At 41.8% G+C, this 144,179-nt stretch overlaps 1 protein-coding gene, 1 long non-coding RNA gene and 2 pseudogenes across 4 annotated transcripts; 1 reads left to right on the top strand and 3 right to left on the bottom strand.

The window, feature by feature from the left end:
• Positions 1-458: 458 nt before the first annotated feature.
• Positions 459-2,332, bottom strand: LOC128594499 (cytochrome b-c1 complex subunit 2, mitochondrial-like; annotated as a pseudogene).
• Positions 2,333-32,479: 30,147 nt separating this feature from the next.
• On the bottom strand, positions 32,480-75,352 carry GCLC (glutamate-cysteine ligase catalytic subunit). 2 transcript variants are annotated; one of them, XM_053602174.1, is made up of 16 exons: positions 74,750-75,352; positions 53,371-53,483; positions 52,427-52,609; positions 49,807-49,920; positions 48,061-48,119; positions 47,838-47,971; positions 43,398-43,472; positions 42,172-42,288; positions 40,816-40,954; positions 40,272-40,384; positions 39,046-39,138; positions 38,632-38,736; positions 34,665-34,746; positions 34,470-34,573; positions 34,274-34,394; positions 32,480-33,309 (listed from the first exon to the last, which is right to left on the bottom strand). In XM_053602174.1, exons 1-16 carry the CDS (start codon positions 74,897-74,899, stop codon positions 33,098-33,100), a joined length of 1,914 nt encoding a protein of 637 aa, XP_053458149.1. In that variant the 5' UTR covers positions 74,900-75,352; the 3' UTR covers positions 32,480-33,097. The 2 variants fall into 2 exon arrangements, with proteins under 2 accessions (XP_053458149.1, XP_053458151.1); XM_053602176.1 differs by having other exon boundaries at positions 75,092-75,352.
• Positions 75,353-81,828: 6,476 nt separating this feature from the next.
• Positions 81,829-96,887, top strand: LOC128594073 (uncharacterized). Of its 2 annotated transcripts, none has more exons than XR_008382482.1 (3): positions 81,829-82,169; positions 86,092-86,228; positions 96,729-96,887. It is a non-coding gene; the product is annotated as an uncharacterized LOC128594073 (long non-coding RNA). The 2 variants fall into 2 exon arrangements; XR_008382483.1 differs by having other exon boundaries at positions 84,473-86,228.
• Positions 96,888-120,638: 23,751 nt separating this feature from the next.
• LOC128595128 (uncharacterized) lies at positions 120,639-120,734 on the bottom strand (annotated as a pseudogene).
• Between the last annotated feature and the right edge of the window lie 23,445 nt (positions 120,735-144,179).

Genomic DNA, 144,179 nt, shown 5'->3' with positions numbered 1-144,179 from the left:
ACTTTAAGGTGAATGGCATTAGTGTATTCACAATCTTGTGCAACTACCACCTCTACCTGCTTCCAAAACATTTTCATCACGCCAAATAAGACCTGGTACCCATCATGCTATGGCTGTCCTCCCGTTCTCTCCCATCCCCCTGGAAACTCTCAGTCTGCTTTCAGTTTACCTATTCTGAATCTTTCTTCCTTTCCTTTCTTTTCCTCTTCTTTCCTTCCTTCCTTTTTTCCTCCCTCCCTCCCTTCCTTCCTTCCTTCTCTCTCTCTCCCCCCTCCCCTCCCTTCCTCCCTTCCTTCCTTCTAGCAGAAGCTGCTATTTATTTAGCAGCAGCTCAGCTGGGAAAAATTTATACTTTAAGGTATCTTACCTTATTGAAAAAAATGTAAATATATTGGAAACTTCCAACTTTCACATGTTTGCTGCTCTGGGCTGAGAGAATATTCAGCTCTCTCCTGTAACACGTGCGTCAGTATCACAACTCATCAACAAAAGGCACGTGTCCCAAGTTCCCACGTTTTCCCATTTTGGGGCCACAAACTTCTTTGCATTTATGACATTATTATTAGCCACTGAATCAATCCATTGAAGGACTGTGGATGGTGACACGTTAGAACCAGCAACTAGAGCCTGGGACCCGGCTCCATCCAGGAAACCCTCAGAAGACTCTATGGACATTAGGTATCCAGCCTTCAGCCTGCTCTTGGCAGCTTGGACATCTGTATTGGAAACATTTCCTTGAGCAATTGCTTTTACCTGGTTAGGTGCGGTCTTGATAACATGTCAAACAGCTGCAGCCTGGGAGATAATGTAAATCCCGAAAAGTTCAGAATCTGAGTAACTGGCCTTAAAAGTGGAAACATCATATGGCTGGTGAATTCCCTCGGGAACAGCCTGGTGTAGACGGCTGGTGGCGTTGCTGCCCCTCTTGGCATTGGTCCAGCCCCAAGCACACACTGAAGGACGCTGAACTCATTTGCTCCTGTACTTCCTGTGCCGGCACTTTCTGCTACAAGAGCAGCGAGGACAAGACTGTCTCCATTTTGTTCGTGAGTTTCACCTCCACGGTATCTGGCCTTAGTGCCAGTTAAACCAAGCCTCACGTTGAGAAACTGTTCAGCAACTTGCTTGAGTACAGGATGACTCACCCCAAGTCATTGTGCAACCAAAGCCATTCTTGCACTTGTAAAATGACTCTAAACATAGTAACATAACTCCTCTGATGTCACTTTTCCAATCCTATTGTCAGGACAATACAAGGAATTAGCCAAGGCATTCCGGTAAGCTGCAGCATGCACATTTTCAATGACAGGAGCCTGTGGATTCTGAAAAGCCGTAGCTTTGCCAACCCATAACTGAGACTGAAGGTTGGCCACTTCCCAACGATGAAATTCTGGTCCTGTGGCAACACTGAGCAGGAGCGCCATGGCATTCCCCCGTGTGAGCCGCGTTCTCTCTTCTTGCAGTCACACTTAATTTACCACCAGCTGCTTCAATCTTGAAAGATGAAGCTCCTTTTGTAGTCAAACCAGATGCAACATGCAGCAAGTGAGAGGCTTCCCAAATTGTTGGAGTCCTCACATCTATTGCCTGCTTTACTGAACAAACCAATTCTTTTTCTTTTCTTTTGAGACAGAGTCTCACTATGTCACCCTCAATAGAGTGCTATGGTGTCATAGCTTACAGCAATTTAAACTCTTGGGCTTAAGCGATTTTCTTGCCTCAGCCTCCCAAGTAGCTGGGACTACAGGCACTTGCCACACTGCCTGGCTATTTTGTGTTGCAGTTGTCATTGTTGTTTAGCTAGCCCGGGCTGGGTTTGAACCCACCAACTTTGGTGTATATGGCTGGCAACATAACGACTGTGCTATAGGTGCTGAGTCAGAACAAACCAATTCTTTTTATTTTTTAAGAGACAGAGTCTCACTTTGTCACCATTGGTAGAGTGCCATAGCGTCACAGCAACTTCCAGCTCTTGGGTTTAGGTAATTCTCCTGCCTCAGCCTCCTGAGTAGCTGGGACTACAGGTGCCCGCCACAACACCCGGCTATTTTTTTGTTGCAGTTTAGCCGAGGCCAGGTTTGAACCCACCACCCTCGGTATATGGGGCCAGTGCCTTACTCACTGAGCCACGGGCTCCGCCCAACAGACCAATTCTTGATACAGGAGCATAGTTTTCCAAAGAAGCAATTACTAAACCATTTGGCAATTTGGTGAACTCAAAGTCCTGAGGACGTGGAGGTGCTCCAGTGGGGGCAAATGTGGCTTTAACTTGGGGGGCAACTTAGAGAGAATAAAATTTCAAGAAGGACCCAGCACTGGTTAGTAGCTTCATGGTTCAAGATTGTTCCAATCCATGGTAGTCACTGCTGGATTAAAGGAAAGCAAGATCTGTATATTTTTTATACATAGAATCATAAAACATGTGATCTTTGTGTCTGGCTCCTTTTATTTGGCATAATAGAAGATTCACCCATAGGCAGCCCTGCAGGGCACTGAGATCTGCTCCCCAGTATCAGTTCATTGGGTGGGCTCTGTCCTTGACACCTAACAACATCAAACCTTTAGAGTCTCCATCATCGCACTTCTTATAGGTGTAATACTAACTTCTCAGAGCTATTTATGGAAATAATCTTCAATAATTTCCACAAGCACTACCCCCATTTATGCAAAACAGGGATTCAAAATCTTACCATTCAGTGTTATTAGCATTAAAATCCAAACTCAGTGTTATTAGCATTAAACAAGATACGCAAAATAGCTAGCCTAGTTCCTGGCACATGAAAAACTTGTCATGCTAAATGAGAGCGGTTTTATTATTATAATCCTCCCGTCTCTAACCTCTTATTGAATTTGGCTTTTTGTCTGGCCCTTTCTGACCTGCTGTTCTCTGCCTGCATGCTTGATTCAACTTCGTTCCTTTGCCCACAACTGGGCATGACCCCAAGTACACATTCCATTCCAGTCCTCATGTGCACTTCCCAGCACGGGTCTCCCTGGAATGGCAAGGCCCTCTGCCTTCTGACCAATTTACAGTGAAATGCTCCATGAACAGACACAGTGCACAGTGCACAGTGCAAAGGGCTCCTCGGGTACATCCAGCCAACGTATGTGAAAGGTTAAAAGTGAAACATAAGCCAACTCACGTGTTGAATATCTTCTCATTTTCACTGAGAAGTGAACTGATCTCCTGTAGGAACGGTCTCACATGCCCAGGGAGGCCAATGAGCTCGGTGCTATCTGTGATAAATCTGCTTTTCACAAAGGCAATTGGAGGAGGGCGCCAAAGGCATGACATTTTGTTTAGCATCTTTCATCGAGGGCAGGGAATAATTTCAATAGTTGCATTAGGGATGGAAATAAGCCTTATGGTCAAGATAAGGCGAGCTGCTTTTTGTCACTCTTCTGAGTAACTGTAATCAAAACTGACACAGAACCAGGTCATGTTTTTAATATGTCTCAATTACATGAGAAAGAAGTGGGATACAACTTAAACATTGCAATAAAGTCTCCCAGGCCAAGGTCTGTGGTAATAAGAGGCATGACTTTACATATCATTTCCACTGGCAAACAACACTGCACTCACAGAATCGAGGGTAGCACAGTACACCTGCACCTGTACTCCCACTGGAATGTGGAAATACGTGTCTGGCACATGGCTAATGCTTAATTGACAGCAGTGAGCAGTGTCTGTGGCTACTTATACACACAGACACACACACACGTGCAAATGAGCATATGCTTAATTTTCACGGGAAAGAGAAAAACACCTAACGCACTTTGAAGCGCTATTACTATTCATTCCTTGTTAGTGCAGAAGAGACAAGGAGCCAAAGGGGTGGGTGGGGGCCGTGGAAGATCTGTTTGTGTCTACAGCATTAACTAAAATGCATTCTTAGAAATAATCGCATCATAGACAGATCAGGTCAGCCTTTTTGTTACCTAACAGCCCTTTTCTTTTCTTTCTTTTTCTTTTTTTTTTTTTTTTTGTTGCAGTGGGGCCGGGGCTGGGTTTGAACTCGCCACCCTTGGTATATGGGGCTGGCGCCCTACCCGCTGAGCCACAGGTGCCGCCCACCTAACAGCCCTTTGCACTATGTCTTCACATAGCCCTAAAGCTATTTGTGAGGGAAACCGCTCTCTGATGTTTAACACGACTGAATTGCCCTCCCTGCCACCCTTGAACTCTTTCAGAAAACTTACTCTTCAGCTCGTGTCTCCCCACTTTGAGTTAGATGTGGATTCACATTCTGACCTAACTAGCTGTATGAGCGGCATGGTCCTCAGTGTCGTCAGTGGGAACGTGGGGACAGGATCTGTCCCCAGATCTACTCTCTATGAAGTTGTTGTGAGGATGAGACAAGATGACAGAAAAGAAGAAGTGCGGCTCCCTGCACACACCAGGGCTTTCCTCAACGGTCTTTTCACTTCCTCTCTAGCTCTACCCATTCCTCTTTCTGGTATCAGGTAGGTACCCTTCTGTAGAGACAATAGAAAAGAAACAAAGACTACCACCTGCACCCTGTCTGCTGGACACCTCCAAAGAATGCAGTCGGACTCCCTATTTGTCCAAAAGAACAAGCAGAAGCAAGGTTGTCCAGGCACCAGAAGTTGGCCTAACGGGAAAAAATAATCGTGTGGGCCTCCACTCCAAGGCCTACGTAACATGGCCTCAACCTAAGCTTTTAAATAGACCTCCCACCACCCCCACCACGTACCTGGGCTCCACGGGACAGTTTTCAGACCCAGGAACTGACATCCACCTCCACCCCGCCCCACCCTGCCCCACCCTGAGCCTTCACTGGTGGTTTTCCTCGGCTTGGAGCTCCCTTTGCTCACTTCTCTTTTAAAAGCCCACACTTTGTGAAAGACTCCTTTCCTAAGAAGCCTGCCTATCACTTTCTCACCCCTTCTTTCTACCATGTCCCTTGCCACAGCCACTGTGACCCGCTATGTGCAACTGAGGTGCTTTTATTTCCCTTGAACTCCTAAGTTGTGTGTTTATACCGCTCATGTGACAGGTACTCCGTAATTCTACCCTGCCTTCTCCCATGAAGTAAACAAGGCAGAACTTCGTGCTACATTTATTTCTGTACCTCTGTCTAGACTCCAGGTCGTGATTTTCTTTTCTTTTTTTTTTTTTTAAATGAAGTGGTTTTGTTCGTTTTTTTTTTTTTTTTGTAGAGACAGAGTCTCACTTTATGGCCCTCGGTAGAGTGCCGTGGCATCACACAGCTCACAGCAACCTCCAACTCCTGGGCTTAAGCGATTCTCTTGCCTCAGCCTCCCAAGTAGCTGGGACTACAGGCGCCCGCCACAACGCCCGGCTATTTTTTGGTTGCAGTTTGGCCGGGGCTGGGTTTGAACCCGCCACCCTCGGCATATGGGGCCGGCGCCTTACCGACTGAGCCATAGACGCCGCCCCAGGTCGTGATTTTCAATCAGTGTGTCGTGAGAGGTGTGCTGTGAAAAAAAAAATTTTTTTGAGAGAGTCTCACTATGTCACCCTTAGTAGAGTGCTGTGGCGTCACAGCTCACAGCAACCTCCAACGCTTGGGCTTAAGTGATTCTCTTGCCTCAGCCTCCCAAGTAGCTGGGACTACAGACACCCGCCACAACACTCAGCTATTTTTCTCTTGCAGTTGTCATTGTTGTTTGGCTGGCCTGGGCCGGGTTCAAACCCCTCAACATGGGTGTATGTGGCTGGCTCCAATAACCACTGTGCTACAGGTGCCGAGCCTCTGTGAAAAATTTTAAAGATCATTAATTAAATTATTTTTGAAAGAAGTTCAAAGCACAGGAAGTATATTCTTTCTTTTAGTCTTTCTTTTGATCAACATACTTTAAGTGTGCCGTGGAAGTTTAACTATAGGTTCAAGTGTGCCGTGAGATAAGAGAGGTTGAAAACACTGCCCTAGGTTGTGGGTTCCCTGGGGTCAGAGATTGTTCCCTCCTCATTTTTGAGTATCCCTCTACTTCCCCACTGACCTTCCCCGGTAGGGACCATAATACGGGTATTTACTGAATTGAATTGAACTTAGTTCTCCTTATTTTAGAGGAAGCTTAAAGAAGGAATGTAGTCCATTACACTATCAGATATAATACAGGATGACCTCTAAATATGAATTTCAGATAGGCAATGTGTAATTTTCTTTAGTATAATATGTTGCAAAAAAAAATATTGCGTGGGATATACTTATACTGAAATCTATTTATTGTTTCTCTAACACTTAAATCTAAATCAACTGCCTGTATTTTTCTTTGGTAAATCCAACTACCCTAACTGGGAAGCCTGTTGCAAAAGTCAAAGTTGGGGGAATAACCACATTCATGTGAAGAGTGTTGGAAGGATAGATGATTCAAGTCACTGCAGTTTTTTGACACTCTTCCGAGAGAACTGCCCTGACCTTCATACCTAACCCACTCCATCCAATACCAGCATTCGCTTCTTCAACACAGAGACCCACGGAGGTTGCTGTGCCCCGAAGAACCCTCTATGATGAATGAGGGGGGTTCCCAAGTCAAACTTCACTCACTCCTCCTGATCCAAACCACTCAGTCCCACAGAAGAAAAGGAACAGGGAGGAAATTTTTCACGAGAAAAGCACTAGGCTAACACCAGTGATTTATCAAGTTGCTAACGTCCTCTTTCCCCTTGATTTGAATAATCATTTGTATCTTTTCCTTCTGTGTGTACATTTCAAACAAATGAAGCAGCTTCCCGTTGCTAAAATGTTTTCCCTTCCTTACCATGATATCCTTTTCTAGTTTCCTAAACCCTAAAACACTCCTACTTATGATTACAGTTCTCTATTTCACATTTTCATGCAACTCAGAGAAAGAAAAAAAAAGCATTTATTTTAATAAATAAGCCATGCTTCTAAAAATATTCTCACCATTTTATACCCCCCCAAAATGAAGAGATAATAAATACACAAGAATGATACTTGATGAAATTATTTGGTATATTAGGTCATAAAATGAAAAGTAAAAGCCATGGCTGTACCCTCTGATGGCCCTGAGCTCCACCCTTCCTGAGAAACAGCAGGTAGGAGAGAGCCTAGCTGCCGGCTCCCCGACGAGCCATCTTGCAGCAGGAGGAGGGACGCCAAGCCCTCTGCAGACTGGGTGTGTGGGATTTTACACAAACGTTCATTCCAACGGAGCCCTCAGAGTGCAGCAGGGAACCAGGGAACACACTGCACCGATTCTCAGTTAGGAGGAGGGCAGATGGCTTCTCTGTCTTAAACAACTAACCCAAAGAGTAGACAGCTCTATATAAAGCCAGCCATCATCCTGTTCCTTTTTGCTAGTCACTCTCAAACTGTTCCAATCGGAGGACAACTGAGCCGTGGAGAAGGACAAGGCCTCGTCTCCACTTTTTTCATTTTTCTCCTTAACTCAGTGAAGTTTGGTTTTTACTTCCAACAATTCAGCTGAAACTATTTCTTTCAAAGGTCACCAGTAACTAGAGTGGCCCAACAGGGACACTTCTGACAACGAAACAAGATGTTGCTAATAATTATGCTGAGACTACAGCCATAAATGTGAACTGTCCCATCCAGATAGATGGTCTCTCTTGACCTTCCACAGTATGTGGCATGGTCCCCATCCCTTCTTTCTGGAAGCTTTGTTTGCACTGATCTCCTTAAACACAACTGTCCTTTGCTCAAAGGCCAGCTCAGATCTCCTTTGCTGGTTCCTCTGTCCTCCATGGATTAGAAAAGTCCCCAGACTGATTGTTGGGTTCCCCCATCTTCGACCTTCAGCTCTCTCCACATCATGACTCTTAGTAACATATCTCCATCCCTGACATATATTAATAAGTCAAAATCTGGTCTCATTAGTTAAACTTTCTGCTAGAGGTTACATTTGCATATTGCACTGTCACCTCGTGTTCTAGCAGGCACATCCCATCTCTAGGAGTCACCTTGCGCTGAGTGCTCTGCATGAATGATGCTGCCCGGGTTTGTGCAATGAGGAGGTGTTGAGTACAGGGCAGTTCTAAAGCACCTGCCACCATCCAGAGATCACCTTCCCACTTTTCATTTCTTTACCCCTTGCCACAAACCAGTACATCCCAGTGCCTCCAATCTCTGAATGGCCCATCATCCATCCTGCTACTCCAGCCTGGAGACACGGTGCCCCCCTCACTCCTTTCTTTCCTTGCCCAGTTATCATCTCTCATATCATCTTTGACATAATCCTATCAAATATTTCTACATAAGGTCCTGTGAGTCTCTCCATTCCCTTCAATTCCTACTGCCTCCCTCAGAATTTATGGTAGAGATTAAAGAATTCCAAAGCTGGATAGGAGGGTCTCAACAATGGCCCTGTTCCAGAGAGAAGGAGGAGGGTGAAAACTTGGGAAGTCTGGTGGGTGTGACCCTCAGGTGTCGTCGGCAGGCTCTGCGCGTGCTGCTCCAGGAGTGAGACGGGTGTTGAAGGTGCACAGCAGCCCCCAGCTGCACCCCGGAGCTCTGGCTTTCCCATGTGCTCCTCAGCTGTCAGTGGCTGTTGCCTCTTCTTCAAGGTCCTGCTCAAGTGCTCAAGGCCCTTGGGCCTGGACCCACCAGGCCAGAGTAGCTCTCTTGTCTGAGTTATTAGTTATACATCACTTGCCATTGCACTGTGGCCATTTCATCTGAGCATGTTTAGAATTATGCTGTGAGCTCCTGGATTGGGGGTGGTGGTGGGACCATGTCTTCATTTCTTCAGAATACCAGGTCTGACAATTAAGTTCATGAACTCATCCTAGAAAAAGTGCTACTGCTGAATATTACTACAGGTCACCTTCAAAGTACTCCCCTCTGAAAGCTATGCACCACCAACAGCATGTAGTCCACTCTTCAAAGCCATTTTGCAACTCTTTCTCTGAATGGCCATCTGAGAGGTCATCATATAACCCAGGGGTTCTCAAACTGTGGCCTGCGGGCTACATGAGGCGGTGTGATTGCATTTGTTCCCATTTTGTTTTTTTACTTCAAAATAAGATATGTGCAGTGTGCATAGGGATTTTTTCATAGTTTTTTTTTTTTTTTTTTTTTAACTATAGTCCGGCCCTCCAACGGTCTGAGGGACAGCGAATTGGCCCGCTGTTTAAAAAGTTTGAGGACACTTGATATAACCCTTAAAATCCAGAATGTCATCAAAATGTCTTTCAATTTTTCCTTTATCTTTGGGTAAAGAAGAAAGTCACAGAGGGCCAGAGCAGGTGAGTAGGGTGTTCCGATACAGTTATTTGTCTGCTTGCTAGAACCTCCCTCATGCAGTGACGTGTGAGCTGGTGTGTTGTCATGATGCAAGACCCAAACTTTCTCAGACCAAAATTTTCAGTTAAGATTTTCCTGTTTCTCTATCAATGTTTCCTTGGTCTGCTGTGCTTCTCACAGTCAGCTGACAATTTTCATGCACATTTGATAAATTTTTGCCATTTTCATCAGTTCTGCTTGTTACCAGCTGCCCTGACCAGCTCTCTCCATCAGAGGCGCTGTTTCTCCCTTCAGAAGAACATTTCATCCATTTGTACACTGCTGTTTTCTTCATGGCATTATCTCTGTAAACTTGGACTATCATGTCCCTGATTTCCCTTTCACTCTTGCCAAGTTTAACAAGGAATTTAATGTTTGTTAGTTGCTCTAAATCAAACTTTTGACATTATCACAATGGCACACCCACAAGAGAGACATCAATAATGACCTTCACTCAGCAAGACACTGCCACATTGACCCAACACAGCTGTGAGACACTGACATGCCAAGGTTACGAAACCTTCCCGAGCTGTTTGTACAGTGCTGTCAACGTAAGTGCCCGGTGGCAAGTCCACAACGTAATTGTCAGACTTTGTATACCAAGTGGTCACTGGTAACCATTAACCAGAAATGGCAACATCATTTACAGAGCTCTGTATCAATTAAAAAAACAGGATAAAGCTCTTTTCTTTCTTCCAAAGTCTTTCTTGATCTGTCATATGATTGTTTTTTTGAGACAGAGTCTCAAGCTGTCGCCCTGGGTAGAGCACCGTGGGCATTATAGCAACCTTAAACTCCTGGGCTCAAGCAATTCTCTTGCCTCTGCCTCCCAAGTAGCTGGGACTACAGGCACCTGCCACAATACCCAGCTACTTTTTTGGTTGCAGCTATTGTTGTTTTGTGGGCCCAGGGTGGATTCAAACCCGCCACCTCAGGTGTATGTGGCTGGTGCCTTAGCCGCTTGAGCCACAGGCACCGAGTCTGTCATAATGATTTAACAAAGCTTTCTATTTAAATCATTGTGCCTTGGGCAGGGGGATTCTCAGGGGTGAGTGCAGACTCTCATAGATCCTGGAGCCAGCAGCTGAGCTCAACACCCCCATACCCACACCCAGACCTCTGCTGGGCAAAGGGTGCCAAGCAGTGGAAAGGGGAGACTGGGAGGGTTTGGGCATTGGGCAGAGAGTGGGCAGTGGAAAATCCGCCAAAAGCAGGATTTAGCAGAAGGGGGACCACACACGAGCCAAGGCTTCAAGCCCCTGGTGCAAACTCCATTGTCCCACAAGTCAAGTTCAAAGATGACATTATTAAGAACACTAAGATAGTAACAGCAGGTTATTAAACTTCAAGCCTGAGCCTCCTTCTGACCACAGAGCCCTGTGTGACTGCATTAACCATCAGAAATGATTGATATGTCCCAAAGTCCATGAATGATCTACCTAGGCCACTAGGCCCTCCCACTGCTCTACAATGTTCTATGATGAGTAAGATTAGCATATACCAAATAAGGGGAAGGATCCTTCCCAACATCTTTTAATTCCGTTCTCCAAATAATATTTAAAACATTAAACAACACAAATATGTTTGTTGCTATGACCATGGCACCTCGAATGTCATCTATCATATAGAAGGCATTAAATAAATTTTGGTCAAAGAAATAATAAATACATAATTCTCACAGTATAAGGCAAACACTATCCAAAGTTTCCCATCACTCCAGAAACTCTCTTCAGTCAGCCCAATCTCCTGAAATTGCTTTCCTGAAATCACTGTAGACAGTGAGAACTGAAGCAGTTTTCTAGTTTCGGGAGTGAAATCGCTCCCGAAATCAATGTAGACAGTGAGAACTGAAGCAGTTTTCTAGTTTCCTGTCTGAGAAGTGACACAGATCTTTGCCTGTCCCCACTGCCGACTCTAGCGCTTTATTTATTTATTTTATTTTTAAAAATAAAATATTTTTTACTAAGCTGTGCTGTGAGCTATGCTGGAATCATAGCTCACAGCAACCTCAAACTCCTGGGCTCAAGTGATGCCTCAGCCTCCCGAGCAGCTGGGACTATAGGTACCTGCCTTGGGGTCTCACTCTTGCTCAGACTGGTCACGAACTCTTGAGCTCAGGTGATCCACCCGTCTCAGCCTCCCAGAGGGCTAAGGTTACAGGCATGAGCCACTGTACCTGGCCTTCCCCAGCACATTAGAAACAAGTGAGCAGGCACCCAAACATCCTTCATAGTAGGAACACGTCAAGTCTCCCCAGCTGATACCCTTGCTGAGATCAAAGCAAAGTTCTGGGCTGCATGGGTCTGACCACCTGTCACTGTCAGCCAGTATGCAGAGATGGGGACAGGTCCACCAAACTTTATTTGTCAGAAGGCCAGTGTTCTGGAGAACAGTGAGAGTAGGCTCTCCAACACTGTTCTGTTCTTTCAATTCCACAATTACAGTTTTATACATTTAAGTTCAAAGTGAAGACCATGTTAACCCTTATTTTTTTTTGGCCAGGGCCGGGTTTGAACCCGCCACCTTTGGCATTTGAGGCCAGTGCCCTACTCCTTGAGCCACAGGTGCCGCCCCATGTTAACCCTTATCTTAAACAATAATTGCCAGAACCGGGGCATCACCTGTGGCTCAAAGGAGTAGGGCGCCGGCCCCATTAGCTGGAGGTGGCGGGTTCAAACCCAGCCCCAACCCAGGAGATGGGGGGTTCAAACCCAGTTTTTTTGCCAAAAACTGCAAAAAAAAAAAATAATAATAATAATAATTGCCAGAACCCACATAGAAAACAATAATCAGTATAACTCATGACCCAAACAACATTTCAATTCAAAATTAATCTCCTAGAAGGGTATATGAGAAACTTAGTAAATGTGGAAAGTAAATGTCTTAGCACAATAACTAAGAAAATGCCAGGAAGGCTATGTTAACCAGTGTGATGAAAATGTGTCAAACGGTCTATGAAACCAGTGTATGGTGCCCCATGATCACATTAATGTACACAGCTATGATTTAATCAAAACAAACAAACAAAAAAACCCCACAATTAATCTCCTAAATCAATCTACCTAAACTACTCGACAGGCCTCTTCAGGGTGGGAGCTAGATTTACAAAACAGTAAGAATGGGACGGAGGAGGCGAAGGTCAGGCAGGACCTGAACTGACCAGATCGGCTATGTCATGTCTGCCCTAGCCTGACAGACAGTTTCACTATATGTGCTTTCACTTGCAGGTGTGGGAGTGAGTAAGGAGCAGCCTCAACTGTTGTACAATTTGGCCAAGGGCCATCTCAGTTCAGAACACAGAGAGAATTCCCTGTTCCATACTTAGGAGCTCATTCAGGGAATAGTGGCTTCCTGGGCCTTCTGCTTTGAACCTGGTAAAAACATAATGGCTGCAGAAGAAAGCACTGGGGGCCTGGACAGACTATGCTGTTGGTCAGCACCCATTGGCACATTGCTCACCCCCACCAGGAGATCCCAGGGCAGGATTGAGGCCAGGCGGGCTGACCTGATAGCAGAGTGTGCAGTGGGCACATTGTAGCTTGGCCCTGCCCTCCCTCCCTCCCTAGCAGGCTCACCTCCCTTACTTGATTCTATCAAAATCAGCTCTCAGAAACTCTTACAGAGACACAAGGCCCATACCCTTCTACACCATTGCACATGCCATGTCCCCTGCCAGGAATTTTTTTCCTCCTTATCTGCTAGATGACTCTTTTTATTTTTCAAAACTGAGATAAGTGTTTCTTAAAGTCCAAAATGTTTACTTTAGCCTGCAACTATCACAGTGACCAGGCCCTAGCCACCTCTCTGACCTCAATCCTTTCAGTCCCTTATCTCACTATGCTTACCTCACACTGGGCTCTTTGTTGTCTCTTAAGCTCCCAAGCACATCCTGCCCATGGCCTTTGAACTTGCTATTTCCTTGTCCTGGGATGCTCTTCTCGCCACTATCCATGTGCCTCACCCTTCATTTCACTCCTTTCCCTACGTAAATGTAACCCTCTCCGCAGGCCTCCGCCATTCCTGGCAGCCATCAGGAGCCTGCTCCTACACGTGCCTTGTCACTCTCTGCTCACCTCCTCTGTTCACCTTCACTGCACATACCAGGATCTGCTTTTATGTTGAATTTATATGTTTTGTTCATTGTCTGCCTCCCAAGTAACATGTAAGTTCCATGGTCTGCAAAGCGTTTGTGTTTACTACTGCGTTGTATAAGAGGACTCTACCCGGCAAGCAGCCTGCCCCAGTGAACAGAGGTGGAATGGTTTGCTCAAGCGGGTTTTTTAACCTGATATACTAGTGCCTCTGGGCAGCTCTGTGAATGAAGAGAGGACTCTCAGTAAAGCTAACATGGACTTGACTCAGGTGACATGTAAGCGTGCCTGTCTGTATGAGTGAGCGTGCATGCACGTTTGTGCTCGTGTGTGTGCACGTGCACAGATACACAGTCGTCCCTCAGGATCCATGGAGCATTGGTTCCAGAACCTCTTGCAGACACCAAAATCTGTAGCTGCTCAAGTCCCTGATATTGAATGGTGTACTACTTACACGTAACCTCTGCACATCCTCCCTTATACTTTGAATCACTGCTGATTACTTACGATACCTAACGCAATGCCCTGTGCTACTGTGCTGTCTGTACCGTGCTGTTCTATTGTTGTGTGTTTTCCTTCTGTATCAAGCCAAGTTAATGAAGCTTTAGCAGGAAGATACATGTATTTCTAGGAAACTTGGTTTAATTGAAAGAGGTTTTTTCCAAGGCACTTAGCATCCTTTGTCCTAAATTTCTTATCCATGTTTTGTCTCCTCTGGAACTGTAAGCTTTTGGGGGACACCGGCGGGAGCTGATCCACTTTAGCAAATCTCACCTCTGATGGAGAGAGCTAGCTGGTCAGGGTAGCCAGTAACAAGCAGAACTGATGAAAATAGAGCAAACTTTTATCAAATTGTGCATGAAAATTGTCATCTGACTGTGAGAAGCACAGCAGACCAAGGGAACATTGATGGAGAGACAGGAAAATCTTAACTGAAAATCTTGGCATGAGAAAGTTGTGGGAGTAGCAACTCCGAGTCTCAGATACCTCTGCTGACGTCCGTCTACCATGCATGACCAGGTCTCCTAGTGCTGGCGATTTTCCTTCTGTATTTACTCTCTCCCTGCTCCAGCCTTGGTAAAGAGGGGCAGCTCCTCTCTTCTGAGATTAGATCCTTCACCGGAGCTCCTGCCTCAGGCCCTCACACCTTCTCATTCAGCCTTTTCAAGTAGCTTCCTCTCAAGACCTCTCTGCGATCAGACCCCCAAATCCCTGTGCTTTATCCCCGCTCTGTACTCTTTCTTCTTTTATGCTGTGGTTCCCTCTCCTTTTACTGCCTTTTGAAGGAACAGACTATACTTCACTATGTTCGGTAGTCATTTAACAGCTGGGCTGGCTACATAGGCCCACGATTGGCCAGTCAGCTGAGCGCTCAGAGTAGGAGGAATAGAAAAGTATGTAATTGGTATCCTAATAGACCAATAGACTTTGAAATAGGAAGGGAACCGTTTATGCCAGTAATCAGTAAGTTTCAGCTTTTCCTGGTTGTGTTAGTTTTCTAGGTCTGTGCAAAGAAGTAAGGAGACCAATTCGCTGGGTGGCTTAAAACGATATAAATTTATTCTCTCCCAGTCCTGGAGGCTAGCAGCCCTAAATCAAGATGCTCACAGGATCTTGCTCCCTCTGAAGCTCAAAGAGGCTCTAAGGAAGATTTTTCTTCCTCTCTGGTTTCTAGAGGCATTTCTTGGCTTCCGTCAGAATAACTCCAATCTGCCTCCATCTTCACATGGCCTGTCTCCAAATCTGCTGTCTCCAAATCTCCCTTTTATAATACAAAGGCTAATATAATCACTGATACTCTGCAGTGAAGCCAGAATCTGTCTATCATGAAGGGTATTTGAAGGAATTTAGGGCCCACCTTAAAATAGGATCTTATTTTTATCTTCACTATATCTGCAAAGAACTATTTCCAAATCAGGTCACATTTGCAGGTACTGGGGGTTAGGATTGCAACATGTCTTTTGTAGGGCACAACTCAGTCTACAACACTGATTTGACAAAGAGGGTTCAGCCACCTGTCACTGTCAGCCAATATGCAGAGATGGGGATAGGTCCACCAAACTTTGTCAGAAGGCCATAATTTTGGAGAACAGTGAGAGTAGCCTCTTTAAGACTGTTCTGCCTCAGTTACAGTTCTAATAATTTTTTTTTTAATTTTTTTTTTTTTGTAGAGACAGAGTCTCACTTTATCACCCTTGGTAGAGTGCCCTGGCCTTACACAGCTCACAGCAACCTCCAACTCCTGGGCTTAGGCGATTCCCCTGCCTCAGCCTCCCGAGTAGCTGGGACTACAGGCGCCCACCACAACATCTGGCTATTTTTTTGCAGTTTGGCCGGGGCCGGGTTTGAACACACCACCCTCCGTATGTGGGGCCAACGCCCTGCCCACTGAGCCACAGGTGCCACCCACAGTTCTAATAACTTTCATAATGAAGTACAAGGAAAAGCAACCTAGAAAATTTTAATTTTCTCTGATAGGAAGTAACATCAAAGTTTGACAGAGAAAGGAATACAGAAGGAATAAAGGGCAACAGAAACTCTGGGATACCCAAGTGGGAAGCCCCTGTGTGGGTCTTTTGTCTAGGGGGTTATATACTGCCTGTAAACAGAGAGGTCTTAGGAGTAAAAATCACACTTGGCCAGAAGACAACATCTTCCCCACATGGATTGGGCGGTGCCTGTGGCTCAGTCGGTAAGGCGCCGGCCCCATATACCGAGGGTGGCGGGTTCAAACCCGGCCCTGGCCAAACTGCAACAAAAAAATAGCCGGGTGTTGTGGCGGGCGCCTGTAGTCCCAGCTACTCGGGAGGCTGAGGCAAGAGAATCGCTTAAGCCCAGGAGTTGGAAGTTGCTGTGAGCTGTGTGATGCCACGGCATTCTACTGAGGGCGGTAAAGTGAGACTCTGTCTCTACAAAAAAAAAAAAAAAAAAGAATGAATGTATTAACAAAGGAGAACGCTGTCCCTCTAGCTCCAGGCCAAGCTTCTTGCCTAGCTTGCTTGTGTTCAGAGAGGGAGGTTTGGAGAAAAAGAAAAATCTCTTTGCTCAGCCCTAGAAAATGAGGTCCAGCCCTGAATGGGGGAATCCTTTGAATACGGATTTTGAGGGGCATGCAATTGAGTCCGTAACACTCCTGAATCCAACTAGTAAGTGTTTTAGGTTCTATTACGGTAGAAACAAAAATGGTAGAAACAAAAATCCTGCTTTTTTTTTTTCTAGGAAATGCATTCTCACATTTACCAGCATTCTGTTGTCATACTTACTACTGTGGCATTTCTCAAGTGGGTCTCTAGGAAATTCAGTTTTGTAGGATGTAGAAGACTCTGCTTGATAAAAGGTCATGGTCAGATGAGTTGTGGAAACAACAAAGGCAGCGGGGTATCCCCAACTCATCTCATCATGAAACCCATTCTTCATTGGCTTACCTGTTAACATTTCTCAGAAAGGTGCTCTGTAGAACAAAATTGAAAAAAGCCGATTTATGGCAAAATTTAAATAGAAAAATTAAACATATATAATTGCTCTTACTTTAAAGAACAAACAAAAAAAAGGGCAGTGCCTGTGGCTCAAAGGAGTAGGGCACTGGCCCCATATGCCAGAGGTAGTGGGTTCAAACCCAGCCCTGGCCAAAAACTGCAAAAAAAAAAAAAAAAAAACCCAAAAACCAAAACAAAAACAATGCCACCCAGGAAACACCGTCTCAGGTGGCTGAGACTAGGACTTTAGTTCCTTCTTCTAGATGAGGGCAGCGGAGTAGAGTTCATCCCTAGAAGGGATAGAACGGAGCCTATTTCTAGGTCAAGGGATTCTTTCAGCTTCAGGACAGAGAAAGGAAAACACACTACGGGAAAAATAAGAACATTAAGCAATTTATTCAAAATTTTATGTGGAATTGTCTCAATAACTGTCCAGTCAGTGGCTTTGTTTAGTGGGTATGTTTAGAAGTTCTCACTGATAATAATTTGTTATGAGTGATGTTGATAATACCCCAAATTCATGTCACTAATAGTAACTTTTTCTTACCAATGGCTTTTCTGATCTAGAAAAAAAGGAGAATATTCCCTACTTTTGTTTTTGTTTTTGAACTTAGCAGTGTGCGAAACCTATCCCTCAAAGAGAATGCACCCCAGGCTTTTTAGACCAAACTCAGACATGCTTTGTTTGGGGGCATATATTCAAAAGGAGGAGAAAACTGTTACCAGATTTAGAATGTCATTCTGGTAACCACGGTGATACCAAAACAAACCCGGATCCTTATCTCATACCTGGTTTATTTTTCTGAAAGAATCTTATTTACACATAGACCTTTAATTTTGAGAAACTTGCTCCTGTTTGTTCTTTGATTACGTGTAAGTGACATTTTGCTTCCTAGCAATTCCCTGTCATACTTTGGTATGTTGCCAGTGGCTCTCATGTGTGCTCACAAACAAATCTGTCATCTCTCTTACTTGTCTGACTTGGGCAGCCAGACTGTGGGCCTCAAGACGTCTAGATTACCCAGCAGGAAGTGACAGTAATGCCCGATTGGGATGGAACCTTGGGGTGGCAAAGCTACTCAAGACTCAACTGCAGAATGGATGAACTCATCCTCTAATATGCTTCATTTTGGGAAAGGAGTAATGAGGAGATTTACTGGTACCCCACTGTTGTGAAGGACATTGAGGAAACTGCTCTTCTAAGCCCCCCACAAAACTTGGATATGAATTCGAGGGTGTTGAACTGGGAAAAAATATCTGAGCCCCAAGTTCTAGGTGTCACTTGGTGGCTACTCATGGAGATGTTGGATTTCTTCAGGTCAGGAAATGCTTGTTTTGGTCACCCTGAACTTTCAGTTCAACAATCCCTGGCATCAAGAGGAACCTGAAGAAATACCTGCTGGTGACCAAATGCCACTTCCTGCAGCATCATCAATGCCTTCTCAGTAACAGGGCAGTGAGGACATGAGGAACTTCCCAGCACCTCCAAGGAATCTTGGAAATCTTTTCTTTAGGCAGAGCTGGTGGTGATTTAATGCCCCATTTATAATAGGGTGATTTAAAGACATGCTGAGAGCCAGCCCCAGAGTAAAGGTTTTCCCAGGGGTGCCTGAAATTCCATACATAGAGTTCTTTCTGTCTGTGTCATTTTCACTGACTTCTTTGAAAATGGCCACAGAGGGCAGCACCTGTGGCTCAACGGAGTAGGGCACTGGCCCCATATGCTGGAGGTGGTGAGTTCAAACCCAGCCCTGGCCAAAAACAGAAAAAAAAAAAAAAAAAAGAAAATGGCCACAGAAGGGATATCCATATTGGGCTCTTGTGTCTTTATGAACATGAATATTTTCTCTGCAAGAGAGCCCACTAGCAGGAGGGGACAATGGCCCAGTTAGGAGGGTTAGACTTGCTCTGCACTGATATTCCCAAGAAGTGGGTTCAAGGATCCCTCTAGACTTTTCTACTCAACCTTCACCATTGGCTTAAAATATAGGATTTCCATGCCTCTTCTCCAGAAACAGGCCTCTCATCCATAAGCCTATTTCTTAGGAGCAGTGACCCATTCATGTTTCTCACCACCTCCACAGGCTTCAAACAGAAGAGAACCTATGCCCGGCTAAACAGCCATTATTAAATATAGCTGTAATTTTTTTCTTTGTAGGGATGATGTATTTTCTATTTTAAAAGCCCCCATGATCTTTGTGTGACTTGCATTTGAGAACAACTAAAGGACCTTTTACAAGGCAGTGGAGGGGCTGACATTTATTGATGATCTGCCGTGCGCCAGCCACCCTGCCAGATGGACACTTCCTGCTTGAAATGACTTTATTAAGCGAATGTTATCATTTCCACGTTTACTGGGAACAAAGCTGAAGTCTGAGAGAGAAAGAGGTCGTTCACAGGCACACAAAGCTGGGTTGAATTTCAGAGACCTAGTTCTCTTCCACAGCAAGGAAAGTTACCCCTACTCTTGGGAACAGGTAAACATCATAGATTGTTATTTATACCCGCATTGAACTTTGCACAGTGGCTTGGTGTCTTCGATGGAGAATGCATGTAACAGGAACCCCCTTAGATGAAGCTTAAACAAAAATGGTAATTTGTTGGGAATCTGTGGAAAGCTGAACCATCAGCACCTCAGCAGCAGGAGTCCGTGGGCTTCTTTCTGATGCTTCACTCACATCTGGACCCAGTAACATCTGTCTCTCAGTTGGAGTTCTAGAGAAGGAGAACCTAATTGGCTCTTGGCCAGCCAATGGATTGCCTCCTCTAGACTCAGGAGTTCCCCTTTAGTCCAATCACCTATGACCAAGAGTCCTGAAATAAAAATAAGACTCCTGGGTTGGGATAGTTCTCTAAAAAAACAGTCCAGTGCTGAGAAGACAGCCCAATGCTGTCTATTGTACTTGGATTTAACTCAATAAGTGTTTAATGTCTGTTTTTCTTGTTTTTATTAGTCTCGACCAAGCATTTAGAGAACCTTGGCTGAATTAATCCTTCATTTGATCACCAGGCAGGGGTTCCTAAGGTCATATGTGGTCAAGAAAAATATGTGACACTTCTATATGCCAGTTGTCCCCTTGTTTAAAAATCACTGGAGGAAATCAAGAAACGAGAAAGGAACTATTTAGTCTCAAATGCTTGTTTTCAAAGGGACAGAGGAAATGGGAAAAACGTTTGTGGATAGGGCTATTGTGTTTGCTGCTGGAAGATGACCAAGGCCAGTTATTGAATGGGTGGGCAGCAATAGTAGGTGCTTTGTCCCCACCCCTCCCAGTAGGAAATTGTTTTCTCTGATAGTTTGTCGAATTTCTTTTGTTTCTCAACTCCATAACCCAGATGCCCGAGACTCCTCCCTCCCCCAACTTCTGAGTACCTGAATTTTGCATTTTATATAACATCAGAACTGGCCAAAAGCCGGTTTGCTGAGAAGTACGTTGCTTGCGGGTTAGCTGGTTGACATTGAAGGTTGCGTGTACATGGATTAGTCTTATACTGCCACCGTGAGGTGGCTGCTGGAATGCTAAGGCTTTTTTAGTTAAAATGGTTCGTTACCAAAAGTAAATTTTGGGAAGAGAAAAATGAACAAGTCATAGCCTTCTGGAAGCCAGGTGTGTCCAGTTTAGGTGAGAGTTTGACACTGTCCTCCACTGACCACTGCTAGTGACCGTCTCTAGACCAGGCATTTAAATCTTGCAAGCCACAAGTTTTAAAAAGCCTTGATAGTACCCATTTCACAGGGTTTTGTGTTGACTAAGTGATATAACCTGTCTTTAGCACTTGGTGAGCACTCAACAAAGAACTGTTATTGTTACCACCTGAACTTGGCCACACTTGAAAGCACTAGGAAAGGCTTCTGCAGGGAGAGAGAGGTGAGGGTGGAGGGCACCAGTAACTCAGAAACCAGAAACCGACCACCTGGCATGACTGGAAAAGATGGTCAATAAACACAAGAAGGGTTCAAGGGAGAAGGGTGAATAATCTTAAAGCATCTTTTTCTACAAATTCATTGTAGAGTCAGGTAATCATAAAAATACAAAATGTCCAATATAAAAATATGGACTCTCCATGTGGTAAGGATTCCAGAAGTGTACTTCAGCTTCTTTTTTCAAATGGAACAACCAAGTGATTGAATCAATTCTTAAATTAAAACGAATCAGTAGGGCGGGGCACGGTGGTTTCACGCCTGTAATCCTAGCACTCTGGGATCCTAGACAAGTGGATTGCTTGAGCTCATGAGTTTGAGACCAGCCTGAGCAAGAGTAAGACCTCGTCTCAGCTAAAAATGTAAAACAGGCAGGAGGAGCTCTTGAGCCCAAGAGTTTGAGGTTGCTGTGAGCTATGATGCCACAGCATTCTATCGAGGCAACAACAACAGAAATGAATTAGTACAGTGGGATTAGAAACTAAGATTTTTAACAAATAATCCCATATTTTATTTATATGCACTGAAATATCACTCAAAATTGGCCAAATCAGGACCACCGTGAATTAAAAAACAAATAAAACTTGGAAGGTTACTTAACCTGCTTGTGCTTTAGTTTTCTTGCTGGCAAAATGGCAATAATAACCTCACTACAGAAGGTTGTACAAGAAATGCTACATATACAGCACTTAGAATTGAGCAATAACTGTTAACTGGTATGATTACATGACCACAAGGTTCATATGTTCTAAGCTGTCTCATGGGTATGACCAACAGTACTTTGCTGTCTCTAAAACCACTGGTTTCCTAACTCCATGATGATAAGCTCTATAATGGCAGGAACATTTGTTACCTCTTTATACCTTCTGGCACCAGTGCAATTACTTTTTTTTAAGAGACAAAGTCTTGCTCTGTCACCCAGGCTGGAGTGCAGTGGCTAAATCATAAATTCATAGCTCACTGCAGCCTTGAACTCATGGGATCCTTCAGCCTCAGCCTCTTGACTAACTGAGACAACAGGCCCGTGCCACCATACTTGTCTGGGTTTGTTTTCGTTTTGTTTTACCTTTTGTAGAGATGGTATATCTCTCCTGCCCAGGCTGGTCTTAAACTTGTGACCTCAAGCAATCTTCCCGCCTCATCTTCCCACAGTGCTTTGATTATAGGCATGAGCCATGGTGCCCTGCCCAATTACTTTTCTAATTAAACATTTTTTTTGGAGCCAGTGTCTCACTCAGTCGCTGTGGGTAGAGTGCTGTGGTATCATAGCTCACAGCAACCTCAAACTCTTTGGCGACCATCTGCAAACCACAGAGGCCTCGCAGAGAACCGAATTTATCAGCCTTGATCATGGGCTTCCAGACTCCACAACTGTGAGAAATAAACATCTGTCATTTAATAGTTGCAAACCAGTGGGGGAGGAGCTAGGGGCAGTCTGTTTTCACACGTCCCTAACCTTCCCCATTGGTTTGCCCTGTCACTCAGCAGGTTACTCAGAAGCCTGAACCCAGACCCTTCTTACACTTTTCTAATTATTACTTGGATGTGTTAAATATTTACACAAAAGCAGAAAAAAAAAGAGGAGAAAGAAGCTGATAGAACTCAGGGGCTGATCTTCAGGGAAAGTGAGGAAACCTTACCCCAAACCACACAACTCAGCAGTGTATTTTACACTGCTAAGACTCCCCTAGACTCCTTCCCTCTCTCCCCCTCAGTTGTTGACGGGTGGCTGGGGGTGGTGGTGGGGCTTCCTCCCTGTCAACCCCACAAGCAGCTTAAAGGAGGCTTCCACCTTTTCTTCAGGACACTGAGAAACCTTCCATCAAGTCTTCAGAGATACGGACTAACCCATGCCACACATCTCTTGGCTAATTTTTGTATCAGGTGGTGATTTAGAATGTGAACTTAGAATCCTAAGCTGCCTAACAGACATCTCTCACCCAAGGGGACCCCAGAGAAACCTTAAAACTGAGTTCCCAGTCATGACAGGATGGGAGGTATAAACACAACTGCGTGTACACTTTAATATTCATGAATCCTCCTATAGCTCCTTAAGTATCGTCGCAGCCCCTATGGCCCCTATCGCTGCAGGAAGGAACCAGGCATGATGAGGATTAGAAGTACAAGCTTGCAGGAGGAGGGCTAACCTTGCTTGCAGGATAGCCCCGAGCAACCTCCGCAGTAGCCTTTTATTGAGACAGCACAAGACAGGTGAGGGGAGTGTTAGACAATGACTGCGTGCCTGAGGATCACCATGGGCTTGGGCTCTTTCTCCACAAGGAGCACCTGTGGACGAATCACCCAAGGGTCCGCCCCGCAGCTGCAAATCATCTTGCTTAGAGGTCGTCTGGCTCTTGGCGTCCTCCACATTTCCCCCCTGTAGTGTATTAAAGACATTTCTGGATAGGCAAGGGAGAAAATCTGTCGTTGGTTATTTCAGCTGTTCTCTCTGAGGAGCTTTCCTTCCTGCTAAAAGAAACAAAAGGGCATATAAGTATAACACAGAATTACACCAATGGAACTAATCCCAGCATAAGGGAAACTATTTTAGCCAAACTAGGCATACGGGAAAACATGTCCCCTTTGTGCTAATCACGTGCTACGGGCTGACCCATAGGTCCTACTGACGCTTCCATGGTAAGTATTAACCACCACCCGAGGTTACATTAGGTGGGGAAAGGGCTGTACTGAACTCAGACCCTTTCCAAAGAGCAGTATAACTTTAAGTAAAGATCAGGTGCCCAACTGGAACAAATGTAAATCCAACAAGTGAAATTCTCTTACCTTAGCCGATTCCAGTATGACCATTACTTTAAAGCCTACTGTTCGAGGTCTTTGTTGTCATACTCTTCAAAGGTTTAGAACAGCGGTCCTCAAACTTTTTAAACAGGGGGCCAGTTCACTGTCCCTCAGACCACTGGAGGGCTGGACTATAGTTTAAAAAAAAACTATAAACAAATTCCTATGCACACTGCACATATCTTATTTTGAAGTAAAAAAAAAAAAATGGGAACAAATACAATATTTAAAATGAAGAACAAGTAAAGTTAAATCAACAAACTTACCAGTATTTCAATGGGAACTACGGGCCTGCTTTTGGCTAATGAGATGATCAATGTTCGGTTCCACATTTGTCACTGCTAGTCGTAACAAGTGATGCAAGTGTCCATCCGTTAGTCTAGATCTGGCTGGAGATTTCAGATGTTTCATTCTGGAAAAAGTCTGTTCACAGACATAAGTGCTACCAAAGATGGTTGCCATTTTGAATGCATGATTCCTGAGATTAGAATATGTCTCAGAGGGGAGAGATGCATAGAAATTAGGAAGGCTGCTTGACTTGAATGCATCTTTCAGACAGTCACAATTCTGCAGTTCAGCCAGTTCCATTTGGTAAATCGTATCCACATTTTCAATGTCAATAGAAAATGGGTTACGGAAAAGCTGTATGTCCTGTGCATGGAGATGAAGCTTTTTAAATCTAAATTGGAACTCCTTTTGCAACTTTTCCAGTGAATCCACACATTTTATTTGAGAATGCAACCAATGGATTTTCCACTAACAGATTTTGAGTTGTGGGCAGATGGCAGAAATTTTCCTCCTTCACTTGTTTGATGAGGAGGCCTAATTTTACTTCAAATGCTTTCACATGTGATTGCATATCACAGATGAGCTTTCCCTTTCCTTGAAGTTGCACATTGAAATTGTTGAGTAGCTCTGTTACATCTATCAGAAAGGCAAGGTACCATTTCCATTCTGCATCATTGAGCTCTGGTACTTGTTTTTTGACAGCAGAAAAGCTGTAATCTGTGGAAGTAGGTCATAGAAATGTTTCGAAATTCTCCCTTGACTCAGCCAATGGACTTCTGTGTGGTACGGAACATCTTCACAGGCAACATTTAGCTCAGACATAAATTCCTGAAATTGTGTGTGGTTTAGTGTATTACCTCTAATGAAGTTAACACAAGATACCACAGTTTTCATAAAAGAGTCCCACATCAGTGATTTACTACACAGTGCTTGTTGGTGGATGAGGCAGTGTATGGCTATTGCATGAGAATGGTTATGTTTGTCCATCTCTTGGTTAATGCGAGCCATTACTCCTTTCTTAGACCCCACCATGCTAGGAGCACCATCAGTTGTCACACTGGCTAGTTTTGTCCAGTCCAGCTCCAAACTATTCACGGTTTGGCAAACCTTTTCATAAATATCCTCTCCTGTAGTTGTTCCTTTGATGCTTTGCAGTGCAGCAAGCTCTTCTGTGACTTTGAAATAGTCATTTGTACCAGGAATAAAAATTAGAAGTTGTGCAGAATCACGAACATCATTACTTTCGTCAAGTGCCAAGGAAAAATAGGAAAGGTTTTTTGCGGAGTTTTGCAAATGCTGATGCAAACTGGAGAGTGTGGGGCACATTCCACACATGTGCACTGTGGCCCGGACAGTGGGTTGCTAAGCAGGATGGCAATAACACCCGGAGGGGAGAGACAGAGAGAAGGAACGGAATTGGAGAGTTGGTGCACATTCCACACACATGCACTGCAGCCTGGGACAAGCCAGCTACTAAGCAGGACAGGCAGCTGTGGCAAAAACACCCCATGGGCTGGATAAATGTCCTCAGCGGGCTGCATGTTGCCCATCGGCCGTAGTTTGAGGACCCTTGGTTTAGAAGATGTATACTAAGCTTACCTGGGGCTTGTTATTCAGCCCCAAATAATGAAATCCTGTATCTTCCCACTCTGCATAGAAGCTCCAACTGCCTCTTAGGGAAATGGGATGCTGACCACCCTTAACTGCTTCCTGCTGAAGATGGACGGTGATATGGGAGAGGCAGCTAGAGTTTCCACAGAGGAGATTGATCCAGGGTTTCTCTATTATGAAATTACCTAGCCTCCAAAAATCCTGTGAATAAAAGAAAAGTTAGTGAAAACAAATTTGTTAAGGTGCTGGCAAGGCTTCCTGCTTCTGTCGAGGCTTAATCCAGCGGGCTGGTAACCACTGCTTCTCTTGGTGTTCTGTAATAATATGGGCAAAACCTTGACCCCGATGCAGTACATAACCAGGCTTCCACTCTGACATGTCAGGTTTTCTATAAACAATAGGTTGTTGTATTGGAGAGGATGGTGGATGAATGAGAGATGTCCAATGGCCTTCTGCAGCTGTCTTTCCATCGTTGCTGAGATTCAGAAAATTGAGAGTGAAAGGAGCTCTAGTGAGCATATACTTAGGACTATTATCCAAAGCGAGGATATCCTCTCCCCCTCTCTGTTTATCTAACATATCTTTCAATGTTTTATGATGTCGTTCAATAATGGCTTGTCCTTGAGAACTGTAAGGAATGCTATAAGATAAGTGAATATTCCAAAAAGATAAAGATATTTAATTTGTGAGTAGAATAAGAAGGTGCACTATCAGTTTTAATAGATTTAGGGAGACCTGTAATATTAAAGCACTCTAACAAATGCTGAATGGCATGCTGAGTCATTTCTCCCGGTAAAGCAGCAGCCCAAGAGAAATGAGAGAAAGTACCTATAGAATGATGAACATGTTTCAGTCTACCAAAGGATGACACAATGGTCACATCCATCTGCCATATCTGATTTTCTGCTTCTCCTCTAGGGTTGGTTCCCTCCAGAAAGGGAGGTAAGCGTATCCTAGAACAAGAAGGGCAGTTAGAAAGAACCTGTTGAGACTGAGTTCTTGTAAGTTGAAATTTCTTACAGAGCATTTTTGCATTAGCATGTGTGTAAGAGTGAAAGGTAGAAGCTTTTTGAACAGTACCAAGGGCCTGATCTATTTTTGCATTTAATGAGGTCATTGGACCCGGTAGTATGGTGTGTGCTCTGACATGAGTTATGTAGATAGGGTGAGTACGATGCCTTGTAAGTGCCTGAATAGATCTAAAGAGAGAAGAAATCTCATCAGTGGAAGTGATGGTTGCTGTTTCTATCTTTCTAATAGCTATGCAGGCATGCTGAGAGTCCGTAACCACATTTATTGCACAAGGAAAGTCTTGAATAAAAATACCATATATTTCATTTTTTTGAACCAAGGTATAAGGACTTTGAACAACTTTGAAAGTATTACTATTTGGACATCCAACTTTACCATGCTTGCTGGCATCTGTATAAAAGATAATAGCATCCGATATTGGAGAGTCTCTTACAACATAAGGGAGAATCCAAGAAGTAAGCTTTAAAAACTGAAATCTTTTAGGATATTCATTAGTAATTGAGCCTGTATAGGATGCAAAAGCAATTTGCCACAATATTGATAATTGAAAATTGAGTTGTATTTACTTTTCTGTGAAAGGAACAACAATAGAATAAGGATCATAACCTGTAAGTTGGCAAATTCTATTTCTACCCTTAGCAACCAATTCACAAATTTTATCTAAGTATTGTTGTAATTTTTGTGTAGTTCTGTTAGGAAGGAACTTCTAAAAGAGTAACTACTTGATAAATAACTCCGTTGGGGAGTGACTAGGGGCTATGATTATCAGCCGAATTAGAAATCTGACATCAACCCTATCTAATTCTTTTGATGCAAACTTCCTTTCAATTAGTTGCAGTTCTTCCTTGGCTTCCGGAGTGAGTGAACCAGGGCTATTTAAGTCCGCAGGTCCTTCCAGAATTTTGAAAAGATTAGACAAAGCATAGGTTGGAATTCCTAAAATAGGACATAACCAATTAATATGACCTAATAGCTTTTGAAAGTCATTTAAAGTAGACAGAGAATCCAATCTGAGTTGAACATGTTGTGGAAGAATTTGAGTTTGAGTTAATTTATATCCTAAATAATTATAAGGAGCTGTGGTTTGCACCTTTTCTGAAGCAATTTGAAGACCATAAGACTTTAATATACATACAACTTGTTCAAACATTTCCTGTAAAACCGTCAAACTCTGGTGTGCTAATAAGATGTCATCCATATAATGAATAATGTATGCTGTAGGGTATCTCCTTCTAAGAATCTGTAATGGTCAATCGACAAACTGTTGACACAGTAGGACTAGTCAACATACCTTGTGGCAGAACCTTCCACTGGTAATGCTTGGGAAGCTTCTGCTGATTATAAAGGAACAGAAAAAGCAAAATGTGGTTGGTCTTCAGGATGCAGGTATATGGTAAAAAAAACAATCCTTTAAGTCAATAACATACAGATACCAATTGGAAGGAATCATAGAGAGTAAAGGAAGGCCTAACTGTAGGGGTCATTTGGGTATAATAGTTTTGTTAACTTTGGGAAGGTCAGTGAGCATTCTCCAGTTGCCTGATTTCTTTCTTATCAAAAAGACAAGGGAATTCCAAGGGCTGGAAGATGGTTTGATATGTCCTTTCTCCAACTGTTTCTGTACTACTAATTTTAAAGCATCCAGTTGTTCCATAGTTAAGGGCCACTGCTCCACCCACACTGGATGACTACTCCTCCAGGATAACCTGAGAGCATATTTCGGGGCAGTGGCCTCTATGCTAAATCTGACATTTGCAAGTAGTTAACATGAGGGGATGGAATGGTTATCACAGCGTTCCATTGCTGGAGCAAATCACGACCCCATAAGTTAATAGCAATGTTGGCTATATATGGTCCGATTTGAGCGTTCTGCTTATCCAGCCCTAAGCAGGTCAAAGACAAAATAGTCTGAAAGATTGAATCTAGAGTTCCGATGCCAACAAAAGTAATATCAACAACTTGTTTCGGCCATTCCCTGGGCCACTGATTTAGAGCCATAACCGAAACATCGGCGCCCGTGTCCAACAGGCCAGTAAAGGTTTTATCCTTCAGAGTAAGAGTCAATTGAGGCCTATCCTTATCAACAGATGTTTGCCAGAAAATATGACCCATGTTACCAGGCTCACCACTACGTTTTCCCCCAGTACCTTGTAACTTAATGCACGGCAAGAGTAGCAATTGAGCAAATCCGGTCAAAATTTGAGTTGGTTGGTTTACTGAGATCATGATCTGTATTTCCCCTAAGTAATTGCCATCAGTAACACCCGTGTGGACGAACATTCCCTGAGTTGCTAACTCACTTTTCCCCAGCAATAATCCAACAGTACCTGGGGGCAGAGGACCACACACTCCTGTTTTCAATTCTTCTGCTCCCATGCTGGGAAGCAAAAGGACATTATCATTTGCCAGCAAGTCCAAAGCAACACTGCCTGAGGTGGCATGTAAGAGACTGAACAGAGTGAAGTTGCTGGTGAATGAGTACATTCTCAGACCCGTATTCTTTGCCTGTTCAAACTGAGAGCGGCACTCCCTCACCCAATGGGGTGCTTTCTTACACCTGGGACACAATCCAAGACTTACTTCCATTTGCTGTAAGTCTTTCGTTCATTGTTTTTTTGTATAGGTCTTCCCTTTCCAACACTCTTTTCTCCTATGTCCCCATTTTCTGCAGTTATGACATTGAGGACGGTATGGACTGACCCCTTCTTTTAAAGCGCAGCAAGCAAATTAGCCTTGTGGAATTCCGTTCCTATATCAGCACATGCCTGTATATATTCCTCTAAAGAAGCATTTTGTGGTCTCAAAGGTCGCAAGGCCTTTTGACACTCAGAGTTAGCATTCTCAAATGCTAAAGTTTGGAACAGCATGTCTCTGAGCTCCGCTGGGAACAGCCTTATCGACTGCAGTTTTTAGTCAGGCTAGAAAGTCAGTATAGTGTTCATTCCCCGACTGCATTATCTTAATAAAAGATTTAGAGATATCTCCAGGAGCCTGAACATTTTCCCAGGCCCTAAGACAACACAGCCTTGTCTGGACTATGGCTGTGTCATCATACTGAAGTGGATTGGAAATCCCCAGCCACTGACCAGAACCTGTGAGCTGTTCTGATGTTATAGGGATTCCTCCTTTCTGGTTTTGGCGACTCATCAGGTCAGCCTCCTCCTTCCACCAGGTTTTGAACTGTAAATACTGTCCAGACTCAAGAACAGTTCTGGCTATCACGTCCCAGTCATAAGGAATGAGCCTCTGCTCTTGTGCAAGCCCCCGTAACTGACCTCTAGAAAACGGGGATTGCAAACCATACTGTGCTACGGCCTGTTTCAAATCTTTCATAACCGCAAAGGTGATCATATGGTGATCAAAACGTTGGCCCCCTTGAGGGTGTTGCGGATTGGGAGGAATATCAGTGACCGTAACTGGATAAAGCCCCAAAAGTGTCTTCCCAAAGTCATTGGTTTTACACCCTTCTAACACAGCCTTTATAACAAGTCATAGGCAGTTCATCTACATAGGGAGGTGCTGAGGGCAATATTGGGTGCTCTAAGTTGGCATTTCTGACGGTGAGACTATTTACCCGGTCTTCCAATTGTCTGATCTGAGCAGCCATAATCGCCATAGAGGTAACTCCTTGCTTATTTGTGTCTGTATCATATACTGTTGATTCCCAGTTGGCCTTAGGTCCAGCTTTCCTCTGAACCTCACTGTTCTCACTTTCAAATTCTGCTTGAACATCCCTTTCTTCCTCAGTTTCTAATTCTCACGACTCCCCAAATAGGAAGTTACCCATTGTTTTCTCTAAATGTCTTTACTTATCTATAAAGACCTCACTTATTCCCAGCGAGGTTCCCTAGATTCTAGATTGGCCAAAGGTCCCACTTGCCCTGAGTGGAGTTTCCCTTTGGATTTTCTCCCACTGTCTACAAAAGGCCTCACTTACTTCCGAGCGTCACTTTCCCCTTTGGTCCACGTCCCTGGTGTCCTGCTGGATCCTGCCAACTACACCAGATGTCACAGCCCCTGTGGCCCCTATGACACTGGTCTCGATCGCAGCAGGAAGGAACCAGGTGGGATGCGGATTAGAAGTACAAGTTTGCAGGATAGCCCTGAGCAACCTCTGCAGTAGCCTTTTATTGAGACAGCACAAGACAGGTGAGGGGAGTGTTAGACAATGAAGTGTGCCTAAGGATGGCCACGGGCTTGGGCTCTTTCTCCACAAGGAGCAGTGTGGACGAATTGCCCAAGGGTCCGCCCTGCAGCTGCAAATCATCTTGCTCAGAGGTCGTCTGGCTCTTGGTGTCCTCTACAAAGTATATTTAGCCACCCTGCTTGGTATCATCTTGTTCCCTTTGTCCCTCTTCTTGGAGGCATGTGTTTCTGGCTCAGGGCCAGCAGCAGGGTTTCACCTGCCAGAATGGCCACTGCAGCTATAAACCCTTTGAGGGAAGGAGAGCTTTATTTCTTGTAAAGTATAAAAATATTTTTTTCTTAATGAGGAGAAGGCCAAGGCAAGCTCAAGACTCACACCCAGCCTTAGAGATGGGCCAGCCCAAGTGGAAAAGGCATCCTGGGACCAGAAAGAAGCCTTGTATTCATGCAGGAGACTGGAGGGGCAGGAAACCAGACTAAGTTAAAAGCAAGTTACAGAACACTCAGTTGTATCCCAGTGAGGGTCTGCAAGTCTGGTCCTGGCCACAGGTATTTCTACCAAGGAGAAAGCAGTTTTTGCTTAACTTCAATGTTTTATAGTTCTGTTCCCCAAACCCCAAATTCTCAGCTGTGTTCAGATGGTAAAGCTCATGAAAAGTTGTGCAGCTTACTTTCTGTTCTGGAGAAAGAGTATTATTACCTGATTTTTAGTAAATCTAGACACATCACAGTAGAATTCAAGACAAGTGTTATTTAAGGCAAAATTAATTTGTCTAAAATTTAGGTAGAGAAAGTGACTGAAGTCCTTGTCATTTATGTGGCCAGCAGACCAGCAGTTACTGGGGAGCTTGTCAGAAATGCAGGTCCCACCCCAGACTCACCAAGCCAGAATAAGACCCCCTTCTTTTCCCCAAAGGGGTTGACAGCTACTAATAGAGAGTAGGCATCTGTTTCTCACTAAACTTTGGAAAGACCTGAGGATCACCATGACGCTGAAATAATTTCATGGCATCTGGACTAGTTAGGAAAAGCCCAAACTCTACATTTTCATTTAGCTGTAGAATACACACACAAATAAGCAAGAATTTTCTGAATGCTAATTCCATCCTTTTATTTCCTCATACAACATTTTAGTTTATCTGCCTTTTTACAACCTGATTTATACAAGCAAATTGCAAATAAACAGGCATTCTTTAATCCTCCAAAATACATGTATGAAATATAGAACAAACCCTAGTATTTAAACAGGTTTAGCTGAAGCAACTTTATTGCAATCTCTTAAAGTTAGCATTACAGTTTAAATATTTATGCCTATAAAGGTATGCATAATCTATAATATATCGTTATTTCAGAAATAAGACTTATAACAAATTGAAAAACCAGAACTTCAACACAAAGCCGTAACAATTATCTGAAACTTAAATTATTTACAATTAAACATTTAGGGTCCTGATTCACAAAACTTAGTGCATTTCATGATTGATGAGCTTTATAGAGAAGGTAAGCAGTATATAGGATATTCCCCAGGTAAAACTGGAGTGAATGGCTTTTAGAAGAAAGTCTATCAACATACTTACTGAAAACTAGAGACAGTAACAAAATAAAGCAAATGCATTCGATTTGAAAATTCAAGTAGATAGCAGCAATCAGAATAACAGGCCACAACGGAAGCTCTAATGCCATTTTGTCAATACTCTTGGTATGTACAGGAAGGAAAAAAGTCATCCCCAGTAACCATTACATGTCAATTCTGGGCAACAGTCTTTCTTCCTACAGAGCTGTCTCCCATTGTTAACAATTAGTTGTTAAGCTTAATGCCTGAATCAGCAAATTTAAACAAGGAAAGTTCCTTTTATAAACAGTCAGCAGAGTTCCATGGGTTTTATTCAAGTATGATAGCTTAGGGCAAGGTGACCAAGTGATTAGTTATTCCAATTGCAAATGAAACATCACAGATAAGGCCCCAGAGACCCAAGATTACTCTTGAAGCACTTCAATGGATTTAAGTGATTCTGTGGACCCAACAAAGGAGATGACTCGAAGAAAGTTAACAAGAGAAAGCATTTTTAAAGTGAAGTGAAAAATTTCGGTAAATCAGGTCCCAGGTAGTCTTTAGAGGAACAAAAATTTACAGTAAACATTTTAACCTCTGGAAAGCAGGTATTGTACAATCACCAGTGCATCTACAAAACTACTTAGGCAGTAGTTGCTCCAGAGTAAGAATTAAAAAATGTACAAGCCAGTTCACAATGACTTTAGATATGTTATTAAAATACATTGTTAATCAAAAAATACTTTACTATGTACATGTACTGTATAAACTCTAGATTTACCGACTGAAGTAAGCCTCTACGTCAATTCCCGGCTCAGCGGCCCAGGAGACAGTGCAGTTCTATTTGGGTCTTCATACCACACACACAGGCGAGGGGCGTGGCACTGCAGCCAGTTTGTCAACAGTAACGTATTTTTCCTTTACCAGAATGTCTAGTTGGAAGAGTCAGTTTTACTTCCACTATATTTTACTTTCCTAAATGCTGATCCAAGTAACTCTGGGCATTCACATAACTCATTTGCAATTTGGTTACACTTTGAAATAAGGCTATAATTCATTTCATCAGTTATTACACTGTCTTGCTTGTAGTCAGGATGGTTTGCGATAAACTCTCTCATCCACCTGGCAACTGTCATTAGTTCTCCTAAAAAAAATAAATAATAAAATTTTTAGGGTAATAGAATTTTTTTTTTTTTTTATTAAAGTTGACATTCAACAGCCAGCATTAAGAGAAATCAATATGACCTTTTACTGTAGCCACATGGCAGGGGGTGGTGATGTATCTTTCAGTGTCTAAAGAACTCCTGGGAAGAATTTAGGCTGCAGGCAGGCAATGAGAACACACACATCCAGTTTCTGTGGTACCTGTTGGATGCCACCCATATGCCGACACTGCCAGCTCCTAGGGGACAGGAGCCAGCACATGTGTACAAGAGCATGTGTCCTCCCATTGGCCAGAAGGCTAGGCCTACATACGCCGGTGTCATGAGACTGCCTCAGAGGACTGTAGGGTCCCTCGAGTGATCTTGGATCAGAGAAGTGGAGAGAATAGAGAACAGAAAGTAGAGTGAATGAGGGACACTGGTGACCTATAGCTACCCTTTGTGCCTACCACTATTATTGCTGCTTTTATTAACAGCTGATGGCTCCCTTGCACTGCGTACTGTGAAGTAACACAGCTAACCCAGAGAGGGGACTCTGAGGAGGCTGGGTGTGTGCAGGTAGGCTGAGGAACCGGACATTCCAGCCGCGCAGCTTACCCTGCAGGGTTCCTTTATTCCTTGTTGAAGCATAAACTGGTCCACAATGAAACAATGAACACGTTTGGACAGAAACAACAAACAGGCAATCCAGATACCCTACTTCATCTAAGATGTCATCGGTTTTAAGATGCATCTCTATTTTATGAGCTAGTAAGAATAAAAAGCACTGCTAATCCAAACCGCGACAATCAAAGATTGTAAGCTGTATCCAATTATAGAAATGTTACACGGACAAAATACGGTGTGCTGCGTTAGAAGTGCTTTAGAAGATTACTCTAGGAAGCTGAATGCTGCCAGCGTGTGAGGTTCTGCCCACGCTGGGTGATCAAGGAAAGGCTGTCCTACCAGATGCTCTCTTCTTAATCAGCTTCAGGTAGTTCAGGATGCTGCATCTGGTGTCCACGTCCACTTCCATGTTTTCAAGGTAGGAGTTGAGAATTGGGATCAGTCCGGGAAACACGCCTTCCTACGAGAGGCAGACATGGTGTGAAGGCCCAGCCGGGCGGCGGGCACAGAGAGAGGCTGTGGGCAGGGCGCCTACCTTCCCGTTGATGATGGTGTCTATGCTCATGAGGGCATACTCCTCCACGGCGGGCTCTGTGCTGTTCTGGGCCTTGCCACACCCGTCCACCACGGCGTTGCCACCTGCGGAGGGGGGTTGGGGGGGGAAGGCAGGGGGGATTTAGCCACTTGTTGCAGCATTCACTGGTCCTAGAAATCTAAAAGAATGTAATACCTTTGCAAATATCTTTCCTGAAATAAAACATTCCCCGCAAGACAGCATCTCGTTTCTGTGCTACTTTCATGTTTTCATCAACCTAAGGGAGAGAAAGAATCGTGACTAAGTCCAAATGTTCTCCATCCCTCGGGCCACTGGGGCTTTGCCTCCTGACTTCAGTGAAGGGGAAGTCGGCAGGTTGTCAAGTCTAGAATAAGGAGACAGCCCTCCAGGGGCAGAGGGTCACTGCTGCTTGCCTACCTGGCAGCTCGGGGCAGTGATGCTTTATTCACAAACTGTTTTGTGGGTAAATTCTCCATTTCTCCAATGACTTTTTAAGACCCTCAAAGTGGAACTTTTAAAACTTTTTAGTAGTAACCCCTTATTTTGTATAATGAAATCTTAGGAGGAATCTCAATACTGTATATGAAATACCCATAAGTTAGAGAGCCACTTTGAAGCGGGACGGACAATACAAAATCTTTTGTACTTAGTATCTTCCCATACTTATTATGGGGGGAACCCTATTGTTATTGCTTCATTTTTTTTTTAAAGACATATAGGACCTTCTGAATAATCTCCATACTTCTAGGAACATATTTAAGTAATATTTAAGTAAAATTCTTATGGCTGTGAACATCTGTTTTCATTCGAACAATATATTTTGATTTATTCTTAGTCTCGACAAAAGTTCATAAAGACTACTGGCTTCATTTTAATTTCTGCTTTTATGAATTCCTTTTTAAAAGTATATTTTACTTTCATTCTATAGATTGCTTAGGTTTATTTTCAATTTTCTTGTTAAGACATTTAAAGCTATGATCTTTTCCTTAAAGACTAGTTCTGCCAACATTCCACTGCCATTCATTCTCCTATATAATTTGTAATTCTAGTTTTGATTCATGTAAAACCCATTGTGAAAGACATTTTAAATTTCTTTTCTTTTCTTTTTTTTTTTTTGTAGAGACAGAGTCTCACTTTATGGCCCTCGGTAGAGTGCCGTGGCCTCACACAGCTCACAGCAACCTCCAACTCCTGGGCTTAAGCGATTCTCTTGCCTCAGCCTCCCGAGTAGCTGGGACTACAGGTGCCCGCCACAACGCCCGGCTATTAAATTTCTAATAGTTAAATTTCTCTAGAGCAGTGGTTTTCAACCTGTGGGTTGCGACCCCTTTGTAACAATGAAAATACATCGCGGCATTAGGAAGGTTGAGAACAACTGCTCTGGAGTATCTTTTTATTAAACTTGGACAGGAACATATCCTGTAAAAATTTCCCTTAAATTTTGTAAATCTTTCTCAAGGCATTTGAAAGAATATGTCTGCTGGCATGAGATACGTGATACAGGCTATACAAATACACTTACTTAACCATGTCATTTAATTCTTCAGTGGCTTTTCTCAAAAATCCTTTCATGGGCTCGGTGCCTGTAGCTCAGTAGCTAGGGCGCCAGCCACATACACCAGAGCTGGCAGGTTTGAATCCAGCCCGGGCGACAACTACAACCAAAAAGTAGCCGGGCGTTGTGGCGGGCGCCTGTAGTCCCAGCTACTTGGGAGGTTGAGGCAAGAGAATGGCTTAAGCCCAAGAGTTTGAGGTTGCTGTGAGCTGTGACACCATAGCACTCTACTTAGGGTGACAGCTTGAGACACTGTCCCCCCGCCCACCCCCCAAATCCTTTGATGATTCCACCTGTTGGCTTTTGAGTAACAAGCAAGGTACTCTAAGGTCTGCCTATTAATCCCACATGGGCTCACAACAGCGTACCACCTATACCCATCTGCATGTGGAAACAGATACTGAAAGAGTGGTGAATAACTTGTCAAAAACTGTACGCCAGTAAGCAGGACAAGGGATTTATGCATCCTCCCTCACACGGAAGCTATGTATCTTACCTAACACCTTAAATTCTTCATGATTCCAAGAAGTGCTGCTACAGTTTATGGTACAAACGGAATGGTGGCTCTATCATCGTCTTAGAATATATAAAATTGCTTTCCCTATCCCATTGTATACTTTCTAATGTCAGTGTACTTTCTCTGATATTACTATGTCATTGCTGTTAGCCTTTTAAAAGGTTATTACGGGTGGGGCCTTTGGAAGGTGACTAGGTCATGAAGCCTCATGAATGGAATTCGAGCTCTCATAAAAGAACCTAGAGTGCCAGCTGGGCCCGTCCACCCCATGAGGATGCAGGGAGGTGGCACCGCCTGCGAACTATAGACTGGGCTCTCACCAGACGCTGACTCTGCCAATGCCTCCACGTTGGACTTCCAGCCTTTAGAAGGGTGAGCATCAATTTCCACTGTTTGTAAGCTACTCTGTTGATGGGTATTTTTGTTAAAGTAGATCAAATAGTCTGGCACTAACATTCTAGTAAAGACTTCAGCATACTTTCAGTGCTAATCTGATCTATAAAGTTTTGTTAGAATCACCTGGAATTTAACGAATAACTTGGCTGGAAAAAGAACCATAGAGTTATAATTCTTCACCTTTCAGATTCTGAAGGCTTTTTTCCAATCTAACACTTAAATGTTGAAAATGTGCTACTCTGGGCTCCCCACTCCCGCACTTTGCTGAAATCCTAATTTTCTCTCCTATCTAGACAGTTTTCTCTGAGCTTCAGAAATGCCTAGATTTTTCTTTAAGCATTTCTGCTTCACCCTTATACATGAACCCTTATGTTAATATTTAGGGAAAATTCTGATATTTCTTTCACATCTCTCGATACAGAATTTGTTTTCTTCTAAATTACATAAATGCTGAACTTTCCCGAGCAATTCTGCATTCTTCAGTCTTTCTATAGTTTCCATTTCTTCACTATCCTGCTGGGATGAACCTTAATTTGCTCTCCTAAGTCACTAACTTGGATCTTCAACATTTGCTCTACTGAGTGCACACGGTACACTGGAGATTTAAAGGTATAGCTACCATTTTTTAAAGAACTTCTTCAAATGTTTGTTGGTCCATAATGCTTATTTTATGTATGTGACCCTTATCTACAATTTCTTTCCAGTTTCTTGAATCAACTATGTATCACTGAGGTCAGTATACTCTCTGCCAGATCAACTGGGTCCTTCTTTTTAAGGCTATTAATTATCCTCAATTTTTTGTTGCCTTTCAGACATCTACATGTATTTTCATTTATAAACAAAGGTGTTGACTGGTAGTTTACAGAGACTCTCCCTTCGATGGATTTGGTCTCCCCAGCAGGTACCCAGAAGGGCAATGTGGGCACACAGAATTCTATGGGTCACCTTCAACCTGGGTGGTGAAGAACAGGCAGGCATAAGCTGGAGAGAGTCAGATGGCTGGGTATCCTGGGGACAGATGCTGGGACTGAGCAGTATTATTCCTGATCCCCTGTTTGCTGCGATAGAGCTGCTGCTCTCCTCCTCTCTGGCCTCACATCCCAGCAGGAGCCCTTGCAGCAGAGTCCTCGCCCTGCTTAGCCGCCTTTCCCACTCATTCTCTGCCGAGAGGACCACAGGCCCAGGAGCCAAAGGCCCCCACTTTCCTCAACTTTCCTGCCTCATTGTCTAGAGTTGCTCCCAGGCTCTGCTGGTAAACTTCTTCCAAAAAGCTCCTCTTTTATCTTTGTTGAGCTGGGGCTGATCAACTCAGATTTGTTTTTCCTGGTAGTTCAATGCCATCTCTGTTCTTCACAAACATTTTAAATTCAGTTCTACTGAGACCATTCCCTGTAGCCCAGAGTCACACTGTCCTTTCCCATCCTGATTTTTATATTGTAATCAAAATGAGATTTTGGGGTGGATGAAATAAATTTGTAGGACTACTTCTAGCCATCAATCATCTTCAAGAGAAAATCTCTAGAAATAAAGTTATGGTTAAAAAGATAAGAGTGGGAAGGAGAAGCACTTTGTGTAAACAGTTTAAGTGAAGTCAGATTTGACGTGACACAGTAGACACATAAAGGAGTGCATCTTCAGATATCTGACCCGTCACTACAATGAAACATCCTCACCTTTGACAGCGGAATGAGAAAATCCAATTTGTACGAAAGGATCACTCTGGTGAGCAGCACCACAAACACCACGTAGGCGGAGTTCTCAAAGTCTGTTAACTGAACCTAGACAAGCAGAAGCCCAGAAAAGTTACGGACCAATGACACCTGCTCCTCCCAGACCCAGGCCCCTCTGGGAATCACGTCATTCCCAAGCCCTCTCCTAACTCCCCTCTGGGTCTGGAAGCCCTCTGTCCACCTCTGTTCTCAGAAACCAGCCCTCCTTTGCTTTTGGACTTTCTTTTGATATATACATACTGGATTTGTATTGCCTTAGAACAAATTTAAGAGGCTTTTGACAGGAGTACCAGAGGGTGCCGAACAGTGGAAGAGTGCTTCTGAGTCAGTTCCTGCTCACGCCTAGCCAGGTCTTACCTCCATGGGTCGGAATTCTACTCTCCAGCCAATATCTGAGTTTGGAGGAGGGGGCTTAAATCTCATTGTTTGCCAATTTGTGGATTGAATATTCTATAATGAAAAAAGAGAATAAACCAAGATTTCCACAGATCCAAGGAAACAGTAAGATGATTCGATATTTAGTTAGAGAAGATGACCATTTATGGTCCATGCCAAATACTCTTTAACTTACAAATACAAAAAGGTGTAATAAAACTTTCTTGGAACGTGATCTTTTAAGAAAACAAAACAGCAAGTATTCATCAAAAGTCAGACATCCTGTCCTTGCAAGCCTCACCCCCATTCTTACTGTCTAACCCCACCAACTGGCAGTGTTTGAAGAGCCACAGGGCTGGCCTCTATGCCCACTCAGAGTTCTGGTAGCCGGGCTGCCATTCCAAGAGTCACTGGACACTTCTGACCTAGAATCCTGGACACTACAGTTGTCTCCTTTCCTCTGTGCTCCCCTCGGGTCCTGCGAATGCTACTGCTTCAGTGACCCCAGAGCCTGAGAAGGGCAGCTGTTTCTTAAAATGCTGACAGTTCTTTCTTAGCTCCAACCATCCTGGGAAGCTGATGGAAATCCTGGAAGGATCTCCTGTTTTGAGATTTTTAGATTGTATTTAGAAAGGTATACATGTAAATATCTACATATAAGGTGATATGACACTGAAAAAAACTGCTCGTGTTATGCTAGGCAAACAAGAGACAATATTGAACAAGGAAATTTAGAATCAGAGATAACCAGTTAAGCATCATAAGAGTACTTTTTAATTTAATTTTATTCTTTGAGACAGTCTTATTATGTCACCCTCGGTAGAGTGCTGTGGCATCACAGCTCACAGCAACCTCCAACTCTTGGGCTTAAGTGATTCTCTTGCCTCAGCCTCCCAAGTAGCTGGGACTACAGGTGCCCGCCCCTACGCCTGGCTAGCTTTTGTTGCAGTTGTCATTGTTGTTTAGCAGGCCCAGGCTGGGTTCGAACCCATCAGCCACGGTGTATGCGGCTGGCGCTCTAACTGACTTTGCTACAGGCACTGAGCCCGTAAGAGTACTTTAAACCGATTTTTAATTTTTCTTAGTTCTTTACTGTACTGGGTAATGAAAGGCATATGAGATTTCTACTGTTACCAATTCTTCACAGGTACAGAAAACTGCTTCTATCTTGGCTCATGGAAGGAAAGGCATTCAGGACAGAGTGATACCTCAAAGTGGTCAGACTCATTGGCATCATCCAGGTTTATCTTCTCTTCAAACAGAGTCAGTGGGTCTCTGATAAAGAGATGAGCAACATGCTGGGCCAGGAGATGGTCGATGCCTGCAAAGACAGATCACACGAGGACTCACTGCACAGCAGGAGGTAACACGCCACATCTAGGAAGTTTGAAGAAAGGGTGTGTAGACACTTAGGAGATGGCTGGTTTGTTTAGTATCTTCACCTCGCCCAGGATTTTATCCTAAGAACACTGGGGAAGTGTCAGAGTTTTATTCACTACTTACACAATGCCTGCGGGGGCACTGGTGTGGACCTAGGTACAGACCTCCAAAGTAAGTTCCTTTGGCTAAAAGTCAAGAAGATCTCACAAGTATTTGGAACTTGAAACTTTAGGAACAAGCAGCCTCATAAGAAAAGTTAGAGACTTCACACTAAAAATAGAAACCAGACCAGGAGTCAGCAAAAAAGTTTAAAAGAGCTTTGAAGAACTAAAGATGTACAAACAAACCTAGAAAAACGGAATGGAAGCTCACCTTCCTGCAACAGCTGTTCGTAGATTTCTTTATCTATGGTCAGATCGATGTCATTGTACTTCTCGCCACACTTAGATAAGTAGCTGTCTATTGAGTCATATCGGGATTTACTAATTCTATAGTTATTGTTCTTCAGTGGCTAAAATTTAAAAAAATATGAATAAATGCCATATAAAATGATCTGGAAAGCAACTAATGCCCCAACTAATTATATAAAATGTTACATATTTTTATATGTAACAATAATATACAAACCTCAACACAAGATACTGAAAAAAGTGAACCCTAGAAAGGATTAGGAAAAATTATATTTAAAAAAAATCTGAAGGCAATTTAAGTATTCTTTTCTTCTGATATAAGTATACCTTTTTTCTTTTTTTTTGGCCAGGGCTGGGTTTGAACCCGCCACCTCTGGCATATGGGACCAGCGCCCTACTCCTTGAGCCACAGGCACCGCCCCCTTTTTTCTTTTTAAAGCAGATTGTTCTCATACTTATAAAGGTAGGAAAATAAGAGGTTGAAAAGAAAAACCTTATACTATAAATGATAAACCTTATAATAAAAGGTTGCAAAGAAAAACCTTATAATATAAATGATCTATCCTTCAACGTTGACTTTAACTCAGAAAGTATGTTCAACAATTTATGTGTAATAACACAAAGATCAGAGTAGTAGTAGCAGTGTGGCCCAGGTTGAGACATCACCATCATTGGTGGGAGGTAGGGTGGGTCTTTTAAGAACACTATGTCCAGGACCCAGTCCTAGAGAGTCTTATTTGTCAGGTCTAGGATGAAGCCTGAATGTCTATTTTTAAGATCTTCATATGTGGTTGGGATGCACGCCCCTAGTGGGAGGAGTGGAGGCTTATAGTTCATTAAGTTCAACATGCAAACGAGATGTGCTAACCTACCCTTATTAGGCAAAGCCTAACCCTTAAAATGGAAAAAGAATCTGTTATTAAAAATTGCCCTTCAGCAGAAAGCATCATATACAAAACACTCATGTGGTGCCAAAAGCCTTTTGTAAAAACAGCCACCAGCACTGCCTCCCAAAGCATAGAATAATGGCATTAAGTTTCAAAGAAGACAAAACAAATAACGACATGATAAAATTAATGTCCCCCCCTCAAATCAATTCCCTACCCAGCCAAACCACTTTCCCCACATATCCACCCCAAAACACATGCTATGAAGTTAAAGACCAGAAACAAAGCCAGGTGTATGATGGCATCTCTTCCCATGTGTGACTAACCTACTGAAGATAAAAATTCAGAGGCAACTTTAAAATTCCAAGTAGGTACAATAGCTCCATTTTACCTGATTTAAAAGGGTTATTAAAGAAAAAAATCATTCCCACCTCCAGTCCTCTCTCCTCCCGAGTTCGATCATCTACAGATGCAGAAATCACTCCCCAGCGACAATCAATATCTGACACATATCCTCGGTAAAAAGGAGACGCAGCACTCAGAGCCATCTAAAAACAAACAGAAATCAGCTCCTGCAGATTCAGTGTCACATGCTGGAAAAAGCTCCAGTTATTTTTCTAGTCAAAAACAAGCAGTTTACGCAACCCACAGAGTTCATGTGTACCTGTGCTTCCTTGCTTATAGCAGAAGCATCAGAAACTACCCAAATCCTTGCAACTGATTCATTTAAATCATCATCTCTACAATGTGGGAACAACCCAAACAACAACTGCCTCTCCTAGGGAGAGAAAACGGCTACACTCAAACTTGACACTTAACACATAAATGTTTTATTAGCAACCGTAAACTTCTATAGCTTTCTTAGCTCTACGTCTGTAGATTTATATTTGTTTCCAAATGATGTCCTCACTGATATGATTTAAAACAGTATTCCCAGAAGACCAAAAATCACATTATAACAAAGATATTTGTACCAGAATGTTTATTGCAGCCCAATTCATAATTGCTAAGTCATGGAAAAAGCCCAAGTGCCCCTCGATCCATGAATGGATTAATAAATTGTGGTATATGTACACCATGGAATATTATGCAGCCTTCAAGAAAGATGGAGACTTTACCTCTTTCATGTTTACATGGATGGAACTGGAACATATTCTTCTTAGTAAAGTATCTCAAGAATGGAAGAAAAAGCATCCAATGTACTCAGCCCTACTATGAAACTGATTTATGGCTTTCGTATGAAAGCTATAACCCAGTTATAACCTAAGAATAGGGGGAAGGGGGAGGAGGGGAAGGGGAGAGGAGACAGAGGGGGGAGGGGGAGAAGTGAGGGGGGAGGGGGAGGGGAGGATGGATGGAAGGAGGGTGATTGGTGGGATTACACCTGTGGTGCATCTTACAAGAATACATGTGAAACTTAGTAAATGTAGAAAATAAATGTCTTAACACAATAACTAAGAAAATGCCAGGAAGGCTTTGTCAAGCAGTGTGATGTCAAACTGTGTATAAAACCAGTGTATGGTGCCTCATGATCACATTAATGTACACAGCTATGATTTAATAAAAAAAACAAAACAGCATATTATCAGCAAATTCTGCACATGCAATCTTATTTCCTACAAAGCAATATTCAAAATGAGATGCAATTTCTACTTACGACAATTGGACAGATGGTGGCCAACTGATCATAAAGGTATCTGGCCTCTGATATGCTGCAGGCTTGGAATGTCACCTGTTTAAGATTACAGGTTATTAACAACAAGGAAAAATCATCAGTGTGTTCCCCTAGCAGTGAAGTTGGAGGAGGAAGACGGCTGGGGAAGGCGGTCGGGGGCGAGGTCAGCCCTTCACTGGTGATAATGTTTAAAGCAGAGGTTTTGTTTCAAAGCTGTCTTCAGAGAATTTAATTAGAAAATGTTATTTAATCATTTTCCCCTACCTATAGACAACTAATATGTAACTGTGTTCCTAAGTGAAGTTAAAAAAGAAGTCAGGAAAGAAAACCAGGACAGCGATACACAATGAAATTCAGCAAAGCATTTCCTCTTCCACTGGCTTATTTCCTTCCACGACTTCCCATCCCTCCGCTTAGCTGAGGGGTTACATGAATTGTGTAATAAAAAGGATCTGGAGACGTTCACAATGGTTTCTGAAGTTCACTGGGGGCAAAATGGGAAACAGGTTGGAACAGGGCAAGTCCAGAGAGATGGGGACGCAGTTAAAACACTCTACCTGCCAAGGAAAAGGCCGAGAAGGGCCATGGAAAGAGGCACATCACAGCCAAAACAGCAGGTGCTGGTGACCAGCGAGGAGAGGGTGGTGTGGGGAAGGCACGCACTTAGGTTTTGGCTTAGGGTGTTCCAAAGACAAGCAGGAAGACGAGTTAAAGACAAAGAGGTAATGTGATGTGATGGCCATGACACCAAGGAAACAGATGACCAGGAGGCCTCCTAAGTGGCTGGGTCTTTGGGTTTGATACCCAGAAGAAAAATCTAGACTGTAGAAATATTTGGGGAATGGGCTCAGACATCACCCAGGAAGCCCACACAAGGGGGTAAGGGAGGCAGGACACTCAGGAGTTAGGCAGGGAAGAAGATCACATAATTTGGTCAGCACAAATCCTCTGCAACAAATTCCCAACAGAAACTAAAAAAACCACTTGCCTTTTTTGGGCGATTGAGGTAGAAGGGGCAAGGAATACAAATTGTGTTTGTTAGCATGTCTGTAGTAACTGCAAATTGGGAACAGTTTTAATTTCTTCTGTTACTACTATCAATAATGACAGTTTGAATTTAGCATTGGTTTGGAAATAACGTAAATGTTTAAGCCTGGAAATAATAGCAGCTGAGTGAATATGTTTACTGTTATAATCCCAGCCTGTTAGAATAGTTTTAGCTAGATCTCAACTTTGTGCTTTAACAGCTGACAACTTCTGTTGGTGATTCACAAGTTTACCTGCTCAATTATAATAGCATTTCGTGTCGGTGTGGAGACTATAGAAAATAATTATTTAGAAAGTTCAGTGTCCTGACCTTCCTATAATTCTCATGTTATTGCTTAAGTCGGCACTATATTTTAATTAACAGGTAATGATAATTAACTAGTCATTACAGATTAATTCAATATGGAGACTGTCAGACATCAAGGAATAGAAGTTTCAGAGGTTAACAGGGGTAAAGATTCAGAAGGACTGGCAATTAGGTCACTACTAACTCAAGGGTTGTTTCTGCAAATAGGTGGGAACTTGGACAGTCTGTGAGAAACTTGAAAAACCATGACCCCCCCCCAAACAAATTTATAAGACACTGGAATTAATACTTAAATGTTTCCCAACTGTTTCAACTGATAATTACTTTGATGGTATATTTCATAGTTTATTTAGGTCCTTGTTTTTTGATACTTTTAGGTATTTTAGTGTGTGTTTCTTTTGTATTTTGAGAGACAGGAGCTTGCTCTGTCACCTAGTGTGGTGGTGTCACCACCCTGCAGCCTGGGATTCCTGGGCTCAATTCCTCTTACCCCAGGCCTCCCAAAGTGCTAGGATTATAGGAGTGAGCCACCATGCCTGGCTGATTTTTGTTTTTTAATGATACTCTGAGAAGCATCTTTTCTTTCCGGTTTCTGACTGGCTTTCCTTACCTATCCAAATACACACTAGACAATAGGTGAATTCTGGAAAAGCTGACCCTAGAAAAGAATGCCTGTAAAAACTGCAATCGGAATTTAATACTTTCATTTACAACAACGAAGTGACTTATGTTCGACACATTCAGTAATTCGCTTTATTCTACATCTGAGAGCAAGCACCAAATCTAACAGGACATCATTGTGGATGATGGCTTTAATGGAAAGAAGTTCTTACAGCTTAAAAAAGTGTGACTTTATGAACAGCTGTGGCCCTGGTAGTCTTTTAAAGCATCACATAAAGAAGAGGCACAAGGCTGCTAGGAAACTGAGATGACAGGGCAAAAAAGAAGAACTAGGAAAACAAATGTTAGAAATCTAAAATACCTCATCTAAAACTTAGAACCAGTTTTGAAGTCAACACAATTTTCTCGGGGGAAAAAAACTATCAAAACATGTCATAAATTTACTGCTGAATAAATGATTCTTACAAAGTCCAAAAAGAGCCAAAAATTTGAATGTGGTTAAAATGCTTTCTGTTTTAGACAGTTTTCAGCTTTACTTTAGCATTTTCTAGTGTTCCACTTAAAGGAGAAACAAAGCAGGGATTTCCTTTTGGGGTGGTCGTGGAATTGGTCTCACTTGCTATACACTCAATGTTAAGGGGAGTACTCACAATGGGAAAAAGAAAACTTGATCCTAAAGCTATGACAAAGCTTAAATTGGATAGGAAATGGCTATCTACCATCAACAGGAGTGTTTATCTCCTCCCATTCGGACATAGTTATTTATCGACACAATGTTTCAAGGGAAAGAGTATCCTTTTGGAACTCTATTGGAGCAAAAAATGCCATCTTGGTTTAATATTAAACCAAGAAAAGGCAATCAGTACTCTAACGCACTTATACAATTTTAAAGCACTGTAAGTTCTAGAAATAGATCCCTTTAGAAATATTTGTAATTAAGATAGCAAAATAGATAATACATGAAAGTCAAAAGGTCTCTTTTCATGAAGTGTGACTGTAACTTACTGGCCTGTGCTTGTTTGGAAACAAACTACATGTTTTCTACTACGTGTGTGCCAAGAAAACAAAATTATCTTTGGCCATGTCATTTAAACACATTCATGGAAAAATCTGATGCTAGCATTCAATTTGGATTATACACAAACAGATCAGAGTGTGCATGTAGGTGTGCGTGTGTGGCAGCTGTGAGTAAGGAGGGGAGCGCTGGGTTCCTGGGCCTCTGTGTTGACAACGATCAGGCTGAGGGCCTCCCAGGGGCCAGGCTCTGTGCTGCTCTAGGGCCCTAAGGACTCTGCTTCCAATAGGACGGTGTAAAACCTCTGGATAATACCAAGCAGCTGCTCTTTCAATTTGAAAATTTACATTTTATGCAACTTCTATGCCTGCTCTAACAGGACTTTAATCGAGTTAAAACACATAACTCTGTTAAAGCCATGAGATAAATATTAGCTGAGAGTCAGACCTAGAAGGGGCCTTAATATAAACCCTTACATATATATTTTTTGAGACAGAGTCTCATTTTGTCACCCTCCGTAGAGTGCTATGGTGTCACAGCTCACAGCAACCTCAAACTCTTGGGCTCAAGTGATTCTCTTGTCTCAACCTCCTGAGTAGCTGGGACTACAGGTGCCCGCCACAATGCTTGGCTATTTTTAGAGACAGGGGTCTTGCTCTTGCTCAGGCTGGTATCGAACTCCTGAGCTCTGGCAATCTGCCTGCCTCCGCCTCCCAGTGCTGGGATTATAGAAAACCCTTCTTTTAACTAAAGAGAAAACTGAGCCAAGAACAGTGAAGGGCATTACCCAAACATCTGAGCCCAAACCCAGTCACAGGCCGGTGTGCTACCTGGTGAGTTCTGTGCTCTCCCACTGAGGTCCTAAGTAAGCCTGGGCACTATCACTGCCAGGGGCACCAGGAATTTAATCAGATCTAGGGTAAACAAGGAAAGGCTATTTTACCCCTTGTACAACTGAGCCAGGGGAAACACCAACGTAGGCTGCTGAAGATTTATTCCTTTATACTACTAGATGGCTTTGGACAAATATAAAAATTTAAAGTCAAAACAATCCTTGTCTTGGATTACAAAAATCACTGGAATATTTTCCATGAGAGCCCATTTCCAGAAATAAGAGATTGGAGCGATGTTGAACAACCTTGCCAGCCTGTCACTAGATGGCAGTAAAAAATAGGCACATGTTATAGAAAGAGCGTAAGAAAAAGGATCATGGAACATTCTGCATTTTAAGTTAATTAATAACCACAAGACAGTATACACCTTTATGGCAAACTGTAGATTCTGTAGAATTATGAGTCAAGATATAGCTTCCAATGAATTTACTAAAATAATTTCATGGTTTTTCAATCTGATTAAATTATGATTTTTAAAAGGAAAGCAGCACGCATAAAATGGATGAGGATGCTTCCCTCTTTGGCTGTCGGAAGCGCACCTGAAGACAGCAGTTGCCCATCCCAAATCCCATGGCATCCATGTAGATATGATCCGGCTGAGAAGCCTTTGCTGCCTCATCATCCTCAGGAAATGTTTCTATAAATGGAGATGGTGTGTTCTTGTCCTTAAAGACTGCATGAATTAAAAGACAAAAATAACACATTTGAGAATCAAATATTAAACTATTCAAGAGGGACCCCTCCCTGCCCACGCAGACTTACTTGGCACGTTGATGACCACCTTTTCTCCTCTCCTGTGTCGGATGTTCCTAGTTAGGGTACTAGAACAGAAAGGCAAATGGGATGATCGGTCGCCTAAGGGTCATCACGTCTTAAGAATATCACATACAAGTATATGGAACGAAATCATACCTCAAACCACTAATAATCCTCTAAGACAACTCTACAGAAAATGTGGCTCAAGATACTGTAAGGGAATTTTCTGAAAAAAGGTTTTGCATTAATATCAATTCTTTAGTCCTTACGAATGCTATTGTCTCCTGCTCCGCCCTGCTGTAATTTACCAAATCAAGTTGAGATGTCAAGGTCTGCCAGAGTCAGATTTCACCCTGTTTTTAACATTTCCCATTTTAACTCAAAAGTCCTTGGTCAAACTGTAGTACTCCCTTTCCCCAGACTTCTCTGGAGCCCCACCTGAAACCTTAGTTCGCACTCCCCTAATCTGCGTCTTCTACTTTAACTTATCCTGCAGACCCCAGCTGCCTAACCCAGAAGTTACACTGTGACCATTAAGCACTTGAAATCAGGCCAATCCTAATTAAAACACGCTGTGAGAGTAAAATACACACTCGATTTTGAATCTTAGTACAAATAAAAGAAAGCAAAATTTCTCAATTTAAAAATACTTATTATAAATTCCTCTACTATGAAGCCTGCCTGATCCCTCCGTCAGAAACATCCTTGCTCTCAGGAGGATCTCAGGTGTCACCACATTTGGACATATGCCATAATCTGTCTTTTCTTTCTTTTTTTTCCCCTGAGTCAGAGCCTCAAGCTGTCACCCTGGGTAGAGTGCTATGGCATCACAGCTCACAGCAACCTCCAACTCCTGGGCTTAAGCGATTCTCTTGCCTCAGCCTCCCAAGTAGCTGAGACTACAGGCGCCCGCCACAATGCCTGGCTATTTTTTGGTTGCAGCCCTCATTGTTGTTTGGTGGGCCCGGGCTGGATTCGAACCCGCCAGCTCAGGTGTATGTGGCTGTCGCCTTAGCCGCTTGAGCCACAGGCACCGAGCCTAATCTATCTTTTCTTGCAGCTGAATACTTTTATTTTCCTTTAAATCCATGACAACATTTGAAGTTGGAAACTGTGTCTATAAATCTTTGTCTGACAGACTTTGCATGTAGCACAAGTGCAGGCCTGTTAAAGGAATGAAAACCGTGAAGTCCCCTCGTTCCTGCTGCCAGCCCAGGGTGACGGATGAGCGAGCACCAAGGTACACAGCCCAGGGCAGACTGGTGAAGCCCTGAAGCAACTTAACACCTAAGAGTTGAACTATAAACTCACAGAAGTAGATGTGAGCAGAAGGAGAGAGAGCGCCTACACCAGCTGCGGGGCCAGTTTTACTTTCCGGTCCAGGTATATGGGGTGAGATGAGCAGGTAACTTAGGGGAAAGGTAGGGATAACTACAGGAAAGCGTCCCAAAGTAGTGTCTACATAACTAGAACTAGAAAAAATCTCATTAAGAAGAGAACATGGCTAGACGAATGACTTTAATACAACTTGGAAAATGAAACCAAGGCTGGACGCAAGGAACCGCCACCAGGCAGCCTTGAGGGTACTGAGCATGCGAGCAAGTGTAAGGAGCCTGATTTCTCTGGTTATTTATGAAAGGAGCCACAGTTTATCAAATGCTCAGAAAGGCTTCCCAGGCTGGAACACCATATTCTCAGAAGGAAGTGATCTGGGTGACAGGCTCCTGCATTTCAATAGGAAGCCATACTCACCTGAAGCGGGGGTGCTTGTTTATTGCTTCATCGGGGAAGAAGAGGGACTTGGAAGCTCCTCCTTCAACTGGGTTGGGTTTGTACTCAGGCGTTGTGAACCCAGGACAGCCTAATCTACAACAAATTGAAGAACTAAGTAGATGGGATTTGTTTTCAAGAATAAATCGTGTGTAGTTTTGCCACAATTGCACCTGGTAAGAACACCTCACTTCTAGTCTTCCCTTTTCAGGGGGAAAACAAATGTCCTGTAAGGACTGTGCCCTTCTGCGCCACGCCCTGCACTCACGGACATCACCTTGCTCAGTGGGATCTGTTGTGATCCCAGCCCATTCCTGACTTTACCAGAGTCCCACTCACCATCCAGAGCATTTACTTTGGTCCTCCCCATCTCATCTAACAGGAAGGCCTGCCAGCACAGAAGTCACTTCCCCAGGTCGCATCAGTTGTCAGGGGTTGTACACGTCCCTCCCCGCAGCTTCTGAGGCATCCTTGTCCTCATTTACCAGCGCTATTTTCTTTTCACTGCACCACACTGCCCCCCACCTCCTGCCAGGCTTTGTTGAACTCTGGAAGGGGCCTTTGTTTTTTGCCTCCACCAGAGATCTCCCTAAGTCTGAAACCCAACCCTATTATCTCATTTGACCTAAAGAGCTCCGATTCCAACCCAGAAAATGAAGCTCCATCTTTATTCTACGTGTAAGGCTCAAATTCCACTTCACCTGCAGTGACGCCGCTGGTTTTTCCAAGTTAGGGATTTAAAAATCAAGGTTAAGTGTGCTGTGAGAGAGGACGAAGATTAACAAAGTTAGTGAAAAGAAACCAAGGGAGGCTCTTGTCAGGGTTTTAGATCAGTGGTAGGAGACTTTCGGCTTGGGGGCCAAGACTAGCGCATGCCTTATTTTTAACCTCTACCTTTCATAAAATAAAGCGCCAGTTGGCTGCCCACATCCACCTTGAAACAAGTTGCTGATCCTATCTGGAAAACAGTTCCGAGCAATAAGTGCTCTTGAGAATTCATGCAATTACGTGCATTTACAATGAACCTGCAAACCTTAGGAAAAGCCCATTAGTTGAGTAACAAACTTGAATCTGAAGGATCCCTGCTAATTAAAATCAGGTGAGAGGAAGAGCGACCTCGAACACGTTGGTGTGGAAGGGAGAAGGAAGAGGAAGAACCGGCTCTCCAGACAGCCACAGCCCGGCTTTCTTCCAGACCAGTGCGCTCCAACAGAACCTTCTGCAATAACAGACATTAACACGTGCACTGTCCACACCAGCGTGGCAGTGGCCAACCTCATGGGGCTACTGAGCACCTGAAATGAGGCTAGTGTGACTGAGGAACTAAATTTTCATTTTATGTAACTAAAAATTGAACAGTCTCCTGGCCAGTGTTTTGAACTACAGTTCCATACTATAGAGCTCTGCCTCTTTACAGAGAAAAACCCCTTGTTTACACTTATGACTGGAGTACGCCCTTATCATTTACTGTACATGCAAGCAGAGGCCTCTAACCACAAAACAATAATTGTTCTTATTTTGTTTACAAGTCTAAAAATATCCTCCCATCCTAACACATGCAGCTAGGCTTTACAATTATAGGTTTTTAGAATAAAACTTATTCCAGTTTGATAATGACATAAGTAACTCAAAAAAGAAAAACAAACAACTATTCCATATAAAGCCATTCTCCATTAAGAAAAGAGACACATTAGGTTGAACCAAAAACTTTGTGACCCAGAAAGAACTACCACTGTCTATCAATACTACACATCCCTAAATTTAAAAATATAAAACAGTTCTGGTGTTACAAACTCTTTTTTTAATTTGCTAAAGGAAATACAACTTTCTTAATGTTAAGGAGAAAAAAATGTAAGATATTAAATTTTCCAGTTGACTAGAAGTTGTCACATACCATCTTGTAACCTACTTCTCGGCCTCTCTTGGTATTCTAAGGTTTTCAGGACAATCACTAGAGCAGCAGCCTCGAAGTCTCCTCCCCCCTGGCTGGTCTGCTGGTTTTGCCTTTTGATCCCTCCACCCGCCCACATGCAGGCCGCCCTTGCCTCCTGAGTGGGTCACTCACCTATCTCCTAGAAAGCTGGGTACCTATCACATGGCCATGCTCACACTATAGTTCAGGTGAGGGCAGTGAAGCACAAATGGGATGCTATCCAACCAATCTAGCCTTCCCAAGGCCTCTGACTGCTTGTAGGATGACACCAATATTCCTTCCCCTTAGATTGGCCAGCTTGTGTTCTAGTACCATGAAGGCTCCTGCTCGCCTGGCTCATCCTAGGACTTCTGTGTACACTGTTCCCCCTTTCCCAGACATTCCTCTCCTCACTGTTCCTGCTCCAGCCTCCTAAAACCCTGGACATCACTCCCATCACCTGTCTGCCATGCCCCAGAGTGCTCCAGGCAGCCACCACCCACTGACAAGCTGGCATGCAATTTAGCTTTCAGCTCTACCATGATAGAGCCTATTAAATGTGGTGTATATAGTATATGTAAAGTATGAGGATTGTGGGGTGAAATGCTCAGGTTACAATCTGCTTTCTTTCTAAGTTACAGCTTTAACACGTATGTCTGCTGGGGCCATGTTAATAATATAGGCACTAACCTTGGAAATGAAGTTATTGTGCAAAGGGCCTGATTTTCTTCTAATATAGAAGTGGCCTCCTTCCGGCGTTTTCTCATGTTGGCCTCAACTGTGTTGAATTCAGACATTGTTCCTCCATAGGGCTGCCCAGGCGTCCCTTCAATCATGTAACTCCCATACTCTGGTCTCCAGAGAGTAGGATGGCTATCGGCAAGAAACAATTCAGTTCCATTGTTTGAAGTTTTTAAGGTTGTTAAAAAAAGTTTAGAAACCATTAGGTATAAACAAAGCTAAGAATTCAGTCACAATTCCCAGTAGTATTATTTTCCATAGCTTTTCTTCTATATAAGGGTTAATAAGTATTGGGTCCAAAATATTTGTAAGTAACTGAAAATGCACACAGGGGGCTCACTGTCCAGCACAAGCCAGACAGACCACGCTGCAGGGAAGGAGAGGCGGCCTATGGATGCCCAGACCGAAATGCAGCTTCCCTAAAAGTAGTGAGTGGAAAATGAAGCAGAGAAGACATACCCTCCTCCTTCCCTTCCTCTGGTTAAATAAATATTTAAAAAACATCCTACTGGCCAAACAAAACCCATCTGCAAGTTTTATTATGCAATATGGTTTTTGATTCCAGTCAAACTTTGGCAATGTGTATTTTTTTCCTCCAGAAAAATGCTTAATAGTAAACAAGTGTTGAATATAGTTTGCTGTACAAAGTACCTTAATATATTAATGTATCTGATTTAGCACCTTAGGGAATTCTCATCTCTACAGGAAGGAAGCTGAGGCATAGAAAGGATAAGAAACTTCCTGAGGTTATTCGGCTGTTAAGTAGAAGAAGGTTTAAAACCCAGGCAACCTGGAATAAAAGCCTGCAGTCTCCTGCCTCCCACAAATCTGAGAAAAGACTATGTCCTAGTAGCTCTCACACTCTCAAACAAGCCTTTGGCACAGCAGCTTACTGTGGGTTTGTCCTTTCCCCCTTCTCTTGTAGAGTCTCAAGAACTTCCCCTCCAGACAGGAGCAATTGGACTTTCTTATTTTCATGATCAAAAGATACCAACATGTACTCCACCTATTGAAAATGAAAGTGAGAAAAGGTAAATAAATGAGGTATACAGGAGGAAAAAACAACAACAACAATGAAAGTGAGAAAGGTTAACATTCTTTCAGATTTGAACTCAGTGTAAATCTTTAGGAGAAAAAGGCAGGAAGACGTGAAGGCTGGAAAGGATCCCCAGTAATTCAAGGCAGCCGTGTGTTCACGCTACAGCATGTGAGAAGGGTCCGTCTGCGTAACACAGAAACCTGTAGAGGATAGTGAGTCAATAGCGGCACTGTTTGAGGACAAGAACTCCTATTCTTCTATCTTTTCATTCCCCTGGTCTATTTACTATTCTATAGAAAGGTCAAGATAACCATTTTTACCAAATGTACTTTCAGATGGGTTTCAAGCTAAATTTCTGTAAACTGCAATCATAGAGGAAAAAGTTCCCTTTTAAAATTTACTATGTACTCAATTGCCTTATTATAAGTTTAAGAAAGTGGTTACTGGACATTTCTGTCACGGCAGATTATTAACTTGCTGGCAGATTTTTCCCCCCTCACAGTATTTATTTACGCATACCAATACACATACAAGTCTAGAAGTTCTAAAGGATGTCAACGGTCTTACTCTGCAAGATGAGATCATACAGTTTTTAAAATTCATATTTTCTAATTTTGTATAATACTACCTTCATAATAGTTTTTTTTTCTTTTTTTGAGACAGAGTCTCACTTTGTCACCCTCTGTAGAGTGCCTTAGCATCATAGCTCACAGTAACCTCAAATTCTTGGGCTCAAGCCATCCTCTTGCCTCAGCCTCCCAAGTAGCTTGGACTACAGGAGCCCACCACAATCCACCCACTTCGGCCTCCCAGAGTGCTAGGATTACAAGGGTGAGCCACCGTTCCTGGCCCCAAATACCTAAAACAAAGTTTTTGTTCTCCCCAACCAGTTTCTTTATGTATTTATTAGTATTTATATTTTTTGGTAGTAAGAACATTTAACATGAGATCTACTCGCTTAACAAATTTTAAAGCACATTAAATTCTAGAGATTTTCTGTAAAATGTAGTACCTATAGTTAATAATACCATGTTGTACACTTTCGCAGTGTATGAAAAGGATGTGAATTTTCTGAGATCTGTAATTTTTATTATATATTTTTCAGCTCTGGGGTTCCCCTTAAAACAAAGCTTTTAACTTAAAAATCTTATTATTCCTTTTCTTTAGTATCTTTTTTTTTTGTAGAGACAGAGTCTCACTTCATGGCCCTCGGTAGAGTGCCGTGGCCTCACACAGCTCACAGCAACCTCCAACTCCTGGGCTTAAGCGATTCTCTTGCCTCAGCCTCCCGAGTAGCTGGGACTACAGGCACCCGCCACAACGCCCGGCTATTTTTTGGTTGCAGTTTGGCCGGGGCCGGGTTTGAACCCGCCACCCTCGGTATATGGGGCCGGCGCCTTACCTACTGAGCCACAGGCGCTGCCCAGTATCTTTTTTCTTACTCTATTTTTTTAATTTCAGATTAATAGAAGGGTACACACGATTATGTTACATTGTTTACATTTGTAAAGTCCGAGTTGTAGTGATTTCCTTCACCCAGGAAGTGTGATGGCAGATTTTGTAATCATTCTCAGTACAAGTTCCACTTTTGAAGAGTTAAACTATAATCATAAATAAATATATCAATCTGAAGAAGATACTTCAGGGGTTTCAACAGTTTGATTTTGGTTTGTTACAAATAATTTAAAACTTCTCCACTCTGAAGTCATATAAAATTAACAATGTAAGGTACACCATGCATTTATAAGAATACCTGACGTTGGAATTTTGGATAAAAATAAAGAGTTAAATGCCAAAGTAAGACTCTTCCAGGCAGAGTACAACTAGAACCTGCTTCTCTTTCCCCTGGAATTGCATGCTTCAAATCACGACAGTTGGCGTGAATAGTTAAGATGATGAGTCTTAATGTGCGATTGAAATAAAACCACCATTTCCTAGCCGGGCGTTGTGGTGGGTGCCTGTAATCCCAGCTACTTGGGAGGCTGAGGCAAGAGAATCGCTTAAGCCCAGGAATTGGAGGTTGCTGTGAGCTGTGTGAGGCCACGGCACTCTACCGAGGGCCATAAAGTGAGACTCTGTCTCTACAAAAAAAAAAATAAATAAATAAAACCACCATTTCCTACCGGCAAGTGAAAGGCATAGAACTGGATTATTCAGGCAAACACTTGAAAACACCCTTTACACAAGTCACCAAGACAGTTACTCTAGAGCAGAGGTGGCAAACTGATGTCCCACAAGGCAAACCAGTCTGGTGTACCTCCTGGCTTCCATCAGTAGTTTAAAAAGCGGAGGGACATGTAACAGTATATCCAGCATCTGATATGTCACCTGGAAATCCAGATTCTCACACTTAAAAACATCCAGAAGCCCAGCAGCACCGGGCCTGTCTCTGCTGGCGGGGGCTGCTCTCTTTGGGGGTACATTCTATTTCCTGATTTGTGTGTAGCTGACCTATCTGGTCCTGGAAGGCACGTGGGCCAGCCATCGCATCACACAGAAATGGTAATCTGTAAGAGGATGTTTTGTTCTTTGGCTAAGAGGAAAAAATGTTAGTAACCACAGGAAATCGCTCAGCAGTTTAAACAAAAAAGAAAATTGTCAATTAACTCTTAATAGTTGTCTTAGTTGTCTTATCTGATGAGTTTAGGTTCCCTTCAGAATTTTTCAGTTCAAGAAATGGGCAAGACCCCTTGATTTAGGTACAGGAAGCTGAAATGTGACATTTGTCCCTGCACGATCACTAATTGTCAAGGGCTGCCAACTGTAGGCTGCAGACCCCCGATGGCTGGAAAGCACGGAGGGACCCACCAATACTGCTGAACAGCCACAACTATGCAACAGGAAACTAAGTTTCAGGGTCGATACATGAAAAGATCTAAGTTGTATATGAGAAACAAGTTTACGTTTAAGTGAGCATAATGAGAAAGGGTGTATTTTCATACATGGATCCTGACCTTAAAACCCAGCATACGAAAGTAGACATGATTGCCAATTTGACAGGGGGGCAAAGAGGCTCAGAGAAGCTGAGTAAACTACCCAAGGCCACTAGTGTCTCCCAGGGATCTGAAGCCAGTGCTACCTGACCTCAAGGCCCAGCACACCTTGCTACCAGGAATACAGAGGATGCCAATCTTGGTAAGAGATGTCAAGCTTTTTATGAAAGTGTTATAAGCTACACAACAAGGTAGGAAAAGGTTATAATACTGCCCAGAAATATCTCAAGTTGATTATGCCTCAATTTTATGAAGTGGGCCTAAAATACTATAGCATAGAAATTGAAATGTAACCTATAGTTACATTTATAACTATTGGTTATATTTGTTTTGCACCATAGATTAAACAGATGAATTGACCCATTTCTTAGACCCGGGGCAGAGCCCACTTGCTCTGTGTAGCATTTCTAACTCTCCCAGCCAGAAGGAATCTGTATCCTTCACTCGTGAACTTCAACACATCTGCCTGGCATCATATGCTACCAGTTACCTTCTTAACTAGTACCATGCTCCCTAAAGAAAGACAAGGACATACTCCTAGTTCAGTGGGTCTGTATCATTTATCTATTACCAAAAGAGCAATGATGTTTGCACCAGTTATGCAAGCTAAAATTCAACAACTTTGGTTAGTTTCAACTTAATTTTGAAAAAAATCGAAATCCTCTGTTTCCAAATTTACTTTTAGCCTACAAGTTTCAAGCAAGAGTAAGGCAAAAGAACAAAAAGCTCAAATTCATTATGAATTTTACGTATCGGCCAAATGGACGACATTTAAAATGTTAACAAACCGAACTCTTAAACAATCGCTCCATGATTATCATTAAGCAAATTAAACAAAAACATAGAATATTTACCAAATGAAAGGGTAAAAGGGGGGAAGTGAGACTTACTTTTCAACTGGAAGTCATAAGAATTTACTGAATGTTTTTCAAATTCAAATTCAAGGCCTTCTGAAGTCCTGATCCTCTATAATCACCCTGATCTTTCTCTATCACCCTCAAAGTAGTTCTTTGACCACTTAGCTTTGTTACCCTGTTACCTCAATACATTTAAATTTATTTCTAATTCTAGTTCACACTGATGATTAAATCTATAAAAGCCACACCACAGCTGAGATGGAGTTTGGTTCAGTAACCTAGATGATACAAGATTATGAAAAGGGAGACATTAAGACAGTGCTTTCCCACTCTAAAACATCTAAAGCCACAAGGATTTATTTTATGATTTCTGGATTTGTCCTCATCATAAACTTCCTTTTTGCATCCAAAGGATGAGAGGAACGAATTTAAAGAGAAAATAAAACAGAGGCCCTTCTGTACTACAACACTGATCCCAAGGATTAAATTGTACTTACTTCCTAACCTTGACCAGCATCTAGGCTATAAACCTAGAATCCCAGCAACATCTCTTTTGTACATGGTACAGACCCAATCTGAAAGTATATAGCCAAAGAGCATTATAAACGGGTTACACAGCAACCAATTCAAATTCGCATACCATCTTGGAAATAGGAAAAAACCCCACTGGGCTCTATTCTCCACAATACACAGGTCAAAACTCACCAGATGTGACTTTGGGACAGTATTAATTGGCACCCATTAGTTATCCTTTTAAATGAGGGAGAACAGGCCGAAGAAAAATACCCAACCATTTTGCAAGACACTCATTTTAAATATACACTACTGCTCCTACAAAAGAAAATTACAATCCCTTAGATTTTCATCATAAAAGGCTAGATTTGGTTTGGCGCCTGTGGCTCAAGGAGTAGGGCGCAGGCCCCATGTACTGAAGGTGCTGGGTTCAAGCCCAGCCCCGGCCCAAACTGGAAAAAAAAAAAAAAAAAAAAAAAAAATAAATAAATAAAAGGCTAGATTTTATCCTACTAGAATAAAAGTCACTAATAGTCCTGAGCCGCCGAATCAAGGACAAAAACATATATAAAAGACTAGAATGAAAGTCACTAATATCTCAGAGCTGCTAAGTCAAGGGCAAACTCAATTATGTACTTTGCCTTATGCGTTATATAGTGTTGCTAGGCACAGCCTGGACATAATCCTCAAGTCGTTTAATGCAGGTTTAAACAGGGCGAGGTACTTTATGTTCATCTGAAATCAGGCCAATAAAAACAAAAGTATCTCAACTGAAGGTGATGTGAGTACTCAGTACAATGCTAAATGCAGAATAGACAGCAAAATACCTGTGGCACTAAGGTTTAAGTAACAGTTAACATTAGCTCACATATTTAGGATTTGTGTTAAGTCTTTAGATGGCATTTACCACTAGCGTAAAACAAATTTTCATTTGTTTTGAACATTTTGATAACTTACCTTAGCAGTAAGAGTCTCAGGGAGCTCAGAATTTGAGAAATAGTTGACATTTTGTGAAATACCAATTTAATTTCTACTACCTTGTGGTAAAAAGTGCTAGAGACAATCTAGTTCTGTAAGGATCAGAGCAGTTATAGGCAGTTCTCCATTTAGGGGGAGGAGTTGTATTTTGAGAAAGTTCCTTTGTCAGTTTCCACGTAAATCAGAACGAAAGCATTTCAGCTCCCAGAAGTATGTAAGCCATCACATACCTGACCTCTGGAGAGAAGGAACCTGTCACCAAGTCCTGGAGGGGCAATGGCCTGTAAGGTCTTTAACATTCCTCCGAGAAGGTAGCCCGAGGACGCTCCCCTTCTCATGAGCTAGGGGGCATCTGTATGCAGGTTGTCAGAACAAAGGGGGCAAGGCTGTGAAGGGCTCCACGTGACTCAGGCGGGAGAGTGACCATGCAGCCCCCACTGGAGTTTGGGGTTCATGGCCAGCTCCTCTGTTCCACTGTCGGCTCTCTTACACTGGCCCAAGCAGTAATTCAATCTTGTTTGTTAGAACCACCTGCTGCTTCTCAGAGACCCAGTTTCCTCCTGACACTAACTCCTAAACAAGCCTACAAACTATTTTGACAGTTACTGCTCTAGCCAAGTTGATGACTTCTCAGTGCCAAAACACTGAAAGACCTGGCTCCCGTTCTCACCCGTGTGCTGTCACTGTAGTGGCAGCCGATAACATCCTAAAGCTCAATTATCTGGGTAAGTGCTCAAAATGACCATACAGAGATGTGCATGTGTACTACAGCAGGGTCCAAGATCCAGCCCGGGAGCTCTGGAGACTTCCCAGAGGAAACACCACGTAATGTAAGTGGATTCCCGGAAGGGGGACCGGCTGGGCAGATGTGAGGGTCTAAGAATCCTTAAATATGTGCACAACCTCCACTCCTCCCCCGGGACGCTGGACCGCTGACTGCAGCACGATCACCTGTCTGGCCTGGCAGAGATGCAGATCAACTGGGCTGCCCTCCATAGGCCAAGCCACAATAGCTAGGCATAGAAGGCTATAAGCTGTTTAAAAGTTAGGGATTGTGCCTTCTGCCCAGAACACCGTTTGCTCACACAGCAAAACATGAGCAAACAATACTTTGTGAGCACCTCAACCATGGAATTGGATGGCTTCTGCGTCCCTATCGAGCAGGGCACCTAAAGCTGAGCATCTATAGAGGTGCTCGCCATAGTGAGGAGCCGTCATCTCAATCAGCCACACAGAGAAGGCCTGAGCGACAAGACCAAAAGAGCTGCTGCACTTAAAATAGCAGAAAATTCAAAAGGCATTTCTAATTCAGATGTAACGAGATTTGGCATGGCTCCAGAATTTGGTTTAAGGTAGCCTCTTACATTAGACATCACAAATAACAAAATCACTGTTTTACGAGGTAAGCTTTGAGTCCTTTTGGGGGACCAGCAAGTACAAAGTATCAACTAATACTTTTGTATTAGTGTGCACTTTTTTGTATATGATCTATTATATATGGTGATATTTTAAACTGGTGACTGTTGATATGTTAAAATTAAACCACCCTATGTCTTGAAAAGATAATATTTTAGAATGAACTGCCAAAACATTATCAACTTCTTAAAACATTTCATGTATTTTGAGGAAATAGGCCCCCACTCCTTTAACTCTGAAATGCCAATTCATACCACAGCATTACATGATACATTCTAGGGGAAGTTTACACTTTTAGAAACCAAAATAAATGTGGCCTTGCCCTGACCTGTTCTGCTGGCATCCTAGATTACGACTCTGGCTTACAGAGCAGGTTGCCTTTCATTCATAATGTATTAATTTCAACCTTAACACTGTATTAAAAATATAAATTTCCCATAGAATTCAGCAGAGCACTTTCCTTGACATTATCTTGCCTCACACAGAGAAAACATTCTTCACATGCCTAGTTTAGTGATATGAGGCCCAAATGAAAAACTTTAAGACTTTAAAAGAAAATGAGAGTTGCAGGAAAAATTGTGCATGTCATGAAGAGGGAAAATTAAAGGAAAGAAGGAAATCGTGTCCACTGTGCCTACATACCCAATAGGCACATGTGACTATTAAACCCAAGAGAAATCTGAACACGATTATTCATTTCTGTTGTCACAAAGGAAATCCTTGAATAAAGATCTGCTTTTTTTATGCCCTCAATGTCCAGACAATGTCTCAGATGGCATGAGACATTGTTTTCTGGGCCTCTGAATGATTTGGCTGATTTTAGAAAATCATACCACCACACTTCAGGCACATGTTGGTTTTAATTTTCTGACAATAGTAGAGACCGTTAAGGAACTCCTACATTTGGTCTGAACCAAATTCAGCAAAACTGAACCGGTTTGCTTATACAAATTAACATCAGAAAACACAGCCCAAGTTACTCACCTGCTGTGGCTACCAACAGAGCACCGGCCCCTCTGTAATTCAGAAACCTAACCCAGAACATATTTCCTCTTCAAGGAACAATATTGTCAATATCAGTAGTAGCTTGTGGGTTCTAAAGACAAGTGAATTCTTTGGCTCTTTCCTGAGACTATGCTCCCCCCGCCCCCCAGTCCCAACCACCACGTGGCTGGCAAGAGGGCATCCTGGTCCCAGACAGGGGCTGCTTTGGATCAATTGCTCTGCAGTGGCCAGAGCTGGAGAGGAGCTGGGGTGCTGTAGGGAGGGAGGCCTATGGGGGAATCTGCAGCAGCTCCCCAAGTGTAAAGGAGTTCAGGGCTATACCATGGGAGCATGACCGTTCCTAGAGAGAACATGCACCCTCTCTGGGCGGCACCCAGCTTAGCACTCGATGCATGTCCAGGGTGAGCAAGCAAGCAAGCATATTCCCTTCTAAGGTATAAATCAGGTCATCTTAAATTCAAGGACTACTGATGAGAAATATGAGAAATTCAGGAATTTAACTCAGAGCAACTGGTACTACACTAACCAATCCAACAAGCGATCTAATGCCAAACAGAAAAATTCTAACTTCAAAGTGACTTCTGTGCTCAGAAGGGACCACCTATGCCCTCGTTGACAAGACGACAATGCTTCAAGCCCCAAGTTTAATGCCATTCCACCATCGTAAGCATTTGCACACAGATGCTCTTTCATTAGGCTCCAATTCAGGGGTTATACCTGATCTCATCAACAAAGTAATTCTAACCTCCAAGATTTGGAAGACTCAGACTCTTGTGAATACAAACTCCTTCTCTGCCATATTTGAGATTCAGGTAAAGGACGTAAATCTCAGAGATCAGTGGAAACCCCTGACTTGGGCTCTGACTCTGGTCTGCTACCTGCTACCCTGGGAGGAGGTTGGCACAGGCTGCATAACTATCAGATGAGGTCAGCCCGATTTCCCTATAAAGGGCTGGTCCTGCATCTATCTGCATTTTCACAAGGCTCGCTGGCCAGCAGATTAGCTGGGAAGGCCATGGTCACATTACTAAACTTATTAGCATTTGTCCTGCGGACTGAGAAATTTACCCAACATATTCAATGGTGTCATTCTGAAAGAGTGCTGCCATTTCACTAGAAAAGAATTACTGGCTATCTGGTACCAAAAAACTGCTTACACCTGCATCTGTGGCTCTAAGATATATTTACACGTTAAAAAAAAAAGAGCCCACTTCCTGCATGACCGCCATCCCTTCCTCTGTTCCTCCATCTTTCCTCTCCAGCTTCAATCTCACCTCCAGGTGGAACCCATTAAATTTGTCACAGAACTTGTTTCCTTCTGCCCATTTGGATGGCAGTACGTGGGGGAGCAAAGTTCTGGCTTTCCAGTCAATCACTTTTAGTCTCCTTGGTGCTTCACTTTCTCTCTTTTGTAAAATGGGGGTAATAAGCCGGCCTCGCAGGGTCACTAGGGAAGGATTACATGAAACAATGTCAAGTGCCTAAAACAGTATTAAGTTCACAGTGCCACTCAAGTGTTAGTGGCTACGATTTTCTAGCTCAAGGGCAGTGATACATTGAGGCAGAAAAATAAGTCTTTTAAGTGTTCCCCAAAAGCTGGTTAACCTGTTAGTGGGCCATGGTGGCTTGTTATAAACATTACAAAACATGTCAATAGACTAGAACAGAAATATCAGACTATGTCGCTCATGCGAAGGGAAGTACTATTTGCTGAAAATATTGTTGACACAGCTCTGATTTTAAGGTACAGAAGTGAAAGCTAATAATATGGAAGGCTGTCGGACTCTGCAACCAGGCAGACAAGGATCCTTCATTCACCAAGAAGGCCAAATCACTCTCTTCCTTGAAACTCTTAAATGGCTCACACTTGGCAAAAAAAATGCAGCACCTCTCCCCAAGAGCATTAGGGTTAATTTTCTCAGCCTCTTCCATTTCACTCCCCCCCCCCACACACCATGCTTGCAGTCACACTGGACTTTTTCTGTTTCTCCAACCACCACTTCAGAGCCTTTCAAACACTTCTGTTCCTCCTGCCTGAAAGATTTTCCCTCAGCCCTCCAAGGAGCTGGCTCTAGCGAATCTTGACTCAAGTGACACCTCTTCAGAGGGACCTTTGCTGACCCCCTAAAACTGGGACCCCCTGCCACTTCCCACCCCCACAAGGCACCACCCACACCGGTACTTCCCGGAGATGTGCAAGGTGATTACGCTGCCCAAAGCAGTTTTAATTTTCCCCAATTATAGCCGCCAGAATATGTTTTAGTCCCAAGGCCTCAGTTTCATCATTTGTAAAATAAGAGAAAAACAAATGTCTCTTCCAGATCTAAATTACTGTTTCTGTAATTAATGTCTCCCAGAAATCCCTTTAGCGTATGAAGATCTGTTTTTCTTCTACCCTTACCAAATACTTTGCCCTGCCAGGAAGGCGATTTTATTCAAGTGAATTGTCTTGTTGCCCCAAGCTTACTCCTTGGTGTGCACTCTTATAAAGCTTTAGGTATGATCCAGTGGAAATCTTTCTAAAATTGATCCCATCTCCTCTTCTGCTCTCAGAAGGAAGACACCGCACATATTTTCACTTGTTATCAGGGCTTCAGACTTTATTAGCAATTTCATTTCTTTAACTACATTTACAACAGAACAAGGTCCCTCTCATTTCTGCCTCAACTGATTTCTTGCAGTTCATCCTGAGTTGAGAAACCGAGTGAGCAAGCTCAGGACTGTGTCTGAGTCCGTGATCTCTGATATGGGCCGAGATATGCTTCTAGTAGTAAAGTGCATGAACTCTGTGCTTAGACGACTTTTGTTTACCTCCTAGTTCTCCGTCTATTTCAGTAGTGGAGCCAACAAATCCTAACTCCTGGACACAACACAACAATGGCAGGCCAGAGAATTACTCTGGTTAGCCCTGGCTGAGCTGCTGAAAAGTGTGTTAGAAAGTCACACAGCTTCTTGGTGCCTGGTTTGGGTCAATAAGTGAACATTCAGAGAGGGAAATGAAGGAGCACACCCAAATAACCTCAGAGGCTTACTAGAAAATGTAATTTATAAAGATTTTAGAAGATACTTTCTAGCACAGTCCCGAACTCTCACAAGCACTTTAGAGACGTGCCAGTCAGCTTTTACAGGTCCGTCAAGACCTTTGTCTCTGTGACGCTCTGGACACCCAGCTGTGAACTCTGTGGTAGACTCACAGCCCAGATTTTTACTAGTTTCTAGGAAAAAGGTCATGGAGTCTCTCATTTTAGGGTTCTGTTTCCATTCTGCTAAATCAGCATCCAGTTCATAAAGAAAGGAGTTAACTAAATCCAAAGGAAGAAAGAAAGAATCTGGGGGAGGGGACAAAGGGCAGTGGGTCTGTATGAACATTTATGTAATTAGGAACATCTGTTTGGGGGACTCCTTTGTACTCTTATTGTGTAAATAAATTCAACTACCAAATCCTAACCATCACAGACACAAAAACCTAATGCAGGAAGTTCTCTAAAGATCATCTGACAGAACAGAGCCTCAGCCATGTGACACAGCAACCCAGATAGCCAAGTCTCCCAGGTCCTGAGAAGGTGGATCAAAAATGGACTCCCCAGGCTAGAAATCTGAGCTTCATTACTTCCTCACATTTAAACAACGCTTGAGAAACGTAACCATTAAGTGGAGATTAAAGGTTGTCATCGTAACACATTCCATCCCTTTCACTCGGCGTCACTACACAACAGGGATAAGTTAGTAGCACAGAGACGCTACCTAAGTGACGATCCAAACTCACACGCCATCCCTGCCCGAGCCTATTTCCTTCTGAAAATTATAATCAAGATTTCAAGTGTCACATGAGCTGTAAAAACATGCATAGGCTCTATGGCATTCATTTCGGTTAGAAACCACTTTTTGCTCTCTTCCCGAGTCCTTATGACATTCAAGATAGGCCACTGCCAGAGCTCCAGGGCCTGCCTGACTGCACGGCCAGTGGCTTGGCTTCAGTCGTCCTTCTGCCTCCAGGAAGCCACCGTCCTTCCTGCACACAGCAATCTTACGCACCTCTCATGCTAAATTTCTAAAAACCTAGTATGTGTGGCTTTCTAATTAGATAACTTTTTCAGTTGCCAATAAAGTATGTATCTCAAAGAAAATGTTAAAACCCAGAAGGTGACAGCTGGAGAAAATGAATTCTACTGTTTCTTGTATACACTAACTGATTTTCAAAAGCTGTGTGAAATCGAAAGCATTCTGAAGCAGTTAAAAATGAATTGATAACATATATATAAGGATGCAATTCAAAAAACAAATGGTCGAGTTTCTCGGTTAGTCTTCTAGATAAGGAAATTGTGGTCTGACAAGTTTCGTATCTAAGATCACATAACCAAGGGCTTAAACTCTCAACTTCACATTGAGGCTCACCCATAAAATATATGTAAACTTTCAAAACAGTTGTGTTTTTACAAAATACCCAGTCACAGGATGAGAAGACAGACGCTAAATGAACATTATAGGTTAAGAGTTAAGAAAATTCTGACTTTAAAACTTGGCTGAATTTTAGGTGCTGGCAGGTATCTTATAAACCACAAGGGTAGCCAGACTTTGGACAAAGTTTATAGACAAAGGAGTGCTGGGCTGAAAGACCAATAGTAAAAGTGGGAAAGACTTTCACTTCTAATAAAGATGGATTCGCAGAGTCCAAATTCACCCTCCTACCTAAAACCAACACCACTACAAAAAAAAAAAAAAGAGGTAGAGGGAAAAATAAGATGAGAGCCGTTTTCAAGACACTTGACATCAAATAACAAAGCGAAGAGATCCCTGAGATATGGGAGAAAAATTTAAGTGTGCCCTACAATTGTCCCAACTCAATACTTGAGAGGAAGTTTCAGCTCACGGTAGGAGGGCGAAGGAAAGCCCAGTGGAGTTCCTGAATTGCAGAGATGCAGCTGCAGGTCTGGGGATACCAAGTCAACTGGCGGTCACAGGACAGAGGATCAGAAAGAAAAGTAGTCATGCATGTGAGCCAAGTACTCAAAGCTGAGACAGGGTGTGTTTCCACTGGCCAGATGAAATAACTCAAGATTCAGGGCCCTTGGGTAGAGTACTCATAAAGGTCTTCCTCAGTAGAAAGGAATAATTAGCCCTAAACTGAGATCACTTTGGATCTGCCTAACAAACTAGAAAAGTAACATCTGAAAGGATCTCCAAGTAACCCAGAACAGGGCTTAAAATACTTATAGGAAAACAAAAGTATCAAGCACCCAACAAGATAAAGTTCACAGTGTTTAGCATCCAATCAAAGATTACTAGACATTCAAAGAAGCAGAGAAATTTACTTAAAATTAAAAAGATCAATTGGCCTGGCGCCCGTCGCTCAGTGGTTAGGGCGCCCACCACATACACCAGGGCTGGAGGGTTTGAACTCCACCTGGGCCTGCTAAACAATGGCAACAACAACAACAACAAAGATACTGAGGGTGACATAATGAGACTCTGTCTCAAAAACAACAAAAAAAACTCCATCGATCGAATCTGACCTGAAATGACAAAGACAGAATTGCAAGCCAAGGACATTAGTTATTAGAACTGCACCCCATATGTTCAAAAAGTGAGCTTAATGAGGCTGCAAAATATACAAATCAATTTTATTTCAATATACTAGCAACAAACAATTGAAAAAATAATGCCATTTATAATAGAATGGAAACTTAGAGATAATCTGACAAAAAAAGATGTGAAAAACCCATATACCAAAAACTACAAAAACATTGCTGAGGAAAAGTAAAGACAATGTATGTGGTGAGAAATAAATACTTGTTCATATATGAGGATTCAATATTAGTAAGATGTCAATTTTCCCCAAAGAGTTCACTAGATTCAATGCAATCTTAACCAAAATTCCAGCAGAATTTATTTTTTTGGTAGAAATTGCCAACCTGGTTCTAAAATTCACATACAAATTCAAAGTTCCCAGAAGAGTCAATCCAGCTGAAAACAAACAAAGCTATAAAGCTAACACTACCTGATCTCATGGCTTACTGTAAGAGTAACTGGCATAAAGTTAGACAAATCAGCATAAAAGCACAGAGTCCAGAAATAGGACTGCACCTGGATGCCTGGAGTCAGATGCAAAGGTAGTGCTGCTGGCAGTGGAGAAAGGCTGGCCTTTTCAGCAAATGGTGCTAGAGAAAATAAAAAAAACCCTTTAGTAGGCTCAGCGCCTGCGGCTCAAGTGGCTAAGGAGCCAGCCACATACACCTGAACTGCCAGGTTTGAATCCAGCCCAGGCCCACCAAACAACAATGATGGCTGCTGGCTGCAACCGAAAAATAACCGAGCATTGTGGTGGGCACCTGTAGTCCCAGACTTGGGAGGTGGAGGCAGGAGAATCACTTGAGCCCAGGGGTTGGAGGTTGCTGGTGAGCTGTGATACCATAGCATTCTACCCGGGGTGAGAGCTTGAGGCGCTGTCTCAAACAAAGAAACAAACAAACAAAAACCTTAGTAGAAACCTTGTATCATATTCAAGAACAAGGATGAATATAATTCAAAATAGATCATAGACCTAAATGTAAAACCTAACATCGTAAAACTTCTGTGAGAAAACAAAATCTTTGTGACCTTGGATTAGGCAAAGATTTCTCAGATACTACATAAAACGCATGATCCATAAAACAAATGGACAAACTGGACTTCCTAAAAATTAAGAACTTTTGTTTTTCAAAAGAAACTGTTAATTTTGGGAGGCCGAAGTGGGAAGATCATGAGTTTTAGACCAGCAAGGGAAAGAGCAAGACCCCATCTCTACCAAAAAAAACCCAGAAAAATGAGCAGAGTGCAGTGGTGTGTGCCTATAGTCCCAGCAGCTCAGGAGACCGAGGCCGGAGGATCACTTTAGCCCAGGAGTTTGAGGTTGCAGGAGTTATGATGACACCACTGCACTCTAGCCTGGGCAACAAAGGGAGACCCCATCTCCGGTGGGGGAGGGGGGGATAAAAAAGGCAAGATACTGTTAAGAGAATGAAAACAAACTGGGAGGAAATATTTGCAAAGCCTGTATCTGATAAAACTTACATCCAGAATACACGGAACTCTCAAAATTCAATAGTTTGAACACAAATGATTTTTAACAGACGTCACAACAAATACAAACAAATAAGACATTAGAAGATACTCAATATCACAGGTCTTTAGAAAAATGCAATCAAAAATATAATATCACCATGCATCTATTATTAAATTGGTTAAAATGAAAGAGACTATACACACCAAGTGTTAGCAAGATGTGACTGAAATGCAACTGGCATATCCTGCTCAGGAGAATGGAAAATGGTATGACCACTTTGGAAAAGTTTGGTAGTTTCCTTAAAAATTAAAACACACCACTCTCGGGGCGGCGCCTGTGGCTCAGTGAGCAGGGCGCCGGCCCCATATACCGAGGGTGGCGGGTTCAAGCCCAGCCCTGGCCAAACTGCAAGGAAAAAATAGCAGGGCGTTGTGGCAGGCGCCTGTAGTCCCAGCTACTCGGGAGGCTGAGGCAGGAGAATCGCCTAAGCCCAGGAATAGGAGGTTGCTGTGAGCTGTGTGACACCACGGCACTCTACTGAGGGCAATAAAGTGAAACTCTGTCTCTACAAAAAAAAAACAAACAAAAAACCAAAAATAAACAAACACACCACTCTTAGGTAATAATCAAGACAAATAAAAGCATAAGTCCATCTAAAGACTCGTACATTAATTTTCATTTAATTTTTGTCATAGTGAAAAACTAGATATAACTCAAAGTGAATGGATAAACAAATTGTGGAATATCCACAGAATGAAATATTACTCAAGAATTAAAATGAATAAATTACTGACATGCAACCACGTGGGTGAATCTCAAGATATTCACGCAAAGTTAAAAAAGCCAGACCAAAAAAAAATCTATATATATAATAACTGAGAAGTGCAAACCAAGCCACAGTGATGAAAGCAGGTAAAAAGCCTCGTGGTATGTACAGAGAGAAATTGCAAAGGGGCACAAGCCATTTGTGGAATGATGGCTATGTTTGTCATCTCGACGGTGGCAGTGGTTTCATAGGTGTACAAACATGTCGAAAAATTGTACATTTTAAAAACGTGCAATCATTGAGGTATAATCAGCAAAATTAAAGTTGCTAAAATGTTAAAAAAAAGTCCATAACTTGGCTATACTAGGAATGCAGATGTGAAGAATAGTAATTAGCAAGCTCATTAAGATACGGCCCATCCCATGTTACCAGCGACATGGGTAATGCCTTGAGTATGTACAATACACAGATGCCTTGAGTATGTAAAAATGTTGATGTTAGGGGCTCAATATTGTGACATCTTTTCTCAAGATACAGGGTCTCATTCAACTTAGGTTTATGCTTCAAAATGGGTCTACGTACACAGTACCAATCAATGAATATATCTGCTAATACCATTAAATAGTGAGGTCTCATGTGAAGGAATGTGGGGTCATAGTAGGTCCTCAAAGATTCTTCTACAAGAGCTAGGTATCCAGGAGCAATAAAACCTTTTCTTCCATTCTACTCCCTTCATGCTTTTAAAGTACACCAAAATGTCTACTTATCCAGAACTACACAAAGATGTCTACAGACTGGATATACCTAATTCAGGGCACTTACAACACTGAAGTGCACAATGTTACATCTGTGTTTAATTTTTTTTTTTTTTTGGCCAGGGCTGGGTTTGAACCCACCACCTCTGGCATATGGGACCAGCGCCTTACTCCTTGAGCCACAGGCACCGCCCTAATTTTTATATATTATATTTTGACTGGTGGCAGATACCTGGTTGTATATACTTGTTAAAAGTTCATTGAATTGTACAGAGTGTACAACAATGGGTGCATATTACTCTATGCAAATTATAATTCAATGAAATTCGTTTAAAAAGAAAATGCAAGAAGAAGAGCAGAGAGAGGAAAGGGGGTTGAAGGGGTTGGGGTCTCAGTGTGCGACACACCTTTTGGGGGTAAGACACAAGTTGCAACACACCTTTTGGTGGTAAGAGGGACTTTACCTAACAAATGCAATCAGTGTAACCTTATTTCTTGTACTCTCCATGAATCCCCAATAAAAAAAACATATAAAAGGAAAATGCACACAAAACTATAGAATAAAAATAACAGAAAAAAAGATTCTTGTCACTTCAGTGATTGGTGGCAGTTCTCTCTTTACTGAGCAATTAAACATTTACATCCACGTGAATTTCAAAGAGTAACAAACGCTAATTTGAAATATGTATGTTATTAAAAATCTTATTCGAACTATACTTATTCAAACTGGAAGGCAAAGAGTGTCTGATCCTCATATTTGCTAAATGAGGAAACCAAGGCTCCGGGTCACACAGGCAGTTTGGCAATCCTAGGACTAGCACACAAATTGAACCCCAAATCCAGGGTTCTTTCCTGATGTGAAGAGACAAATACTGTCCTAGTTAGGAGGACATTGTCCTAGTAAGGAGAACTGCACATTTCTAAAGTTGTAGGCTCTCCTTCCAACCATACCTGTGACCAATTTTAAAGATTTTTTTTTTTTCCCTTTTCTCAAATCCATGGCCCAGGAAGGGCAACACCAAACCATGAAGAGTAGTATTTTGATATCATGCTAATACAGTCCAACATATCACATCCAAAACACAAATTTCTATCTAGCAGGGCCATCCATCTCTCGGGCCACACCCCCCCCCCACCCTTCTCTACTTTTATCTGCCCAGCTTGAGTTATTTCCCAAGGCTTCTGCATATAAACAAGCTTGCTTGTCTGATCATCAAGGCTTCTGACCGGTCTTTAGACTTCTATTAAGTATATGCAATAAATTACTACTAACTGCAAGATTAGGGGTAATCTCTTGTTCTTTTTCATAAGGCTCACCTCATCAAGGAAGGCTTCTATGAGATTGGGGCCTTCAAAGTCCTTTAATTGTAAATAGTAAGAAAAAATTTACATGCATCCTGACACACATACCCCTGATGTTCACACATATCTTCAAATAAATAACTCTAAAGTTTTATATAATATTCTTCATATATTGCATTTCTTTTTTTTAAGGCCTGGTTAACAAATAACCTTAGCACTCCAAGGTTCACTGTGGCACTATACACAATAGCAACATGTGGTGACAATCTAAATGTTCACCGCTGAAATAAAGAAACTGTGGTATATACAAGCAATGAAATATTACTCAGCCTTTAAAAAAAGAGGAAACCCTACAATATGTGAGAATTTGGATGAACTCTGAAGACACTACGTTAAGTGAAATCAACCAGTCATAGGACAAATACTGCTTGATCTAATTTATATCAAGTATCTAAAATAGCCAAACTCATAGAATCAGAGTGGAATGGTGGTGGCCAGGAGCTTGTGGGGGTGGAAAATGAGGAATTGCCAATCACTGAGTACAAAGTCTCAATTATGTAAGATAAATGAATTCTAGAGATCTGTACAATATTGCCCCACAGTTAACAGCACTGCATTATACACTTAAGTCCTAGTTGGAATCTTCTAAATTTATTTCTCCAACCCACTAAAGGATCATGACCTGCAGTTTGAAAAATAATACTCTCTCATAAAAAGGTGATTAAATTACTTTGACAGAATTCTAGAAGAATAGTTAGAGGCATCAAATACTTAGGCACGAGGCTTCTCCAGAGAACACCACACCTTTTCTCTGCCCAGAAGAAACAGAGATCCCATAAGGAAGAATTGTTACTGCATCCCACAAGTCAAAGGTGAAAGAACTCAGGGGAGACCAAGGTTTCACTAAAGTGCTGTTTCTGAAGAAAAATTAGGGTGGGGCTTTTTTTCTAATCACTTGGGCAGTCTTCACACCATTCTTCCCTTTGCGTCAGGCTGCCTAATTCCACTTGGACTGTCTACACTTAAAGGCTGGGATAAATTTTTTATTCTCAAAAATTCTACTCTACCCAGAGACATTACTGAAGCACAATTTAAAATAAATGAGCACCAGATTATATATTTTTATCATCTAAGACAATTTTCCTATACTTCATGGTTTCTCGGAAGCAATAAGCTCCCCACTGATACATTACTGGGGAAGGGGGTTGCAAAGGAAGACGCAGGAAAGAAAAAAATCTAGTAGAAAAGACAGATGATAAAATGCTGGTAAAAAGAAAGCATCTCAAGTTTTAAAAAATTAAATTCCTAGTTTTGTATTTCATTTATATACAGTATCTGCAATAAGAAATTTGAAGATGCAGTCTCAATAGTCACTAACAAAAGTTTTCGCTGAACACCTTTAACACATTTTAACGTTAAGAGCAGTGCTATCCAGTCAACTTATTGAGAGTCTTAATACGGCTCTAATCCTCCATAGATCGGCCCAGTATCATCTTTCCAAGAAATGTTATTACCTGGCTAAAATATTGAGCCCAATTGTCCCCCCGTATAGACGCACAATACAAGTTTGAATTAGTGCCACTCTTTCTTGTTCCTCCTGATCTTCTGCAGTGGGAAGAGGCGGCAACCCTATTACAAACCTTCCCTCCACGGAAGCCCGTCAAAGTGGAAACATGTACTTCAAGGCCCTCCTACTCAGCTCTTCTCACTTCGGTTTCTGCAACTACAAGTTACTTAAAAATAGGAGTTCCAAATGCTCCTCCTGAAAACAGGAGAAACTTTTTCTTTTAGACAGAGCCTCACTCTGTTGCCCTGGGTAGAGTGCATCATAGCTCACAGCAACCTCAAACTCTTGGGCTCAAGAGATCCTTTTGCTCACTCAGCCTCCTGAGTAGCTAGGACTACACGTGCACCTACCACCACCCAGCTAGTTTTTCTATTTTTAGTAAGCGGGGGAGGAGGTCTTGGTCTTGCTAATCTGGTCTTCAACTCCTGAGCTCAAGGGATCCACCTGCCTTTGCCTCCAAGCATGCTAGGACAGGTGTGAGCCACAGTGCAGATTCCTGGAAGGTCCTGCACCAACACAGTAAATGGGCCAAAGATGGACAGGCCTGAGGGGTAAGCGTCTGTGCTCCAACTGTGCCACAAGTCTATTGATGTAGTTCTATCTGGGACAAGGACTACCGAAGACATTACTGGTTTGATTCTTTGTTGTTGTTTTTTGATAGACCTAGATAAATGTCAAGACAGGCACAAAATTTTACCTTTGAATTGCTGAAGAATGGCTAGTTATCTTATAGCAGGAAGCTTAAAAGGCAGTTCACTCATCATGCCCCAAGTATGATGCAGACCCCATAAGGCACAAGGTTAAACCCTACAGAGACAAAGATGAATAAGAAGTACAATGTCCCTGCCCTCCTTTGGCTTCAATTTTCCTCTGAATGACACACAATACACAAACAAATATATAAAATGTAAGGTGCTGTAAAGGAACAATGAACATCTGACCAAAACTGAAAAATTATCAAACACATTCTGTGTCCTTCTTCTTTTCAAAGAAGTGTGACAGACCACTTGGGTAGAAATGAGAATTTTCAGTCATCATACATTCCTAATTTAAAACAGCAATTCCTTCAGCTGTAGGAGGCGAAATTATCTTCCAATCTTAGAAATAAAAACACCTGACTTTTCCTAAGGAGCTATTAAGGAGCTATTCTGCACTAGCGTAGCAGCTCAACACTTAGGCTAAAAGTGATAACACTAACCATTATATAAACTATTTACACAGGTGGCAAGCCATCTAAGGCAAAAACTAAAACAGATGGACCTCTCAAGTAATTTAATTACTGCAAATACACGTGATTTTTAAGAACAGGAAGGAAAGGCAGAAACGACTAAACAGTTAACACTGCTGCTTTTCCAGATCATTCCAAGAAACAATGATTCAAATTATTCTTAATCCAGAGACATCTCTAAGCAGAACACACGTTGAAACACTGACTTGTAAAGTTTAGATGCTGGACCTAGGCAATAGAAAGACACAAACAAATGCTAATTTTGAAGCTTTAAGCTTTCTCATTTAGCACTGAACAGGATCAGGGAAGGTTCTCATAGAAAAATTGAGCCCTAATTTATAGCTGTAAAGTGGCGGATGAGAAGTTGGAGAGGTTTAAGACACCTGCGTGGAACAGTGCAGAAGCGGACATCCTCAAGACTTGATTTCTAAAAGCAACGGGCCTACGAAGACAACTTAGTCTCTCCCACGTTAATAGCAAAAGCGAATTTTCAGACCGGACGGGTACCGTTCGGGGTAGTTGCGGATCTTTAGATCAAAAACTCCCAGTACCTACTGTCACTTTTTCGTTCTCACTGGTAGGGCTACCAGTGCCCAACTCACGTCTGGCCAATCAAGGGGAAACCCCAAAAGAATGAATGAAGAGAGAAAGAAGTCTGGCCAGGAGGCTCAGGGCAGGGCCCGCATCATCTCAATGGCGCTGGGCACTGACCCCTGCGACGCAAAGGGGCTGGGGGCACAGGTCCAGACAAAGGCGGCCCGGGGTGACCTGACAGGGGTGGCCGGCGGGGGCGAGGGCCAAGGGCGCTCACCTCGTCGCCCCACTTGAGAACGTCCTTGTGCCGGTCCTTGACGGCGTGGTAGATGTGCAGGAACTGGAGGATCCCGTGCCGCCGCACGTGGTCGGCGTGGCGCTTGGTCTCCTCCCAGCTCAGCGGCGAGCCCTGGGACAGAAGCCCCATGGCCGCCTCCTCCTCCTCCTCGGGGCTGACGGCGGCCGCTCGGTCCGGGCGCGAGCCGGACACTCAGCCGCCCGCAGAGGACGGCGGCTGCTCCGCCCCAGGAGGGGCGCCCACCGACCGCGGCCAGAGGAGGGAGGGTTCCGTATGCTACGGTTCCCCGGCGCAGGAGTCCCTGGCGCCCAGGTGACAGACCCGGGGTCCGGCGCACCGCGCGGACAAGAGGCAGAAAACGGGAGGCAGGTTGGGCGGTTCTCGGCCTGGTAGCTTCGCCCCTCTCCCACCCTGGCTCCCGCCCTGCTTCTGCTCCTGCTCCGAGGCGGCGACAACCGACCCCACGGCCGCAGGCCAGTAGCAGCTCCCGCTTCTCTTCGCCGGTGTAGTGCACTGGTTTCTTCCTACTTGTGACCAAAACCTGCGCCGCCGCCGAGCATGCCCAGTCCCAGTTTTCGCTCGCCGCCCGGGGGCTGGATTCGTCGCTCCGGGTTTTATAGACTGCGGGCGTGGGGGGCGGGGAGGAAAGGAGGCGATGCCGGGGAGGAGGCGTGGCCGAACCGCGGGATCCCGGGCGGGCCGAGGGGGAGGTGTGGTTAGGGCGTGGTTAGGGCGCGGTTAGGGCGGAGTCCAACGTGGGGTGCGCCCGGCGAGGTCTTCGCTTTGTGTGAACGCGAAGTGTTTTCCCTAATCAAAAGAAATAAAACTCCAGGTTGGAGAAGAAAATTGATTATTTGAATTAATGCAGAACACACCATTTTTTTTAGGTGGAAAGGTCCTCACATTTATGAAATCATTAGAATGTGTTGACAAAAATACTAATTTGGGAGCCAGGTGAAACACATACTCAACTCTACGCTCCACCGCTAACTGAGAGCCTTTGGGCAAATTCTTTCCATATCTGCATTAATCCTATCTGTTAAGGCTGTTGTAGGATGTGTATAGTATTGATGGTCAATAAACTGACCTGGTTATTAAGAAGAATCAATTTGCTGATGTATTGTTTGTTATTCTCTAAATTAAACGTTTGATGACTTGTTCTCTGGATGGTACAGGCACCGTTCATTGCAACAAAAGGTACTTTGTCAACATCTCCACCATCTGAACTTAAGATTCGTCCATTAAGTGATCAAAATGTTGTTCACTAGAGCTTACTATGGGGGTAGAAGACACTAGGAAAACTCAGAGTTGACCTTATCTTCAAGCGAAAGGGAGGGAAGGAGGTACCTTGGCTCCAAGTAATTGTTCCATAAATATGTGTTGCAGAGCAACAATGATTTGATAGGTTGGGAAAAGTGGCAGCAACTAGATCATACATATATGGAGAACAAAAGTGTGCACTACAGTGTTAACATTTGGTAGGCACTTATTTTTGAATGAGAACATGATAGGAGTCTCTTCTCCCACAGCCTTTGTATCCCCATCCCAGGACGTGGAGACATGGACACCCAGGTCTGGTTGTGGTAACCACAGGGGGTGGGGGTGAGTGGGGGCTCGGAGGAGCGTATTGAAGCTCAGGAGATGATGTTTCAATCCCCAGCATGCAGCACACAAGTATGAAAGAAAACATACCAATTTTATTTCATTCTAGTTTTTCCACAGTCTGGTCAACAACTTCAGCTACTGACTCCCATCTTCCCTGTGCTTTCCTATCAGCTCTCCCAGGCCTAAGCGGGTCCTGGCACTCTGATGTTTTTTTTTTTTTTTTTCCCTGCTTGGAATTCTCTACCTAACAGACTCCTGCTCATCTTTTCAATCCCAGTTATTCTTCTCTGTATCTTAGTTGCCTTTGTACATTAAAAATAGAATCATTTAAAAAATATCTTCAGGCTAGTCAGTGACTTCCTCTGGGGTTGAGATAACTTGCACCTTTCCTTTTAATTCTAAAAAAAGTGCTTGGTATGGAGTAAGTGCTTAATAAATGTTAGCTTCTCTGTGGAAAGGAGGGGACTGCAAGAAACAGTGTTTCACATGCAGGTAAGACAGCCAAAGGATGATTTGGTTATTCTCATAAGTACATCTGATGTAATTATGCATCACTTTTTCAACTGTGTTACTTCCATACACCTGTATTGTTAGTGAGCGTTTGAAATGTGGCTAACATGACCAGGAAACTGAGTTTTTAGTTTTCTTTAATCAATTTAAGTATAAATTTAAACATGTCATTCCACTTGGTTGCTGGAAAACTTTTAACTAAATTCGGAACAAGTTGGGAAAGTGCATCACTTTTTCAACTGTTAATTTTATAAAAATTTAATTACAGATTTACAGATCAAGTATTTCCAATGAAAATTCAGTGGCCCAGGAGCTGTGCAATGGGTGTAACACAGATTCCAAGACGTAGCAAAAAGAGAATGTGAATATCCCATTTAGAGTTTTATATTGATTACAAGTTGCTATCATAGTATTTCTCACATTTTGAGTTAAATATGTAGCATGTGATTTAAATTAATTCACCTGTAGCTTTTTTTTTTTTTTTGTAAAGACAGAGTCTCACTTTATGGCCCTCGGTAGAGTGCTGTGGCCTCACACACCTCACAGCAACCTCCAACTCCTGGGCTTAAGCGATTCTCTTGCCTCAGCCTCCCGAGTAGCTGGGACTACAGGCGCCCGCCACAACGCCCAGCTATTTTTTGGTTGTAGTTTGGCCGGGGCCGGGTTTGAACCCGCCACCCTCGGTATATGGGGCCGGCGCCTTACTGACTGAGCCACCAGCGCCGCCCTCACCTGTAGCTTTTTAAAGGTGGCCACTAGAAAATTTAAGATTAGATACGTGGCTCAATATTCCACTTAGTTGAAACAGTGGTGATGGGGTCCTCAAACTACAGCCCGCAGGCCACATGCGGCGGTGTGATTATATTTGTTCCCGTTTTGTTTTTTTACTTCAAAATAAGATATGTGCAGTATGCATAGGAATTTGTTTATAGTTTTTTTAAAACTATAGTCCAGCCCTCCAACGGTCTGAGGGACAGTGAACTGGCCACCTGTTTAAAAAGTTTGAGGACCCCTGAAAGCACACTTTTCCCATACACCTGCTGCCTTTCCTCACAGCGATACTGTGAAGCCTGTGTCTTAGAGCAGGAGAGTCAGTCTCATTTGAATAAGGAAACAAGGACACAGGCGGTTGGGGAGAAAGTTCTAGCCTAAACCCTAGGCGATACCAAACGTAGTGAGAGTTTAACACTATACTACTTTCCTCTTTACCGGATTGTGGTTCACAGTGACAGAAGGTGGCTTCTCCCACCTGAACCCTGAATTTTCGACCTAGCAAAGGTCCAGGAGCTTTGGACAATCCCAAACCGGGTGCAGGCATTGTTGCACCACAAGGCCGTTATGCCAAATTTAAACCACTGATCCCCTCAGTGCCTTTAGCCGTCTCTGTTATAAGGAAAAAACAAACACCCCCAACACGGATCAACGGAAGTCTCGTTCAACCGCTGTCATTCCCCTCTGTCAGACAGCGTTTTGCCTTGTAAGTCTCCACTTCATTCTGTGGTTTGCACCCAAGGTCGGATTTCGACATCCGGAAGTAGGTTTTCAGCGGACAGCTCCATCAGGGATGTAACAATTACTAAAGGGAAAAGAAGGAGCTCCTACTTTGCAGAATTAGCTCTTCTTTAGGCAAATTCATTTCTTTCGCGGAAAAACGCCAAGCCTCGCCCAACCGGAACCCACCCTCGCCCAGTGGCTGTCCCGCTCCCCGTCCCCGCCTCCCAGCTTCGCAAGCTCCGCCTCCTGGGCGGCCCAGAAAATATGGACCTGGAATTCGGCCACTGGGGACGCCGTGTGGTCTCAGGGCCGAGCTGAGCATGCTCAGAGAGCGGGTCTGTAGAGGGAGGAAGCGGCGCGGGCCGCCGGCGCTGCACGCCGTGCCGTTGTTGTGATCCAGCCCCCGCCACGTGACTGCGCCGGGCCCGCCCCCGGCGCGCAGCACCGCCTCCTAGTGACTCAGCACTTTGTGCGGGCTCTGTGTTGGAGGTTAATCCCAGCGACGCTGCTCCGGGACAAAGTCTGTCTGTTATTCCGACCTATGGGCTTCTGTGGTGGTATTGCAGCAGACATTTCAGACACGCCGGGTTTCAGGCCTCACGCAAGGAGGAAAAAATATTTCCCAGTGGCCACGCCGTTCCCAGTTTACCCTGAGGCAGCAGCTTCGCGAGGTCAAATGAGTAAAGCAGAGGTGTAGCGTTCAGGGAATTTTGAGGAAGGCACTTGAGGTCCCCCTGCCCCTACCTTTACTGCACCTTTTGGCCCGAGTCCCAACTTGACTTCGATAGTCTGTCTCTTGGGTGGGTCCCAGTAAGTTACTCTGTGTGGCGCACCTGCCAGGCACTGTGAGCTGGAATTCGTGGGACAGACCTGGCAGTTGCAACGTTTTATAGCTGAGACAACTGGGATCCAGTAATGCAAGTTAGTGGCTATGTTGAGGTCTGAACTACAATGTGATTTTAAAGTGAGGCTGATGGCCTGCCTCCGTGTGACTCTTACTGGGACCTGGGACCTCCTCCACTACAACCCTCCTCCTTTGACATACACTTTCCTCAAAACTCTCCGGTCTGCTTGTGAAGTGCTTAAGAGTGTGTCTTTTTTAGTTTCTTAATCAGTAGAAACAGTTACTTAACTTCAGTGTACAGGGGTGTACAAGATGTAGAAGAGGTTTTCTCTCTGTAATTGATTTACACTTGGAATTTGATTCGATCATATTCAAAAAGGTCCCGGGCGCCTTATGATAGAAAAGCAGTAACCAGACGCCTGGGGATTTTGCCCCAGATCAGAGAGTAACTTGCTCAGTCGATCTAATCAAATTATTTTTATCATCAGGGATTCCTTCCTCTTCACCTGTTAAAATGAGAGTCTAGAGGAGGTAAGGTTTTCCTTCCAGCCTAAATATTCTCTGATATCATTACTAATATTAGTCCAAAAAGTACAAATCTATTTGTACTATATTTCCAACACATGCACTACTGTCATTAAGTCAAAAAAGTAAAGAACCTCTTTTAACCCTTTTTAATCTGAGTTTTGATTCATATGAATTTTTGAAAAATATAGATATGCTTATTTTCATGCAGAGCTAAAGAAAAGGCCTGTGGAGTCGAGTGAAGACCTTTTCTCAAGATGGAGAAACATGAGGATGCTAACAAACTTGGGTAGGAGCCAACAAGGCGCAATGTGGAAGGGAGAAAGGATGCCTTTAGCGCAGCTTTTTCAGGAGACACAACTTGATGGGATCTAGAGCACGTGGGAAGTGATGCACTTTCTTTCTTTTTTTTTTTAAGAATAGTATTATTGTCTTCCTACAAGATGCTAAGGATGCCAAGATGATGTGTTGGGATGGGATGGTGATAGCTGTGTCCAGTAGCCTCACTCTTCTGACTGAAATATGGCTAAAGAAAACACAACATTTTATTATGGACATTTCCAATTGATCACAAAAGGAAAGCACAGGGTGGAATGACTCCTCATAGGTGTATTATCCACTTTTGGTATGTTTTAGTTATTTACCTCTAATTAGTTTAAAGCAAATCTCAGTGGAGTAGGATCTCAGGTAGTTAGGCTGTATGTGAGGGTTGAAGAAAGAAAGGAATGTAGAATGTGGTTTGAGCAGTTGATACAGAAGGTGACCCAGGAAGATGGAAAGGAATGAACCATAAGTTAATCCTTTACTAAAAATCAATTTCCTTCATCCTGAAATTGGAGATGGTAGCCGTTACCCAGTTGTTTTCATTTCAAATTAGCTATTACTGTTCCAAATTATGGGACTTTGTATTTAAAAACAAACTGAAAACAAAACAAAAAAACCCCATGCTCGTCGAATAGGGTATATACTATTACACAACAGCTGACATGGATAATTACTATTGTTAAAGTAAGCCAAGTGTCAAAATGTGAATACATTCTTTAAGCCGCATGGTATTAGTAATTTAAACATTACTAATTCTAGCCTCTACCTTTTCCTTCCTACATCATTCACCTATTTCACATAAATGTCTGTGAACCTTATTTCGATTAGATAACACCAAATAATTGACCTTTGCACACAGTCCTTTCTTTCATGGATGATGAGATGTGAAAAAAATGCTATAACCATAATTATATCTTTGTAGAAAGGCAGTTATACTGAACATTGAGCAATTTTGCTTAGATAAGACCAGTTCCTAAATGTAAAAGAAAAGAATAATGTAATTGTACTTCCTGAAGATATTTTCCTGGCACTTTAGCACGTAGGCTTAAATGTGATGGGTATCTTAGGAAAAAATAATTTCACTCAACTGAAAACAACTTACCCTACAAACATGCAGGAAAGCCTCATAACAAAGGATTGTCTAACTCCAAAATTGTAATAGTACCAAGGTTAAGAAACCTTGGTCTATTTATGTTAGGATGAACTCTATTAACACAAGTGCTTTCTCTTAAATATTTGCCAGAGTTTCTAAGGTCATGAAAATATTTAGTTGAGAAGAACATCTACAGTGGTTAACATCATTTCATTTGCAGTTATCACAAGCATAAAAAAATATATATGCCCTGAATAGTTAAAGGAAGTTAGGGCCCCTTCTTTATCCTGTTTCTCTTTTCCTTGTGACCACTTAACTCAATCAACCCTGCTCTACCCTCCAAAGTGTCTTAGGACTGTTCATAAGAAACTAATTATATACTTGTACCAACATTAATGTTAAACTGCAGAGTTGTTACTACCCCTGTCTGTATTTCCTAAAAATTCAGTTTAAATAAATGAAAACTCAGTAGATTTCTTAGAAGTTCTGTTACTATTAAACACAAAATAATTTAGCATGCTAGAAAGTGTTAAGACTTTGAATATTAGCCCTGCCCACTTCTAGCCCTCTAATCTTGAGCAAACTACTCTGATTCAGCTTCATCACCCATATAAAGACAGGTGAAGGAAGTACTATGTTGCTGAGTGGGTAGATTGAAAGTAACAGGTTGAACATCTGGCACTTATTAGAAGCTCATTAAATGATACTTCTTTTGCATACTTCTTTTTGAAATTTAAGGAGACTCAACACTACTAGACTGCAACAAGTAGCCATGGGCTTGGAAAACATCTTCCTCTCCAAGTAGAAACCTGGATTAAATAAAAAGAAACAGCTTGCTAGTCAGCAGCAATCTTCCTGGTCTTGTGGAATCATGCTTCAAGGCAGGCAGGCCACAGTTGTCATGGCATGGTGGGCCAGTGAGTTGTTCTCCAAAGAAGAGTCGCCATAAAGCCTTACTTGGTATGGGAAGCTCTGCCCTGGCACAGCCAAACCACTCTGCAGAGGTATGTTCAATCAGGGGGTCAGGCGCCAGCTAAGCGGGTTGTCTTTGATTTGGAAAAGGAAGGGGAACTAAGATATTATTCACCATCAAGAGTCGGGTAGGTTATATTCCTTCCCAAAAAACAAATAAAGCAGACTTTCCCAAAGAGTGTGCCCTGGAACATTAATGTGCCCTGAATAGTTAAAGAATGCCAAAATGCCAATTCCCCTCAGTTTTTGTGGTACACGGAGCAAATGGGACCTGATTTGGGTGATCAGAGCTCCCTGGACTGATCACATCTCACTGTGGGTAGCAACATCCTTTGGAGTAAAAAATATTTCTCATTTTCAAGGTATACAATGTTATGAACAAGGTTGGAAAAGACTGCTATGAAGCATTACCCTGTTGTACAGAGGAGGAAGCTGAAGTGCAGTTAGGAAGCACATTCAAAGTCCATATTTGTAAACAGCAGAACTAGGATTTGATTCCACGTTTGTTTGCCTTCAAAGTCCAAGTTCATTGTGCTTCCTTTTTACCTGTAAAAACAAAAGCCAAACCACACAAACTGTAACACCTGGAATCTGAATAGACCTATAAAGCTTACAAAGTGCTTTGACAGAAGAAAGGGCCAAATAAGAGGTGAGGTAATCAACATTTCTCATATACCCACAATGTACCCGGTGCTTTACATTGAGTCTCATTGAATGGTTTTAACAGTTTTGATTTCTTATGCATAAACTTATATTACACAGTACATTTTTTATTAATTTAATTTGCTCTTTCACCATTTTCTCTCTATGCCCCACTACTTCTAAAACTGGCTGAGTTCTTGCAGAAACATTGAATGATAGAAACGAAGCTTAACTCAGGTCTTTTCAAAGCAGATTCTGCATCCTCCTTGCCCCAACAGCAATGGTTTGATTCACTCAATAGAGATTTTCAAAGTAAGAGTCATCTTTAACAGGTCAAGAGTGTACAAAAGAAACTTTACATTGATGTTATTTTTAGTTTCTTATACATTTCTGTTTCTATATACCCTTTGATATTTTTTGGTCCATAATTTTTGGGTTTCAGAATAATACCTATGTGATGTGCTGATGGAGGAAGGTATAGGGAGAGACCATAAGGCAGATTAGAAGTTTAATTACCAGTCACTTGAAGCATAGGCTGGAGAGATGAAAGTAATTTGGGAGTTAGTAGAGCTAACAGACCACCAAGTCATGACTTCTTTTTAAAGGAAATTCCTAAGTATCGTCCTTAAATTAAATCCATGGGAGTAAAACAGGCCATTCCTTTTTAGTATTAATTCATAGTATCATTTAATATTCATGGCATTGAGAATGGAAATTCTCTGTCCACAGATGTCTCAAACACACAACAAAATTATTTTTCCTGTAAACAAAAAAATGTAACTTTTGTGAGATATTATGAACCATTTCCACATATGGGGAACTAATCATGGCTTATCACTGTCCTCAGTAAGGTCAGGGGTATGTTCCTGTAGTGGCCAGAATGTGTGAGGGGAAATCTGGTAGTTTTTCTGAGTCACAATTTGATTGTAATGGTTATGGTGATAGCTAAAACCTTGAATGTAAGAATTTGTCCTTGAAGATAGATTATCACGGAGGTTACATTCAGCACTATCTTCTTTGCTTTCATAATGCAAAACACTTAAGAAATCTTTTACAGTGGTCTTTTAATATTTGATAACTTTGATTACATAAGGTCATAAGTTGTAAAATCAGTACCAATGTTGATCTGGGCTATGAGGAACTTAGTTTGGAAGTTTGGATAATGTGTAAAGTACTACAGTTATGTAAGTAAAGCAATTCTCTGCCAATCAGATTAAATCTGTACTTGTTTATATAAAAAATACTAGGCACAAGTGCAGCTCTGGGCTCAGTTGCCACATTGGCAGCATCGCGTGGGTTGCGTCGGAAGAGTGTTTGAAAAGAAAATGCCAGTTGTTAGGATGCTGAGGCAGGTGGTGGGCCCAATGCTACCGTACCCAGCCTCTGGCTGTTTGACATCTGTCCTGCCAGTCCAGTTTCTGGGCACCTTCCCTCGGCAAATTCTAGCAGATGCCAACTTCCACTCTGCCTCTTTCTCTGAAACAGACCATCCACGAGTCTTAATTACAGGAGGTCTTGGCCAGCTGGGAGTGGGGCTTGCTAACCTTTTGAGCAGGGTATCCTCAAACTGCGGCCCATGGGCCACATGAGGCTGTGTGATTGTATTTGTTCTTGTTTTGTTTTGTTACTCCAAAATAAGATATGTGCAGTGTGCGTAGGAATTTGCTCATAGTTGTTTTTTTTAAAACTATAGTCCGGCCCTCCAACGGTCTGAGGAACAGTGAACTGGCCCCCTGTTTAAAAAGTTTGAGGACGCCTGCTGAGGAAACGATTTGGGAAGGACAATGTGATTTTGTCCGACATAAGGAAGCCTCCTGATCATGTCTTCCATAGCGGCCCATTTATTTATTCTGATATCTTGGATTACAAGAATCTTCGGGAGATTGTGGTAAACAACCACATCACCTGACTGTTTCATTATAGTGCTTTGCTCAGTGCGGTTGGAGAAGCAAACGTGTCCCTGGCGAGAGCTGTGAATGTAACTGGATTGCCTCATATTCTGGACGTCGCAGCAGAGCACAATGTGCGACTGTTCATGCCCAGTCCCATCAGGGCTTTTGGACCTACCTCTCCCTGGAATCTGACCCCTGATCTCTGCATTTAGAGACCCAGGACCATGTATGGGGTGTGCAAGGTCCAGGCAGAGCTCATGGGAGAGTATTATCATTATCGGTATGGGTTAGATTTCTGATGCCTGACATACGCTGGAATCACTTTTCCTGACTCCCAGCCTGGGAAGGAACTGACTATGCAGTCCAGATCTTCCATGATGCTGCAAAGCATGGCAAATTCGAGTGCAACCTGGACTCTAGCACAGGGCTCCCAGTGATGTACATTGACGATGGCCTCCGGGCCACCCTGGAAGTCATCCATGAGGCCCTACAATGTCAGTGCCATGAGCTTCACCCCCCAGGAGCTGGCCCAGGAGGTTCTCAAGCACATCCCGGAATTCCGATCATATACCCTGTGGATGTGTTCGCCAGGCCACAGCAGATAGTTGGCTGATGAACTTTGATGACAGCAATGCTCTAAAGGACTGGGGATGGAAACATGATTTTGACCTCCCAGAGTTGGTGACCACAATGTTGAACTTCCATGGTTTGGAAGTTCATGGCCCAGGCCAATTGAAGGAATCTGAGGAATCTTGTACCCTGGACTGCTGTCAAGAACTGTCACCACCCTGAGGTTATAGACCCCAAGGAGCCTTCGTTATTTGGAGTTGACTATTTGGGCTACATTTTGAACTCACAGCTCAAAATGAACTGACCTGCCAGGTGGAGGACAACAGAGTTACCTTTAAGCATTTTCAAAATGTTTATAGGTTTGATGGGAGGACTTCTCAATCTTTGTTTGCCTAAATTTATCTAAACACATATTCCACAGAATGAAAATTAAATCATACTTAGTATCCATTTCTTTAATTAGGATGAAGTGACCATTTCTGGGAAAGTGGAAGTATATAACATTTGTACTTAATTAAATTCAACTTAAATATCACTCCTAATATTCCATTACTTTCTGTAGTGCAGAGAATGTTGTTAAGAGGTAAATGTTTAATTCCCTTTGATAGTCCTTTGTTTCTGTTATGCAGCTATCCTTAGAAACATAGTATTTAATCAATTTCTAAAGCCTGGGTCTATGAGAGATTTATGAGATTTATTCAGTAAACTAAAATAGTGTCAAGATGTCAAAGAAATGTGATTGATATTTTAAATTGACTTGACATGTTGTTATCTGGTTAAGGTTTTAATGTTTTTCAAAAATTACATGAGGTAAAAACAATAATTAATGGCTTGCCTTTGATATTATCAGATATTATTCTGCAGGAAGACTGGGCTGATGAGGTTCCTGCCACAGGATGGTGGAATGGATATAGAATGAAAACAAAGGAAAAAAGTGTACATAGCCCTGTTTTTCAGAAATCTGATACATTTGATGATGTCAAATGGGTAAGAAATAAATAATTTAAATTTTATTAATTATATTACACTGAAGGTTGCTTATGAACCCTGGTTTTTTTTTTCCTCATAAGAAAATAACAAAAATTCTGCTTGAAGATGGGCTCCTCGGTATGGGTTTCCTCTCTTTTCATCTTTTCTTGTATTTTCTAGATGTAAAAAGAAGATTTTTACTTTAGTAATGGGTTATGAGGTTTCCAAGTTTTAGTTTTCAAGTTATGGCTAGTTTATACAGTTACAGGGATGTTTTCTATTTGGATGATTATAAGGTAATTTACTTTAATGGTAAAAAGAAATGCCAACGTAAATGTGCAAATATTTACTTCAACACTTAAGTCTGTTAATAGCTCAATTCAGGTAACAGGATGTTACATGATTAATAGAAGCTGGGTTTGTTTTAACTGTACTTAGAATACTGTTGAAAAAACAAAAAACAATGGCTATTGTGCTTTGTTTTCTCTGAGGGCTTATAGTTTTTATAATCGCATTAGTATTGCATTCCAGAGTTCCAGAGGAAAGACATAAAAAGTGGTGTAGAAATTATGAAAAATTACCAGAAAGAGAAAAGCTGGAGAGTTGGAGAGCTGGAGAAAAGGAAAAGAGGGGAGAGGAAAGGAAGAGGAATGCCTGGATTAGTGGCTTGGATTCCTTACTTACTAGCTCGTTAATTAAGTCATTCTTTTATTCTTTCACAATATTAGAATGCTAATAAGACTTTGGGCAAATAAGTTAACCGCTGAGTTGTGGGGATTAAAAAAAATAAGAAACTGAAAAGAATAATTCTGGCTCTGTGTGATGATAATTTGAGGCTTACACAACATAACATATGAAAGTATTTTGGAAAAATTCTCAACAGAAGAAAATTTTCTACAAGATACTTTTAATAAGAGGTACAATTTCTGAAACCATATTTGAGGTATTTCAAGCAGTCTTTGGTGAAGCTCTGGCAAGATGGATCACTTTATTGGGAGAAAGCTTATGGCGTGTCAATAAATTGAACGTCGGAGGGCGTAGTAAAAGAGGAATAATCTCTCTTTGATCAATGCCTATGGTAAAAATAACAAAATCTACTGTTTTGCATATTTAAGATAGGATATCTCATTGTTTGAGGAGAAGTTGGATAGATGATTCATTCTACAAAATGGAAAAAAGATCAAGGAGACTGACTCATTTAATTCAAGGCTTATTCAAGGATTATTTATGCAAAGCTATTTTTGAATGTTTACAGATCTGGATCAAATAATTTCAGCAGCTTTGTTGCATGAATTGAGAGCCCTTAGCACGTGGCCGTTACTGTGCTCAGATTCTTAAATGTCCTCTCATTTAATCCTCACAGTAACCATATGAGGTGGGCAATAATATCTCCATTTCACAGTTGAAAAGAGTAACCTTTGAGAATTTAAGCATATCTTTAAAAGTTTTTCTCTCTTTGTTGACTTGTTAAATAATTAAAAAAAAAATTATTGAAAAATAATTAGGATCTATATTTCATGTGTCTTTTTCAGATAGAAATTTTATTTTTCTAGTAATGTTTTCATTTTTGCTAGCTTTTTGAGGTAGAAATAACACCTTGAAATTGACTTACAATAAGCTGCAAATATTTTAAATATATATTTTAGTGAGTTTTAACATATTTTTGCTTGTAAAACTATCACCATAACAAGATAATAAACATAGTCATTATCCCTCTACATTTTCTTGTGCTCTCTTGTAATCCAGCTCTCCCACCTCTCCCTGTGCTTATTCTGCATTTTCAGGCATCCCCTGATCTGCAGATCACTTGCATTTTCTAGGATTCGATATAAATGGATAAAACAGTATATATTCTTTTCTGCTTGTTTAGTGTATTTTGAAGTTCATCCATGCTGTTGCAAGTATCAGTAGTTTATCCCTTTTTATTGTTTTTTTTTTTTTTTTTTTGTAGAGACAGAGTCCCACTTTATGGCCCTGGGTAGAGTGCCGTGGCCTCACACAGCTCACAGCAACCTCCAACTCCTGGGCTTAAGCGATTCTCTTGCCTCAGCCTCCCGAGCAGCTGGGACTACAGGCGCTCGCCACAACGCCCGGCTATTTTTTGGTTGCAGTTTGGCCGGGGCCGGGTTTGAACCCGCCACCCTCGGTATATGGGGCCGGCGCCTTACCGACTGAGCCACAGGCACCGCCCGTAGTTTATCCCTTTTTATTCCTGAATAGTATTCCATTATACGAATGCACTACAGTTTATCTACTCACTGATTAGTAGACATTTGGATTGTTTCTAGTTGTGGCTAATTATAAGTAAATTTGCTATAAACATTTATGTACAAGTCTACTGTGGTCATATGCTTTCTTTTTCCTTGGATAATGCTTTGAATGGGGAATGGCTGGATCACATGGTAGGTGTTTAACTTTTTCAGAAACAGCCAAACTATTTTTAAAAGTAGTTGAGCCATTTTATGTATCTATCCAATGGTATATGAGAATTCTAGTTTCTCTACATCCTTGGCAATACTTGGTATGGTTAGTGTGTGGTAGTTTTTCATTGTGCTTTTAATTTGCCTTTCCACAACTCATAGTGGTGTCTTTACCTATGCTTATTTGCCATCTGTCTGCTCTGGTGAAGTGTCCACTCAAGGGAGATCACGGTGTGGACCATAAGACAAGTCTTAATAAAGTTAAAAGAATTCCAGTCATATAAAGTGTGTTTTCAGGCCACAGTGGTATTAAAAATCAATAACAGAATGATATCTGGAAAATTCCCAATATTTGGACCCAATGTAGCTGTTAAGAGATTTGATGCGAATCTGATCCCATACCTTTGTGGAGGTATGCACCTTTTACCTAGAAGCTTTTAGAATGTTCTCTTTGTCTTTGATGTTCTTAAATTTGCAATACCCTTTCTAGGGTCTTAATCTCTTTTATTTGGCCTCAGACCTTTCCATCTGAGTTCTTTCATCTTTCTTTAATTTGGGGATATTTATTTTATTTCCTTAAATATTTTACCTTTCCTTTATTTTTCTCTTCTTTTAGACTCCTGTTTTTAGGGTGTCTAGTTTTATCTTCCATGGTGCTTAACGTTTTATATCCGTACTTGTCTCTTTATTACCTTTTTTTTTGTCTTTTAAGAGATTTCCTCACTTTTTGACTTAAGTTCTATGATTTATTCTCCAGCTATATTTTGCTTGCTATTTGTCCCACCTAGTATTTTTTTCTTCAAGTATAGTATTTTTAACACCTAAGCTAGTCATAACATTTGGCTCTCTTTATGACTTTTTCCCTAGTTCCTGTTACCAATATCTTTTTGACAATATTGTTTGTGCTTGCTTTAAATTCTTAATTTGGGGTGGTGCCTGTGGCTCAAAGGAGTAGGGCGCCGGCCCCGTTTGCTGGAGGTGGCAGGTTCAAACCCAGACTCGGCCAAAACGTGCAAAAAAAAAAAAAAAAAAGAAAATTCTTAATCTGTTTGTTCTGACATTTCTGCTTGATATGGCATATATTTTTTGGTGTGTGGTTCTCTTTTTACAGTGGTTCTAACCTCGGGTATTTTAAAGTGTGAGCTGATGCTCCCCTGGAGTTATTAGGCACTAGGTCACTCTTCTTGAAGAAGAGTTAGGTGACGAGATCCAGGGAGATCCAGGGAGTCGTAGGTATGAGAACTGGCGTCAACAACCCATCTGTTGGCCCCCCACTAGCATTACTCTGGCAGGGGTTCTCCTGTGAAGCCTCTGAAAGGGGAGGGAGATGGCAGCTATCTTATGCTCTCTGCCATCCCTTATTCGGGCTTGCTGAGTAGGACTGGAGGAGTGTGCGTTCAGGGAAGCTGGTGAGCATCCTCTTCTTAGTGTGCGTTATTGCTGCTGCCTTCTGACTTTCAGTGGTTATGGGGCAAGCCGTGGTCCAAAGGAAACAGGAGAGAGAGGGAGATCAGAACCTGGCGGTACCCTTTTTACCTGCTGTTCCGCCTCTGCTGCCCTCTCACCCAAAGACCATGAAGGCCTTTCCTCTCTTCAGGGGCCTCTCACGGTTTGAAGATGAGGTGGTCTTCTCTTTTCTGTCGTTTCCCCAGGGCTATTCTCCAGGGAGTCTGTGGCCCGGTGCCTGATCAACATCTTGTCTGTACTTCAGGGGGTGGGAGTGGGGGATGGGTTGCTAAAAGCTTGGATTAATAGTTTGTGTGTTAAAATAAGATGTATTTTCTGTATAAATGATTTACTTGTTAGTTGAGCCTAAGCTTGAAGAAGTGGCTGTTTTACTTTGTTTTTATTTTTTTTTTTCTAAATATGTTTATTCTTAGTTTCTTATTTTTTGGAGTGAATTTTTGAATTTTCACCGGGGAATTTCAAGATGTTTCAGCGAAAAAGGAAACTAAATGAGGCCAGATTGGAGAGCAAATTGTTATTATTTAAAGCTTATGGGCCACCCTGAATATGCCTAATCCTATTTAAGAAAATAAAACAACATGATCCCTTCTATTTAATGGCTAACATTTTCAGGAAATACATACCACATTTCTATGTGCGTTTACTGCACACACTGCCAATGTTTAAACTTGTTTAGTTTGAGGAATTTCCTCTTATTAGTTTTTGTTCTATTTTTTATGAGGTTTTTTTAATGTAAGAATAGAGATTATGAAATGTCATTGTATATGTTCATATTGTGTTGAAAGGTAGTAACTGAAACACTACATTTATCCTGTGATTTTTTTTATAAAAAGCAGGTTGGACAGAGTGTTTGTTATTCTTTTGCAACTGTTAGTGAACAAATACCCCTCCGCAGGATGGTAGCTGGCCGATCTACATTTTTATTTCAGGCTAAAATCAGGGAAATCAGTTTAAACTGCAGCACTCAAGATTTATGTTAACTATAAACATACCAAAAATGTTCAGTCTTAAGTTAGACAAACAAATCTTGTGTTGTTTTTATTTTCTGTTTTGTTTTTTTTCCTTGCCATTCTGTCAGAAATTATATATGTAAAAGGCATTTGCTGAGATGCAGTAAGAATTCTCAAAAAATGCTGATGGGTATCTAATTTCTGCTGACCAGGAAGGACACTTATAGACACAGCTGTAACTGCTTCCACCGCCTCCTCACATAGACCAGTGGTTCTCAAACTTCAGCATGCATCAGAACCACCCAGGGAGTTTCTTAAAACAGAGTTTGCTGAGCCCCACTTCTAGAGTTTCTGATTTAGTGCTTCTAAGGAAAGGCCTGAGAATTTGCATTTCTTTTTTGCTTTCTTTTCTTTTCTTTTTTTTTTTAATAAGAGGAAGGGCTTTTATTCACCAGCGGGAGCTCACGGCATAGAAGAATTCCAAATGGCCACGTTCCCGACTGGCTTGGTTTTTCCCTTTTTATTGACAGTCAAAAAGTTCCACCCCATAGCTACCCTTCTCATTGGCCAGTTTGAATCAAGCAGGAGATCCTATTCCAGCCCCTACAGAACTATAGGATTTCACAGAACTTGGAAATTTCCAAGTTCCAGGAAGTTAAGTTTACGAATTCCCAAGAGCTGAGTCACCATGGAGAGGACCCTGCAGGTGTATCCTTGTGGTCTCCTTGAGAAGACTTGTTCTTCTAGACCTCACCCTTCTTGGGTATCCTCTCTCATTCCCCCCTTTTGAGACTCCAATATATTTTAATTTGGGGTCTCAGTATCAGCTTGCTTTTACAGGTGCCAATATTAATTACTTTTTAGCACTGAGGTTTTAGGAACTGTGACTCTCCTAGGGTTCTCTACTCAGGCTTTAATAGTACCCTGGTGGTGGGCTAATATACGTACTTTTTTACTTTTTCCTGTGTGACATCCCCCTCTTCCCCCTTTTCCCAAAGTCCAAAGTCCAATTAAGACAAGTTTCCTCAGGCTTCAGCCATGTGTTGACCAGCCAGCTCCCAGTATGTGGCTGGAGCAGGGCATGTTGACTGTCTTAAAAGTTACCTTTACTTTCCAAGGGGCAGTGAAGCCCTATTCAGACAGCTGTGATGATTCCAGGTGAGGATTCCTTCCACCTTCACTGCTGTGCATGTGGTCAGGATGATGGTATAAAGTCCTTTCTACTTTGGTTTCAGGGGGACCAGTTTCTGATTCTGGATCTAGACTTGGTCCCCTTGATTCTCCAGAGAGAAAGGATGTACAGACACAAAAACTAAATAGAACATGGTTAATTACCCCAGTGGAGATTTTCCTTGCTACTCTTTCTAGGGTTTTTGTCTATTCAGTTCAGTCTTTCCAAGTTCTTTTAGGAGTTCCTAAAAGTAGTAGCAAGGCCTGTATCTAATTAAGCTTTGCTTCCTAGCAGAGTTTACCAATTTCTGTTCTTATGGTCCTGTTCAGGTACTTTACCCTGTCTAAGCTTTGAGGCCTATACGTTATTCAAAGCTTTAGCTTATTATTTGCACTAGTTCTGTTATGAAGGCTAGCTCATTGTCAAATTTAAACCAGAGTGGCAACCTAAACCATGGGACGATTTCTCTGGGCAATACTTTTGTTACTTCAGGAGTCCTTTTTATCCCAGTGGGGAAGGCTTTTACCTATTCCAATTTTGATAGATCATCACCAGCAAGTACTTATTCCCGCTAAACCTGGGCATTTCAGTAAAGTCTACCTGGAAGTCCTCAAAGGGCATTGCTCCATACGACTGGATTCCTGGGGGTACCAGGAATGGACTTCAAAGCCTTTCAGAGCCCAGGTTTCATGAGTGCCATTAGATACCTGTATGCATTGGGTAAATTCCTCTTCTCTTGAGGTCCGCAAACACATTTTGATTCCCAGACCCATCAGCAAGCAACTTTCGTTACTTACTGTAGATCAGGAAATGTTACTGATGGGCATCTGGCCAGTTTTTCAAAGGTTTTTTTTTTTTTTTTTAATTGGTCTTATAAAGTCAACCTGAATTCCTTAATGCAGTCTGGACACCTCTGGAAATGTTACTCCAGCCAAAGCCTTGGTAAAATAACCAGAGCCTTCATCATGTCCTATAGAACAAAACAGATTCTTATTGAACTTATGCAAATAACTGTATTGTCAGAAACTAAGAATACTTACAAATGGCTTTCAAATTCCGGAGAAATCAAGGAGAGAGGAAAAAAAAAATACATGTTTTAAACTCTGCTCATAAGTACATACATTACTTGAAAAGCTACAAATAGCTCAAAAGACAGAAAACGGTTTTCTTGACTTCTGGAAAACAGAACACAGACAGAATCAACAATATTTTGGACAAAAAGTGGTAACAAACTAGCCCAGTTCCACATAACTGATTTCTCTTCTGTTTGAAGTTAGGTTAGCAATACTCACAGACATGTTACCTTTCTAGTGAAAGTTCTAAAAATCTGCTTTTAGTGTGAAGGTATTCATTTTCCAAAGACATCAGGAATTTGAATTCGAGAGAATTCGTTAGTTTCTCTTAATATTTCTTTTTCTTTTTAGACTAAACTTTGGATTCAGCCAGTTACATAATAACACTTTCTTTTTTTTAGATGAATTAAAATTATTACCAACAATATATGTTAGGACACACCAATGCTTTATAGGTGAGGACAGACCAATGCTTTACACATTAGGACAGACAAATGCTTTATAATATTGGAATACATATATAACCATAACCCATGCAAAATTAATCACCATTTCATATTTGACAATGCTTCCTATATATTTTTAATAAATTGAATAAGTTTAATTTGTTTTCCTATGACTTTCAGTGGTCTTAATATTTCAAGAAGACCAAATTTAGAGTTGTGTTTTTGTTGTTGTTGGCCTGGGCCGAGTTTGAACCCACCAGTCTTGGTGCATGTGGTCAGCGCTGCAACCACTGCACTATGGGCACCAAAAGTCCCAAATTTAGAGTTTTGATTTTGGAAGGTTTGTAAATATCAAAGGCCTGAAACATTGGTTCAAATAAGATTACAAGCCAAAGGATTTTAAAGGAAATACATAGTCAACTGGATTATATGTAAATTCTTTCACAAATTCTCTTTTATGAGCTTCATTTAACCTGCACAATCTACAAACATTCTAAACTTTCTTTAACTTTTGCCCTGCCATTCACTTTCTTACACAACCATTCTGTTTCAAGACAAAATTTATCACACAAGATTCTTTCTTTATACAATGCTTTTCTACTTTCTGTCTAATTGCTCTTACTCTCAAAATACTCACTTCCCACAAAACAGGATCCCAGTTAACTATGAAGTCACCCATTCACCCAGTCAAACTGATAATTAGAAGGTTTTTAAAAGGCAAGAATCTTATCCTTTGACAAAGGCTTAGTTTTCCCCAACAATTTAAACAACCAAATTATTACATTTTACAAATGAGAGACATTTTATAAGATATAACATTGATACAGGATATTCCCATTCAGGGGTGGACAGGGAACCCCCATTTTTGAGGCTCAGGTGAGCTCAGACATCAGACTCCCATCTCCAGGCAAAAACCCTCTGACCCCTAGCAAGATCATGAACAAAGCAGCCTGAAACCTTCTGATGGCTTCACCCTGACTAAGGAGCATACACCCTAATCCCTTCCCCAGAGAAAAACCGCAGCAAAGACCTAATAACCTTGCCTAAGGTGAGGGGCTACATTCATTCATTTGCTAGAACACCCATTCAGTTTGTAAAAGTATTTCTCCATCTACCAACTCCTGGCCAAATTATGTCTCAGGACCAATTATTTAAGCCTATACAAAGGACTCATGCAGGAAACCTCCGACCTGGGCCTCCTCCCCCCTTCCAGAGGCTGTTCACCTTGGGGACCTATTGCTGATATGGATACAGCCCTGCCCAGCATGGGATTTACCCTCTCTCCCCCAGATTTTCAAGGGCTATCCAGAGCTCACTGGATTGCCTGAACTGCAACACTTTCCAAGGCACAGCCCCTCTGCCAATAGCTCTGGCACTCTCCACTCTCTCTGCATGCCCCTCAGTCCAACAAAATACCATTTTATTACTGATCTGTGGCCTGTGGGCTCAATTCTTAAATTCCTGAGACCAAAGACTCACTGAAGAAATTTCAGTAACAAAACCACAACATAGTCATCCTTTCTAATGTCTTTTCATTTCCCCACAAGTCCCACCAAAGACAGAAGGCGGGGACAAAGTTGGAGCAGGGAAGAAGGTGACATTCACACATTCGTTTCACCCCAGAATGGGGGGGCCAAACCCCACCTATTGTTACCTGGCTCAGTCATTCTCCAAGCACTCACATGCACAGAATTCCAACCCATTTCTTAACCTAGCCTCAATTTCCCACTTGAGCTGCAACTTAGCCATAGGAGGCAAACCAACACTCCCCTAGGCCCTGTGAAGGGAGGTCCAACTCCACCCTCGGAGTTCTCTCAGTCACACCACATCCACACACTCTCACACACCTCTCAACAGACCTGCCAGCGATCTAATGCCCAAGGAGTTGATCAGGCTCCTTTTTCCACTAAAACTGTAGTGGGACCCCCAGATCAATCATACCTTGCCTTAGACGTCTCCTTGTGTAGGTACCTGTTCTGCATGCCAGTTCCTCCTGGTGTTTGACTCCTTGAAGACCTGCTGAGGGGGGTCCTTTCTCCATGCCAAAATGCCTCCCTGGCACGCCCAGTGGTTCACGTCGCCCAGGCTGATCAGGGGCTTCCATTTCTCTTAGCTCTTTCAGTGAAAGGCTTACAACTATCAATATATAATGAATGTGCCTTGCAAATAAATCTCCCTCTGACATGTAGAAATTTGAAAGAAAATGTACTACCTATTTTTTTAAATTATTTTTTCCTAATATATTTATAACCAACAAAGAAAAAAGTTCAAAATCTGGAAACCAGTAAAATCAAACTGAAATGTATGCCTTGGTGTATGATTGTTTTCTAATTTTATATAATTTCTATTCTTAGAAAGGCATGAACTTTAAGATTTGGGAGAGCAGCCTTTCTTTTGCTTTTTTCCTTGGTGTTTTGATGTTAGTAGATTTAGGAAACAAATCGTTCATTCAAAAAATTCACCATATTGTTGGGGATACAGAAACAATGGAGCTCAGAGCTCTGAGCTAACCCTTCTTCCAGTGTGACTTAGTATCATTTCTGAAGAAAGAAGCTAAGGTCTAACTTTGTGACTATGTGGCAAATGTATGACTCATTATATTTATGTTTTTAAGCTTTAATTAGGAGAAAGTTACTAGGTAAGTATTTTTAAGCAAAAAAAAAAAATAAATAAATAAAATAGTTGTGATGAGTTGTATAATAAGAATAGCCACAAATCCTTTCACCCCTTTATGCATGCCCTTTGCAAAATGAATAAATGGTCTTCCCATCATGAGGTGAATTTTGTTTCTCCAGCTAGTAAATCTGCCCTTGGTCATGTGACTTGCTTAGCCAGTGGGGTCATTAACAAATATGCTGCAAGTAGAAGCTTGAAAAGTACTTGTGCTTTAGGGCTTTCTGTCTAGCTGCTTCTGGAACCCTTGAGATACCCACGGAGGTGAACCTGCCAGATGAAGAGAGACACATGACCATGTCATCGCTGTTGCCCCAGGTAACATATGTCAACCACCAAAGATAGATCTGAGGCTATCTTAGACCATCCGACTCCAGCTGAACTGCCAACTACCCGTATAGATTTGGGAAGGAGCCAGCAGCCAGCAGGCCCAGACCAAAAGAACTGCCCATTACAAAGTGTGTGTTGGATTCTTTGCTACCCACAGAATCATGGAAGATAATAAATGTTTTAAGTCATTACATTTGGGGGTGCTTTATTATGCAGCAAAAGCAAACTGATACCACAGTATTTTTAAATCTCTTAAAACTTTTCAAAATTTAATGTAACCTGCTGCCACTATAGGGTTAGGATGAGTTCAGAAAGCAAAAGTGTAATCTTAAAATGTAACTTTTCTTATGACTAGCTGTCAGTAGTATCGACTCTTTACCTGAGGATTTAAGTGAATTAGCTGGTAGAGATCTTTATTATCTCTAGTGCAAGGTCTGAAATCAAAGCTGATAAGGGATAGGATTCTCAGTTAGTAGCAGGATAAAAGAACAGCTGATTATTCCAGCTTTTATTCTTGTTCTGACTAATACCATCAGTCAGTGTTTACTTAAGGAGTGGTCAGTAATTATTGTCTTTCAGTTCAACAACAGGCTACTTTTTAAATACAAAAATTACCAATCTGAGTTATATGCACCATCTATTCTTCACTCAAACACGCCTTCTCTCTGTGCAATGGCTCCAAGGGATTTGTTCTAGGAAGTGACAGTTCAATGCTTGGCTGTGAACCTAGTGTATGCCACAGTTGTTTCTAGGCTCTCTCTCTCACCTGCCACTCCTCAAACCATTGTAACCTGGCTTCTGCTTTTACCGTTGTACTGAAATACTTCTCACTGAGTTCCCAACCTCTGTGTTGCTAAATCTAATGGATACTTTTCAATTTCTATTTCAACCTTTTAGCATCGTATGACATTGTTCATCAATCTCTTCTTCTTCTTTTTTTTCTGAGACAGAGTCTCCCTGTGTTGCCTGGGCTTGAGTGCTGTGGCATCAGCTTAGCTCACAGCAAACTCAAACTCCTATGTTCAAGCGAACCTCCTATCTCAGCCTCCTGAGTAGCTAGGACCACAGGCACCTGGAAGAACACATGGCTAATTTTTTCCATTTTTAGTAGAGATGGGGGTCTAGCTCTTGTTCAAACTCCTGAGCTGGAGTGATCCTCCCTCCTTGGCCTCCCAGAATGCTAGGATTACAGGCGTGAAAGCCACCATGCCCAGCCATCAATCCCTTCTTGAAGAGTGCTCCACCCCCTCACCCCCCCCCCCCAGCTTCTGTTATACCACTGTCTTCTGGTTCTCTTCCCAACACTCTGACCACCCTGCAGGCTCCTTTGAGGGTCCTTTTGTATCTCCCTGTCCTTTAAATATTGCTGTTCCTTCAGGTTATGTCCTGGGCTGCCTTCTAATCTTATCCTCCACACTCTTCCTGGGCAATCTCATCCCTTACTTAGCTTTGTTCATCTTGTGTGTGTTAATCTCGTCGAAACTAATGTCTCCTGTTGAAATCTCTCCTGAGCACCACAAATCCAGCCATCTATTGAACAGCTTCTCTGACATAGCTCTCGGGCACTGATTCAATCTCAGCACATCCCAAACTTCAGGTGGAGTCCTCTGCCCCTGCCCCTGCCCCTGCCCCACGCTGCCTGCAGGTCCCTCCCCTCACCCTCCAGCAGCTGCAGGATCCAGCTGCAGCGCCCATCACTGCAGTCTCCCTGGTTACCCGGGAGGAAAACTCAGGCATCTTTGACTTCTCTCTCTCCTCTCTTGCCAAACTGGGTTCATTAGCAGGTCCTATCAGCTCCGCCCCCTTAAGAGTAGGGGAAAGAATCCAATCTTCTTCATCTGCACAGCCACGCTTCCATTTTACCCACCCTCAGAGGCCATCATCTCTTGTTTGGATTACAAAACGGTTTATAACTGGTCCCCTTGCCCTGGTCTTGACCCTTCCCTTCTATTTTCCATACAGCTCTCAGAATTCACACGTTTTGTTTGGGAATGCAACCAATGGTTTTTCCGCTAACAGATTTTGAGTTGTGGAGAGATGGCAGAAATTTTCTTCCTTCACTTGTTTGATGAGGAGGCCTAATTTTACTTCAAGTGCTTTCACATGTGATTGCATATCACAGATGAGCTTCCCCTTTCCTTGAGTTGCACATTGAAACTGTTGAGTAGCTCTGTTATATCTGTCAGAAAGGCAAGATGCCATTTCCATTCTGCATCATTGAGCGCTGGTACTTCTTTGTTTTTTGAAAGCAGAAAAGCTGTAATCTGTGGAAGTAAGTCATAGAAATGTTTCAAAACTTTCCTTTGACTCAGCCAATGGACTTGTGTGTGGTACAGAACATCTTCATAGGCAAGATTTAGCTCAGACAGAAATTCCTGAAATTGTCTGTGGTTTAGTGCATTAGCTCTAATGGAGTTAACACAAGATACCACAGTTTTCATAACAGAGTCCCACTTCAGTGATTTACTACACAGCGCTTGTTGGTGGATGAGGCAGTGAAAGGCTATTGGATGAGAATGGTTATGTTTGTCCATCTCTTGGTTAATGCGAGAAATTACTCCTTTCTTAGACTCCACCATGCTAAGAGCACCATCAGTTGTCACCCTGGCTAGTTTTGCCCAGTCCAGCTCCAAACTATTCACGGTTTGGCAAATCTTTTCATAAATATCCTCTCCTGTAGTTGTTCCTTTGATGCTTTGCAGTGCAGCAAGCTCTTCTGTGACTTTGAAATAGCATTCGTACCACGAATAAAAATTAGAAGTTGTGCAGAATCACGAACATCATTACTTTCATCAAGTGCCAAGGAAAAATAGGAAAGGTTTTTTGCGGAGTTTTGCAAATGCTGATGCAAATTGTCTACCATTTATTCAATCCTTCATGTAATTGTAGGTCCTGAAAGACTCACTATACTAAATAAATCAGCCTTCCCTGGACACATCTCTTTGGCAACAGAAAGAAGACATTCTTTAACAAATTCTCCCTCCTTGAATAGTCTGCCAGTGCATGTTATTATCTTGGCAACTTGAAAACTTGCTCACAGTGATGAAATATTTAGCTGTTTCTGCTTCACAAAAGTATTTTGCTGAGTTGTCAATATATTTTTCAGTTTTAATATTTTATCTTTTCTCACTTCTCTGACCAATCATGTTTATCTTTATGTTGAGTTTGATAGTGTCGACGCAAATTGTATTCTTTGAAATACCCCAGACACTATATTCTGGCATATCAAACTCATAGCTCTTACCTTGTATTGCATGAAAAAGTAATCATAAGTCCACTATTTTTTCAATATCCTACACTCCTACTCAATTTTTCTCTTTTTTGATATCATTGTTTCCTAGGGATTCCAAATTGCTATTAGTAAAATACCAATATATATATACAGTGCTCCAAAAACAATATACCAGCAAAAACTTTGCCCATACAGAGACATATAGACTGCACTTTCTATCAATGCAGTCTGATCAGTGCCCATCAATGCAGTCTGATCAGTGCCCATCAGTGCAGCCTTGCCAGTCCGCATCATTTCAGCCTCGCCAGTGCCCATATTGGTGGAAGTCCACTTTTATCTCAGCTCACACTGGTGTGGTGTGAGAACCAGCACGATTACAGAGCCGGTTCCTCCACCACCTTTCCAGTTCACACTACCCTGTGCGAGTCGCATTGCGATCTGTGAGAAGACCCATGCGATCAGATTCCACTGCAGGAAAAAAGAAGGCATGTATGCCTTTTTTCTTCTGAATCTAATGGGAGTTCAGCCATACAAGCATATGACTGAACTCGCACTGCTCAGAGATGGCAACAATGTGAACTGGGGCTTTCACAGCACACAACATACAACATCATACACAACTGAATAGCAATCAGAATATAAATGCAGGGGAGTCAGAGAGTTCAGCTCACATTCCGCACATGTGCACTGCGGGCCCAGTAAGAGTCAGCTGCTAAGCAGGACAGGCAGTGGCGGCAAAAACACCCGGCGGGCTGGATAAATGTCCTCGGTGGGCCGCATGTGGCCCGTGGGCCGTAGTTTGAGGACCCCTGGTCTAGTGCAAGGGTCCTTAATAGTAAAAGGATTTTTTCCTTCTGGGTAGATGCCCAGTAATGGGTTTGCAGGATCAAATGGGAGGTCTTGTTTGAGTTCTTTAGAGTTCTCCATACTTCCTTCCAAAAAGGTTGTATTAGTTTACAGTCCCACCAGCAGTAGAAAAGTGTTCCTTTCTCTCCACATCCACACCAGCATCTGCAGTTTTGAGATTTTGTGATGTGGCCCATTCTACTGGGGTTAGATGATATCTCAGGGTGGTTTTGATTTCTGTAATAATTAGGAATGATGAGCACTTTTTCATATGTTTGTTAGCCATTCATCTGTCTTCTTTAGAGAAGGTTCTATTCATCTCTCTTGATATAAGGGATTGTTGGCTTTTTCCAAGTGGATTAATTTGAGTTTTCTGTAGATCCTAGTTATCAAGCTTTGGTCTGATTCAAAATATGCAAATATCCTTTCCCATTGTGTAGGTTGTCTATATGCTTTGGTTGTTGTCTCTGTAGCTGTACAGAAGCTTTTCAGTTTAACGAAGTCCCATTTGTTTATTTTTGTTGTTGTTGTAATTGCCATGGAGGTCTTCTTCATAAAGTCTTTCCCCAGGCCGATATCTTCCAGTGTTTTTCCTATGCTTTCTTTGAGGATTTTTATCATTTCATGCCTTAAATTTAGGTCTTTTATCCATCTTGAATCCATTTTTGTGAGTGAAGAAAGGTGTGGGTCCAGTTTCAGTCTTTTACATGTGGATATCCAGTTCTCCCAGCACCACTTATTGAATAGGGAGTCTTTCCCCTAAGGTATGTTCTTGTTTGGTTTATTGAAGATTAGGTGGCTGTAAGATGTTAGTTTCATTTCCTCATTTTCTATTCAATTCCAGATGTCTATGTCTCTATTTTTGTGCTAATACCATGTTGTTTTAACCACTATGGCCTTGTAGTACAGCCTAAAATCTGGTATACTGACATCCCTGGCTTTCTTCTTATTACTAAGAACTGTCTTAGCTATATGGGTTTTTTTTTGGTTCAATACAAAATGCAGAATCCTTTTTTCCAAGTCTTGAAACTATGATGTTGGTATTTTAATAGGGATGGCATTGGATCTGTAGATTGCTTTGGGAAGTACAGACATTTTCACAATGTTGATTCTTCCCAGCCCTGAGCATGGTATGTTTTTCCATTTGTTAATATCTTCTGCTTTTGTTTTCTTAGGGTTTCATAATTTTCTTTATAGAGGCTCTTCACCTCTTTTATTAGGTATATTCCTAGGTATTTAATTTTCTTTGAAGCTATTGTGAAGGGGATTGTGTCCTTAATTAACTTCGCATCTTGGCTGTTATTGGCACATACAAAGGCTACTGATTTGTGGACATTGATTTTATATCCTAAGACATTACTGTGTTTTTTGATGACTTCCAGGAGTCTTGTGGTGGAGTCTGTGGGGTTGCTAGGTTTTGTCCAGTACTGAGTGGAAAAGCTTTCAGTTTTACTTCATTCAGTAAAATATTAGCTGTGGGTTTGTCACAGATAGCTTCAATCAGTTTCAGAAATCTGCTACCTATGCCTATACCCTTCAGTGTTCTAATTAGAAAAGCATGCTGGATGTTATTGAGTGCTTTCTCTGCATCTGTTGAGAGGATCATATGATCTTTGTTTTTGCTTCTTTTGATATGGTGAATAACGTTTATGGACTTGCGTATGTTAAACCATCTTGCATCCCTGGGATAAAACCTACTTGATCATTATGTATGATGCTAGCTCCAACAAAAAAATAGCTGGGCATTCTGGTGGGCGCCTGTAGTCCTAGATACTTGGGAGGACTCTCTTAAGGCAAGAGAATTGCTTAAGCTCAAGAGTTTGAGGTTGCTGTGAGGTGTGATGCCATGGCCTTCTATCAAGGACAACATAGTGAGACTCTGTCTCAAAAAAAAAAAAAAAAGAAAATACTATCCAGCCATGTGTAGTAACTTCTAGAGCTTAAAAATGTCTCCGTTTATTTTTCTAGAACTCCATATCTACTTCATCTCTTATAGTAACCATGTAAATACCTCGGAATTCTCCCCCTCCCCATAATTTTAACTTTGAATTGTCTACACTGAAATGCAAATATTTGTTTCCTAATTTCTTTGACATTCTCACATTTGTTTGGCATTTTTCACTTCCATGGTGTAGTATACACTACAAAATTATGATTTTATAAAATAAAAGATCAGAGTTGAGTGACTTCTCATTCTTTACAGTTTTTTTATCTGTGAAAAGTATTTATTATTTTTATTATTATTATTTTGCTCAAAATGATAATTAAAATCAAGAGGTCCACTTTAGAAGATTTTTATGTGTAGATATTACTAACATTCTGGACTGAGCAAAAATCCAGGCTGGGGAAATGTCTTCTCCAAAGATTCCTCTTATATTCAATTGTTTTTCAACATTTATCAGATACTGTGTGGCAGTCATTCTGTGCACAGAAGATGGGGGTGCAATCTAAGAGATAATGAGGGCGAGAATCAAGAATGTGTATGGACCGTATGGGTATGTGTTTGTGGTTGGGGGCAGATGGGACACCTCTGGGGCTCCACTTGGCAGTGGCAACCACATGTGCAGGTGTAGCCCGGCAATGCCTCTCCTCAGCTGTACTGCAGATCCCCTGCTGTACCTTTACTTCCCCATTGTTTCTGGGGTCCTCAGGAACCCACTGGGACACTGTGATAGATGCACAGACTGAAAGCGTGAGAGAATAACACTCCTTGGGGGGATCCGAGCTGGGTGCTGGAAGCTGGGGTATGATATGACTATATACACCCCTCTTAATTCCATCCTTCAGAAGGACAATTCTTAGTTCATTTTGCACAGACCCTCAGAGATCCTGGTTGCCTATGGCAGAAACTAGCTTGATTATGTACTCAGGGGTTGGCTCTTCCTCCAAGTCCCCACTTCCATTTCTTGCAATCTCTTCCCCAAGTAAACTGAACACAGGCAAACCTTTGTCTCAGGCTCTGCCTCTTGGGGAATCCCAGTCTAATAAAGAGAGAGAAAGCAATAAGTGAAAGGGAAGAACCTAGGGTGTCTCTGAGACTTGGTTTAAACAGCATGGTGGTCAGTGAACCTAGAGATTGGAAATATAGGAAGACAAGTAGCAGAAGAATGTTAGAGTAGGGAGATGAGAGTTTAGGTTTATACATCTTAAGTTGCAGGGACCTGTGGGACAAATAGGTGGACATTTAATAGGGAGTTGAAAGTTATGACCCTGGAACTCAGGAGAGAGGTCAAGGCTTGGGGAAGATTGCAAAAGTCATTAGCATGTATGTAGGTGGCAGGTTACGTGCTGCTTACAGAGGAGTTCACCTTGGGGGAGGGTATGCAGTGAGCAGACACTGGGGAATAACATCACTGAAGTGAGCCAAGAAAGTGGAGCCCACAAAGGAATAAAAGAAATGGTAGGAAGAGAACTCTGGACACTTGGTCTCTCAGAAGCCAAAGGACAGCTATCAAAGGAGGGAATGGCCAACAGTGTCCAAAGTCATGGAGAGGTCAAGTGAAGCATGGGGCTTACACCTTAGAAACACGTTGAATGTTATAGATAGACTGTCACAGTTGATCGTGGTGGGGGCAGGAGTAAATGGGAAATGAGGGAGGGGGGCAGCAAATCTAGACTACTCTTTAAAGTGGCTTAGTTGTGTGTGAAATGAGAAAGATGCTCAATCATTAGAAAGGACCAAGATGTCAAGAGAGGTTACTATTTTTTTTTTTTTAATATGGAAGAGATACAAAGATATTTATATGTTTAAACTTGGGTCTAAAATTAGCTAATGTTATAGAAGTTGCACTCAGAATGAAAAAAAGAACCCTTCTTTTAGTTAGATCTATACTTATGGGACTTAATCTATACCCAGAAAGGCTATGTGTGAAACTTTGCCTTTATGAAATTTCTATTATAGAATCCTAAATCAGGACACTTCTCACTACCTCATACTAAAGCAAAATTTCATTTCTCAGTGGTTACTGGTTAACATCGTTCCCTGCAAGCCTTTTGTTTAGCAGTGACCAGTGTTGTTTCCTGACTAGACACTCCCCTTTCCAGGTGAAGCCTTACTTTTTTGTTTAATGCCCTACCTTTATTTAAGGGAGAGGACTGAAAATCCGCACATCTGCCAATGACTTTTCTCCTGGGGGCTTCCCAGCACATAGGACTTCATGTTTTTCACCCTATAAAGCTGAGGTAGGGGCCTACCTAGGAGAGGTACTGAAATATTTTGAATGGATAAGTGAACGAATAAATGTGACCAGAAGTAATTGAGAAAGTTGTAAACGAGAGGTTTCTGACATTACCTGCAGACTCACTTCTCCTCTCAACTTATAAATTCCTGGAGATGTTTACTGGATTTCATTCTCTTTCAATATTTCCCCCAAACTGAAATCACTAAATCATGAGACCAAACACTGCACAGTAGAGGAAGAAGGGAAGCAAGATCATTGCTGCACCGTTCGCCTTTGTGGGGTGCAAAGATATGTGCAATCTTGTTGGGAACATGAGAATATCAAGTGTTGCCATTGTTACGAGGTCTTTGAAAATGGGCACATCACCTCAGAAACTAACATCTATTAGAAATAACATCATCTTCTGACTCACACAGATGGGAACAGGATTCCTACCTTAAGACGGTACTTTATTGCTTAACTTCTCTCAGCCTCAGTCTGTTCTGTAATGTGTAGAGAAAAATCCCTACCAAACAATAACTGTCCTCTACCTTCCAGGGCAGTGACAATTAGATAAGATAATGTACTGTGTCTGAAAAAAGGAGATGCTCAGTAGATGTTAGTTTGCCTCTCAGTTTATGCATTTATGAAATTGTGATTGTAATTCATTGTTTTGGTTAGTTTTTTTAAATACTAGACTTTCAAAATAGTTTTAAGAAAATAAATTTTTAAACTTAAAACACTTGGAAAATTGGCCAGCCTTGGTGGCTCACTCCTATAATCCTAGCACTCTAGGAGTCCAAGGCAAGAGGATTCCTTGAGCTCAGGAGTTCAAGACCAGAGACCAGGCCTGAGCAAGAGTGAAACCCCATCTCTACTAGGGCATCTCTACTAGGGCACCACCCAGGCATTGTGGCTGGTGCCAGGAGGCTGAGGCAGAAGGATCACTTGAACACAGGACTTTGAGTGAGCTAGGCTGATGCCATGGCACTCTAGCCTGGGCGACAGGGTAAGATTCTGTCTCAAACAAACAAAGAGACAACAAAAAACTCTTGGAAAACTGGAATGATGATGAAGTACCTCCTTGACAGTAGTAGTCAAGAAGTATGGTTAAAAGAGGGTCTTTTGTGTTATCAGAAAAACCTAGATTCTAGTTCTGGTCTCAACTATTACTCTGTCAGTATGGACAATCTGCGGCAACTCGGACGATACTGGGAGAGAAAACAGGCTTGTCTCAATTCCCAAGCAACTGTTGGCATAAGGGCAGGAAGCAAGAGGGGAAAATAATGTTTAATGGTAACACGGAATTTATTTCTAGCTTTCACTTCAAGTAGGAAGTGTCTCTTGACAACTAAAATAGGCTTACAACCACACACACACTTAGTCACAACATGCAGAATGAAAGGCCACCACTACTCCCGCTCCCACAGATTCAGTGACAGAGCTCAGCAATTCACAGCCACAACTGGGATTTTGCAGCCAATAATGGACAAAGCCTTTTATCCTAATCAGCTGATTAAAACATCCAGTCTTGAAAGAGTGCACGTGAAAAAGCTAATATGCTAATAAGCAAAGCTAACTCCCTGAAATCGCCCCTAAGGATCCCAAAACAAGAAGCAGATACCCAAATGACTGAGTGGTGTAAACATGTCATGGGCCACACAGAGAACCCAACTAAGGTTCCTTCGCCCCACTAAGAACTTTACGGAACAGAAGTCAGAGGTATAAAAATATGAATGTCAGCAGCGCCTGTGGCTCAGTGAGTAGGGCGCCGGCCCCATATGCCGAGGGTGGCGGGTTCAAACCCAGCCCCGGCCAAACTGCAACAAAAAAATAGCTGGGCGTTGTGGCGGGCACCTGTGGTCCCAGCTACTCGGGAGGCTGAGGCAAGAGAATCGTGTAAGCCCAAGAGTTAGAGGTTGCTGTGAGCCGTGTGACCTCATGGCACTCTACCGAGGGCGGTACAGTGAGACTCTGTCTCCACAAAAAAAAAAAAAAAAAAAGAATGAGATTCTGTCTCAAAAAAAAAATATGAATGTCTTTTAGAATCTGATGTACATATTTATGGAGAATAAACTCTATAAATCTCATTGGGTGTCATTTAGTCATTCCCAGCAATTGTTTTACTACCTTTTTTTTTTTTTGTTTTTTGAGACAGAAATACCCTCTGTCACCCTGGGTAGAATGCCATGGTGTCGTCATAGCTCACAGCAACCTCAAACTCTTGGGCTTAACTGATGCTCTTGCCTCAGCCTCTTTAGTAGCTGGGACCACAGGCACCTACCACAATGTCCAGCCCATTTTTCTATTTTTAGTAGAGACGGGGGTCTCACTCTTGCTTAGGCTGGTCTCGAACACCTGAGCTCAAGGGATCCTCCCCAGCCTTGTCCTCCTGGAGTGCTAGGATTATAGGGGTGAGCTATCATGCCCAGCCGTGTTTTACTTCTTTACAAATCTGAAGTTAATTTTTATAGTTATTGTCTTAAATGTTTTGAACATTAGAATCAGGATTCTAGCCCAAAATGCAACTCCTGTTAAGAAAAAAAATCAAGGCTTTTGCTAGCCCATGTGGCGCCTTTGTTTAAATGAGAGAAGTGAACCCCTTCTGTAGGGTGGATGCAGCCTGTGCCAAAGGAGAACCCGGATCGGAATGGGTTCCAGCACAGCTCCCTCCCTGGACAGTGGTGGACATCCTGTGTGTCACTTCAGTCCTCTCAGCCTCACCCTTTACCCCAGCCACAGCTGCAGTGATTGGTTGGGTGCAGGCAGCTTCCCACAGATGCCAGTGAATATAGTTCCTCACCTACCACCTCACGTCCTGCTTTGGGATTTTCGGGATGCCTCAATGGGGATATCTGTGGGTACCTCCTTGGCATTTACACATGTGCGAGATTGAAACTCAGGGGGTGGCCTTGGTGTGTGTCACACTTTATGGGGGCAAGACATGATTGCAAGAGGGACTTTACCTAACAATGGCAATCAGTGTAACCTGGCTTATTGTACCTGCAATGAATCCCCAACAATTAAAAAAAAATAATAATAATAATAAAAAGAAACTCAGGGGGTGGGGAAGGTAAGATATGGGAAGGGGAGTAATAATAATAACAATAATACTCTCTGAGGGAACCCTCAACCCAGGGAGAAAGAGATCAATGGATAAGGCTGTGCTCCCTCCACCTTCCCACCCCCATGAGGGTTCTGAGACACATCTCGTAAGGCTTCCAAAGTGTCCAAAGGGTAAACGAATGATTGTCTGAAACTCTGTTTTGCAGGGACCGGCCATAAGACATAGAACTACATGCAGTATTCCCAGCAATAATCCCTGACCCACCCTGCTTCAGATGCTACCTTAAAGGGACTCATTTGTCTCTGGGTCCTTTACATGCTGCATAACCACTTACCATTTCTGAGATCTGGTGCCTTCTCTATAAAAGGGAAGTACAAACACTTTAAAATACAATATTTAAGTGTAAAGTACTCGATCAATTTAAATAAGTATTTCTGCTTTCAAAGTATGCATCTGTTGCCATACAAATATTGCCTTTGTGAAAAATCTTTCTTTTTTCCTTTTTGAGACAGAGTCTCCCTCTATCGCCCAGGCTACAGTGCTGTGGTTTCATCACAGCTCATAGTAACCTTAAACTCCTGGGTTCAAGTGATCCACCTGCCTTAGCCTCCTGAGTAGCTGGGACCACAGGCTCGTGCTACCATGCCCAAATAATTTTTTCAATTTTTAGTAGGGACGGGGTCTCACTCTTACTCAAGCTGGTCTCCAACTCCTGGCTCAAGTGATCCTCCCACCTCAGTTTCTCAAAGTGCTAGGATTACAGGTGTGAGCCATGGTGTCTGGCCTTGATTTCTTATATATTGGAGCAGTGGGCATGAGACAATTTTTAGTGACCTCCCTCTTTTATCCCCTTCTACTGTCAAAGAATGCATTTCCCCTGATACAGAGTCCAGTAAGAGGCTGAAGGTGAGCCGCCGAGGTCAGGGCTCTGTCTTATCTATTAGTCACATGATTAGAAAGAATACAGAGATGGTTGGCTTAAAGACATGCATCAACAAGTCAATTCAAAATGGTAAATGAATTAAGATGTTTTTTCTGATAAAATGTCTGATTTGGCAAATTGGTTTGATAACAACCTCTGGCTCGGGGGGGAGACAAGATGGCGGACTGAACCCAGCTTTCAACAGAGGCTCCCATCCAGAAGGAGAGTTAAGGGACAGAAATTTAGTAAGTATCCTGGTGGACTTGAGCCTCACCAAGAGAGAAGGTTGAAGAACGCACATCAACACCACCGAGGCAAGCTGTGATCACAAGGATGCAAACAAAAGGTACAAAATCCACCACCAAGCGGACGGGAGTCCCCCTCCCCCATGAGACCGGCTCAAGAGCCCCACAATTAAACAAGCGGGCAGAAACTAAAGGCCTTCCCACTACACTCCACGGGAGAGACCTTCTAAAAACTGGACCTACCTCCCCTACTGGGGTGCTGTGGTGTTCTCCTGCCGGGCATAAAACTGAATAAAACTTTAAAAATCCTTTGCCGGCAACTCTGAATCCCCAACACTCCCCTCCCACCCACTGAGGTCTGGAGGCCAGTCCCCCAGGAGTTCGGATCCTTGAGTGATTTCTCAAGGGGAGTGGACAGTCCCCGAGTTGTGACTGGTCAGCATTGACTCTGAGGCACGCGAGTGAGGAGAGGGCACCGGGCTGAGGGGGAGTCACGCCTCGGCGGCACTTCCCTGTGGTGCGGTGCAACAGCCCTCCCCATGCATCAATACAGCCAGACATAAAACTGAATGAAACTCTAGCTTCCCCCCCCCACTCTCACTTGGGGTCTGGGGACCTGTCCCCCAGGAGTTCGGATCCTTGGGTGATTTCTCGAGGGGAGCGCACAGTGCCTGAGCCGTGACTGGTCAGTGCTGACTCTGAGACACGCGGGCGAGGATAAAGCACTCTACTGAGGGGGAGTCACGCCTCGGCGGCACTTCCCTGCGGATTAGGTGCAGCAGCCCCCCCCCGCCAGGCAACATTATGGGGCCGTGCACAAAACTGAATAAAACTCTAGCTTCCCCGCTGAGAGCTGAGAGCCCCTACACTCACTCGGGGTCTGGAGGCCTATCCCCCAGGAGTTCGGCTCCTTGGGTGATTTCTCGAGGGGAGTGCACAGTGCCCGAGCTGCATCAGGTCAGCACTGACTCTGGGACACGTGAGCAAGGAGAGGGCACTCTGCTGAGGGGAAATCAAGCCTTGGTGGCACTTCCCTGTGGTGCGGTGCAACAGCCCTCCCCGGGCGGGCATAAAACTGAATGAAACTCTAGCTTCCCCCGCACTCCCAATTGGGGTCTAGGGGCCTATCCCCCAGGAGTTCGGATTCTTGGGGGATCTCTTGAGGGGTGTGGACCCAGCATAAACTGCGGCCGCTCAGTGCTGACTCTGGGCGCCGGGACTCTGGGCGCGAGACAGAGGAGAAAAGGGTCGGCTGATTGCCCACACCAGAGCAGCAGTTCCCTGGAGGTAGATCAACAGCCGTTTTTTCTTTAACGGAAGAACGCTCACTTCTGGATATTCTGAGGCCACACCCCCTGTCTCCCTGGGCAACCAGAGGAGGCCACCGGTAAGCGGGGGATTTCCTGACACTGCTCACAAACCTGGGAAGCTTCCAAGGCGGGGCCAACCCAGAGAGGTGATCGGCAAACCTCCAGTAGCAAAGAGGACACAAACCTCCAGCAGCAAAGACGTTTGAACTCAGAACAGCCCGTCTTCTGTAGGCGATTTCGGCAGGAACAGAGACAGAACCCCACAAAGTTGTCTGTTCTGTTCTGTTCTGTTAGCAGTATCCATCAGGGACGGGGCTAAGCCTGAGTGAACACCTCCTTCCCATCACCTGCATCAAGCACTCAAAGATGTCAGGCCCCATCTCCTCCTGCTAGATAGCGGCAGTCTGCGGGGGCCTGGCAGACTTCCTTGCGATTCAGGAAGGTGCAAACCCCTGGAGTGTCTGTTCACTGCAGGCAACTGGGTTAGCCATCTGCAGAGATACCAGTGACTGGGTCCGATGGAGGGGCAAAGTGGGGAAGGAGACGTCAACCTTCCCAGACTGCTTTGTTTGCTGGGTGGCTCCTCCTGACTCCACGCTGCACTGGGGTGAGCCGTGTCAGAGGAGTCACCAGGCTCCTGTGATCCAGTTCCCAGAGACCTCTTGAACTCTCCCACCCGAGACAGGTGCCGACTGAGATAGTTGATTTGGACCTTTTGAACTGGGCTAATAGACTGAGCACTTTTCAGGCGGTGCCCTGGGTGTGCGGTTGTAGGAAGGTTTGATTCTCCTTTTCCAACTGGGGCCAGAGGTGGGCGGGTGGGGTGACTTAATTGCTGATTTTTCCACACAGCTGAGACTTCAAGCCAGAGTAGAAGATGCAATAGGATCGAACAGAAACCAGCTGAAAACAAGACAGAACCACTTTGCTCCACCACACCAGACAGGGCCCCAGTTTCTCAGGCCACAACACTGTACGGCCCCTCGATAAAGCCCCAGGGGAAAAACCAAAGGGAGTAAAATAACCATGGGGTGGAATCAGCAGAAAAACTCTGGTGACACGAATAACCAGAATAGATCAACCCCCCCCCCCAAGGAAAGATACGGCAGATGTGATTGAAGATCCCATTCATAAACAACTGGCTGAGATGTCAGAAATCGAATTCAGAATTTGGATTGCAGACAAGATTAATAAAATGGAATTAGGAATTCGAGGAAAAATTCAAAAGTTGTCTCAAGAATTTAACGAATTTAAAGACAAAACCACCAAAGACTTAGACACACTGAAGCAAGAATTTACAGCCCTCAAAGATATGAAAAATACAGTAGAATCCCTCAGCAACAGAATGGAGCAAGCAGAAGAAAGGATTTCTGACATTGAAGATAAAGTCTTCGAATGCTCCCAATCTCTCAAAGAGGAAGAGAAATGGAGAGCAAAAACGGATCACTCACTCAGAGAGCTCTCAGATAATTCGAAAAAAAGCAATATAAGAATTATAGGGATTTCTGAGAACGATGAAGTGGCCTCTGTGCCCTCAGAGGGCACTTCTGCATGAAATTATGAAAGAAAATTTTCCAGACATGCCTAGAGAATCTGAAATTCAGATAGCAGACAGCTTCAGAACCCCAGCACGATTCAACCCCAATAAGTCATCCCCCAGACATATCATAATTAGCTTCACTAAAGTTAACATGAAAGAGAAGATTCTCAAAGCAGTCCGGCGAAAGAAAACTATTACATACAAAGGTAAGAATATTAGAATAACTACAGATCTCTGCTGAAACTTTTCAAGCCAGAAGAGGGTGGTCATCAACTTTTAATCTCCTAAAGCAAAATAACTTTCAACCCAGGATCTTGTATCCAGCCAAACTGAGTTTCATCTATGATGGAGAAATTAAATACTTCAATGACATTCATATGTTGAAAAAATTTGCCATAAGTAAACCAGCTCTTCAGGATATTCTCAGACCTATCCTCCACAATAACCAACCCAATCCTATACCACAAAAGTAAACTCACTCAGAAACTTCGGATCAAACTCCAACTTCCACACTGGCGAAAGGATTAAAAATGTCCACTGGACCTTTGAAAAACTCGATACCCAAAATTCCACCAGACTTATCAATACTCTCCATCAATGTGAATGGCTTAAACTGTCCTCTAAAGAGGCATAGGTTAGCTGACTGGATACAAAAACTCAAGCCAGATATTTGTTGCATACAAGAGTCACATCTCAACTTAAAAGACAAATACAGACTCAGGGTGAAAGGATGGTCATCCATATTTCAGGCAAATGGTAATCAGAAAAAAGCAGGTGTTGCAATTTTATTTGCAGATACAGTAGGCTTTAAACCATCAAAAGTAAGGAAGGACAAGAATGGTCACTTCATATTTGTTAAGGGTAATACTCAATATGATGAGATCTCAATTATTAATATCTATGCACCCAACCAGAATGCACCTCAATTTATAAGAGAAACTCTAACAGACATGAGTAACTTGATTTCCTCCAGCTCCATAATCGTCGGAGATTTCAACACTTCTTTGGCAGTGTTGGATCGATCCTCCAGCAAGAAGCTGAGCAAAGAAATCTTAGATTTAAACCTAAGCATCCAATATTTAGATTTAGCAGACATCTCAGAACATTTCATCCCAAAAAACTGAATACACATACTTCTCAGCAGCCCACGGAACTTACTCCAAAATTGACCACATTTTAGGTCACAAGTCTAACCTCAGTAAATTTAAAGGAATAGAAATTATTCCATGCATCTTCTCGGACCATCATGGAATAAAACTTGAATTGAGTAACAACAGGAATCTGCATACTCATACAAAAACATGGAAGTTAAATAACCTTATGCTGAATGATAGCTGGGTCAGAGATGAGATTAAGAAAGAAATCGCCAATTTTTTGGAACAAAACGACATGAAGACACAAACTATCAGAACCTCTGGGACACCGCAAAGGCAGTTCTAAGCGGAAAATTTATAGCACTGCAAGCCTTCCTCAAGAGAACGGAAAGAGAGGAAGTTAACAACTTAATGGGACATCTCACGCAACTGGAAAAGGAAGAACATTCCAACCCCAAACCCAGTAGAAGAAAAGAAATAACCAAAATTAGAGCAGAATTAAATGAAATTGAAAACAAAAGAATAATACAGCAGATCAATAAATCAAAAAGTTGGTTTTTTGAAAAGGTCAATAAAATAGATAAACCTCTGGCCAACCTAATCAGGAAAAAAAGAGTAAAATCTCTAATATCATCAGTCAGAAACAACAAAGACGAAATAACAACAGACTCATCAGAAATCCAAAAAATCCTTAATGAATATTACAAGAAACTTTATTCTCAGAAATATGAAAATCTGAAGGAAATTGACCGATACTTGGAAGCACGCCACCTTCCAAGACTTAACCAGAATCAAGTGGAAATGTTGAACAGACCCATATCAAGTTCAGAAATAGCATCAACTATACAAAACCTCCCTAAAAAGAAAAGCCCGGGACCAGATGGTTTCACGTCTGAATTCTACCAAACCTTTAAAAAGGAATTAGTACCTATATTACTCAACCTGTTCCAAAATGTAGAAAAAGAAGGAAGACTACCCAACACGTTCTATGAAGCAAACATCACCCTAATCCCCAAACCAGGAAAAGACCCAACAAGAAAAGAAAATTATAGACCAATATCACTAATGAATATAGATGCAAAAATATTCAACAAGATCCTAACAAACAGAATCCAGCAACACATCAAACAAATTATACATCATGACCAAGTTGGTTTTATCCCAGGGTGTCAAGGCTGGTTCAATATATGTAAATCTATAAATGTAATTCAGCACATAAACAAATTAAAAAACAAAGACCATACGATTCTCTCAATTGATGCAGAAAAAGCTTTTGATAATATCCAGCATCCCTTCATGATCAGAACACTCAAGAAAATTGGTCTAGAAGGGACTTTCCTTAAACTGATAGAGGCCATCTACAGCAAACCCACAGCCAATATCATATTGAATGGAGTTAAATTGGAATCATTTCCACTCAGATCAGGAACCAGACAAGGCTGCCCATTGTCTCCATTGCTTTTCAACATTGTAATGGAAGTTTTAGCCACCGCAATTAGGGAAGAAAAGGCGATCAAGGGTATCCATATAGGGTCAGAAGAGATCAAACTTTGGCTCTTCGCAGATGATATGATTGTGTATCTGGAAAACACTAGGGACTCTACTACAAAACTCCTAGAAGTGATCAAGGAATACAGTAGCATCTCAGGTTACAAAATCAACATCCATAAATCGGTAGCCTTTATATACACCAACAACAGTCAAGTTGAAAAAGCAGTTAAGGACTCTATCCCATTCACAGTAGTGCCAAAGAAGATGAAATATTTGGGAATTTACCTAACAAAAGACGTGAAAGATCTCTATAAAGAGAACTATGAAACTCTAAGAAAAGAAATAGCCGAAAATGTTAACAAATGGAAAAACATACCATGCTCATGGCTAGGAAGAATCAACATTATCAAAATGTCCATACTACCCAAAGCAATATATAATTTAACGCACTCCCTATTAAAGCTCCACTGTCATATTTTAAAGATCTTGAAAAAACATTACTTCGTTTTATATGGAATCAGAAAAAACCTTGAATAGGCAAGACATTACTCAGAAATAAAAACAAAACAGGAGGAATCACACTACCAGACCTCAGACTTTACTACAAATCAATAGTGATCAAAACAGCATGGTATTGGCACAAAAACAGAGAAGTAGATATCTGGAATAGAATAGAGAACCAAGAGATGAATCCAGCTACTTACCACTATTTGATTTTTGACAAGCCAATTAAAAACATTCAGTGGGGAAAAGATTCCCTATTTAACAAATGGTGCTGGGTGAACTGGCTGGCAACCTGCAGAAGACTGAAATTGGACCCACACCTTTCACCATTAACTAAGATAGACTCTCATTGGATTAAAGATTTAAACTTAAAACATGAAACTATAAAAATACTAGAGGAGAATGCAGGGAAAACCCTTGAAGAAATTGGTCTGGGTGAGTATTTCATGAGGAGAACCCCCCGGGCAATTGAAGCAGCTTCAAAAATACACTACTGGGACTTGATCAAACTAAAAAGCTTCTGCACAGCTAAGAACACAGTAAGCAAAGCAAGCAGACAGCCCTCAGAATGGGAGAAGATATTTGCAGGGTATATCTCTGACAAAGGTTTAATAACCAGAATCCACAGAGAACTCAAACGCATCAGCAAGAAAAAAACAAGGGATCCCATCGCAGGCTGGGCAAGGGATTTGAAGAGAAACTTCTCTGAAGAAGACAGGCGCATGGCCTTCAGACATATGAAAAAATGCTCATCATCTTTAATCATCAGAGAAATGCAAATCAAAACTACTTTGAGATATCATCTAACTCCAATGAGACTAGCCTATATCACAAAATCTCAAGACCAGAGATGTTGGCGTGGATGCGGAGAAAAGGGAACACTTCTGCACTGTTGGTGGGAATGCAAATGAATACATTCCTTTTGGAAAGATATATGGAGAACACTCAGAGATCTAAAAATAGATCTGCCATTCAATCCTGTAATTCCTCTGCTGGGCATATACCCAGAAGACCAAAAATCACAACATAACAAAGATATTTGTACCAGAATGTTTATTGCAGCCCAATTCATAATTGCTAAGTCATGGAAAAAGCCCAAGTGCCCATCGATCCACGAATGGATTAATAAATTGTGGTATATGTGTACCATGGAATACTATGCAGTCTTAAAGAAAGATGGAGACTTTACCTCTTTCATGTTTACATGGATGGAGCTGGAATATATTCTTCTTAGTAAAGTATCTCAAGAATGGAAGAAAAAGTACCCAATGTACTCAGCCCTACTATGAAACTAATTTGGGGCTCTCACATGAAAGCTATAACCCAGTTACAACTTAACAATAGGGGGAAGTGGGAAAGGGGGGGGAGTGAGTAGAGGGAGGGGGATCGGTGGGATCACACCTGTGGTGCATCTTACAGGGCTATTTGCAAAACTTGGTAAATGTAGAATGTAAAGGTTTTGGCACAGTAACTGAGATAACGCCGGAAAGGCTATGTTAACCACTGTGATAAAAATGTTTCAAATGGTCTATGAAGCGAGTGTATGATGCCCCATGATACAATGTATACAGTTATGATTTAATAAAAAAAAAAAAAACAACCTCTGGCTCTCTGTATTACAAAAGGCCCTAAAAGTCGCCATATATAGATAAAACAGGTATCTTAGAACTTGTTCCCATGAGTGGGAGAGAAGACTTCATGTGTGCTTGAAAGAGGTGGCCAACATGTAGAGTGTATTTTGTAAATATTTTGTATAATTTTGTAATGACATTTTGTTAAAAAGAAAAAGTACATTTACCTGCAATTCCTCCCTCCCCCATGTATGTGAACTTTCGGGGTCCTGTGTCCTTCCTCATGTGGCCTTTTCTGTGTGTTCATGTCTGCTGGTATCTTTGTGTTTCCTCCTCTTATGGGGACTCCAGTCAGACTGGATTAGGGACCCACCCTAATGGCATCCTTTTTAACTTAATCACCTCCTCAAGGGCCTTGTCTCCAAATACAGTCTCATTGTGAGGTATTGGAGGTTAGGGCTTCATCATATGAATGTGGGGGGACATAATTTGATTTATAATACTCTCCACATGTTGAGTAATGTTTTGTGCTGAGCAGGTCTATGCAAACCTACCTCAAAGTCCAAGGAAGCCGAGAGTCTGAAGAAAGAGGCTGAGCTGCCCAGTTTCTCAGAAAGAAACGTTTAATAGGGACTTATGAACTGAAGCCATGTTGAAGGTGGCTGCAGAATGGTGGCCCTGTGCGTCACTGCTGATGAGACCCAGGGCTTACATACTGCAGGAAAGAAATATGTAGCATGCTGAAGTTAACCCCTCCGAGAGTGGCAATGTATATCTGCCCAAGGGCAGGATTCCACTGAAGGGTAGGATTAATGGAATACATAACACAATGGATAAATATGTAACAGTCAACAAAGTAGAAACCTCCGAGGAATTCCTGGAAGAGAGGTTAATCAGAAGGCAATTGTGGTACATTAGCAGCCAAAATGAAGTTGCTTTAGCCTCTGCAAATGAGAAAACAACATTTTATAAAAATCTGTATTGGAAAATGTATATTGAATTATTTTTATTTCTCCAATCCCTCCTGAGCATATTGAGTTATACAAGGTGCCTCAATGAGAAAGAATAACAGGCCCTATTTATTGGATTTATTTAACAGGCCCCTATTCATTGTGAGGGGTTGGTCAGGCTGATTGCTTTCTACTTGTTTTATCAACTTGTGCAAGAGTTTCCAATTATTATTGTGGATTTACCTGCTTCTTTCTTTGGTTTTGTCAGATTTTACTTCATATATATATGGAGACAGAGTCTCACTAGGTCACCCTCGGTACAGTGCTGTGGCGTCACAGCACACAGCAACCTCAAACTCTTGGATTTGAGTGATTCTCTTGCCTCAGCCTCCCAAGTAACTGGGACTAAAGGCACCTGCCACAACACCCGGCTATTTTTTTGTTGTAGTTGTCATTGTTGTTTAGCAGGCCTGGGCCGGGTTTAAAACTGCCAGCCCCGATATATGTGGCCAACGCCCTAACCACTGAGCTATGGGCACCAAGACTACTTCATTTATTTTAAAGCTCTAATATTAGAGGCATACACATTCAGGATATGCCTTTCTGAGTAACTGATTCTTTTAATCATTATAAAAGGCCTATTTGTCTTGACATCTACTTTGACTGATACTAATGTAGCCACACCAACTTTTTTAGGTTTGTTGTTTGGATGATATATCTTTTTCCATCAACATATTTGTACATTTATATTTAAACTGCATCCTTTATGGGCAGCATGTAGTTCAGTCTTACTTTTTAAGTTTAATCTGACAATCTGCCCTTTAATGGAAATGTATACATTAGTATTTTATGTAGCTGTTGGTAATGGTTGAATTAAATTTTATCAATTTGTACGTATTTTCTATTTTAGATATGTGTTCTTTGTTCCTGTTACTCCTTTCTTGTTTTCTTTTTGTTTAACTAAATATTTTTAAAATTCTTTTTTATTTTTTCTATTTTATATCATAGTCTTTTAAAAATTAACATTGCAATGTTTCATTAAAAATAACAGAAATTTACTAAAGTATCATTCTTTTTGCTTTATTCTTTGTACTATGTTGTCATACAGTTTACTTCTGTGGACGTCATAAACCCCACACTACAATGTACCTATTTTGCTTTAGACAGTTGGTTTTTAAAGACATAAAGGAAAAAAATGATAGTCCTTTTAATATGTCCATATAGTTAGCAATTTTTATGCTCTTCATTTCTTCTTATAAATCTTTGATTTTATTTTGTTTATATTTTTTTCAGTTTGGAGAATTGCTTTAGCATTTCTTATATTGCAGGTCTGCTGACAACAAATTCTTTCAACTTTCATTTATTCATGCATGTCTTCATTCTCCTTTTTCGGTTTTCAGTACAGGACTGAGCCTTGCTTTTTTCCTCTCACTACAGGTGCAAAGAAGTGGAGCCCACACAGCCCTGGATTTTTGTGTTCAACAATTTCTTTCTTCCTTCTTCCCTCCACCATCATCCATCTTTCCATCTCTCTCTTCTTTTTTCTATCACACACAATAAATGAGTGCCTACTCTATGCTGGAGATGGTTCTGGAAAGAAAGACACAAATGCAGATTCGATAAACACATACATGCTATAATGTTTTTAGAGTTTTAAAAATTGATATATAATTTTCATATTAAAAATGCACAAATATTAAGTGTAAGCTCAATAAATTACTTGGTTTTATTTGTTTTTGTTTTTTTGAGACAGGGTCTGACCTAAACTCAAGTTCAGTGGCATGGTGACGTTTATTGCAATCTCAAAGTCCTGGGTACAAGGTATTCTCCTGCCTCAGCCTCTCAAATAGCAGGACCACAGATTCATGCCACAGTGCCTAGCTAATTTAACAAAAGTTTTTTTGTAGAGACAGGGTGTTGTCATGTTGCTCAGGCTAACCTGAATGAGCTTAAGTTTAAGCTCAAACAGTAACTTGCCAGTTTTTATAAGTACTAGGAAGTTATCCAGGAATTTTACCAATGAGCGTAATGTCCCAAATAAAATACTAATAAATAGGCTTTGGCTTAAAATTGTCAATTTAACATACTTACTTAGATATTTGTTATTTCTTGGTTTGGGGAAGGTTTAACAAATCATGGCCTGTGGGATGAGAAGCTAATAATAGTCTTTATATTTTCGAAGGCTTTTAAAGACAAAACAGAAGAAGAAAAAAAGGAGAAGAAAAAGTAGAAAGAGAGAGAGACTATCTGTGGAAGTCAAAGCTTAAAACATATACTATCTGGTTTCTTACAGGAAAAAGTTTTCTGCCCTTGGGGCTGCAAAGAAAAAGTCAGCTGGAAGCCAAGGACAATGGTTCCTTTTTCTTGCTTTCTAGTTTAATAAGCCAGGTGTGTCAACAGCTTCTTCTTGACTAGCGTTAACATGTTACTCAATCAGAAAAGAGTTTAAATTTTTACTAACATATGTCAGCCCCACCTAGTGAAATTAAATACAAGGAATAGTTTGCTGAAAGTATGCCAGAACCACTAGTCAGGCCAATCTAAGGTTGTTGACTTTAATTTTTATATGAACTGGATTTTTTAGAAATGTAGGTAGTGATGGCTATGTTGAACTGTTTCTATGGCTCTGGGTATATGTTTCAAAGACTTTTGCATAGGTATTGTCATCATGTACTTTCTGAGACCTTTGGAACAGATGTGGGGAGGGGAGAAAGCAGGGCATGCGATAGTGGGATTGAGATTTAGCAATTTCCAATCATATTCTCTATTCTTCCTTCTCTGTCCAAAAAATCCACGTGCCTTTCCCTCAAGTCAATTCCACCTGGAAATGTGCTTCAGCATTCAAGATCCTACTGTCCAGAGCGGACTTCTGCTTTAAATCAGACCAGTTAGTCTAGAATTTGGGCTGATGACTGGTTGGGAGGCAGGCAGCATGGGAGTTTCTAGGTAGTTCTTTTTTTTTCTTTTTTCCTATGGATTCCTTCATGAATTTGCATGTCATAGTTGTGTAGGGGCCATGCTTCTCTGTATCATTCTAATTTGAGTGTATGACGTGAGCATTCTAGGTAGTTTGATGATAGATTTGTTGCTGTGGTTTGGGCTGGTCTGTGTGGTCAGGTAGACTCTGGTTAGTAGCATAGGGAGTGGTCTAGAAATAACTAGGAGAGTATTTGACCATAATAAAGTGGGGGAAACTTAGGAGACAGCTTTCCTGGAAAGGGAATGACAGTGTAATTCAGGAAATTTGGACAACAGCCAAGGTATACAAACTGAACAAAGATGGCTGAAGTTAGAGACAGATTGCCATTTGTTGGGCTCAAGGCTCAGCTGGGGCACATTGCACACCAGGCTGGGGCAGGAAGATTAACTATAGACTCTGGCCATTTACCACAGCCTTCACTTGGCTGTTGGGACTGAGCTTGCCAAATGGAGGTGGATTGGCAAGAGCCAAGTGTAGCTGGGCTGGTAAGGACAAGAGCAAGTTATTGTTGTTATCATTATTAAGAAAAGCATTTCACAACGCTTGCCATTTATTGAGCAACACTTCATAAACAATATCCCTTTTCCTTTCCATAGGCATTATTATATTTAACTCCATTTAACTGAATAGAGTTAAATGACTAACTCAGACTAGTAAGAGATAGAGCCAAGCATTGGATTCACTCTGAATACGAAGTATAAAAAAACTGCATAATTTTATATCCAATGTTCCTTCCATAAGGGGCATTCAACAAATGATAGGACAACAAAAGTTACTTGTTGTACATCCTAGGATATACAAGGGCTGTCCAGAAAGTATCCAATTACATACTATGAAAAATAGTATTACTAATGGCTGAATACTTTCCAAACAGCCCTCAAAAATACCTATCCCTGCATAAATTTGGTCTATCTAGGGAGTTTGGATACAAAATAAATCTAGCCTCACAATCCTCTGCAATGTTAGAATAATATTATTATTTGGTCAGTTTTAACTGAGCATCTATGTGTGTCAGGCACCATATTGGGATTATACTGGATGTGCGGTAGCAAATGAAGTAGCCATCCTCTTGGGGCTTCCAGCAGAGTGTTAGACAGACAGAGACAGAGGCAGAGGCCAGAGTTGCTGCTAAACTCCCTACCTCAAGGGGATGGCCACCATGACAGAGAATTGTTAGGCCTCAAAAGGCAAAGATGTCCAGATTGAGAAAAGGAATTTGGGAGGATCAGCATTTGGGGTGCCCCTCTCTTCCTCCCCTGCTGGGGGGCTGACATATGTCACGGTCCTGAACAGGTGGGAAGAATGGCAGTGTGGCTGGGGCCTTGTCAGCGAGGAGGGCCATGTAGTACATTGTAATGAGGATTTGGATTGTGTTGCAAATCCTCAATGAGTTTCCTCATTCATCCATTTCACATTTAGTGATACAATCTAGTTCCTATTTTCCAGGAATTTCCAAACCCTTTTAACTCCACATAAGAGCAAGTCTTGGGGGAAACACTGCAATAACACTCTCCTCACCTATTTTTAGATTCTATAGCAGAAATGCACCTAGTAATACAGTTTTAAGGATAAATTAGCCAGCTTAATACTAACTTCTTTGTATCTTTAAGATTTTCAATCAAACACCTCACTTAATTTGTTATTTGATCTCTCTCACATGTACCACCAGTATCATGCTGGGTTGACTATGCACCCTGTAGACAGAGTCAGACTGAGTCATTTTTTAATGATCATATGACTAATTATTTAATAATTAATTACCTAGATTTGCTTACTTAATTATATAATTTAATAATTAATTGATTAGTATGTTATAACCCAAATAACACAGCTTTATGGAAATTCTCTTAAGTTTTTCTAGGACCACAAAAGTGAAGAAAAAATATACATATTATTTTATTGCCAGAATTGTTTGTGGGTGACATTGAATAACCTTTCAAAAATGAGTATTTTCATCTTTAAAACTAGCATTTAATTAATGGAATAGTTTCTTGATTTTTTTTCGGTATGGTTGCAATTCAGAACCAAGTTTGAAGATCCTAATTACTTCGTGGAGAGGATTAAAGAATATAAAAGGTAAAGAAAAAAAGACATAACCTATGATGTGGTTTGCATGTATGTCCCCTCCAAATCCCATGTTGAAATTTGATCCTTGGTGTTGAATGTGGGGTCTGGTGGGAGGTATTCAGGGGCGCAGATCCCTCATGAATGGTGTGGTGCCCTCTCCATGATAATGAGTGGTTCTCACTTTATTAGTTCACAGGAGAGCTGGTGGTTTAGAGGAGGCTGACACCACCTCCTCGCTCTTTGCTCCTTTTCCTGCCATGTGACACATCTGCAGATGCTGGCGTGATGCATCCTGTGCAATCTGCAGAACCGAGCCTAATACACCTCTTTATAAATTATCCAGGTTCCAGCATTCCTTTGTAGTGGTGCAAAACAGACTAATACAGAGTCTTTCCTTCTGCCAATGTCACATTATAAATTTGCCAAAAAAGAAGCAATTTGATTAAAATAAATATATGGATATGAAGGCTCTGTAAGTATGTAGATAGGACTGAGCAAGAATGCCACAGAAATACCTATGGGTGTGTTCATTCTTTCATTCGCTTTGACCTAGGACTGCACCCTAGACCAAGTAGATGATTCTCACCTGGGTTGCATTTTAGGGAAACTTTTCAGACTAATCTTTCTTACTTTGCTGGGAGCTCTCTACGCTAGGAGCTATTTCTTACCTTTTTCTTTGTCAATGACTTTAGCTCATTTGCCTGGCCCGTTAGTGGGCATAAAGGAATGAATGGATGGGGGAATAGAATATTTGATGTTGAATTGTTCTGTCCTTTATTTAACTTGATTGTTGATTCGAAGAACAAAGCATGATGGCCTCTCTTGTGAGCTCTAAAATCTGCCCACGTTTTAACTGGCTGACACAGATCTTCTGGTCGTGACTTCATGTCCTGTGGAGTTCACTCAGCCTCTGTTCTCCCTAAATCTGAGTACAGTCTTTAGGACTGAATCTAGGTGTTACTGAAGATTTTTTTTTATTGTGTTTTCTGTGTTCTTTGCATATGTAATTGCTTATGGTTTAAGGTTTTGGAAAATGGAATTAGTTATTTATTAGTTAAATCAAATCCTAAACTCAATGCCACAGTATTCACCAGGGTACATTCTAATATTTTTATTATTATATATTTTTTAAGATAGTCTCAAGCTGTCGCCCTGGGTAGAATGCCATGGCTTCACAGCTCACAGCAGCCCCCAACTCTTGGACTTACGTGATTCTCTTGCCTCAGCCTCCCAAGTAGCTGGGACTACAGACGCTCACCATAATGCCTGGCTAGTTTTTGTTGTTGTTGTTGTAGTTGTCATTGTTGTTTGGTGGGCGTGGGCTGGATTCAAACCTGCCAGCTCACGTGTATATGGCTGGCTCCCTGGCCATTTGAGCTACAGGCACGGAGCCAAAATTTTTAGTTCTTATTTTACATGTTAGGATTACTCAAATGCTTTGGTGTGTATATATGCACACACACACACACATATATATATCGTATATGGTATACACAGGTGTCCATAAAGTTCGTGTATAATTTTAAAATAGTTTAACATAGTAAATTGAACATGAACTTTATGACCACCCTATCTATACACATATTTTTTCCTAAGCTAGTGGTTCACTCCAGACTAAGATTCTGTTACTGTTTAGCCTATAGTTTTGCCCTTTTCCTTGCATTTGACAGATGGGCTGGTTTCTATCCTCTTATTTGGATCCTTCGCTCTTAAGCTTGATTGTTGGAACTATCACAAATGTTTTCAAACACTGTAAATATATGAAAGTAAATGTAGTGTTGACAATATGAGGACAGTGACCAGACCTAACACTGGTCCTATAGCAGATCACATCTTCTGTTTGAAAAATATAACAAAGGGCAAAATATGGTTCATGGGAATCTACTGTGTCAAAAAAGAAAAAGAGGACATTGAAGTTACTACATAAATCATTAACATCTGCTAATATTTAAAAGTAAATTGAGAAGAAATGCCTACTTCCGCAGGGCAGAGGGTTCTGGGGACTAGACAAAAAAGCAGAAAAGCTGGGTGGCCCCTGTGGTTCACTCCGTAGGGCACTGGCCCATGCACTGACGGTGGCAGGTTCAAACCTGGCCCTGGTGAGCTAAAACAGCAGTGGCAACTGCAACAAAAAATAGCCGGGCGTTGTGGTGGGCACCTATAGTCCCAGCTACTCGGAAGGCTGAGGCAAGAGAATCGTTTAAGCCCAAGAGTTGGAGGTTGCTGTGAGCTGTGATGCCAAGGCACTCTACCGAGGGCAACAGAGTGAGACTCTGTCTTAAAAAAAAAAAAAAAAAAAGCAGAAGAGCCTGGAGCTAAGGGATGGGGAATACGTGAGAGGAAGAATAATATAGGAAATAGAAAAAATGAAGCCTCTTCTTTCTTTTTGGAGCATGAGGGATTAAGTTCTGGGGAAGGTGTGGAATGGCACATCTGTTGTTCTCTTGAGGGCTTATCAGTGCTTGGCATTCATTTGGTTTTCAGCACACATTCATCAAGCACTCACCACCAGGCAGGCAATATAGAACAAGGTGCTCAGGATACATCTGTGAATAAAACATAGATGGCCTACCTTGTGGGAGTTACATGTATGCAAGGGTAGGCACACAACACACACAATAAATAACTGTATAGGCAGTCAGAAGGCCCTAGGTGTTATTGGAAAAAAGGCAAGTTAGAGCAGGGGATCAGGAGTGAGAGGTTAGGTATATGGTCAGTATATGTTATTAACTGGGGTGGCTGGGGTTTTCTTGAGAAGGAGTAACTGAAGGACTTGAAGGAGGTAAGGAATTCAGCCAGCTGAATATTTGAAGAAAGAAAGTTCCAGGTAGTGGGAACAGCCAGTGGACAGGCCTTCTGCTGGGAAGGCGTCTGTCTGGAGGGCTCTGGGCACAGCAAGGAGGCTGGCACTGCTGGAGTGCAGTGAGAGGGGAAGGGTGACTGGAAGATGGCAGATCTGCCATCTATGTCTTTAATCACTGAATTATAATGCTTCAGACGTTGCATCAGATATTGTCTCAGATAAGGGTTGTGTTATGCATGTAACTGGATTTACCTGCTCCATAAGTTTAAGTACAATTTGTCACATTCTTTTCTTTTTCTTTTTTAAATCTAAGTTGTTGAATTTAGTTATGTAGAGCTTTTATAGTTTTTTTGAGTTTGACATTTTTTTTTTATTGTTGGGGATTCATTGAGAGTACAAGATGTGTCACACACTGAGACCCCACCCCCTCCCTCCCTCCCTCTCTCTATTCTCCCCCACCCCCTCCCTCCTTCTCTCTCTCTCTGCTCTCCCCTTTCCCCACCCCCCACCATGTCATTAATTGTCCTCCTATCAAAATTGAGTACATAGGATTCATGCTTCTCTATTCTTGTGATGCTTTACTGAGAATAATGTGTTCCACTTCCATCCAGGCTGTAAAGTCTCCATTTTTTTAATGGCTGGATAGTATTCCATGGTGTACATGCACCACAGCTTGTTCATCCATTCCTGGGTTGGGGGGCACTTAGGCTGTTTCCACATTTTGGCGATTGTAAATTGAGCTGTGATAAACAGTCTAGTGCAAGTGTCCTTATGATAAAGGGTTTTTTTTTTTTTTGCCTTCTAGATAGATGCCCAGTAATGGGATTGCAGGATCAAATGGGAGGTCTAGCTTGAGTTCTTTGAGGGTTCTCCATACTTCCTTCCAAAAAGGTTGTATTAGTTTACAGTCCCACCAGCAGTGGAAAAGTGTTCCTTTCTCTCCACATCCACGCCAGCATCTGCAGTTTTGAGATTTTGTGATGTGAGTCATTCTCGCTGGGGTTAGATGGTATCTCAGGGTGGTTTTGATTTGCATTTCTCTAATGATTAAGGATGATGAGCATTTTTTCATGTGTTTGCTAGCCGTTCATCTGTCTTCTTGAGAGACGATTCTGTTCATCTCTCTTCCCCATTGGTCTATGGGATTGTTGGCTTTTTTCATGTGGATTAATTTGAGTTCTTTATAGTTCTTAGTTATTAAGCTTTTGTCTGATTGAAAATATGCAAATATCCATTCCCATTGTGTAGGTTGTCTATTTGCTTTGGTTGATGTCTCCTTAGCTGTACAGAAGCTTTTCAGTTTAATAAGTCCCATTTGTTTATTTTGGTTGTTATTGCAGTTGCCACAGCAGTCTTCTTCATAAAGTCTTTCCTCAGGCTGATATCTTCCAGTGTTTTTCCTATGCTTTCTTTGAGGATTTTTATCATTTCATGCCTTAAATTTAAGTCTTTTATCCATCTTGAATCAATTTTCGTGAGTGGAGAAAGATGCGGGTCCAGTTTCAGTCTTTTACATGTGGATATCCAGTTCTCCCAACACCATTTATTGAATAGGGAGTCTTTCCCCAGGTGTATGTTCTTGTTTGGTTTATCGAAGATTAGGTGGTTATAGGTTGTTAGTTCAATTTCCTGGTTTTCTATTCGATTCCAAATATCTATGTCTCCGTTTTTGTGCCAGTACCATGTCTTGACCACCACGACCTTGTAGTACCACCTAAAATCTGGTATGCTGATGCTTCTGGCTTTATTCTTATTATTAAGAACTGTCTTAGCTATATGGGTTTTTTTCTGGTTCCATACAAAATGCAGAATCCTTTTTTCCAAGTCTTGAAAGTACAATGTTGGCATTTTAATAGGGATGACATTTAATCTGTAGATTGCTTTGGGAAGTGTAGACATTTTCACAATGTTGATTCTTCCTAGCCATGAGCACGGTATGTTCTTCCATTTGTTAATGTCCTCTGCTATTTCTTTTCTCAGGGTTTCATAATTTCTTTATAGAGGTCCTTCACCACTTTTGTTAGGTATATTCCTAGGCATTTCATTTTCTTTGAAACTATGGTGAATGGAGTTGTGTCCTTAATTAGCTTCTTATCTTGGCTATTATTGGCATATACAAAGGCTACTGACTTGTGGACATTAATTTTATATCCTGAGACATTACTGTATTTTTTGATGACCAGGGGTCTTGTGGTGGAGTCTCTTTGGGGTTCTCTAAGTATAAGATCATATCATCAGCAAAGAGGGAGAGTTTGACCTCCTCTGCCTCCCATTTGGATGCCCTTTATTTCCTTGTCTTGCCTAATTGTATTGGCTAGAACTTCCAGCACTATGTCAAATAGTAATGGCAACAGAGGACAATCTTGTGTGATTCCACTTCTAAGTGGAAAAGGTTCAGTTTATCTCCATTCAGTAAGATATTAGCTGAATCATAGATAGCTTCGATCAGTTTAAGAAATGTGCCACCTATGCCTATACTCTTTAGTGTTCTAATTAGAAAAGGATGCTGGATTTTATCAAATGCTTTTTTTGCATCATATGGTCTTTGTTTTTGCTTCTGTTGATATGATGAATAACGTTTATGGACTTGTGTATATTAAACCAGCCTTGCATCCCTGGGATGAAACCTACTTGATCATGATGTATAACTTTTTTGATGACAAACTATAATCTATTGGCTAGGATTTTGTTGAGAATTTTTGCGTCTATATGCATTAGTGAACTTGTTCTAAAGTTCTCTTTTTTAGTTGGATCTTTTCCTGGTTTTGGTATCAGGATGATGTTTGCTTTGTAGAATGTGTTGGGGAAGACTCCTTCCTCTTCAATTTTCTGGAATAATTTCTGCAGAATAGGAATAAGTTCTTCTTTGAAGGTTTGATAGAATTCTGGTGTGAAGCCATCTGGACCAGGGCATTTTTTTGTTGGGAGACTTTTTTATTGTTTCTTTGATCTCAGTGCTTGAAATTGGTCTATTCAGGAGATCTATTTCTTCCTGGCTAAGTCTAGAGAGAGGGTATGATTCCAAATATTAATCCATTTCCTTCACATTGTCAAATTTCTAGGCATAGAATTTCTGGTAGTATTCAGAAACGATCTCTTGTATCTCTGTGGCATCAGTTGTTATTTCCCCTTTATCATTTCTGATTGAAGTTACTAGAGATTTTACTTTTTTATTTCTAGTTAGTCTAGCCAAAGGTTTATTGATTTTATTTTTTTTTTCAAAAAACCAACTCCTTGATTCATTAATTTTCTGAATGATTCTTTTGTTTTCAATTTCATTAATCTCTGATTTAATTTTGGATATTTCTTTTCTCCTGCTGGGTTTAGGCTTAGATTGTTCTTCATTTTCCAATTCCATAAGATGGCTTGTGAGTTTGTTGATGCACTCTCTGTTTTTTGAATGTAGGCTTCTAAAGCGATAAATTTTCCTCTCAGGACTGCTTTTGCTGTATCCCACAGGTATTGGTAACTTGTGTCTTCATTGTTGTTTTGCTCAAGGAAATTAATGATTTCATTTTTTATCTCTTCCTGCACCCATCTGTTATTCAGCATAAGGTTGTTTAATTTCCATGCCTTTGTGTGGGGTTGAATGTTTTTGTTGGAGTTGAATTCCACCTTTAGTGCCTTGTGGTCTGAAAAGATGCAAGGTAAAATTTCAGTTCTTTTGATTCTGTTGAGGTTTGTTTTGTGTCCTAGAATATGATCAGTTTTGGAGAATGTTCCATGGGGCAATGAGAAGAATGTATATCCTTTATGTTTAGGATGGAGTGCTCGATATATGTCTATCAAGCACAGTTGTTCTAGGGTCTCATTTAAGTCTCTTATATCTTTGTTTAATTTCTGTTTAGAGGATCTGTCCAGCTCTGTGAGAAGAGTGTTAATGTCCCATGTTATTATGGTGTTATAGGTTATCATATTGCTCAGACTAAGTAAGGTCTGTTTCAAGAATCTGGGAGCATTTAAGTTGGGTGCATAAATATTTAGAATTGAAATGTTGTTCTTGTTGTATTTTTCCCTTGACCAGTATGAAGCGACCATCTTTGTCTTCTTTGAATTTAGTTGCTTTAAATCCATTGTGTCTGAAAATAAGATTGCAACCCCTCTTTTCTTCTGGATTGTGTTTGCTTGAAAAATAGTCTTCGAACCTTTGACTCTGAGCTTCAATTTGTCTTTTGAGACTAAGCGTCTTTCCTACAAACAGTAAATGGATGGCTTGCATTTTTTAATCCAATCAGCTAATCTGTGCCTCTTTAGTGGGGAGTTCAAGCCATTAACATTTATTGAAATAATTGGTAAGCGTGGTAGCATTCTATTCATCTTATTTGTGAAAGTCCATTGCTTAGTTTTGTCTTTTGCATCATTGTGAAAGCTAGGTTCTCTTTTGGAATGGCTGCCCGCTTATCTAATCTGCAAAACCGGTCTCACTCTATGCTCCTGAGGGCCACGGCTGTTATCTGCCAAACACTGAGATCTCCAGCTGTTATCTGCCAAACACTGAGATCTCCACTCTACCCCAGGGTCTCAGGCCCAGCCTTTGGGCTGGTCAGTCACTATGTTACTCGTCCAAGATCTCTGGGCTGATCCTTGTGCTGTAAGCCTGAGGTTGGCAGCCTGCAGGGGCAGTTCTCCCACAGTGGCTGTGCAGTGGCCAAAAGCTGAACAATATTAGCTCCCTTCTGGCTCAACGGCTCAGTCTAGGGCCCTGGACAATGCTCAAAGTCCTTGGCACTCTTGCCCCGAATCTCCCAAGCAAGTTCAATCACGTGCCCAAATACAGAAAAAACAAAAGAAACAAAACAGCCCACAGGTAAGGCCTTTCCTGATTACAACCTCACTATTGCTGTAGTTATAGCTGCGGGCAGCCTTGGACAGAACCAAGACATCCACCACTTACCAGTTCTCCACTGTTTTTATACTCCTTGTAGGGTCCAGAAGCCTCTCGCTGTCTCCCTCTGTTCCCAAAGGGATGTTTCTGGGCAGATCCCACCAGCCAGAGATGCCTGGAGTCTTTTCTCCCCAATCTCATCATGCCCAGTTGCAAAGAAACTGTTACTCGGCCACCATCTTGAACTCCCCTTGAGCTTTTTATCAATTTGTCACATTCTTTTAGATTTTTGTATTGAGTTTAAGATGCCTTGAGAACTCCAGTTGCCAGACTAACAGGAAATCTAACAGGCCCCTTTCCCCAATTCCTTTGTATGAGATGTTTAAACAAAAACTATAAATACCATGATATTTTTAAAGTCTGAAAGGAACTAATGTCTAACTTTCCCAAGGGATCTATCAGCTATTGTGATTCCCTCTCCCCGAACTCTCATTTTGTGCATACAGTCACAGGAAAAACAAATCTGCCTCAGTGTGCAGACAGTGATGGTCTGCTTTGCAATGGTGCCTCCTGACCCAACTCTTGGCACTTCAGTTTGTTGAGGGCAGGTAGAAAATCCCATCCCTCGGATCTAGCCCCTGAAGAAGAGTTGCTTCATTAGTGGCCTTCCGCTCTTTTCACAATCCCATTTTCAGGTCCCATTTCTGGGATCATAAGCACCACCACCTGGTAGCTGGCCAGGAGACAGCAAGACATATGTTTACTGCCGTCAGCAAGACATATGTTTACTGCTGCCCTTCCTCATAGACTCTGGGCCGCTTCTTCTGAGCCCTAATAGTTTAGATCTTTGCTATCATAGTTAACTTCAGAGCCATCCTGGTTAACCTTCATAAATCTCTGTCTTCATGTATCAGAGAGCTGGAGGGATTAAAACTCAATTTCTTGTCTCCCAGAAGACACTGGACTCACTCAAATTGATCTGTCTCCCCAATGTTCAGCTTTATATAATGAAGATCTCAGGGGGTGGCACCCTTGATGGAGACATAAAGGTCTGGATTCCATCCTAATTCGAGAACAAAACCTACCTTCTTGCCCCATGCCTGCCTAAAAAGGTCAATCCTGTGACTACCTCAGGGCAAAAGAAGGTTCTCCTCTCTGGAACAAATTATTTGAAAATTATTCGTTGGATAAATAATTATCTTATTTAGTCTTTAAACCTAGACAAAACTTTTGGGTCAACTGCTGTCTTAAGGAGATACTACAATCATACACTACATAACAGTATTTTGGTCTACAATGGGGACAGCATATACCATATATAGTAATGGTCGTGTAAGATTATAAAGGAACTAAAAATTTTCTGTTAGCAAGTGATTTGCATGACCATTGCCTACAGTATTCAGCACAGTAACATTGTAGAGCAGTGATTTTCAACCGGTGTGCTGGGAAAATTTTTTTTAAAGATCATTAATTAAATTACTTTCAAAAGCAGTTTAAAGCACAGTAAGTGTATTCTTTTCTTTTTTTTTTTTACTCCTTTTTTCTTTGATCAACAAAATTTGAGTATGTTGCAGAAGTTTACCTTCTGGACAGGTTCAGGTGTCTATAGGTTCAAGTGTCTCTAGAGATAAAAAAGGTTGAAAAGCACTGCTTAGGAGCAACAGGCTATTTCAATATAATCCAAGTGTGTAGTAGTCTATACCATCTGGGTTTATGATGTCTGCGCAGCAATGAAATTGCCTACCAATGCATTTCTCAGAATGTATCCCCCTGACTGTATTCTCAGAATCTCTGCTTCAGAAAAAATAAAGGATCCTGATGGAGGGAGATTTCCCTTTTCTTTGCGCCTGGAAGAGCACACCACTTGTAGTTTTCCATTTTTTTTTTTATAAGGGAGCTGGTGCAAGAAAGAAGTTTAAAATGTCACTCTCTCTGCCTGTAGAACTGGGACAAGCATGGTCCCGAAATAAGCAGGAAAAAGGAAGGAAAGGGGACGCAGACTCCACCGGAAAAACTCCAAACTTCTGAGGAGAATTTCTTGACTAACTGCAAGCGGTGGTAGTTACTTACTTGTTTACTTCCTCACCCCTGCGGTTTGAACCACACAATCTGGCACGGGATTCAGTTTTAGCAGACACTGTTCTCTGTTTGTTTAAAGTTCTCACCTCCTTGGGGCAAGGGTAGGGGTGGGCTGGAAGTGTCACAGAGTCCAGCATAGTGCCTAAACACCACAGGCTTTTGCTACTCTGAGAATCACGACGTCTCTATTTTTAAGCAGTCATACCCTGCAGCTCTTGGGCTTTCATAAGGTGGGGGAATAGAGGAGGGTCCAAAGTTGGGTAACAATGAATTTATAATATTACTTTGAATAAAATGATATTTTTCTCAAATTTTTCTGATGACAATTACATGCATCTGCCTCCAAAGCCTTTTTCTTTGCTGTTTCTTTGACACACTTTTTTCTTACCAAATTTACAATGCTATTTGTAAATAGACATTCGAGAAGCGTGTTTTAGATAATCTGGGACAGCATTAAAAACTCAGTTTTCAAGGATGTGTAAAAGGTACCATCCCAGTGTCCAGACACAGAGGGTTGGCTAACCCAATGGCTGTCTACGTCTCATAGAGTCCAGTCTCCTGTGCAGCAAGGGGAGGCCACACGAATTTAGTCTTAAGTTCTAAGCTGTAAGTGCAACTCTTTTAGATGTGGCTGACAGATTTAGTTGTCAGGGACTTTGGCCTTTGGCCTTTGGCCTTGTTGTCTTAGCCCAGGTAATGTTGCTTTGGCGCACATCCTGGGACAACTCTGCCACAGGCCACAGTTTCAGGAAGTGCTGAGCGGCCTGCAGCCAACACAGGGATTTCTTTAGATCCACCGTCTCCCGGCTCTGTGCCTCTGCGAGCTAAAACCCTCAGTTAGGAATGTGACTCACTGGAGCTCTGGAGACAAGGAATCTGCTGTGTTGTCTTTTTGAATGGATTTTTATGTTATTGTATTTTCCCAGAAGAGGCATGAATTTTATTTATTAATTTTTTAACAAGTTTTTTTAGGCATAAAGTAACGCAATTGTAAAAACAAAGAATTTGAGCTGTGCAAAAATGTAGTAAGTGAAAATCTTCTCTCCCTCTCAAGGAAACATTTCTTACATGTCCTTCCCTACATGGAATTTTAATTATGAGTATGTATATTTAAATACAGAAAAAAGATTATGCTGCCTGCTAGCTACAGTTTACTTTTTAAACTTATTTCTTTCTCAGTGTGTTCACCTATACCATATTCTTTTTAATTGGCACGTGGTAAAAGCACATAGATAAATCTTAGAACCACAGTGTAACGTAGTGCACACCTATCGTACGATACGTGCATTATGCATAATGCTGCTACAGATATGATTATACAAGCTTTCTTTGAGGCCCTGCTTTTAGTTCTTTTGGGTAAATATCCAAATGTGGAATTGCTGGATCATATGGTAAATCTAGTTTTAAGTTTTGAGGAATGACCATACTGTCCTTTGTAGCAACGACACCAGTTTACCTTCCCACTGACAATGCACAAGAGAACTTTTTTATATTTTTGATACAAACTTTTATGTACACTATTTGATTGCTAAATACTGTAATTGGTATAAATTAACTTAATATAAATTAATTCAAACTGACTATATATTACATTTCTGAAATTGAACCTTGAAACCTTGTATTGATTAAAAATAAATATATTGTAAATGTATACTAAAATTTTTTCCCCATAAATATGGCAGCTAGAAAGCCAAGTGGTAGAATGTTCAAGAAAAGATGCAAGATAAAATAGATTAAAATTATATGACGCAGTTACAAATTTGACTTGGAAACACAGTGCTACATCCTGAAAAGGAATCTCTAACATTGACATTATTAGGATAGAACAATAATCAATTCTGAGCTAACTAAATAATCTTTTCTGAATTGTATAAGTACTGCGCGCTAACCGATTGCGCCACTGGAGCTCCCTCTTTTCTGAATTGTAAAGAAAAAAACTGAAGAAAGGAAAATGTTAGAACTTCTAGATAAGAGTTGAGTAAGAAGATAAGAAAATGCTGTTTGTAATAAATTTTAATCATGCTTCATTATCATCATTAATTTCCAATAAAAATAGTTTTAATAAAACATGGATCCAAACAAGGACAAGGTCCAGATTATAAATAATAATTTTACATGATGGTTCAAGATTTCAAAATTTTTTTTTTTTAATGTCTAAAAGCAAGTAGATTCATTGTGGTTGGCTTATTCCAAAGAATTTTTTCTTTGTTTTTCATGCATGCATACTGATATGACAGAATCAGCTATGTGTATTTCATAAAGAGGTTTCAACAATTGAAAGAATTTAAACGGATTTTTTTTGGGCCATAAAAATTCCATGTTTCGTTATGATGCTTTTTTAAAATGGAAGTATTTTTAAAAATTATTCAAACAGTTTAATATATGATTTGCAGAAGGCACTAAAATTAGATCAAAAATGATGCAATATTTTATGGTTTTAGATATTGTTATATTTGGTGTAAAAGCAACTTCTTGCAGGATGATAAGAAGCCTAGATTAGGTTTCTAGGCTTTCTAAAAGCTTCTAGAATTTTTGAAGCCTAGATGCTAGATTGTTTCTAAACTTGGGTCATTAGTGATGATAGAGCTAATTGTATAGCTAATCATGAAAGGTCATAATTCATAACTTATTTTTCTAATAAAATTCAAAACTAATAATGCTACTAGGGAGTCATAGTAAATATGAAATACTATTGAAAATAAAAGAAGCAAAATCCTTTGATTTTGATTATAGATTAGACGTATCCTGTTGGGAACAAATATGCCAGATTATTAGCTATGTGCTCATTAAGAATATGTCATATTGACAGAAGAAATTTATGCTAACTTTATTGAAATAAAAGAAAAAGGTGGATAAGATCTAGCTTGTGAAATTATTAATGAATTGGAAAAAGATGATATTGACAAGAGAACATACCCATTATTTTCCTCCCAAAATGGTTATGCCAAATTTGTTAAGTACTCAGCTTGTAATCTTAATTTAATATGCAAAAACTTGTTTCTGTGAATAGAAATATGATTTTATTTATTTATTTATTTATTTATTGAGACAGAGTCTCACTATGTCACCCTTGGTAGAATGCCATGGAGTCATAGCTCACAGCAACCTCAAACTCTTGGGCTTAAGCGATTCTCTTGCCTCAGCCTCCCAAGTATCTGGGACTACAGGCGCTCGCCACAACACAAAGCTATTTTTTTGTTGCAGTTGTCATTGTTGTTTAGCAGGCCTGGGCCAGGTTTGAACCCACCAGCCTTGGTGCATGTGGCCGACACTGTAACCACAGTGCTACAGGCACCGAGCCGATCATTTTTAGTATTACCCATAAGATACATAATTTTTGTGTGAATTCGACAAACAGATGAAATATTTTTGTGCCAGTTCTAAGAATTTTATTTTGGATATGTGATGGGAATGAAGATCAAATGAAATTTAGGTACTTTGTACAAAAATTAATTTTTTTTTGAAACAGTGTCTCACTATGTCACCCTTGGTAGAGTGCCGTGGCGACACAGCTCATAGCAACCTACAATTCTTGGGCTTAAGTGATTCTCTTGCCTCAGCCTCCCAAGTAGCTGGGACTACGGGCGCCCACCACAATGCCCAGCTATTTTTTGTTGCAGTTGTCATTGTTGTTTAGCTGGCCAGGGCCAGGTTCATACCTGCCAGCCTCGGTGTATGTGGCTGGTGCCATAACTACTGTGCTATGGGTGCTGAGCCATTTGTATAAAAATTAAAAGTATTTATCAAATATTAAAAGACAGAATATCAAATGACAGAATACACTGTGCTATAACTGAAAGAATCATGGTACAATAGAGTATATATTTTTATCCTGTACGAGATAGTGTTTTAAACCATTTGGGAAAAGTTAATAAAGCTCTGTATTCGAAAAACATGACTACATATAACATTTATACTTAATAAAAGACCTGCCCCTTTACTTATAACAAATAAGAAAAACTACTTTGAAAGCATATTTGATTAAAAGAAAACTCTAACAAGAAATATGAACACACAATATATGCATTTCACATTGTATATCGAAGCAGTAAACTGAACCCCATAAATGCATCAATGTACAAAGTTATGATTTAATAAAAAATAAAAAAAAGAAATACGAACATAGTTCCATTTGTAAATAAATGAAAAAGAAAAATTAAGGAATTGTAAATCTATAAATTACTGCATGAGAGTATCAATCGTTACGGGAAAAGTGCATATCATACAAAAATTATGAAGAGTACAGATATCTTAATTCACATTTGAAATGGAGATATGAAAAAGTAAGGGCATCAGATTTTGAATTATCTAGAAAAAAGTTATTTTCTATGGTTGCATTTGATTTACAAAAAGCAGTCACTTACTTGGCTCTTAAATATTCTCAGAATGTAACTCCTGTGGAAATTTCATCTGAAATAGCTCTAAGCAGTTTTCAATAATTTGTATTATAAAATCAGTATTGGGTTCGGGTTTCCTAAAACTGATACAAGTATTTTACTTCATGCAATCTTTTTTTTTTTTTTTGAGACAGAGTCTCACTTTAGCACCCTTGGTAGAGTGCCGTGGCATAACAGCTCGCAGCAACCTCCAGGTCTTGGGCTTAGGCGATTCTCTTGCCTCAGCCTCCCCAGTAACTGGGACTACAGGTGCCTGCCACAATGCCCAGCTATTTTTTTGTTGTTGTTGCAGTTTGGCCTGGGCTGGGTTTGAACCCGCCGCCCTTGGTATATGGGACCAGTGCCATATACCGAACCACAGGTGCTACCCACTTCATTCAATCTTATCAGAAGTTAGCATTTTTCTTTTCTTTTCTTTTTCTCTCTTTGAGATGGGAGTGGGGTCTCTGTCACCTGAGCTAGAGTACAGCAGCATGATCATAGCTTGCAGCAACCTCAAACGCCTGGGGCTGAAGCAATCCTCCTTCCTCACCCTCCTGAGTAGCTGGGACCATAGGCCCATGCCACCACGCCCAGCTGAGTTTTTTATAAAGACAGTGTCTTACTCTTGCTCAGAATTTTTTTTTTTTTTGCAGTTTTTGGCCAGGGCTGGGTTTGAACCTGTCACCTCCGGCATATAGGGCTGGCGCCCTACTCCTTTGAGCCACAGGCACCGCCTGCTCAGACTATTTTTTAACAATAATCAGGACTCCCCACAAAAGAAAATGAGTTAAGCAAGGAAGTAGATTCTGAAAATATTATTGATGAGTTTGTTTCCATGAAAGCCAGGAAGGTAAGATTATAATAAATTCTGATTTGATAGAAAGAAAATCTTTATGCTTAAAATAATATGAGTTTTAATATACCTATTTTTAATATATTTTTTATTTTAATGTTCTAGAAAAATATTCATAAAATACACAAAAACATGTATATGGGGTGCAGTTTTTCTTTCACCTGAAGCTCCTTTATGGCTTGGTATGGCACTTCAATGGAATACTGTTCAGTAAAAAATGAAGGAACTCCTAATACATGCCACAGCTTTGATAAGTCTCAAATGCATCAAGCAAAGTAGAAGCAGCAGGCTCAAAAGGCTACATAAAATACGATTCCATTTATGACATTCTAAAATAGGAAAAACTGTGGGATCAGAAAATAGATCCTTGGTTGCCAGGGACTGGGCAGGGGCCGGGGGTGTAAGAGAAGATTGTCTCCATAGGGACAGAGGAGGATTCGGGGGACAGATGGAACTACTCCATATCTTGATTGTGCTTGTGGTTACAGAACTATGTGCTTTTGCAAAAACTCAGGATTCTCCATTAAAAGGAGTCAGTATTTCTATTTCTCTGTAGGTACAGTGAGTCGTAGATGATCGTATATCAGGATAGCATAAAAATTTTTTTGTTTGGAGAAGATGACTCTGTCTATTTACAAAACACAAATTGAGATTAAAAAGATTCTAGAGATAAGGAGATAAGTTTAAATCTAGAATAATAGCCCATGTACAAGTTGTTAACTCTCTGAATTTCTTTCTGTCCTTGATTATTGTGGAGTCTTTCACTTTGCTCTACTTCTTTTATAGCCTATTATTTAGCTAACATCTTGTGTGTTTACGGGGTCTTAATGTTCCTTGCAAGTAATAGACCCAATATGTTCACTGCTTCCTACAGAGTTGCCTAACTCCAGTTGAGACAGGGAGTTCAAGAGCCTCTTGAAAACACATGTTTTCTCAAGGTTGGGCTTACTTACCTTTTAGTAAAATCTTGGCATGGGAACAACCACATTCAGGGTACATGTCAGAGCAAAGGCCTCCAGTCTTTGGAGGGTTTTGCCCACATCTCGGTTAGGTTCTTCATTATCCTCTTGGCAAGCTGGCTGGATTCTAACCCACATGGAGTTCCCCTAAGACTTTGCATATTCGGAGATGTATGTTTTCTCTCGAGACAAACAGTAGCAAATTTATCATCTTATGTTTTCATAGTCCGGTTCACAGATACATTCTATGAATCCTTTTATAGAGGATAATGAAAACTGAAGAACCTTAATGGCCTCACTACCCAAAGTGTAGTCCACCAAACAGTGTCTTTATTGCCTGGAAACCTGGGAAAATTGCAGAATTTCAGTTCAATTCCAGGCCTACTAAATTAGAAAGTGTATTTTATATAACTTCTCACTCCTCCCTTCCCCAGGATTCGTGGGCACATTACCTTTGAGGAGTTGTCATCTGGCTTAATCACTTACCGGGCGCTTACCACTCTCATAGTAACCCTGCAAGCTCTTGAAGTAAGGTTAGCTTATTTTCATACCTTACAATATTACTATATTATGTAATATTTGTATATAGTGCTTATACAACATAGCATGGATATTGAACGAGATAATATGCAGAATATTTTGACCATCATTTATCCTGTGAATAAATGTGTTTTAGCAAAAGCTTGATAAGCACACAAAGTATTCACAGGAAACTATTTGCATTGCAAAGCTGGAATATACCTGCTTAAGTATTTTCAGGTAGAAGATACTGTAGCATATGGACAAATAAGAACAAAGACTGCTTGTGCCTTTGCTTTACCCTTTACACTTGTGACATCCCGCAGTGATCTAAAAAGGCAAATATTAAATTAAGTTATACTGGTCAATGATATTTCTGGGACTAGTTTGGCATTCAAATGTAAGTAATGTTTAGAATTTAGGAAGATTTTTCATGCCTTCATTCTCAGTGACTATATTAATGTTTTAAATTACTCAACTTCAAGCAACATATTCATCTAATGTTATTTCAGATTCTCAGAATTTCAACATTAACCGTTGTCTCATTAGGGGTCCCCTCCCTGCTCAGGGAAAGGACTCCTGCTCTGTCCGTGGAGTCACATCTGTTGTCTTTCTCTCTCTTAACACACTTTATGTTGCTGCTTGGCTTGTGCTTGAATTCTTTCCTGTATGAAGCCAGGAACCCCTTGGCAGGTTCAGGGGTCTTTCTTTGCTTCACTGGGGCACCCCCTGCAACAATATCATGAGAGGCTGAGTCCATCTTCCTATCTGGTCATATCAATTCTCACCTCCTTTCTTTCTAAAAGAGCCTAATTTTATCCAGTATACCAAACTAAAAATATTTACTTCACCAGACTGTCCTACAGCTGGGGGTGTGGATGTCATGGGACTCTGTAGTTTTCCATGAGATAGAAGCAGGGTGGGGTTGGGTAGGGGTTCTGTGAAAGCTTTTCTTTTCCTAACATGAGCCTAGCTCTTTCCTACCTCTCCTTTTTTTCTCCCTGCTCAAATACAGATGTAATATCTGGATAGATAGCAGCTATCTCACACAGAGGAGGTAAGCATTAAGATGAAAGCCTCTTTCCAAGGGTTACCAAAAGTTCAGCACTGGTCCCCAAGAAGAACAAGGACAAGTGGTTTGAGGAAAAGGAAAGAGGAGTTTATTAATTTGCCAGCAAATGAGGAGGATGGTAGACTCTTGTCTTAAAGGACCACTGTCCTTTCTATAAGCAGAAATACAGAGCTGTTAAAGGAGTTTTCAGCTTCAGGCTGTTACTATTTAACTATAGCATCTCTGGGAAAGGCAATATCATGACTTCTGACCAGAAAATTCCCTGAGGTCAGGCATCCTCAAACTTTTTAAACAGGGGGCCAATTTACTGTCCCTCAGACCGTTGGAGGGTGGGACTATAGTTAAAAAAAAAAACAAAAAACAAAAAACTATGAACAAATTCCTATGCACAGTGCACATATCTTATTTTGAAGTAAAAAAACACAACAGGAACAAATACAATCACACCGCCTCATGTGGTCCGTGGGCCACAGTTTGAGGACCCCTGCCTTAAGTCATCTCCTGTGGTACAAGAAAATGAAGAACACTCCCTTGCCCCTCTGATTACTTGCTTCAGGTGGAGATGTAAGCTTTAATTCCTCCAAAATGTGAGTGTGGCGGGGGGATCCCAAAGAGATAGCTCCTAACACATTTTACCCTTTGCAGACCCTTTCTTCTGTTACATGTCCCCTCTGTCAATTTCAACCTTCCATATCTATGGGAAGAGGGGCAGGATAGTCATCAAGCTAATTCTTGCTGAATTGGGTGAGGTTTTGGATGGAAGCTTAGTATTTGTGTGTGAAACTACAAAGCTTTGGCAGTAGAGTTACAAAAATAAAGAATGCAAAAGACTATAAACAACAGCTACAACCATGAGGATTGACAAGGTGAAGTGGAGAATCCCTGATATTAAGATTTCCTGGTAAGTTAGATTTTACCCCTCATGGTATCTAAGATAGTGACTTGAAAGGTCCTTACTGTAGCCTTGTACTTAATGTCTGACACAGGGCTGTGCAAGAAAGAAGCAGGGACCTCTGAGTAGGAGCTATTAGTCACGCCCTGCAGGTGATCTGAGAGACTTCTACAAATTCAAAACTCATACACAGGGATACGTGTATCAAATGAGGTTTCGGATGACAAACCCAGCAGTGAAACAGATCAGCAGAAAAGGTGATAGTCTGGAGACTTCCTCACTAAGTTCTTGTCTTTCCATCCTACAGACAGAACAAATAACAAAAGAAAGGTTAGTGAAATAATCAACATTTTCATTTTCTTTCTTCTTCAGCAGACACTTTAGATTGCCTAAAGGCTGGCCCATCCATGGGGGGCTTGGCGCCTCCTCTTCCATGGGACCCCTAGTTACTCTGGTTCAGTGGACACAATGTTTTACTCCTGACAGTTTTAATGAGGCATGACTTGTTCGAAGCCCTTCCACTCCTCGGCCAGTTGTCATTTGGGTCAGCCAGTCTTCTGGTTTAAAGGGGTTGAGGGCTGCCTCCAACTGGGGTGAGGACCTGAAAGAGGCAAACTCATGCATGGTGGTCAGTATGTGACCTACTTGCTCGATATGTTGCTTTACTCTGTTTTCCTTACTCTCCGGGTGTGAGGAAAGGCCTCTCATAAACTATTCTGTAGGGACTTAAACCTGCTTCTAGGGGCTACCCTTATGTAGAGGAGGGCAAGTGACAAAATCCTATCCCATTATTGTTGGGTTTTATGCTATTTCCATTCTAGATCTAGGGCTTTGTTTACTTACTGAGTTACCTCTGACATAAAGGAGGGAGCCCGCCCATACCTCAGAATGAGTTCCTGAGGATTCTGGTAATTCACATGCCCTCTCCATTCAGGTAGCATAAGCCTCCACCCAGCCTGAAAAGGTATCTGTTTTTCTCTGGATAACTGAAGAGTTCTGGTTAAAGCAATCAGCTCAGCTTCCTGGGCTGAAGTCCCAGGCAGCAGTGTCTTTGTTGCCAGTACCCATCGTTCTGTGACCATCGCATATCCGGCCCTCCATTGTCCGTAAGGCTGCTCCCTTCAGTGAGAAGATCCCAATCTGGCTCCAGCATTGGCTGATCTGACAGATTCATCCTGCTCGAATAGAATCTCTAAACAGTCATGCTGCAAAGGCTCATTCTCTTCAGCTGTTAACAGGGGGGCAGAATTGAGCCAGACAGTCTTTTGTATCAAGCAGCTACTACTGCCTGGAGACGAGGAGGCCATCCTCTCAGAATACTGTTCAGCGCTTTGACGAGTATGCCACTGGCCATGGGATGTCCCCCAGCATCCGTACTAATACTCTAAGACACATTGCTTATTTTTCATGAATGTACTTTAAATTCCTTCTGCAACTCAGGCAACCCCAAAGCGGGGATAGTCATAGACTCTGCTTTAGTTTTTCAAAGGCATTTTGACAATCTGTGGTCCATATCGGGGGATCCACATCTGTCCCTTTAAGAGCCCCATAGAAGGGCTTTGCCATTAGTCCAAAGTCGGGGATCCAGATACAACAGAACCCTGCCAATACTAGGAACCCACACACTTGTCTTTTATTTGGGACACTTTAAGATTCAAGATGATTTGTTTTCAGTCTCACATAAGGCTAAAGATTCCCTTGATAATTTGGAATCCCCAATAAGTAACTTGCTGTTTGCAAATCTGTGCCTTTTGGAATTATACTTTGTGGCCAAATGAAGCCAGTCATTGTCTGGCGCTGATTAAATCATCCGCGTATTGTTAAAGAATCCCGTGGTCCAATTGCTAAGCTCTCATTAAATAGGGTAGGAGAGTTTTTAAACCTGTGAGGCAACACAGTCCAGCACTGTTGCGAGGTCATCCTGCTCTCAAATGTCATCCTCTCACAAATGCAAATGTTACTGAGTGCCTCTCCTAGTCACTTGTATAATATCCTTACTGGCACATAGATCCTGCCCGAGTCTATACTGACTGGTATGGGGAATTAAAATTCTTTCTGCACATCCCTTATACAGCCTTTCTCACTTTTTGGCAGTTTCTTCTTGCAAATGCTGCACCAATGAGCACATCTGCTGAGGCCCAAACTCCAAACCCCCATGCTCTCCAGTAGCAGCCTCTTCCATGCTCCCCCAGACTCAGGTGTTCAGAGCTGTCCAGCAGGAGCTTGGCAGTGCCCTCAGAGGTGAGCTTCTGTGGCTTCTGGAAGGGCTCCTGTGTTCCCACTGTTCACACAGGTCCAGCATGGCTGCTGAGAAAGTCAGGGTAGCCGGGGTTGGCAGAGTGGAGGCTCCGGCAGCGGCTCCCTGGGGCCCACCTCCTGGGCCCACTGGATGAATATGGCTGCCTGGTCACAGCCTGGCCCCCATCCCTGCCCTGGCTTGAGGGGCACCATGCACAGCTGGCTGGGGACTGGGGCCAAGGGCAGGACCCTGGACCCTTCTGCCCATGCTGCTTGGTATTACCCAAGTGCCCACTGTCAATTACAACTGGGGCTGCTGATGGGATATTTGGACTGGAGCCACCAGTGGGGCATGGAGCCCTGAACCCCCTTCTTTGTCATCTGAGTCCTGAACTCAAAAAACCATTTATTCTCCAGGGAGTTTCTTGTTACCTGAAGCTCTTTGCAATTTTGGTCTGTGTTCTTTCTACACTTCTTTTTTTACAAAAATACACTGTATTTCACCTTTGGTGCATTTTTGCTACCCTTTTCTTCTGACTGTCTCAAAGGACTCTTGGTTGGTGCAGCTAACAGAACACATAGGGTTTCAGTGTTTGTTCTTCCCTGGTGTCATAGACTCCAAAGGCAATGTCGACAGGCTGTATGGGACTCATGCCAACTGCCCCTTCTCCTGGCTGTGGTTTCCTTATGTTCTGCCCTATAAAAGGCTTGTTAACCATGTGCATATTTTCAGGGACCTCTGGATCTGCATCTGTATATTTCCAATGTGCCTGACAGATGTGTTTCAAAAATTTAGGGGAATTTTCACTAGCTTTTGAGCTTTACCTTGTTGCCCTTGGTA

Source organism: Nycticebus coucang, chromosome 9 (genome assembly GCF_027406575.1).
Source record: "Nycticebus coucang isolate mNycCou1 chromosome 9, mNycCou1.pri, whole genome shotgun sequence".
NCBI classification, from domain to species: Eukaryota; Metazoa; Chordata; class Mammalia; order Primates; family Lorisidae; genus Nycticebus; species Nycticebus coucang.
The sequence above is the reverse complement of the archived record's forward strand: the minus strand, read 5'-3'. Positions and strand labels throughout refer to the sequence as shown.

Bases quoted from the DNA above. Each gene is read 5' to 3' on its own strand.
- GCLC (XM_053602174.1), bottom strand. From the start codon at position 74,899: ATGGGGCTTCTGTCCCAGGGCTCGCCGCTGAGCTGGGAGGAGACCAAG. The intron at 53,484-74,749 runs GTGAGCGCCCTT...CATTTTCAATAG, and splicing joins TTCTCAAGTGGGGCGACGAG to GTGGAGTACATGTTGGTATC. The intron at 42,289-43,397 runs GTAAGTAGAAAT...GTTTGTTTTTAG, and splicing joins CCACCATCTGTCCAATTGTC to ATGGCTCTGAGTGCTGCGTC.